The sequence below is a fragment of the Amblyraja radiata genome, chromosome X (genome assembly GCF_010909765.2).
Source record: "Amblyraja radiata isolate CabotCenter1 chromosome X, sAmbRad1.1.pri, whole genome shotgun sequence".
Lineage (NCBI taxonomy): Eukaryota > Metazoa > Chordata > Chondrichthyes > Rajiformes > Rajidae > Amblyraja > Amblyraja radiata.
The window spans coordinates 4,079,829-4,206,657 of NC_045999.1; the positions used below are offsets into that span (position 1 = coordinate 4,079,829).

A 126,829-nucleotide genomic window follows, 5' to 3' on the forward strand; every position below is an offset into this window, starting at 1 on the left:
CCACTGTCATCCCCAATAAAAACGAGGGCTGTAAGATCCTGCATTTTAACGAGCATCTTTCGCCAGCTTCCCCCACTCGAGCCACCAAAGCACTGCACAGTCAATGAATTAAAGTTTAGAGTCTAGCGTTTAGAGGTACAGTGCGGAGGCATATTCTTTGGCCCACCGAGTTCATGGCCATTGATCACCCGCACACTAGTTCTGTGCTGCCCCAATTGACCTCCAATTTCTGAATTTCCCTGAGGAGATCAATAAAGTATTTATTATTATTATTATTATTATTATTATTATTATTATTATTATTATTATTATTATTATTATTATTATTATTATTATTATTATTATTATTATTATTTTTTTTTTTTTTATTTTATTTTTTTAAATTTTACAATTCTGCACGTCTTGGGAATATTAGAGGAAACCGGAGAAGCTGGAGAAAATGGGTGACGTTGTAGGTCGAGACCCTTCTTCAGACTCAAATGCAGATAGAGTTAAGGGCCTGTCCCACTTACGAGACCTTTACAGGCGGCACCCGTCATAGGTCGCCGAAATTTTCAACATGTTGAAAGTTCAACGGCGACCAGAAAGACGCTACGACTGTTTGGAGACCTCTCATGACCGTAGGGCTGTATGGTGGTGAGAGGTCACCTGCAACATGTCGCCAGGGGGTCACCTGTATGGTCGTGAGAGTTCTCCAAAGAGTCGTAGTGTCTTTCTGGTCGCCGCTGAATTTTCAACATGTTGAAAATTTCGGCGACCTATGACGCGTGCCGGCAGTCGCCTGTAAAAGTTGCGTAAGTTGGACAGGCCCTTCAGAGTCAGAGAGTGATACAGTGTGGAAACAGGCCCTTCGGCCCGACTCACCCACAACAGCCAACAATGTGTAGGAAAGAACTGCAGATGCTGGTTTAAATAAAATGTAGACACAAAATGCTGGAGTAATTCAGCGGGACAGGCAGCATCTCTGGAGCGAAGGGATGGGTGAGTTACTCCAGCATGTTGTGTCTTATCACTTTGGCCTGACATCCAGAGACATCGTGTTGCGCGCTAGGATTTTCCTTTCATTATCCAATAGTATTGAATTAGCTCCCTTCAGTACTCTTCTGGGTCTATCGGTTGAGAAGCCAAACTAAGCAAAGAATTCATGGTCAAATCCACTGGACCCTTTGTATCATCTTGCACAGTAAAGGGCCTGTCCCACGAGCATGCGACAGCATGCGGCGAGCGCGACCAAACCGGAAGCGGGGGCCGCACGGAGGTCGAGTGATCCCGTACGAGTTGACGTGAAATTCGAGCGAAGTCTGCGGGAAGTTCGCGCGTGACGTACGGCGTCAAGACGCTGCGCACGCCCGTCGAGGCGGTGCGTACGGCCCCAATGTGGCTGCGTGCCGGCAGGCTCAAGCAGAATTTTTGAACACGGTCAGTTTTTCAGAGCCCCGCGCGATGTCGGGACCAGCTCCGCACAACTCCATACGGCTCCAGCGATCGAAGTGGGACCGGCCCCGCAAGGCCGTACGGCTCAAGCGACCACGTTAGGTTGCGCTTGCCGCATGCAGTCGCATGCTCGTGGGACAGGCCCTTTATGCTTAAGGCAAGTCAAAGCTTATTGATTCAGGACAAGAGAGAGAGTGAACAAGTAGTACTGACATGTAAGACAGCAACATTGGTATTAGATGTCATCGTGACACTAATGGTAAGGGAGAATTAAATAGATGGCTTGTAATATTGTAGATAGGAACATGAGTAGATTGGGAATCATGTTACCAAACGGTTTCAAATACTTTTTAAGGCTATCTCCAGTAAGTTTTCTCTGGTCTCTAGAGTAGAGCCATTGACCTGATGTGGAGCCGACATTAGTTCGCAATGGCTGAAAGATTGATGAAGAAACAACATTCACCATTTTAATAAACAACTCAGCTCTGCCAATGACTTCAGGCAGTAGCTCCATTTGTTAGGTTGTTCTGACATTTGTAAACCTCTAGGGTTTTGCTCTTCCATTATATGAATTTATCAATTAGATCTTGTTTTGTACATCAGTGCCGCAATCCTGCATTTTGCCGTTGAACTTGTTCGTGGCGTTTCGCTCCCCTGTCGGAGTGTTTCTATTCAGCAATATTTCTTTCTTTCTCAGTCCGTCGCCTTGCTTCCCCTGATTTCTTTCACAAATTGTGTGGGGAGGAACTGCAGATGCTGGTTAAAACCGAAGACAGGCACAAAATGCTGGAGTAACTCAGCGGGACAGGCAGCGCCTCTGGAGCGAAGGAATGGGTGACATTTTGGGTTGAAACCCTTCTTCAGACTAGTCTCTGGAGAGAAGGAAACAAAAAATAGTCTAAAGATGGTTCTCAATCCGAAACGTCACCCATTTCTTCTCTCCAGATAATGCTGCCTGTCTCGCTGAGTTACTCCAGCATTTTGTCTCCATCTTCTTTCACAAATTGCTGTTTTCTCTCAATTTCTCCACTGACTTGTATCTGTTCCTTCCCTTGTTCACCAGATCTCCTTTTCAGAATCTTTAAACACTTCAGACTCCTTTCTTCCCTGGGCCTCCTCCACTGTCAGAGTGAGGCCCAGTGCCAATTGCAGGAAGAGCACCTCATATTTCGCTTGGACAGTGTACAACCCAGTGGTATGAAAGGAGATCTCATTGAAACTTATAAGATTGTTAAGGGTTTGGACACACTTGAGGCAGGAAATATGTTTCTCTGGTGAAAAATATCAGCGCTGACTCCCTGAGCAACAGCTCCCTCTTCTGTCTCTAATTGGCAACACCGCGATCAGCGCTCCCTTTGATCTTCATTCCTGTCTGCAAATTGCTGGACATAGGAACAAAATGCTGGAGTAACTCAGCGGGACAGGCAGCATCTCTGGAGAGAAGGAATGGGTGACGTTTCAGATCGAGACCCTTCTACAGAACGAGAGTCAGCTCAGAGGTATGAAAAGGTGCAGAATAAATCTTTTGAACATTGAATTCTCCCAATTTTGCTAGCCCTTGCTGTCTCCTCCCCTTCCTTAACCCTCTAGCTGTCTCCTCCCATCCGCCCACCCTCGGGCTCCTCCTCCTCCTCCCCTTTTCCTTCTTTCTCCCCCCCCCCCCCACCCCCCATCAGTCTGAAGAAGGGTTTCGGCCCGAAACGTCGCCTATTTCCTTCGCTCCATAGATGCTGCTGCACCCGCTGAGTTTTCCCAGCAATTTTGTGTACCCAGAATAAATCAGAGCTGGCTCGATGACCAAGGAAAGGTGGAGCCCACAATGGTCCATTGTTGGCTGTGGAAGAGGTGATAACGAAGGGATACGAACAGTGGAACTAACATGTTTCCTGCCTCTAGCGTGTGCAAACCCTTAACAATCTTATATGTTTCATTTTGTCAACTCTGCTTTTTTTTTGTCAACTAGCATCTGCAGTTCCTTGTGCCTTGGTTTTTGGTCCAAGTTGCATGTGGTCTGGATCCAGGGCTATCGAGTTAGTAAGAATGGCTCATTGGTACAAGATCCTTGTCCCTCAGCTGGACTTACCTGCGCAACTTGCTGGAAATGGATACTGGGGATTGAGGGACGAGCATCTCTCATAGCAGTGTGTAGACAACATTGTAGACAAATTCATTTCACTTGCACTTTATGTGCAATGTGACGAATAAAACTGATTGATTGATTGATTATGATTGTTAAGGGTTTGGACAAACTAGAGGCAGGAAACATGGTCCCGATGTTGGGGGAGTCCATAACCAGGGGCCACAGTTTAAGAATAAGGAGTAAGTCATTTAGAACGGAGACGAGGAAACACTTTTTCTCACAGAGTGGTGAGTCTGTGGAATTCTCTGCTTCAGAGGAGGCAGGTTCTCTGGATACTTTCAAGAGAGAGCTAGATAGGGCTCTTAAAAATAGCGGAGTCAGGGGATATGGGGAGAAGGCAGGAACGGGGTACTGATTTGGGGATAATCAGCCATGATCACATTGAATGGCGGTGCTGGCTCGAAGGGCCAAATTACGTACTGCTGCACCTATTGTCTATTGTCGATTGTCCACATAATCAAGCACCACTCACACACCAATAAATCCCTCTTCTCCCCTCCCCTCCAGGCAGAAGGTACAAAAGCTGGAAAGCAGGTTCCACCAGATTCAAGGGGCTGTCCCACTTGGGCGACCTAATTGGCGAGTTTAGAAGAGTTTGAAAAAATGACATGTTGAAGACCTCCTTTGACTGGCTACGACTAACTTCGGGATAATTGGACACCGAATAGTGGAGAGTGAAGACGACCTCCTTCGATCTTCTTTGACCTCCCTTCGACTATGATGAAGACTATCTACGACTACCTTCGACTACCATAGATTACCTACGACTAACATGCCGACCTACTACGACTAAACCTACGAGTAATAAAAGTATCCATTTTTTCCACGGCGCCCTTTTTTTACTCGCGGGCATTTTTTAACATATTGAAAAAAACGCCGCGATCTAGCTGAGGCCTCGAGTACGCGGAGACCACTCTCGAGCATGAAGGAGAGTTACGAAGACCTCCTACGACCTCGTGTCGGCCATGCTGCGAGTATGAGTCGAGGGCAAACTCGCCAGAACTCGCTAATTAGGTCGCCCAAGTGGAACAGGCCCTTCAGGAACAATTTCTTCCCCTCTGTTATCGAACTACTCAACGGTCCTTCCATAAGGTAGGATGGAATCTCAATCTTCCAACTTACCTCATTGCAGACTTGGACTTTTCCTCTGTATTTACGTCCATTTACGGGGAAAGTGTGGAGAGAGTGTCCAGCTTTAAGTTTCTGGGCACTCACATTTCAGAGGACCTCACATGGTCCACCAACACCGCTGCGCTGGTCAAGAAGGCACAGCAACGACTGTTCTTCCTGAGGACATTAAAAAAGACTGGTCTGCCCCAACAGCTGCTGACAACCTTCTACCGCTGCACCACAGAGAGCATATTAACGAATGGCATCTCTGTGTGATATCTCAGCTGCACGGAGGCGGAGAGGAGAGCTCTTCAGCGCGTCGTCCACAGAGCGCAGAGGATCATTGGGACAGAGCTACCAGCCTTGGAGGGCATCTACCACACACGGTGCCTCAGGAAGGCCGTCAGCATCCATAAAGACTCATCACACCCCTGTAACGGTCTGTTCGAACTACTTCCCTCCGGCAGACGTTACAAGGCCTTCTACGCCCGAACCTCCAGACTCAGAAACAGCTTTATTCCAAGAGCTATAGCGGCTCTAAACCGGCCCTGCTGAGTGCCCCCCACCCCCCCTGGACTGTCTCCCTCGGATGGTCACGACACACAGCTTATTTATTTATTTTACATTTCTTTTTCATCGGTTGGAGCTGCATACTAAATCTCGTTGCACTGACGTGCAATGACAATAAAAGATATTATTATTATTATTATTATTATTATTATTATTATTAACTTTAACTGTAACACTCTATTCTGTACTCTGGCATTTTCACCTTTGCATTATCTGTTGTACTTGAGAGTGGCTTGATTGAACTCGGGTTGCATGCAAACAAAGACTTTCACTGTATCTTGCTACAGAGGGCAATAATATACCAAATATCATCCTGTGTAGGAAGGAACTGCAGATGCTGGTTTAAACCGAAGATAGACACAAAAAAACAGGAGTAACTCAGCGGGACAGGCAGCTTCTCTGGAGAGAAGGAATGGGTAACGTTTCGGGTCGAGACAGAAGAGTCTTCTTCAGAAGAAAGGTCTTGATCCGAAATGTCACCCATCCCTTCTCTCCAGAGATGCTGCCCGTCCCGCTGAGTTACTCCAGCATTGTGTGTCTGTCTTCAGTCTCATTCTGATTTATTATCATTGCCTTCCACCAACTAGGCTAACTTGCAGACTTTGATCAGGAGCTTCATTCTAATTTATCCCATGCCACTTCTTTAAGACCCATTCTGAAGAAGGGTCTCTCCAGAGATGCCTTCTCTCCAGAGATGCTGTCTGAGCCGCTGAGTTACTCCAGCTTCTCGTGCCTATCTCCACTTCTTCCTCAGATGGCTCCAGTCTTGCTCCACACATAAGAAGATAGTGTGGGGTGAGACAAGGATAAAGTGAGTCATATGAGAAAACAACAGCTGAGCGAGAACAGCTCGAGAGCCAAAGTAGTGTGATGTAACATTACACAGTTAACGATACCCTCTCCTATTTATTACTGGAATAAACTATCATTTGCAGCCTCTTCTTGCAGTGCGTTTACCTGAAGAAATGCTTTAGAATTATGTGCGGGGATCGCTAGTCAGAGCGGACTCGGTGGGTCAAAGGGCCTGTTTCCACGCTGTATCTCTAAATGAAACAAACTAAACAAAATCATGACAATATACTCTATTGGCCTTGTCTCAATTGATAATATTCTCAGCATGTTCATGACTCAAGTCCTGCTCTGGAGATTTAAGTGCCACAACTGCAAATTGGAAGAGTGTGGGGCTGCTGGAGCTGGTGACTCTTGGATGAACTGTTACAGGGCAGAGAAACTGGCAGGAATGTGTGGGTTTCATTGGCCAAATAGCTTCCTTCCACAGAGGAAGGAATCATGTGGGATTCTGCAGCTTCTGCCCTCCCCTCACTGCTACCCTTGGACAGAGGGCACAGTGGCTCAGCGGTAGAGTTGCTGCCTCACAGCACCAGAGACCTGGGTTCAATCCTGACTACGGATGCTGTCTGTACGGAGTTTGTACCTTCTCCCCGTGACTGCATCAGTTTTGTCCGGGTGCTCCGGTTTCCTCTCGCAGTCCAAAGACGTACAGGTTTGTAGGTCAATTGGCTTTGGTAAAAATTGTAAATTGTCCCTAGCATGTAGGATAGTGCTAGTATACATCTGGTATTGCTGGCCGGCACAGACTCGGTGGGCTGAAGAGCCTGTATCCCTCAGGTCTAAACTCGAAAGAAACCTGAAGTCAGACACCACCAGATTCTGGAAGAGTTTCTTTCCTACAGCCATCAGGTTCTTGAAACGACCCACACAACTCTAATTCAACCTCGGCTACAGAAAACTACAGACAACCTCTTGAACGACTATGGATTTGAATTTTAATTGTGTTTTGCTCTGTCTGGCAGAATTTGTGTATGATTTATACATTTGTGTAGGAAAGAACTGCTGATGCTGGTTTAAATCGAAGATAGACACAAAATGCTGGAGTAACTCAGCGGGACAGGTAGCATCTCTGGAGAGAAGGAATGGGTGACATTTCGGGTCGAGACCTTTCTTTTGTGCGTTTTGATGCTGCTGATGCAAGATATTCATTGTACCTTACCGCACCATACTCGTGTGCATGAGAATAAACTTGACTTGGGAAAGGCTTGGATAGAGTGGATGTGGAGAGGATGTTTCCACTAGTGGGAGAGTCTAGGACCAGAGGGCGCAGCCTCAGAATTAAAGGAAGTTCCTTTAGGATGGAGATGAGGAGGAATTACTTTAGACAGAGGGTGGTGAATTTGTGGAATTCTTTGCCACGGAAAGCTGCGGAGGTCAAGTCAATGGATTCTTGATTAGTATGGGTGTCACTGTCACGGCTTATGGGGAGAAGGCAGGAGAATGGGGTTAGGAGGGAGAGATAGGTCAGCCAATATTGAATGGAGGAGTAGACGAAGGGCCAAATGGCCTAATTCAGCTCCTATCACATGACCTTATGACCTTGAGTTCTTGCTGTTGTAAATTGAACCAGGGGTGTCAGAAATCCATTTAATACGGGCACAGAAATACATTTATCCCTCTTTGATTTTTAGACTCAAAATGCTGGAGTAACTCAGCGGGCCAGGCTGCGAGAGCCAGTCTGGAGAGAAGGACTGGGTGACATTTTGTTTTTAGACCCCGAAACGTCACCATTTGTTCTCCCGAGAGAAGCTGCCTCTCCCGCTGAGTTCCCCCAGCATTTTGTGTCCATCTTCGATGACCCTTCTTCAGACCTACATCTGGTGGTTCTTCGAGGAGGGGCCGAGAGGGAGAAGAGATGAGCAGTGGAAACAGATGGAATCCGAGGACAGCTGGTCGGGGGCCTTGAAATCACATCAGACATCGATTCGCTTCCAGGAAGTTCATTGCAGAAAAATAGAAGTTCTGGTTGCGTTCTTCCCTGAAGGAGAGAGAAGTCAACTCAGCCACAACGAGTGGAGAATTGGCTCACAACAGGAGAGTGATCCAAGAACTCCAGACGCAGATGTGCTGTGATCTAACCTCCATACTTTGTGGTGATGTGCAACAGCTGGTGTGGTTTAACTAAGCGTGCTTGTGCCTTGATTAATCCAAACCATTCTGTCACCTGCTTTTACTCTGGAAACTATTGAGGAAGCCCCTTGCGTCTGAACTCATTTGTGCTGTCAACTCCTTCCAACTCACGCATTGCAACTCGAACCATATCCATGTTCAAGAAGGAACTGCAGATGCTGGAAAATCGAAGGTAGACAAAAATCCTGGAGAAACTCAACGGGTGCGGCAGCATCTATGGAGCGAAGGAAATAGGCAACGTTTCGGGTCGAAACCCTTCAGGGTTTCGTCCCGAAACGTTGACTATTTCCTTCAGGGTTTCGACCCGAAACGTTGCCTATCTCCTTCGCTCCATAGATGCTGCCGCACCCGCTGAGTTTCTCCAGCATTTTTGCTAACCAAATCCATGGCAGATTATTGTTACTGAAACAAAATACAAGTCCTCCCACAGATTGCCCAGCCCTCTTGGTTCCAGAGCCTTACCGGATTATGTGTTTTGCTGGGACCAACAGAGGTCACGGCCACTGAGAGGAGTCCAATGGTACCAGATCGGTCCCTCCAGGCAGCCAGGGAGCCGAGATACCGGATCGGCAAAGTCAGCCTCGGAGGTCGGCTATGGGAATGGATCTGTTGGCACTGGCAAGACCGGAGTTCCAGAGCCCCGGCCACAGAGGGTGGTGAATCTGTGGATGAATTCCATTGACCTCTCTTGACCACCCCAATCGGCTGCAGAAGTCCTGATGAGGTCAAGATTGGCCGCCTTACCCAGCCTAGGTGCCACATTTTCGGGTGGATTTCCGGGGTGGGGGGGGGGAATTTCAAATGCACTCTTGTGATTTTATCCAGATAAAAGGGAGGTGCCAGATTAACAATTGCTTGAAAATTGGTGGTGAACCTGTAGAGAGCATTTATACTTCAAAGTCTGAAGAAGGATCCTGAACCGAAACATCACCTACCCATGCTCTCCGGAGATGCTGCCTGACCCGCTGAGTTAAGCTGGGGAAGGATGGATTGGAGATCAGGTAGTCAAGGCAGAGAGTCAGGGATTAGTAAACATTGGGGCTGTAGGTGACTGGAGATTAGTGATGTTGGGGATCTGGTGTTCGAAGGGTTTGTGGGGCGTCGGGGAGTTTGGAGAGACTGGACGGGCACATTTCAATGGAAGATTACACACAGAGAAACGGCAGGAATTCTCACCCATCGTGCCGTGGAACGATATAGTCAGCGTTTGAGTTCCACAATCTTATTTATTGTTAATACTTTGCGCACAAGATGGTGCTATTCCAGATACATTGGATTATTATTGTCAGTACAGTATTATTGTCAATTTCTTTAGCCAGAGGCTGGTGAATCTGCGGAAATCTTTGCGGAGGCCAAGTCAATGGATGCTTATAAAACAGAGGTAGAGAGAGTCTTGATTAGGATGGGTGTCAGGTGTTATGGGGAGAAGGCAGGAGAATGGTGTTATTGGGGAGAGATAGATCAGCCATAATTGAATGGCGGAGTAGACTTGATGGGCCGAATGGCCTAATTCTGCTCCTATCACTTATGACCTTATGACCTAATGCAACAGTATGCATTGAACACGGCTCATGAAGGAACTGCAGATGCTGGTAAAATCGAAGGTACACAAAAAAGCTGGAGAAACTCAGCGGGTGCAGCAGCATCTATGGAGCGAAGGAAATAGGCAACGTTTCGGCCCGAAACCCTTCCGGGTTTCGGCCCGAAACGTTACCTATTTCCTCTGAGTTTCGGCCCGAAACGTTGCCTATTTCCTTCGCTCCATAGATGCTGCTGCACCCGCTGAGTTTCTCCAGCTTTTTAATGTACCTACGACACAATGGCTGTTGCCCACATGAGCACATGTGTCCCATGAGCACAATGTTTCTGCAAGGATCCACATATCTAGATTGTAAAATTGTTTTTAGTTTTGCTTCATGCATATCGCTCTTTGTGGGTTTGGCTGTGGGTGAAGTAGCAGCTTACAGAAATGTAAAGCTTCCTGTATGTCTCAATGAAACCTGCAAATATCCGCTATGGATAACCTGTCAAATTTTGCTTTCAGTCATTTTGGCTTGAAACATTTTGATTCAGATGGCTTTGAATGCGAGATGCAAACAATAGGAGGTGCTAAAGTAATAGAGCCTCAAGGCAGTATTGTGTCACCCACAAAACGCCACCCATTCCTTCTCTCCAGAGATGCTGCCTGCCCCGCTGAGTTACTCCAGCATTTTGTGTCTTCCTTAGGTTTTAGTGCCCATACCTCTTGTATTGATAAACGCTTTCAATGGCCAATGAAAGGTGATAAAGCAACAACAAAATTGTCATTGTCTTCTAAAAGGTGCATTAAAATAATGCTGTAAGGGTGGATTTACACTCTTGAGGTACTGCAGTCAGTCAGCTTGTGCGAGATACTGCACCCATGCATGCACTCCACCTGCCCCCGTTCCCATGTGAACAAAGACTTTGCCTCATGCACCTTAAACCAGGGTTTGCAAATAGAGGGTAAGCAAATGCCTTAGTATAACATTCCTGCCTCTGTGAAGATCATAGACAGACACAAAAAGCCGGAGTAACTCAGCAGGTCAGGCAGCATTCACTGGAGTACACAGATAGGTGACATCGAGCCCTGGAAGAATTGTTTTGGTTCATGCAATTGGTTTAAAGTATGAGATAACGGGTGAAAGACTGGATAATCGATGTGATTGCGGTGGTACTAACATCCGTGGTGTTCAAATGCTTTGAGAGGTTGACAAAACCTCTCTTTTAATCAGGAATATCCAGGGGGATGGGATAAGTGTAATATTAAAATGACATTCAAGGTGTCAGGCCGTCTGTCACAGCATACAGCCCCGATAACCCATTATTTCCTTCAGTTAAATATTGGGAAGGTAGCACTATTGTTATTTGCCACTCAACTATTATGTTTGTTTACGTCACTCACTGTTTCTAAACCCCCCCCCCCCCCCACCCAAATTCCTTTGACAGGTTGAATAGAAATGTCTCCAATCTCATTGTTTTATTCATTGAACACGTAGATGAACATCCTCAAGGAGTGTAATCAGATGGAAACTGATTCAGATGCGATGTTTAAGAGCTTGTTCAAAGAAGGGGCATATTTTAAAGCGTAATTGTGCTGATACTGACTCCAACCAACCACGTAATGATTATCATCCATTCTGGAGGTTTTATTTTTCTGATGCCATTTAAACTTCACTTGGATTTCAATCACTTCAATGTAAAAGTAATTGGGAATGGGGAGCATTGGAACAAAAATATGCCCTCGGTACATATTAACTGTAATATAATAATGTATGCATGTTGGTAGGTGCAATCAAAATAAAGTTATTTTATCATTATTGTGTTATGAATAACACATAAAATATTATGTACTCTCAAGATCACATTTAATAGAATAATATTGCTTAAATATATAGTTATTTGACTTTGCATTTGGGAAAATTCCCAGCTGTGAGGAAGACAGCAAAATACGGAAAATATTGGGGGTGAAAATGACTTCAGGATAGTTTGATAGGAAAAGGAAGGAAATGGTAACAGAATACTTATACAGCTGAGTGAGTATAATTTTATGGATGAGAAATTGTGTTCAACCAATTAATGACTTATTTGACAAAGTAACTAGCATGTTAGATAACAAGGAAGCCAATGGATGTAGCAAATTTTGTTATACAAAATTTGGTCCGTGAAGTGCCCCATAAAAGATTATTGCATTAGTTAAGCACCTGTGGACTTGAATGTGATAGGTTAAGTCCAGGGGGTCAGATATGGGGTTTTATGTGTGGGCCAGATATATTATCAGTGCAGAGGTACGGTGGAGTCTGTACTCACGTACTGCATAAATACGTGGTACTCCACCTGCAACTGCTCGGACAGGAAGGCTCTGCAGAGGGTAGTGAGGGGAGCAGAGAGGATCATTGGCGTCTCCCTACCCTCGGTACAAGAACTGTGCCAGAGCCGCTGTCTGAAAAAAGCTCAGAGAATTGCTAAGGACAAACTGCACCCCCTCCACATACACCTGGATCTCCTGCCATCAGGCAAGAGATATCGCAGCATCAAAGCCCGGACTACAAGATTGCTAAACAGCTTCCTGCCACAGGCTGTGAGGCTGCTAAACAGTCACTCTGTACTCACAGTCACCTGATACTGCGGCTTGGCACGGACACTTTAATAACTGGCACTGGCCACTCAAATCTAGGGGAGCCATCTTGGGGAACGGCTGCTAGCCAGCAGCCGTCCGTTTTAATTCGCTTTTTAAAAAGTTTTTAGTGAGTCCTGTTTTTTGTCCGTTGCAGATATGGACTTTTTAATGTGGGGGGTAGGGGTTAATTTTACTTCTAGGTCCCTACCTGGTCGGTGAGGCAGCTTTTTCTCCAGGCTGCCCGTCGACCTGTCCTCGTGGCCTACCAACGGGCTTGGAGCGGCCTTGTCGGCTTCGGAAGCCGCGGTCTCCAGCTAGATAGCGGCCGTTCCAGGTGGCCCAGCCGCTGAGAGGACTCTCCCGACGCCGGGGCAAGACCACCCGGTGAGAACGGCCAGAAACATCGGGCCTCCGTAGAGGCAATTGCGGTGGCCTCAATAGGCCTGACTTTGGGGTGAACTTGGGATAGGGACTGGACATTGTGCCTTCCCCCACAGTGGTGTCCATTGTGGGGGGATGATTTTTTGCCTGTAAGATAATCCTGTTAGTCTTTGTCCAAGATGGCTGCCGTGAAGGGAGAGTGGACGCTGGCGCGCTTTAGCTGCCGCTGCTCTCTCTTCACATTGTGTTTTTGATTTTTGTTTTTGGACTGAATTCTGTTTTTAATTTGTGTTTCTGTGATGTCTATATTATTTATTTTATTCTGGTTATATGTTTATATTCCTGTTAACCTACGTAAGGTGTCCTTGAGATGTCTGAAAGGCGCCCAATAAATAAAATTTATTATTATTATTATTATTAAATCAGCTGCCCCGGACATTTTTATGATTGGTTTTACTGTATTTTAACGTTGTTGTATTACCTGCTTTTAACTATTTATACTGTTCCATCAGGGAATGGATTGTTTTTATTGTTATTATGTGATAAATGTTTTAAATTTCATGTGCGATGCTCCGGTATTCCCTGGGAAACGTCTTTTCATTTTGCACTGTACAACTGTTGCTTGCAAGATGACAATAAAGGTTGATTGATTGATTGAAAAAGAGGGGCTAGGAGCAAGGCCAAGTTAACATCCAGAGTCAATTATTATCTAAATGGTGGCCGACTAGGAAAAGGGGAGATGCAGCGAGACCTGGGTGTCATGGTACACCAGTCATTGAAAGTAGGAATGCAGGTGCAGCAGGCAGTGAAGAAAGCGAATGGTATGTTAACTTTCATAGCAAAAGGATTTGAGTATAGGAGCAGGGAGGTTCTACTGCAGTTGTACAGGGTCTTGGTGAGACCACACCTGGAGTATTGCGTACAGTTTTGGTCTCCAAATCTGAGGAAGGACATTATTGCCCTAGAGGGAGTGCAGAGAAGGTTCACCAGACTGATTCCTGGGATGTCAGGACTGTCTTATGAAGAAAGACTGGATAGACTTGGTTTATACTCTCTAGAATTTAGGAGATTGAGAGGGGATCTTATAGAAACTTATAAAATTCTTAAGGGGTTGGACAGGCTAGATGCCGGAAGATTGCTCCCGATGTTGGGGAAGTCCAGGACAAGGGGTCACAGCTTAAGGATAAGGGGGAAATCCTTTAAAACCGAGATGAGAAGAACTTTTTTCACACAGAGAGTGGTGAATCTCTGGAACTCTCTGCCACAGAAGGTAGTCGAGGCCAGTTCATTGGCTATATTTAAGAGGGAGTTAGATGTGGCCCTTGTGGCTAAGGGGATCAGGGGGTATGGAGAGAAGGCAGGTACGGGATACTGAGTTGGATGATCAGCCATGATCATATTGAATGGCGGTGCAAGCTCGAAGGGCCGAATGGCCTACTCCTGCACCTAATTTCTATGTTTCTATGTCAAGGTCTGGAATGGTACGGTCAAAGCTGGGACAATGGGACTGTTTAGCACTGGGAACCTAAGTAGGTAATCAGCTATGATCAGGGTAGAATAGGGGGGCAGGTGTAAGGCTGGACTCAGGAATGAGAGAAGTTATACAACTGGAGTAAGGGTCAGCCCTGTATAAATTCAAGTTTCCCGCGTTCACAAGGATAGGGACAATGATGGGGGCCGATCCGCCAATCAGCGGCGAGTGGACGCCGTGTGATTCTATAAACCCTTCTCCCATTGGTGGGCAGGGGGGTCTGCTCTGGTCGGTGATTGGTCCCCGGGCGCTGCCTTCCTCCGCCATTGGGAGAAACGCGTCCTCCGATTGGCCGAGTCGTCACGGGGGGGAGGGAAGCGATGACGGAAGCGGGCCGATTGGCTGCGGAGGGGGGGAGGGGGCGATTGGTGGAGGGACACGTCAGTCAGCGGCGGGGGCGGGGGCGGGGCTGGGTGGAGCCGGACGCGGCGCTGATTGGATGAGGCGGCGGCGGCGACGGCGGTTGACGGTCCCGCCCTCCGCGCGAGTGAGGAGACGGCGGCGGCGGCGGCGCGAGGGAAGGAGGGAAGGTGAGGTGAGGCCGGGCCGGGACATGGAGGCGACGATGCCGGCGCTGCTGCTCTTTACACCACTTTCCTCTCCTCCACTTCTCTCTCTCCCTCTTCCTGTCCCTCCTCACTTCCCCTCTATTTCTCTTTCTCCCCCTCTCTCACTTTCTGTCTCTCTTCCCCCCCTCTCTTTCTTTCTCCCCCTCCTCCTCTTTCTCTCTCCCCCCCTCTCTTTCTCTCTCCCCCCCTCTCTTTCTCTCTCCACCCCTCTCTTTCTCTCCCCCCCTCTCTTTCTCTCCCCCCCCCTCTCTTTCTCTCTCCACCCCTCTCTTTCTCTCTATCCCCCCCTCTCTTTCTCACCTTCACTCACTTTCTGTCTCTCTCTCCCCCCCCCTCTCTTTCTCTCTCTCCTCTCTCTTTCTCTCCCCATCTCTCTTTCTCTCCCCCCTCTCTTTCTCTCTCCCCCCTCTCTTTCTCTCTCCCCCCTCTCTTTCTCTTTCCCCCCTCTCTCTCTCTCCCCCCCCTCTCTCTCTCTCCCCCCCTCTCTTCTCTCCTCGCTCCCTCTCTCCTCTTCTCTCTCCCCTCCTCTCTCTCCCCTCCACCTCTCTCTCCCCCCCCTCTCCCTTCTCCCCCCCCCCTCTCCTCTTTCTCCCTCTCTCCCTCTTCTTTCCCCTCTCCTCTCTTTCTCCCTTTCTCTCTCTCCTTCATACTCTCTCTCACCAACCTATCTCTCTCACCTCACTCACTTTCTGTCTCTCCTCTCTTTCTCTCTCCCCCTTCCCTCTCTCTCTCCCCTCTCTTTCTCTCTCCTCCCTCTCTTTCTCTCTCCTCCCTCTCTTTCTCTCACCCCTCTCTTTCTCTCTGATTGGTGTTTTGTTTAAAGTCCGGTGTGAACATGACTGAGTATTTCACTATTGAATGTACAGACACAGATTGCAGGATTAGATTTTGCATAGTTTTTGTTTTGTGTATACATTTTCAATTCTGAATGAAGTTTACGTTTGAAGTAAAAAGATTCCCCTTCGATCACAGTCTAGGTTGGACATTGTGGGGTAGAGAGAGTCCTGTGGGGCTATCCGTCAAACAAGGGAAAGAATAGTGTAGGAAGGACCTGCAGATGCTGGTTTACACTGAAGATAGACAAAATGTTGGAGTAACTCAGCGAGACAGACAGCATCTCTAGATAGAAGGAATGGGTGACAAAACGTGGGTGAGTCGAGGTCCTTCCTCAGATTGAGTGTCAGGGGAGAGGGGGACTAGAGATATGGCAGGGTAAGGTGTGAAAATGACAAATCGAAGCAGATGTGGATCAAGGAAATGTAGAATGGATCATTGTTGGCTGAGGAGAAGGTGACAACGAGGCATACATATCATTTCAGGGAGCCACCAGTGGGGAGGGTGTTTTGTTTAAAGTTGGGAGTGAACACAACTGAGTGTATGACACTATTGAATGTAAAGACACAGAATGCAGGAGGAGTTTTTGCAGAGTTTTAGTTTTGTATATATTTATTTTTGAAATCAAGAAATCCCTCTACAGATGCTGCCTGACCTGCTGACTTCCTCCAGCTCTTTATTTTTTGCTCTAGATTCTGCCATCTGCAGTCTCTTGTGTATATTTTGTTAGTGGCTGCTGGGATGAACATTTGTGTAAGTGTTGGCTGGATTTAAGCAAAGAAGGTTGGAGATACTCAACGAATCGGGCAGCATGGAGAAGTCAGAAAGTTGTCAGCCTTGGGTGGTGACTTGAGGCGTTTGTGGTTCTAGTGCACAATGGAGCTGTACACCTTTGCAATCATGTGTAGGAAGGAACTGCAGGTGCTGGTTTAAACTGAAGAAGGGCCTCGTCCTGAAACGTCACCCATTCCTTCTCTCCAGAGATGCTGCCTGCCAGCTGAATTACTCCAAATTTGCAAGGATGTTGCCAGAACGCGAGGCCCTGAGCTCTGGGAGAAATTTGGCAAGCTAGCACTTTATTCCTTTGAGTACAGGAGGCTCTGGGGTGACCTTGTAGAGGTAAATAAAATCATGAGGTGAATTGATGGGACGAATGCACAGAGTCCTTAACCCATGGTAGGGGAATCAAAAGCCAGACGACATGGGTTTTAGGTAAGGGGGGAAACATTTGATAGGAACCTTGGGGTGCGATTTTTTCGTTCAGAAACGGTATTTGGAATGAGCTGTCAGAGGAAGAAGTTGAAACAGGTACAATAGCACATTTAAAAGACATTTGTACAGGTGCTTGGATAGGAAAGGTTTAGGGGCGGCACAATTGCGCAGAGGTAGAGTTGCTGCCCTACACTGCTGGAGGCCCGGGTTCAATCCTGACTACGGGTGCTGTTTGTAAGGTGTTTAAGTTCTCTCTGTGACCGCTTGGGTTTTCTCCGGGTGCTCCAGTTTCATGCGACATTCCATGATCGTGCAAGTTTGTTTGGTTAATCGGCTTGGTTCAAACTGTGATCGCTGGTCGGCGTGGGCTGAAGGGGCCTGTTTTCGTGCTGTATCTCTAACGTTTAAAGGGATATGGGCCAAATGTGGGCAATTGGGACCAGCTTAATGGCTTAAATTAGTATTTTGTGTGTTTCAATGTTCATATCATTGTGGAATATGAAGTGCTGTTCCTGCATCCTGATCTGTCTCAATCACAGTAGACTAACGTCTGCTATAAACCCACTGTCTCCCACAGTTATCTGCCTGTTACAAAGACGCATTCCCTTACTCCCAATTGCTGCTCTGCTGTATTGGTAAAATATAATTGGTAGCTGTGCATCTTGGAGCAGTGTTCTATCAGAGATCTGTTCTAATTCTGTTCCTGCCCAGAAACTAGCCCTCCTGTGATTGATGAGGAATTTGGATTTGTGTAATGCATGTTTTATTCTAGTTATCAATGTTTGTCCTTTTGTAATCTAATCTTTTTCACACGAAGGGTGGTGGGTGTATGGAACAAGCTGCCAGAGGAGGTAGTTGAGGCTGGGACTATCACAACATTTAAGAAACAGTTAGACAGGTACATGGATAGGACAGGTTTGAAGGGATATGGGCCAAACGTGGGCAGATGGGTCTAGTGTTGCTGGGACATGTTGGCCGGTGTGGGCAAGTTAGTCTGAAGGGCCTGTTTCCACACTGTATCACTCATATGGATCTTACCATCATGTTGGTGTTTATGGGAAGTTTGTGTGTAAATTGATGCATTGCCCGCTTTACAACAATGACTGTTCTGTACTTTCAGAGCTCTTATTGGCGCTAAAGAACTTTGAGACATCCTGAAAGTGACATGAAAGGCACTATATAAATGCAAGGTTTGTTCTATTTCATTCTCCAGTTCTATCCTTTGTATATATTAGAAATGAAAGTTATGAGTTGCATCTCCATCTGTTTCTATCTGTCCTTCTGCTTTCTCTTTCATGTGATAGGAGCTGAATTAGGTCATTTGGCCCATCAAGTCTACTCCGCCATTCAATCATGGCTGATCTATCTCTTCCTCCTAACCCCATTCTCCTGCCTTCTCCACATAACCCATGACACCCATACTAATCAAGAACCTATCTCTGCCTTGAAAATATCTATTATATCCATAATTATATCAAAAATACTGCCCCCAGGACCCCAGACTATTCAATCAAGGAATTCAAACTACTGCATGCAACATCTTTGAGGTGAAGGGTCTCTACACAAAACGTCACCCATTCCTTCCAATAATGGGCAGAGATGCTGTCTGTCCCACTGAGTTACTCCAGCATTTTGTGTCCATATTAATTGTCAGTTTTGTTGCTGACTCTCCTTCCAGCTGAAGCTTCCTCTTTCATTATATCAGAACGTCTCCTGACAACTTTAAAATCTCTGTTCTTTGCTAGATTGGCTGCCTAGATCGGAGACATTGGTAGAAATAACCTCTGTGATGGTGGTTGAACAGTCAATGAACAGCTACCAAGTTGTGCTGTCAATACCAATGTTAAAATGCATCAATTTATGGGGCTCACGATAACCAAACTTGAATTCTGTTAAATACGGCGACATAGTTGCTGCCTCTCAGCACCAGAGACCCGAGTTCGATCCTGGCTACGGGCGCTGTCTATCCGGAGTTTGTATGTTCTCCCTGCCACCTGCGTGGGTTTTCTCCGAGAACTTCGGTTTCCTCCCACACTCCAAAGACGTACAGGTTTGTAGGCTAATTGGCTTGATATAAATATTTTTTAAACTCCCCTAGTGTAGGATAGTTTTAATGTGTGGGGATCGCTGGTCAGTGTGGATTCGATGGGCCAAAGCGCCTGTTTCCGTGCTGTATCTCTAAACTAAACTAAACATGTCACTGGAATTTTATGAATTTGTTTGAAAGCTGCTTGGATTCCTCCTGTAGAATGCCAAAGACACCAGTGTGAAACGGGTGCTTTCTCACAGTTAGGTGCGGCTATTAGTTATCAGGCTATTATCCAATTGGTTTTTGTATTCAATGAGCCTTGATTTGTAGAGTTCAAATAACTGCCTGAATGCTGGTCACAATTTCATGGTTGCAGGATTTTTTTGTAAGCTTTTTAAACTTGCTCCTCGCACAAAGTTGTACGTGAAGTTTGACTTTACCTCTGTCCCTCTCTTTGCTTGAATTTGTGGCTTGTGTGTTTGCCTTTCTGGAATTGATGATCAGCTGAATTGTTGTGCAGGTTTTAAATTTGATAGAGTCCAAGAGTGATACAGTGTAGAAACAGGCCCTTCGGCCAAACTTGCCCACAGCGGCCAACATGTCCCATCTACATTAGCCCCACCTGCCCGCGTTTGGCCCATTTCCCTCCAAACCTGTCCTATCTATGTACCTGTCTAACTGTTTCTTAAATGTTGGCACTACCTCCTCTGGCAGTTTGTTTCAAAAATCCACCACCCTTTGTGTGAAAAAGCTACCCCTCAGATTCCTAGTAAATCTTTCCCTCTTCACCTTAAACCTATGTCCCCTGGTCCTCGATTCACCTACTCTGGGCAAGAGACTGTGCATCTACACAATCAATTCCTCTCTAGATTTTATATACCTCAATAAGATCATCCCTCATCCTCCTGTGCTCCAAGGAATAGAGTCCCAGCCTACTCAACCTGTTCAGTAGCTAATACCTATTTAAATAGCAGGTTTAATTATTTAAAAGTAACATTAAATGCTTTTGTTTTCAACTGAAATTTAAAACTAGTATTTCAAATTTTGTAGCGTTTTTACTTTAGAATTGAATTATCCTTTGGTGCTCCGAATACGGAAAAATCAACTTTCTCGTTGAATGAATATGAATGAATGAATACGTTTATCGGCCAAGTATGTACACATACAAGGAAATTGACTTGGTGCTCCGCTTGCAAGTAACAACACGACATACAGTAACAATTAAGAATGACACATAAAACATTAAACATTAAGAATAAAACATTACAGTTTAAACATGTGAATTAAATAAAATACCAGAGCAAAAGGAGGCTACAGACCTTTGGTTATTGAGTAGAGCTACTGCTCGTGGGGAAAAAGGCTCTTTTTATGTCTAGCTGTGGCGGCTTTGACAGTTGCCTTCCAGAGGGAAGTGCTTCAAAGAGTTTGTGGCATGGGTGAGAGGGGTCAGAATTCATCTTACCTGCTCGCTTCCTGGCCTTTGCAGTGTACAGTTCGTCAATGCAGCCAACAGCCTTCTCAGCTGATCGGACGATTCGCTGCAGCCTCCGGATGTTGTCCTTGGTGGCTGAGCCAAACCAGACCGTGATGGAGAAGGTGAAGGCAGACTCTACGATGGCAATATAGAATTGGAACAGCATTGCCTGTACAGGGACAATAGTGGAGACTTTGAAGCAGACAGGGACAGTACAGGTTTGCAGGGACTGGTTGAAAATGTCTGTGTTTGGCACAGTGCTTGAGGGCAGAGGGGGAAACATTGCCGGTCCTGGAGATTCCCAACTTTTCTGTCTTCTGAATAGCCTCTCCATCTCCTCAATTTCTATTGTTCGTGATGGAGAAGTGGCCAGACTGATGTTGGGCAGCAAGGAGGGGGAGGGTAGTGGACGCGGGCTCAGTCTTTACAGACTGGAGTCAGCCTGTGAGTAGGTGTGAAGTGTTGGTTGGGGAAGGGGTACTAGGGTTAAGTTTCTGTTTATCGAACCTGCAGTAAAATCCGTTCAGGTCGTTGGTCAGCTGACGATTGTCCAAGGAGCGGGGGATTTTCCTCTTGTAGCTGGTGATTTCTTGCAAGCCCTTCCAAACTGAAGAAGAGTAATTAGCTGAGAACTTGCTCCTCAACTTCTCAGAGTACCTTTCCTTGGCAGCTCTGATTCCTCTTCTCAGCTTGTACTTGGCCTGCCTGTAGAGGTCTGCATCCCCGCTCCTGTAGGCCTCATCTTTAGACTGGCGGAGCTGTCTAAGTTCTGCTGCAAACCAGGGCTTGTAGTTGTTGAACCAGATCCGGGTCTGAGTGGGAATGCAACTGTCCTCACAAAAGTTGACATATGATGTCACAGTGTCTGTATACTCAGCGAGGTTTGTGGTTGCTTCCCTGAACACATTCCAATCAGTGCAGTCAAAGCAGGATTGTAGGTTTTCAATGCCCTCGCTTGTCACCTTTTCGTTGTTCTGACCACAGGCGTAGCAGATTTTAGTTTCTGCCTGTAGGTCGGAATAAGGTGATATGCGTTCTTGATTGAATTGTAACAGTAATCAAGTGTTCTCTCCCCTCTGGTGGGGCAGCTAACATGAAGTCTGTACTTTGAAAGATCACGGCTGAGGTTAGCCTTGTTGAAGTCCCCCAAAACAATGACCATGGAGTCCAGGATGTCACTCTCTGCCCTCATTACCTGGTCGGCGAGTTGCGTTTGCGCCTCACATACGCAGGCTTGGGGGGGGGGGGTGTAAACTCCAGCTATTTCAATTTGTTGGTTTTGTTTTTAAAGTCAGAATTAACCCTTCCAGTGCACCAAAGCACGAGTGGATGAGATATAATTGAATCTAGTTTTTAATGTCCTAAAAATAAATATTGAGAAATGTGGTCTGTTGCACAGATTGAGGTGAGATACAAAATGCTGGAGTAAGGAATGGGTGATGTATCAAACTGACCCTTCATCAGACTAATGTTTAAGAAGGAACTGCAGATGCTGGAAAATCAAAGGTCGACAATTACCTTCTTCAGACTAGCATCTGAAGATGGGTCTCGACCCGAAACATCACCCATTCCTTTTCTCCAGAGATGCTGCCTGTCCCGCTGAGTTGTCTATACTGGTGAATTTGTATTTTCTTTCTTTTTTAATTAAGCAGAAACCATTGGAACATTGTTTAGCATTTTAGAGATCTAGCATGGAAACAGGCCCATCGGCCCACGAGTCTGAGACGACCAGCGATCACCCCGTACATTAGTGCTATCCTCCACGCTAGGGCCAATTTGCAAATTGCAGAATCCTACAGACCTGTTAACCTATTAACCTACAAGCGTGTATGTCTTTGGACCATGGGAGGAAACCGGAGAACCGAGTGAACACCCATGTGGTCACAGGGCGAGCGTACAAACTCCGTACAGACAGCATCCAAAGTCAGGATTGACCCCGGGTCTCTGGTGCTGAAAGGCAGCAACTCTACCGCTGCGCCATTGTGTCACCCTTTTTCTTTTAGAATTAGTAATAAAGTAAGAACACAACTTTGTAAGTCAGAAGAGCAAATTAGGCAAGCCAGCCCAGTGAGTCTACTCCACCATTCAATCATGGCTGATTCATCTTTCCCTTTCAACCCCATTCTCCAGCCTTCTCCCCATAATCGATGACACTTACTAACCAGGATTCTGTCAATCCCCGCTTTAAAAGTACCCAATGATGGCCTACACAGCTGTCTGTTGCAATGAATTCCACAGATTCACCACCCCCTGACTAAAGAAATTCCTCTTTATCTCCTTTATAAAGGTACGTCCTTTTACACTAACTCAATTTGAACAACGCACTGAGAGCATTTGACGTATCGTGTTGCATCTGTGAAACATGAAGGAGTTCATGTCAGGGAGCTTCCCTTCCTGCTTAAGCGCGGTGCAGCCTTTTTTATTTTGAGCTCAAATTTATAGGTTTTCAGAGAACTTTCAGCTTCCTGTCTTCTGTGCACTCAGGCGAAAGATATATCTGGAAATTTGCTCCAGTTTGAATTGCACAGTTTGTGTTAATCTTGAACATGCTTCTGCCTGAAAGACTGCCTATAATCGTTTGTGATCTCACACGTCTGCTCAACCTTTCTTGCCTGGAGGTCACACCTGATGTGTTCTTACATGACTGCAGACTTTGTGTGCAGAAACGCAGCAAGATTATATCAAACATCGAAACTGCATTTAATTCTCGGTGTAGGAAGGAACTGCAGATGCTGGTTTAAACTGAAGGTAGACACGAAATGCTGGAGTAACTCAGCGGGAGAGGCAGCATTTCTGGTGAGAAGGAATGGGTGACATTCCGGGTCGAGACCCTTCTTCAGTCACTAAAGAAGAAGACTGAAAAAGAGTCTCGACCCGAAATGTCACCCGTTCCTTCTCCCCAGAGATGCTGCCTCCTCCACTTACTCCTCCAGTTACTCCAGCTTTTTGTGTCTATCTTTAATTCTCAACAAATGCTTTGGGAGGCAACATTTTGTCTTCATTGCTCGCTTATCTCTGCAAGTCTCCATGTGTACTTTTTGTATGCCCCTCGGACCTTTATAAAATAGGATCTAGTATGTTCTATATTTTCGTCCAATGCAAATGCCTAGCTATTGATTTGAATGCAAGAAGCATCCGAGATCTTTGTGCTACCTCTGCTCTCGTTTCTGCTATTTCCATATAAAATGGCTTAATTTGAATGCTGGTGTTATGTTGACTCGGCAACCTCTGCAACACAGGCAGGTGAAATGTTTGTGCTTTGCTGCTAGATTCTGTGATGAATTTGTGTGATCTAAGAGCTGACTGGCAAATCAATGGGATTTGGAGGCATGGAAATGAGTGGGGAAGTGGCACTGAGGCCAAAATCAGATGAGCCTTGGTTTTACTGATCAATAATGCATGTTGGATGGTCTAATCCTCTATGTTCTTAAAACAACATCTGAATTATGCATGCCCACATAGGTTTTCGTCGGTTTCCTCCTAAGTCCCAAAGACGTGCGTGTTTGTATGTTTATTAGCCTCCAAATTGCCTATAGTGTGTAGAGGGCGGGTGAGAAAGTGGGATAACATCAAACTAGTGTGAATTGATGGTCAGACGGGCCTCGATGGGCCGAAGGAACTGCTTCAATGCTGTGTCTCTAAAACTACACAAGCTTCCATTCTCTGACCCATGGAAGCATTCCTGGTATAAAATGTATGCGGTTAACCCAGTATATTCAGACTATTCAGTGAAATACTCTGTGGTGTGTGGAAATGCTGTTTGGTAAGGTGGTGGAATTAAATTAATATTTGTCTGGATAAAACTCTCCTGTTGAATTTGGTCGTTTCCATGTTATCTCAAGCCGATGTTATTCTCCTCAATTTAAGACTTTGATTAACTAATTGATGTTTCAATTACATAATCTTTGTACAGTGAGAATTAATTCAACTGTTCGGTGCTGAAAGTAATTGTTTCTGTTCCATTTTAGTGCTACATGAGCTTAAAATGTACAGAGCTTTTCAATGTAAATATTCTATGGACAGGTTTTGTGGATATTGCATTATATAAAACAGGATGGGGGGGCGCAGTAGTTAAGTGGTAGAGTTGCTGCCTTACAGCGCCAAAGACCCAGGTTTGATTCGATTACGGGTGCTGTCTGTACTGAGTTTATACATTCTCCCTGTGGCTGCGTGGGTTTTCTCCAGGTGCCTATTTCCTTCGCTCCATAGACGCTGCCTCACCCGCTGAGTTTCACCAGCATTTTTGTGTACCTTTGATTTTCCAGCATCTGCAGTTCCTTCTTAAACAAGTATCTTGGTGAGTGTTTGTTTTTGTATTAGATTTTATTTAATATTGGTTGATTATTCACTGAATTATGATTTCATGTTCCGCTGAGGTTGCAGTAAAATCAATAGAATAACTATTTAAATGGTTTGGTGAAATGAATGAATCGTTGAAACTGCTCCCGGTAGAAAGAGCATGAAATGCCCGTGCGCCAATGTACTTAACTTAAACTATTTCAACATGCTCAAAATTGTACCATATTCTTTTTCATAAATGCTGGTTGGGTTAGTCTCATTCTTTACCCACCCTGCCTCTAGATTGTGCGCAATCTGAATATGTTGAATGTTAAAGCGCAATTTTGTGTTTGGCCTATTCTCGGATATAACCCCAGACATCCAACAGATATGCTGACAAGCTGATTGAGCAGTGAACTTTAATAAAAAAATATCCTGCCCAACTAAAGCAATAACTTTAATTCGTATTGTGATCATATTGATAATCTACCTTGAATTGATAAATTGTCATGGTAACACTCTCAAATAGTTTCATAGGTATTGATTTTAACTCTCCCTGGCAGAACTAACCAAGGCTGTTCGAAATAAGCTTTGGGCAATTGCCAAAATCATCTACTTGCACCTCAGTAACATTGCCTGACTTGCTCCTGCCTCTCTCTACATATGATGAAAGCTTCTGTAATTTCTAGCTTTTTGCAGAAGTTTCATTGCTATCATTGCTTTGTGAAACTAGCAGTACCTTTGAGATTTGTGCTGCAGCATCAATTCTCAATACTGCCTGTAATTCCGGGCACCTTTTGTGGTCTTCTTGCAGACAAGCCAAAGTGCTTAAACTTTCAAATTTTCTGAATGTCCTGAAAACCCCCAGCATATGTCATGCAGCTGATGAGATTCTGCATTGTGCATTGAATCACAACTAGCAAACTTTTGCTCACCCAAACTGCAATTTGCTTAATTTTTAATTTAATTTGTCCTTGTGTTCCATTTTTTGCATACTTGAATAGTTGCGGTTAATTTAAGAAAAAGCTTACTGCTTATTTGACAATAACATATAAGCATTGGGTGCCTGAGATTCCTTTTGACCTGCACGCCATGTGTGCGTGAAGCCTAAATTATGTCGCGTGAATGAGGCGCAAAGAACGCCCAAGTGGGACAGGCCCGCATTGATAGTTTACGATTATTTAAATGGTAAATGGAGCTTCAGAAGCGTTTTCATTTTGCATGTTAAAACCCACCTGAGAACCATGGGCGATTTTGCAATTTTACTGACGGATTTTTAACTTTTAATACTTTTCATATAACAAATGATAAAGATAAACAGTCAATGATGCCTTACTTTTGATGAAATGCAGCGAGCAAACGCGATAATTCCCGATATTTTGGATCTTTAAATCTCCACGGCAAATGTCCGCTAGCAACTTCTGCTGTATTTACACCTTCAGCTCCCTCTTGAATTTACCTTAGTTTCTATCTTTTTTTTGGACTGTAAATTTAGGTAGCTGTGCCTCACGGTCACCCCGACTGGTACAGTAAATTACAGCTCAAAAACGGGCCGTTTTCGATGCTTTTAACGGGTGTGAAAGTGCGTGTTTTCCCATTCACTAACATGTACCGGAAGTGACGCTTGTCCCCCAGTTAAAATTTTCGGTCACGTGGGTGCGGATCTACGCTCCAGTGACCTTTCGTGAAATCACCCTATAGGTCAGTTATCAATTTATTGTTGATGAGAGAGTGAGCGTTGTGTAAAATGAGTTATAGGAAACCAAACTCCCATTTGAGATTAATGCAGATCACGGTTGTGCAAGGAATTCTACATTAACCTGAAAAGCAATGTAACAACTGCCAAGTTGTAATAAATTTCCTGCAGCTGCATGCCATGAGGTTATAATCAAAATTACAGATTACAATTTATGACATAAATTGTAATAAATGACATAAATTGTAATCTTGATTATAACTTCATGGAATTTTCAGTTGCTTCCCTGCACACACACATTTTCTACATGATTAAAACTGAACTCCACTGCATTTTCAGAGATTTAAAAATAGAAATTAATTTTGTGTTTGGACAACATGGTTAGCAGGCACTTTTTTAAAACAAATCTTCATATGGAGTGTATGAGAGTTCTTCTGAGCAATGCCCAATTATTACACATTAACCATCAGCTAAAAATTTAGATGATTCTTTGTACAGTTCTAGATTTTTTTTCTTTTTAGTGTACATGCGGGTGATTATCTGTAATGACTGTCTCCCATATGCGAAATGAAATAATAAAAATTGAATGAATTGACATCTTAATGAAACAAAATCAAATGCGGTTAATTTCCAAGTTTCCATAAATCTACATTCAAAATTATCCCTTTAATGAACAGATTTATTCGGGTTTTTACTTTTAACCTATTGAAGACCATTAGAATCATAGAATTGGAAAGCATGGAAATGGGCCATTTGGTCTAACTGGTCCACACTGACCCTAGACCAGAGGTGGGGATCCTTCGGCCTTCTAGGCCATTAAGTGCGGCCTTTGATTGAATCCAAATTTTGTAGAACAAATCCTTTTATTTTTATTAATATGTTTTTCGTCTTTTATTATTTTTATTTTAATCTTAAAATGAACGTATTTAAAATACTAAAGAGTAAAAGAAGATTCAACTAAATAATCCTCCCCGACTGACGGCCACAATTAAAACATTAGTAAGTCATGAGGGCTATTTTAACAAAATAATGTGCATTTTGAAGTATATCTAATTGAAGTTTCTTGGATGCGGCCTTATTAGATTACAGCTAACTTAATGCGACATTCCAACATGAAGAGGTTCCCCACCCCTGCCCTAGATACTCTTCCATATTAACCCGATTGCCCAACACTTGGTCTTTACCTGTGTATGCTGGAGCAGTTCAAGGATTCATCCAGATAATAATAATAATAATAATGGATGGGATTTATATAGCGCCTTTCTAATACTCAAGGCGCTTTACATCGCATTATTCATTCACTCCTCAGTCACACTCGGTGGTGGTAAGCTACTTCTGTAGCCACAGCTGTCCTGTGGCAGACTGACGGAAGCGTGGCTGCCAATCTGCACCTACGGCCCCTCCGACCACCACCAATCACTCACACACATTCACACACAGGCAAAGGTGGGTGAAGTGTCTTGCACAAGGACACAACGACAGTATGCACTCCAAGCGGGATTCGAACCGGCTACCTTCCGGTTGCCAGCCGAACACTTAGCCCATTGTGCCATCTGTCGTCCCTTGCTTATAAGCTGTCAATGACCAAACTTCAACCACTCTCTCAGGCTTTGCATTCCAAATGCTTGCCACTTTCTGGATGAAACCTATCTCTCATTGCCTCTTTCATATCACCTCCACTGAATCTCTTGCCACTTTCCCCACATTCTCCTGTTTTATCTACATCTGGGGGAAATTTCCCATGCAGTCTACCCTTGTAATTTTATATACGTCAATCATGTCCCATCTTGGGTGCCTCTGCTCCTGAGAAAAAAGACCTGGTTTCTGTAATTGCTGCATCCCAAGCAACATCCTAGCAAATCTCTCTCCAGCATAGTTAATACGTACTAAATCTTCCTGACCAGAACTGTACACAGTACTCTAGATGTACGTTAATTTTCTTTTCAAGCATCTCCTAGACTTTTGTCAGCCCTCTCCCATCAACAGTTCTCGATACCTGTCATAAGCTTCCTTTTTTTTAAACTATTTATCCAATCCTTGGCATCCAGTGTTCTCTATACATGTTATCCCTGGCTTTTGTCCCAATGGGAACATGTTGGCATTGAACTCTTGCGATTTCTCCTCTGACTGCTTTCCACTGTGCAGATGTAGACGTACTTGCCAAAGCCTTATGTTGATGAAATTGGCTTTGGGCCAATTCAAAAATTAATTGCTGGTCTATCCCTATCTTTTTCTACGATGTGCAAAATGTTCCCCTACTGATTCCCCCTTCATCTGACTGGCTACATTCCCGAAGGTGAGATCCAATAACGCTCCATCCCTTGTTGGTCTTTCCTATATTATGTCAAAAAGGCTGCCTGGATGCATCTCAAAAATCCTGTGGTAGAATGGGGTTAGGAGGGAGAGATAGATCAGAAATGATTAAATGGCAGAGTAGATTTGATGGCTGAATGGCCAAATTCTGCTCATATCACATGACCTTATTACAACATTTGAGGACTTGCTTATAAAACAGCTGCATAAACATGTGTCGTAGAACCTGGTCTCTTCTACCTATGTCATTGGTAGTTGCATGTTTCAAAATCACTGGGTCCTCACCCTTTCAGAATGTCCTGCAGTTGCTTTGAGATATCCTAGATGCTAGTGCCGGGAGACAACATAGCAATGTGGAGTCTCCTTTATGGTCACAGAAACCCGTAGCTTGCACCGTTATGGCAGAATTCCCTGGTTCTCCCAGTCTTATTTCTTCTCCACAGCGTGCACTGTGGTACCATGAACTAGACTGGGTTGTTGTTTGCCCCATGGGAGGCCAACTTGGTGTTAGCGGGTGGCACGGTGGCACAGCGGTAGAGTTGCTGCCTTAAGCGCCTGTCCCACTTGGGCATCATTTACGCGACATCATTTATGCGTCACAACGCTGGTCTATCCCTATCTTTTTCTACGATCTGTAAAATGTTCCCCTACTGATTCCATCCTGACTATGGCTGCTGTCTGTACGGAGTTTTATACGTTCTCCCCGTGACCAGCGTGGGTTTTCTCCGAGATCTTCGGTTTCCTCCCACACTCCAGAGACGTGCAAGTTTGTAGGTTAATTGGATAGTGTGTGTGTGTGTCCCTAGTGTGTATAGGATAGTGTTAATGTGCGGGGATCGCTGGTCGGTGCGGACTCGGTGGGCCGAAGGGCCTGTTTCCGCGCTGTATCTCGAAACTAAACTAAGCAATTGCCCCACCTCCTCTTCTTCCCCCCCCCCAAAAAAATAGGTGTCCACCACAGTATACTATATTGAGATGAATGTCGCGCTACTTGACTCTCTAACTTGTCCTCGCTCGCCTTTCTTCTGCAGTAACTAGCTCACTAGGCGTAATATCTGCCACATCTCCTGCATCCTAGATGCTCCAAAGCATGCACAGTTCCGACTGCTGCAAGCCGCATGCCAGCAGCTGCAGCTGGACTCGTCCTGCAGGTGCAGTCATTGGAGACATTGGAATTATCCCCAATCTTGCACATCCTGTAGGAGGAGCATACATCACTGCCTGAGTGCCTCAACTGAAATGTAGCTCGGATTATTTCTCTTGTGGATACTCTGAGAAACTTCATCTCCAGGGTAACTTCATCTCTAGGGTAAAAGTGTGATCTATACAAGCAACCATCTGTGTTGCATGGAGTACTTGCATGAGGATGAGAATTTTGCATTGATGCTGGACTTGCATCATGGTTTGAAGGAATAAACCTTTAAGCCACATTGGTCTTGTATTGCGATACCATAGAACTTTATTTATCCCAGGAGGGGAATTAATCTGCCAACAGTCATAAAACACAAGCTACATGAAAAATTAAATTAAAGTGCTGAGTGGAAAGGATTGGGGATGTGCAAAGATTTGGGGGGGGGGAGGGGGGGGGGGGGGGGTCAATCTGCCCCACGACAGAAGGGGGAGGAGTTGCACAGTTTGACAGCCAAAGGGAAAAATGATCTCCTGTGGCGATCTGTTGCATCTTGGTGGAACCAGTCTGTTGCTGAAGGCACTCCTCATGTGTGGTCAAGGAGGGGATGAGCTGTATTGTCCAAGATGCTCTGTGGTTTGAGGAGCATACTCCCCTCTGAGACCACCTCCCGTGAATCCAACTCTGCCCCCAGGACGGAACCAGCATTCCTGATGAGCTTGTTCTTGAAATGTAGATTGTCCAAGAGAGAATGCCGAGGTTCACACTTACCCAGCCTGCCAAGTAATATTGCTTGAAAGGACTATTAGGGGGAGATTAAGTTATGAATGATTCAAATGTGGCAATATGTTCACTGTTGTTTGGATTGTGACAGACGAGTATCTTCCACAATTATACAAAGGTGCCAGCATTTGTTCTGCATTTTACTTCTTGGAGAGAAAGCAGGGTGTGATAGAAATCTTGGACAGAATGTTGCTGCTGCTTTGGCACCAGTTTGCTACTTGTTTAAGTATTATAGCACAGTCCCTCATTTTTCACCTGAGGCAACACTAATGTATGGACATAGTTACAAAAATCCAGCTTTTATAATAAAGGACGTCGATCTACTTTTATTCTAAGGTTTTCTTAGAAGCATAATAATTAAAAACGGCTTAATATTTGCAGACCTGATTCTTAAAATGATCATAAATGGGCTTGTGGCCAAGTTTTTGTTGCAGGAACAAAAATAATGAACTGCATGTATCTTTTTAATGCAGCTCTAATTGTGTTAAATTTACACCCATGAGCATTGACCCAAACATTGGCAATAATGTCCTCACTTGAAAATGCATTTGAGGCTTTCATTTCATCTGATAGCATATTGTGAGGAGTTTAAGGGTTTGATCATGAAACTAGTAGAAGGCATAAAATTACTCAATCTGAACATTGTGTAGAAAAAATGGAATATCACTGGTTGCATCTTGCTTGTTGCTTTTAGTTTGAGCCCTGGGGTGTTGTGGTTGTGAAATTGCCAGGCGAGTAAGATTGAGCTAATAATGCTGTGATGAGAGTCGAAATCCCATCGTGGCAGCAGTGGAATTTAAATTTATTTAACCTGGATTTTAAACTTGCCTTAAATCTTACAAGCAGTTAGCAATGGGCATCGAATGCTGACCTTGCCATTTGCATTTCTCCTTATTCTGAGGAATGAAACAATGAATATTGCTTCCTATAGTTCATCACTGCCATGTTGCTCACTTTTAACTGTGTATAATGGTTAAATTGATTTAAAATTACTTTACTCAATTATCCAAAGTTATCCACTTTGGTAGCAAGAACAGGAAGGCAGATTATTATCCGAATGGTGTCAGATTAGGAAAAGGGGAGGTGCAACGAGACCTGGGTGTCAGTGAAGAAAGCAATTGGCATGTTGGCCTTCAGAGCGAGAGGATTTGAGTATAGGAGCAAGGAGGTCTTACCTGCAGTTGTACAGGGTCCCGGTGTGACCACACCTGGAGTATTGTGTACGGTTTTGGTCTCCTAATTTAAGGAAGGACATTCTTGCTATTGAGGGAGTGCAACGCAGGTTCACCAGATTAATTCCTCGGATGGCGGGACTGACATATGATGAAAGAATTAATCGACTGGGTTTATATTCCCTGGAATTTAGAAGGATGAGAGGTTAAACCCAGTTGCTCTAATTTTTATCTTCCAAATCAAAATTGGATCTGCTACTCTTCATCCAAATTATTAGTTAAATTGCTACTTTAAGATAGAACGTGTAGTTAGTCAGATTTTTAAAATTTCATGAAGTAAATGTATCTTTGTTCCAATATGGTGCTGCTCTGCAGTAAGAAATACTGATTGCCCTCTTAATTCGAAACTGTAATGTTTCCTATTTAATTAGACTCAGTTGGCATGAATGTTTTCCCGCTGGAGTATGTGTTGCCCATTGCTAAAATTTGAAATGTGCACACAACTTGCACATGACTTGAAAAGAAAATTCAATTGAAATCATTTTGTTGTGTCCTGTTACTCTGAAAGGACTTTCTGTGGTTGCTTCTGTCCTTTATCTCCAAGATTCCTTTGGAATTGCACTCCAGTATTGATTAATCAAAAGCCCCTTCTGTCATGTCTAATTTTACTGAACCGCATTTACATCTGCTCCGTACTGTGGACTATTAGTGTCCAGATGTCTTGCTTTCTGTTTGACTCCTTTGTTAGTTGTCCTGTGGGAGTTGTGAAGTGCAGGCTTGTGCTGCAGTGCAACTCAAGGAGGGTGAATGTCGATAGTCTTGAAACAAGGGAACTGGCTCTCCCTGTACAGCAGTTAATTAAAAAAAAAAATTTGAGTGGGTAACCTTTTTGTACGTGTTGGCCTACATGAGCTCATGCTTTCCAAGGGTGAAAAGGGCAACGTTTATTTGGCTAGCAGAGCAGAATGGTTGGGTGGACTAAAATATCAGTCATTGAACCACTGGCTAAATTGGAAGCTGTGTTAATCTATGCAGCAGGAATAGAATACCAGTTACAGATGATTCCTAAACTCTTTTTATGGTAGTTGAGATGAACTGAATACACCTATAGAAAGTTGGTAAACTTTCCTTAATTGTACAATTATGAATGTTTTGGGAAATTTATCGGGAGATTGGTGCTTAATAGTACATGGAATGCTGAATTAGATCTAGAAAGTGCTTTTCCCAGGAAAGATGCAAATGTGCGTGCAGCATGATAATCCTTTTTTGTGTTTCACTAAATATGTATAATCAAGGGAGGGAATAGGAAGTGACTTGGTTGTTTGGAATTCTGTGCTGGGATCGGAGTAATGTTTAGTTCTTGGCATGTTTGTGTACTTGAATCATGGTCAACTTGTTTTCTTTTTAACTGTTTAGGATGAATAGCCAGGGCAGTAGCTGGCCTGAAAATTAACCCTGATGTTTACTATCTTGAGTGCCAGATAAACACAAAAAAGCTGGAGCAACTCAGCGGGATAGGCAACATCTTTGGAGAGAAGGAATGGGTGATGTTTCGGGTCGGGTCTGAAGAAGGGTCTCGACCTGAAAAGTAACCCATTCCTTCTCTCCAGAGATGCTGCTTGTCCCGCTGAGTTACTTCAACATTTTGTGTCTATCTTTGGCCAATAAATACGTATATAATGTTTCTCTACCCCTTTTTCTGGACGATTGAGAAGGGTACGGTTGGTGTATATGGAAGTTAAAAATGCTCTCTCAAGCAACTAGTGGGTTTGACATTTGCAAAGCAAATTTTGACACTTGGGATTGCATCTCATGCAAACTTGTTTTTGGAAGATAATAATCAACTATTCCATTTGGAATATTTAAGATGTTTTGGCAGCGTACCTGTCAAAGAGGAATTTGACTAAAGAAGTCTATTTCCTTTGTTAATGTCTTGGTATAATGTGTGGATCTGGATGGGTGTGATAATTGTCATGCACTGCATAAATTGCACTCAAGCCTTCTGCAAAATGCAAGCTGTAATTTATTTTGCAAAATGTATCTGACCTACATTTTTCTCATGCAAACTATTAAGTCAGTTATTTGAAAATTCTTTCGCACAACCTTATCAGGCTATCAATGAACTGAAATGTCTGACTGTTGATAGCTACCAGCATTCATGTATGTAGAATTTGCTGCATACCTTGCAATACAGTTTAATGAAGATATTTGTTTCAAAGAATGTTTTAAAAACAATTAGTTTGGTGAAATAGTTGCATGTTTAATTTCTTTGGGTTAATGGTCTTGGACCAACCATATTGACGTGACTGCTGCGAAGATGCACCAAGTTCTCCAATTCCTTAGGAGATTGAGAACATTTAGTTTGTCTCCAATGGCACACATAAACTTCCACAAATGCACTAGAGAAAGCATATCTTTTAAGTTGTATCACAGCTTGGTGTGGGATCAGTTTGGCCTAAGAATGCAAGAAATTGCAGAGTTGTGGATGTAGCTCAGTCCATCTCACAGACTAGACTTCCCACCATTGAGTCCATCTACACTTCAAGCTGCCTCAGAAGAGCAGCCAAATAATCAAAAACGCTTTTCACCCTGGGGTCATTCCTTCATTCCGGCAGGCACGGGTTATTGATAGGGGATGGTCAGCCATGATCACAATGAATGGCGGTGCAGGCTCGAAGGGCCAAATGGCCTCCTCCTGCACCTATTTTCTATGTTCTATATTTCTATGTTTCTTCCTGCTCCCGTCTGCCTGAAGGTACAGAAGCTTGAACGCACACACCATCAGATTCAAATAACTTATTTTCCTCTTCATCAGGCTTCTGAAGTGTCCTTCCATAAGCTTGGGTACTGTCCCGATTCACCCTACCTTATTGCGGACTTTGAACTTTGCTTATGGAACTGAAATGTGAAGCACTTTGAGTCTGCCTCGTGTATGAAATGTGCTATATAAATAAAGTTGCCTTGCCTTGCCTTGAAATGCTGAGAACTATATTCTGCACTCCATATCTCCCCCTTTTGCTCCACATACTGATTTGAGTGATTGTATCTGTGTATAGTGGATTATATTTGTGTATAGTATTATCTGATCAGGATTGGATAGCATGCAAAACAAAGCTCTTCACTGTACCTCGGTACAAATGAGTATAATAAACCCAAACTAAAAACCTGCAATTGAAAATAGTAGTTTTCGCTTGTTGAAACATACTTGGGACTTTAGAGCTGGATGAATATTCAAATTTCAGCTGTCATATTTTGTAATTACTTGCGCAACTTTTGTTGATGTTTCCTGGAACATTCAAAGTTTAACTTATATGGGGAAAACCATTGCTCTCAACTTGGAATTTGATATTATATTAGTTAGCAAATGCTTGCCTGAAGAAATGTTATGATTTCCAGCCGAACTATCGGAAGGATGTCATCGAGTTGGAAAGGGTACATAAGAGATTCGAGAATGGGCGGCATGGTGGAGCACTGGTAGAGCTGCTGCCTTACAGCGCCAGAGACCCATGTTCGATCCAGACTACGGGTGCTTGTCTGTATGAAGTTTTTACATTTTCCCCGTGACTTGTGTGGGTTTTCTCCCACACTCCAAAGACGTTCTGGTTTGTAGGTTTGGAGTTTACGAGACACTGGTGTTATTTGTTGAGTTATACAAAATCATGAAGGGCATGAACAGTGAATGCTCAGTCTTTTTCCCATGGTAGAGGATTCTAAAAGTAGAGGGCATAGGCTTAAGGTTTGAGGGAAGAGATTTAAAATAGACCTTAGGCAACTTTTTCATTCAGAGGATGGTCCATGTCTCGGTTGAGCTGCCAGAGGAAGCTAAAGAAGCGGGTACAATTACAGCTTTTAAAAGCTATGTGGACAATTATATGGAAATGAAGGGTTTGGGGAAGGCCAAATGCAGGCAAATGGGACTTGTCCAATATGCCTACTTAATGGGCACGGACAAGGTGAACTGAAGAGCCTGTTTATGTGCCATCCAACTCTGACTCAATGTTGGTATATTAGGAAATATTGAAAAAAATCAATACATCTGTTTGCCTATTTAATATATTTTTGTTGTGCTAACATGAAGTTGTTGGTTGTACATCTTTGAGTTTTTAAATAATTAAATGTAAAGCAAGTTCCCTGGTTCTCCTGTTTCTTGTGGCATGTTGAATATTATATACCTCAAAGTACCAGTCATCTGTAAATTCCCAGAGATTTGCATTCTCTGGTGTACCTTTTTGTAACAGACATTTCAAAATGGACCGCTGTTGTGGCTTGAAGGTTTGGTTATGTGACGAGACGATGTATTGAAGCTGTGACCAGAGAAGTGGGTACAGTTTAAGAATTAAGTTTGCATTGTGTATTAAAAAACAATGATCTGTAAAGTCTGATGCAGTCTAAAGGGGGATGCCAACCAAACCGTCGCCCATCCATGTTCTCAAGAGATGCTACTGACCTGCTGAGTTACTCCAGCACTTTCTTTTTTTTGTAAACCAGCATCTGTAACGCTTTGCCAATTTTGCTTAGTTATTGGGCTTTGAGAATTGAGATGCAGGATCCCCTCTTTATAGCTGTACGGTTTGATGGTATTGGGTTTTTTTTAAAGTTTCTCTGACTCATTGGTAATCTGAGCACTGAAAATCATCCTATTCAAATTCTGCTTGTCTTTCATTCCATCTAAAAGCTAAAAGTAACTACTGTAATTTCAATTGTTATCTGATTTGCATCAGATGTGCAATGAGATAACTTTAAATAGGTTTATTGGATATGATGCAACGTTGAAAGAATATGGAACAGTACAATGGAGGAACAGTTCCTTCGGTCCACAATGTGCTGAAAATATTGCGGTTAAATTAATTTCCTTTGCCTGCATGCGCATTATATCCCTCCATTCTCTGTGTGCGTGCACACATACACACACACACACACACACACACACACACACACACACACACACACACACACACACACACACACACGCTGCAACTCCAGTTATTTTGGTCTCATTTGCAAACTTAATAACCAGCCCATCTACATTTACATCCAAGTCGTTTCTATGTTTGCTTTCATGTCACTTACCTGTAAAGCTCCAGATTTTATTTATTAAAAATGTAAACAGTATTTTGCAATTGCATTGTAATTGAAGTCAGATTGGTTCATATACTGTTTTTATTTGTGGTCATTTAAGGTTGTCCATTTTTTGTGCTTCATAGTCGATGGTTTGTAACATATAAAGATAGCGCTGAGAACATAAATACAGTTCTGTTCCTAATTCTGCATTTATTTGTCCAATTGGTTTGATTTCAGCATTTTTGTTTTTGGAAAGTTAACACCTCAGATTTGGTAATAGTAATACATTCAAATAACTTGGAGCACTGTTGTGAGAAAATTTGGCTATTTATAACAGTGTTGGTTTATTCTTCCATGTGGTTGCCATTATTATACAAAGGTTGGTTTACAAATGAGAACATTGAGGTCATACAATATTTGTGAAGTTCAATGATCAATAATGGTCCATCTCTGCTTTAAAAATACCCAATGACTTGACCGCAGCCGTCTGTGGCAATGAATTCCACAGATTCACCACCCTCTGGCTAAAGAAATTCCTCCAAAACCAACCATAAAGCCTATCAATAATACCATCAGGATGGGTCTGCTTAATGTTAGGTCTCTTAATAACAAATCATTTTTAGTCAACGATTTTATTACCACCTCTAAACTGGATTTTATGTTTTTAACTGAAACATGGCTAGAACAAAATAACAGTGCAACCATTCTGATCGAGACAGCTCCTCCCAACTATAACTTTTTTGATGTATGTAGATCTGGAAAAAGAGGTGGAGGGGTTGCTGCTATATTTAAAAATGTATTTCAGGGGAAACAGATGTCACTTGGTGATTGTATTGAAATGTTCCCCCAGAGTTCTCCTATTAATTATTTACAGGCCTCCTAAATATTATGCTAATTTTTTTGATGACTTTACAGAATTATTGTCTAGCATCTCCACTGACTTTGACTGTCTAGTTATAACTGGTGATTTTAATTTTCATACTGATGATTTGAATGACAAGGGTGCAAAAGAATTTTATACTATTTTACAAGACACATTTAAACTGTCTCAACATGTGAAGGAGGCTACTCATTGTAAGGGGCACACCCTGGACTTGATTATCACAAAGGGTCTCAATGTTTCTGATATTTTCGTGACTGATCCTCCATTGTCTGACCACTTGTGTGTTCTCTTTAATATATCTTTTATTCCCGACATACAGACAAAATCAAATACTGTCAAAAAACGGTATATAAATGAACATTCTAATGTACTCTTTAAAAATGCCATCTCCTTGTTACCACCTCTAAACCCATGTTCTGCTGATGATCTTGTAGATAACTTTAACTCCAAAATTGTGAAAGTTATAGATGCCATTGCACCTGTTACGGTTAAAACTATTTCTGGTAAGCAAAAGGCACCCTGGAGAAAAGCTGCTTTTGTAACAGCCCAGAAAAGAGAATGCCGGAAAGCTGAGCGCATCTGGCGGAAAACAAAACTTCATATTCACCATGACATCTATAAAGTGAGCCTCCGTGCCTACAATTTAGACTTAAAAAGTGCTAGAGAAACATTTTTCTCCAATATCATTAACAACAACACTAATAAGGCAAAAATCCTATTTGCAACTGTTGACAGACTGACCAATCCCCCAACACAAATACCACCTGAACTCCATTCCACGCAGAAATGCAATGAGTTTGCATTATTTTATACAGATAAAATTGAAGGCATCAGACGTGCCATCAATATCACCGCTTCAAACACAAATGTTGGATCACCACCCTGTTTAGGCAAAGGTAACGTGGCAATGATGACATGCTTTAATGTCATAGACTCTAAAACTCTTGTGGAAACGGTGACACAACTAAGGCCATCCACCTGCTGCCTTGATGCTTTACCTACCAACTTCTTTAAGAATGTTTTTGACTGCCTAGCAATAGACATACTGCAAATAGTTAACAGCTCTCTTCAATCAGGCAATTTCCCAAAAGCCTTGAAAACTGCAGTTATTAAACCTCTTTTAAAAATGCGGAGCCTAGATGCCTCTATTATTAACAACAATAGACCAATATCAAACCTATCTTTCATAAGTAAAATCATTGAGAAAGTTGTCCTCCAGCAACTTAATCACTTCCTGGCTTCAACTGGCTGCTACGACAACTTCCAGTCAGGATTTCGACCTCTTCATAGCACCTTATTAAAGTTGTAAACGACATCCGTCTTAACACAGACTCTGGCAAAGTTTCAATATTGATGCTATTAGACCTCAGTGCTGCATTCGACACTGTTGATCACTCAATACCTTTGGACAGGTTGGAAAAATGGGTGGGGCTCTCAGGCACAGTCTTAAGTTGGTTCAGGTCATATCTACAAGATAGGAACTATTTTGTTTCCATTGGCGACTTTGTATCAGAACCAACCAACGTGACGTGTGGAGTCCCGCAAGGTTCGATCTTAGGGCCCTCTTTATTCAACATCTACATGCTCCCACTAGGGCAAATCAAGCGAAATAATAATATTGACCACCACTGCTATGCCGATGACACTCAAATCTATGTAGCGCTATCACCAAATGACTATCGCCCCATAGATCTGCTGTGCCAGTGCATTGAGCAAGTCAAAGACTGGATGTGCCAACATTTTCTCCAACTAAATAAGGACAAAACGGAGATAATTGTTTTTGATGCTAAAAAAGAAAGGCTTAAAGTAACCCAACACCTTCACTCTCTGTCCCTGAAAACTTCAAACAAAGCCAGAAATCTTGGGGTCATTATGGATTCAGATTTAAATTTCGACAGTCACATCAAATCAGTAACAAAATCGGCCTACTATCACCTCAAAAACGTAGCAAGATTAAGAGGACTCATGTCAGCTCAAGACTTAGAAAAACTTGTACATGCCTTTATTACTAGTAGGCTAGATTATTGTAACGGTCTCCTTGCAGGTCTTCCGAAAAAAACTGTCAGGCAGCTACAGCTTGTTCAGAACGCTGTTGCTAGAGTTCTAACAAAGACCAAAAAATTTGAACACATTACACCAATTCTTAAATCCTTACATTGGCTCCCTGTATGTCAGAGAATTGATTTTAAAATCCTGCTGCTCACCTATAAATCACTACATGGTTTAGGACCAAAGTATATCACTGACATGCTTCCACTATATAAGCCTTCTAGACCGCTAAGATCTTCTGAAACCAATCTGTTAGTGATTCCCAGAGTAAATACAAAATATGGGAAAGCAGGATTTAGTTACTATGCAACAAATAGCTGGAATAAACTTCCTGAAGATTTAAGACTTGCCTCAACTTTGACCACTTTTAAAACAAGACTGATAACTTTTATGTTTACTTTAGCTTTCAGCTAAATCTTAACTACATTGCACTTTTAACTTTTGCACTTTTTATAATGCATTTTTAATTTTGCTTTTCTTTTCTTTTAGTTCTTCTATTTTATTTCATTTTATTATTTCATTTTATTGTATGACATGTTTTTATGTGAAGCACTTTGAGTCTGCCTCGTGTATGAAATGTGCTATATAAATAAAGTTGCCTTGCCTTGCCTTGCCTCCTCGTCTCATTCTAAAGATACATTCTTTTATTCTGAGACTATGCCCTCTGGTCCTAGATTCTCCCATGATTAAACCTAGTTTTAATCCATGTTCTTGAAAAAAAATGGCTCTTCAACGTATTCAATCTATAAACTGAATTTGATTTGACCTTTAAGTTGGTGAAGGCTTTTACAGGAATGGCTGTTTTTATATAATTCTTGATTTGGGTAGTTTCTCAAAGCAATTGTCATTTTGCAAGTAAAAATAAATATCACTCTCATGCATGTGCTTATAGGCTGAAAATAATGGATGGTTATTGGAGAATTTAAAAAAAAAAAGTGGTCTGAGCCTTGAACACATCCCACAAGTAGTTACTGCAAACACTAGCAACTGGGAACTTACTTTGACAGCTGTACTGCGGATAGGAAAGAACTGGTTAATATGACGGCCCCCCTACAGTATCAGTTAATCCAAAACAGCGTTTCCTACTGATCAATACGAAATACAAAGACGAGAGCTCTGACAGAACCAATTCAGCATTACCTACAAACCTGTACGTCTGTGGACTAAGAGGAAACCGGATCTCCCCGTTACCTTCCACTAACTAGAGATTACATTCCAGGTACCAGAGTTTACGATAGCTGCTCTATGCTGAGGAGCAACTTGCTGTGGTAGGGGGGGAATTCAGAAATCATGGGACCTACAGTGTCAGAATAAGACAATGGGCTTTGCAAAGTCAAAACAAGGAGCTAGGAGACATCAAACTAAGCAGAACATCAGGAGATAACATTTGGATGGAAATAACACCTATTCATGATTTAGAGATACATTGTGGAAACAGGCCCTTTGGCCCACAGAGTCCGTGCAGACCAGCGTCCACCCATACACTAATTCTATCCTACACATTAGGGATAATTTACAGAAGCCAATTAACCTAACATAACCTGCACATCTTTGGAATGTGGGAAGAAACCAGAGTACTAGAGAAAACCCATGTGGTCACAGGGAGAACGTATAAATTCCATACACCCAGTACCGATAGGCAGGATCGAAGCCAGGTCACTGGCGCTGTAAGGCAACAACTTCACTGCTGCACCACTGTGCCGCTCACTATGTACTCTGGGATGCTGTCTGACCTGCTGAGTTACTCCAACACTGTCTCGATTTAAAATCAAAATCATTGCCCTATGCTGAGAACTAGGAAAATGGCAAAAGTCTTTGAAGACAAGCCTAGGCTAAAACAGATCATTCATGTAGGGCGATACTGCAGCTGGGAACTAAGCGTTGAGACTCCTGCTGCTGTGCCAATACTGGAAACCCCATGGGTACAATAAATGCTTTTCAGAAGAAGTGCCTCGACCCAAAACGTCACCCTTCTATCCAGAAATGCTGCCTGTCCCAGCATTTTGTGTCTATCTTTGGTTTAAACCAGTTCCTTCATACACCCTCGGTCATAAGATGATTTGAAGAAATTTTGGAAGGGTTGCAATATCCACGAAAACAGCAGGAACATTGTGGAATTCTGGAGAGAGGCCAATTCCATTGAATGCAAGTGGAGTTTAGGAATAGCGTGATATCAGTTCAAATGTGGTTTCTAGGTTTTTGAGGAAGTGGTTGGGGAAGTATGCTTGTGCTTGTGCTTGTGCTAGGTGTTGAGCTTGGTCAATGATTCTTTTGGTTCTGAATAACCACTTTGGTTCTGTCTTCACTAAGGAAGACATAAATAATCTGCCGGAAATAGCAGGGAACCGGGGGTCAAATGAGATGGAGGAACTGAGTGAAATCCAGGTTAGCCGGGAAGTGGTGTTAGGTAAATTGAATGGATTAAAGGCCGATAAACCCCCAGGGCCAGATAGGCTGCATCCCAGAGTACTTAAGGAAGTAGCCCCAGAAATAGTGGATGCATTAGTGATAATTTTTCAAAACTCTTTAGATCCTGGAGTAGTTCCTGAGGATTAGAGGGTAGCTAATGTAACCCCACTTTTTAAAAAGGGAGGGAGAGAGAAAACGGGGAATTACAGACCAGTTAGTCTAACGTCGGTAGTGGGGAAACTGCTAGAATCAGTTATTAAAGATGGGATAACAGCACATTTGGAAAGTGGTGAAATCATTGGACAAAGTCAGCATGGATTTATGAAAGGTAAATCATGTCTGACGAATCTTATAGAATTTTTCGAGGATGTAACTAGTAGAGTGGATAAGGGAGAACCAGTGGATGTGTTATATCTGGACTTTCAGAAGGCTTTCGACAAGGTCCCACATAAGAGATTAGTATACAAACTTAAAGCACACGGTATTGGGGGTTCAGTATTGATGTTGATAGAGAACTGGCTGGCAGACAGGAAGCAAAGAGTAGGAGTAAACGGGTCCTTTTCACAATGGCAGGCAGTGACTAGTGGGGTACCGCAAGGCTCAGTGCTGGGGCCCCAGCTATTTACGATATATAAATGATTTGGACGAGGGAATTGAATGCAACATCTCCAAGTTTGCGGATGACACAAAGCTGGGGGGCAGTGTTAGCTGTCAGGAGGATGCTAGGAGGCTGCAAGGTGACTTGGATAGGCTGGGTGAGTGGGCAAATGCATGGCAGATGCAGTACAATGTGGATAAATGTGAGGTTATCCACTTTGGTGGCAAAAACAGGAAAGTAGACTTTTATCTGAATGGTGGCCGATTAGGAAAGGGGGAGATGCAACGAGACCTGGGTGTCATGGTACACTAGTCATTAAAAGTAGGCATGCAGGTGCAGCAGGCAGTGAAGAAGGCGAATGGTATGTTAGCATTCATAGCAAAAGGATTTGAGTATAGGAGCAGGGAGGTTCTACTGCAGTTGTACAGGGTCTTGGTGAGACCACACCTGGAGTATTGCGTACAGTTTTGGTCTCCTAATCTGAGGAAATACATTCTTGCCATAGAGGGAGTACAGAGAAGGTTCACCAGACTGATTTCTGGGATGTCAGGACTTTCATATGAAGAAAGACTGGATAGACTCGGTTTGTACTCGCTAGAATTTAGAAGATTGAGGGGGGATCTTATAGAAACGTACAAAATTCTTAAGGGGTTAGACAGGCTAGATGCAGGAAGATTGTTTCCGATGTTGGGGAAGTCCAGAACAAGGGGTCACAGTTTAAGGATAAGGGGGAAATCTTTTAGGACCGAGATGAGGAAAACATTTTTCACACAGAGAGTGAAAAAAGACTGGTCTGCCCCAACAGCTGCTGACAACGTTTTACCGCTGCACCTTAGAGAGCATATTAACGTATATGGCATCTCTGTGTGGTATCTCAGCTGCACGGAGGCGGAGAGGAGAGCTCTTCAGCGCGTCGTCCACAGAGCGCAGAGGATCATTGGGACAGAGCTACCAGCCTTGGAGGGCATCTACCACACACGGTGCCTCAGGAAGGCCATCAGCATCCATAAAGACTCATCACACCCCTGTAACGGTCTGTTCGAACTACTTCCCTCCGGCAGACGTTACATAGGCCTTCTACGCCCGAACCTCCAGACTCAGAAACAGCTTTATTCCAAGAGCTATAGCGGCTCTGAACCGACCCTGCTGAGTGCCCCCCACCCCCCATGGACTGTCTCCCTCGGATGGTCACGACACACAACTTATTTATTTCTTTTACTTTTCTTTTTCATCGGTTGGAGCTGCATACTAAATCTCGTTGCACTGACGTGCAATGACAATAAAAGATATTATTATTATTATTATTATCATATAAGCAAGCCAACATTAAGATTTAAGGCATGTGAGATTAATGTTACCCAAGAGTTTTTATTTAAATCATGAATTTTTCATTGTATTACAGAATAGTCCATTCATGCAGTACATGAGGTATGATTGGATTAGCTCGTGCCGAAGGGCATTCTGAAATTAGGCATTGTTACCAAAGCAGTAAGTTGCCTGGTGATGGTGAATGGAACATTTCAACCAGTAATGATCTGAAAGATAAACTTAGAACAAAATGCATTTGCCTCGAGGTTGTGCTTCCCGTTAAAACTTCTGTTTAGTGGTAATGTGTAATAATGAAATTTTTGATGTCATTTGTTTTGTGCATTTGAAAATTTAAGCCACCAAGCTATTTGGATTCTACCTATCATCCTGCTGACATTGTGCGCATAATCACCTACCATTTAAAAGCCACCATTTCAAAGTGTCTATAAATCAAAAAAGTGCTGTAAATCAAAACACCACACACTTTATTTGAAGATAACTCAGATAAGCACAACCAAAGTGATGGACACTGAAATTGTTGCTTTTCAATGGTAGGTGATAAATGGTAAGAAAGTCTACTCTTTGACTTTCTTAATCAAAATACAGAAAATCAAAATATAAAATGTTTTAAAATTCTTTTTTTTTTAAATAACCCGGCAAATTGACTTTGAAGTCCTGATGTCTGAGTTCAGTATGGGGTGACATGGTGGCACAACGGTAGAGTTGCTGCCTTATAGCACTTACGGCGCCAGAGACCCAGGTTCGATCTGTGCTGTCCCTTTACGGAGTTTGTACGTTCTCCCTGTGACCGCGTAGGTTTCTCCGAGTTTTTCAGTTTCCTCCCACACTCCAAAGACGTGCAGGATTGTAGGTTAATCGACTTGGTATAAATGTAAATTGTCCCTTGTGTGTGTCGAATAGTGTAAAGGGCCTGTCCCATTGTACGAGGTAATTCAAGAGTTCTCCCGAGTTTCCCCTGATTCGAACTCGGAGAATTACGGTAATAGCTGCTCGTAGGTAACCAGGGCTCTCGTGGACGTTTTTCAACATGTTGAAAAAACTTCACGAGCTTACCGTGTTTCCCGAGTACCTGCCGTTAGCGTTATGAGCCGCTAAGAGACGTCCCGAGCTCTGACGTACCCGCTACGTACATTCTACCACGAGTTTGAGTGTTTTTAAAACTCGGGAGAGCTCTTGGGTAAACTCGTATAGTGGGACAGGCCCTTTAGTGTATAGGGATCGCTGGCCAGCGTGGACTCGGTGGGCCGACGGGCCTGCTTTTGTGCTGTATCTCTAAACTAAACTAAAGTACAGTGAAATTCTAAACTAGCATGCTCATCTTTAGTGGTGTGGTGCCAGCATGTTTTGTTGGCCTTTGGATGTTGGTTCCATTAAAACACTAACACTTTTAAATATTAAACAGTATTATAATATTACAACCAGACGTTTTTGGTGAATGGGGCACATTTAACATTACCAGGTGAGTTTGGACCAAATCATTGGATTGTGGATTATTGGAGTTTTGCTTCAGAATGTTTTCCCCAACTGTGAAGCCACAAACGAAGGAAGGTTATATATATTTTGAGCTGCCATAGTGCACTCGATTTAGATAAATTCAGTGGTCCCTGCCCTTAAGGTGAATACATTATGTTGCAAAATGGCTGATTTTGTACTCCTATATTATTGTGTTTCAATAATTTTTACTTTTGAGCAAAACATTCACTGGAAAGTGGAAGGGGACCAAATGATGGTTTAAATTTAGATTGCTGAAGTCAGCTGTATTCATGTTTTGACTTCTTGTTTGAACGTGACTATTTGTAGGTTTGTTTTTAACCCCTGTTTTTTTATTTTTTATCCTTGCTCTTTCTCTGCAGCCTCAGATAGAACTTCATTTCTGTGCTCCTCCAAGTCCTTTGGCGTATGGCTGATTTTATTCACTTTCCTGTGTGTGCTTTGAGAGTCTAAGCACTGGAACTTCCTCACCAAACCCCTCTTCCTCATTTTAAGGTAATTATACCATCCTTTTCTCAAGACCTTTGATCAGTTGTTCAAATGTCTTGTGTGTGGCTCAGTGTTGGATTTTGTTTGCTTGGACTGAAACTTTTACTACTAATAATAATAATAATAATAATCTTTATTACGGACTCAAGGGGCAACATTACATTAAAAATGCATTGCATATCAAATATCATAAATACATATAAAATCATGGTATATCACATAAAAACATCATTTATATATTTAAAAAAACCCCACAATACTTAAATTAAAAATCCAGATTAAAAGATGATCACTGTCCTACAACGAGACAACGATATCAGTGTCTCCACAGCTGGGATTCGTAGCGTGTAGTGCTAACCCTTATGTTTGACAAGGCCACAATAAGCACATTTTTAGAGTCATTTATCCTGCAAATGAATTTATACATGTGGTGTCTTAGGATAGCTTCTAAATTACTGACTCCTGCAGCCACAAATATATTACTGGCACTACACCATCTAGGTTGCCCTAGCAGTGTTCTCATGGCATCGTTATATGCCAACTTTTAGTCTCTGCATACTTGTCTTTAAATAGTTCGACCACAGGTGCGCAGTGTAGAGTGGTGTGCAGTATGCTCTAAATAGCAACATCTTCACCACATCTGCACACGCACCAAATTTACGCAAGAGGATATTCGCCTGTACATACAGCATGCGTCGTTGCCTATAAATATCCTCATCATCTGTCATTTGTTCTGTAATAATATGCCCTAGATATTTTATCTTATTACAGACACTAAGATTGTTGTCAGACAATTTAAAATCAGGATATTTTAGGCATTTATCCTCTTTGGTTCTACAGACCATAACAGCACTCTTACTAGCATTATATTTAATGTCATGTTCCACACCATAAACAGAACATATAGTAAGGAGCTGCTGGAGACCAGCGCTAGATTGGCTAAAGACCACGAGATCATCTGCATACATAATATGGTTCACTAAAATATTACCAATCACGCACCCAGTGTTACAGGCTTTCAATTGTTCTGACAGATCATCAATATATAGATTTAAAAGGACTGGGGACAAAATTCCCCCTTGTCTAACACCATTGCTAACCCCAAATGGGGCTGAGACCCTATTGCCACATTTTATTTGCATAGTCTGTTGGGCATACCAGTAGGCCAGAATTCTAACAATGTATTCAGGCACCCCTCTTTGACTCATTTTACCAAACAGCTTTCTGTGATTAACTCGGTCAAAGGCTTTGGAAGCATCAATAAAGCACATAAGGATTGAAGAGTTTTTGTCTCTATATTTGTTTACAATCTCCTTTAGGGCATATATGCATAAATCAGTGCCATGTTTAGCTTTAAAGCCAAACTGGTTAATCTGTGGAGTTAACAAACTCATTTATTCTATCCAGCAGAACTCTTTCTAAAGCTTTTGACAATATGCTGGCTAAAGCTATGGGCCTGTAATTATTTAGGCTGCCTAGTTTACCAGCTTTGTCCTTAATGACCGGCACTAACAGGACAGACAACATTGAGTCTGGTAACAAGCCATGAATCATAAAGCCAGTAAAACAAATAGCTAGGAGAGGAGCTATCCTCATACTCGCATACTTAAGATGTTCAGCAGAAATATGATCCAAGCCACTTGCTTTGTTGTTGGACAGCTTGTTCATGGCATGATACACCTCATGTGAAATAATCACCATCGAGTCATTACTCTCAATATTGTCCACCCTATACAAGTCACCTTAGACACAGTTGAATAAAGTGCTATAATGTTGTCGCCATAACTCCGCGATATTAGCTGTTCCGGAGATTCCATCTACAGTACATGGTAGAGATGTTTTGCAACTGCTAAGAGCTCTCACTTCCTTCCAAAAATCTGTAGCATTGTTACTTAGCAGCTTTTTAGCCATGGAATCAGCCCTCATAGCTTGCTCATTTTTACAGATGTAGCGAACAGCATACTTATACCTTGCATTAGTGAGCTTCCTGTGCTCAAACACAGGCCCCTGTCTGTGTCTACCTGCCATAGCCCATGATCTGGTGGCTTCACGGGCTTCAGTATGATACTCAGCTACATACTTATTCCAGCCAGGTCTGATATTATGTGTCTTATTTTTATGCTTGCAGTAGGGCTTACTGCCTACATATAAGGCACTTACTATATCATTATACATGGAGCAGATATCTCTCCTATGCTTCATATCTTTACAATTAACATTACTACATATTATTGCATCTTTAGGTAGATGAATATTGCTTAAGGATTTATCTGTATGGGCATAATAGGCTAGGATGTTAAAGTTAAAGCTACCTTAATATTTTAAAGTACCAAGTTAAAGCTACCTAATATTTTTTTGAAACAAAACATTTTTGGGAAAAAAAGCCATACCTATTGGAAATTTTAAAAATTATAATATTCCTTCAACACTGGTTATATGGAGAATAACAAATCATTGAAACTGGACTTGCCAACAATGGGAATTAAGTTCCTAATTTATTTGCTCCATCAATACATTAATACCGAATGTCAACGAGCCACTAATATTCCTTTAAGACTTGAATAAAATGTTGGCCCTTTGGACTGTTACATTGCAATATCAAAAGTTACATACAAAGTTTGAATCAAAAGTTTGGAGTATGAAGGTAGGAAACTGCATTGACAAAATGATCTGGTTCTGATTTTTGGATTTTCCCCCACTTAGTTGTGGCACTTATTGAATGACAGACTGATGGAAAACAGACTGATTTGGGAGCCGGTTGTTCTGGCTACACAGTCATCACTTCAGGGCTGCATGTGACGCATGAGATTCTGTTTTAGATATGTTGAAATTGGGGAAGGGTCCTGATTCCTCTCCCTGCTTTGACGTTCAAATAAGTTATACCTCATTCTTAACAGTTTCTATAAAAACTGACTGTGTAGGAAGGAACTGCAGATGCTGGTTTGAATCTAAGGCAGACGCAAAATGCTGGAGTAAATCAGCGGGACAGGCAGCATCTCTGGAGAGAAGGAATGGGCGATGTTTCGGTTCGAGACGTCACCCATTCCTTCTCTCCAGAGATGCTGCCTGTCCCGCTGAGTTACTCCAGCATTATGTGTCTACCTTCTATAAAAACTGACAATATATTCAACTTTAAAAAAAAAAGAAAAAAAAAGAATCTCATCAGTATAGAAATTGAGTAAGTGCATAATAGAGGGGTGATGTTTAAGAAAGAACTGCAGATGCTGGCAAAATCGAAGGTAGACACAATTGCTGGAGAAACTCAGCGGGTGAGGCAGCATCTATGGAGCAAAGGAATAGGTGACGTTTTGGGTCGAAGAAGGGTCTCGACCCGAAACGTCACCTATTCCTTCGCTCCATAGTTGTCAAGTCAAGAGAGTCTATTGAAACTATTGAGATGCTGCCTCATCCGCTGAGTTTCTCCAGCATTTTTGTCTACCTTTAATAGAGGGGTGAAGTCAGCCAGGGCTAAGGTGAGGGGGGGGGGGGGGGGGGGGGGGGGGAAGGAAGAGGTATGGGGGGGGGGGGGGGGGGGGGGGGGGGGTTGTTTAGTAGACCTTACCTAAAACTGGAGAATTCAATAGTTGGACTGTAGTGTTGTCAGTTTGTAGTAGGGTCCCTGGTGATGCTCTTTCTTTTTGTGTTTAAGGCAGCATAATTTCAGTGATTTGGTTTGGATGAGAATCTGTTTCTGTGCATTTCTGGCAACTCTTGACCAAATATATCTGTTAGATTAACTGGCAATGTTAATGTGAAGGACATTTTTAACCAAGTGTGCAAATAATCCTGGGTTTATCAAGCAGGTCTTGTAGTACTTCTCAAACAAGATATATTCATTGTGGGCTTTCCTCCCGCCTCACAATAGCAAAGTATTTGCAACCTAATAAACCAGTTGCCATGTTAGAATTACTGAACTAGGATTTTTCCAACCGGAACTAGTTACTATGCTTCACAGAAACCATTAGTAATTAAGGTAAAATGATTGGAGATTTTGTCTTCAAATCTGAATTGAATATTTAGCTGATCAACCATTTCGTCCTGTTCAGAGGCTTTTGCCCAATTAACCTAATGGGTCACCTGTGTAGCAAACTATTTAGATCTTGTGGACAATGTGAGTCTATTTTAATTTATCTAAGGAGGATTTTTTCCTGCATATCCTTCAAGGGTTAAGGAGTAATCTGAAGAAAGGTCTGGATCTGAAACTTCACCCATTCCTTCTCTCCAGAGATGCTGCCTGACCCGCTGAGTTACTGCAGCATTTTGTGTCGATCTTCGGTTAAGGATTAAATTGCTTTCTCACCTAATTTTTAGACTATTTACTCAATGCAAATAAAACAGCATAAGTAGAGGCTCCTTAATAATGAAATACAGTAAGATTTATTTTTGAGTTATGCTGTTGCATAATTTTGTCCTTTTTTTAGTGTTTGCTTCATGTCAGGCCAATAAGGAAATGGGACGACTTTTAAGGCGCTGATTAAATATCGTCATTACAAAAACTTGTCTGAGCAACTTCCCTTTGGTTCAAAATGAGAACCAAATCCTACAAATCACCATTTCTGCGACAGGAGTTATTCTGGAGTAAAGTGTAGCTCTTTATCGTAACAAAAGGTTAAAGTGATCAGTGCAGGAACCATCTTTCAGTTTATAATTTAGCTGATGAATTTTCATTTTGGAATTGAAAGCAATTTCTAAATTGGTGCACAATATCAAACTAGGGGAAGGGATGGTCAAAAGGCGTGTCTGACATGAAGGGTGCAAAAATTTGCTTGTGGTTCATATTCACAGAGTAGGTGAACACTAAATGAATTTCCACACGGGTATTAGAGTTGTTATCAAAGATAAATTGCATTGCATGGGAAATGAGTGAACGAGGCAGCACAATAAACACAAGCCCTTAAAGAGAACCACACTATAATTAATTTCTACATAACTTTATGAAGTAGCTTTTATTTTTGCGCTGACTGAAGTTCATTTGTTGGATGCAACATAACAGCTATTAGAAATACACAGTTCAGCTAACCTTTTGAGCTCTAGCCCTTACTGAAAATATTATTTGTGGGGCCAATCATAGAAGGGTCTCGACCCGAAACGTCGCCTATTCCTTTTCTCCAGAGATGCTGCCTGACCCGCTGAGTTAATCCAGCGTGTGGTGTGGTGGTGCCTAACGGCAGCGGCTCGACTGTAGTCCGTCTGTCTTTTTTTATTTTTGTCTCGTTAAATGTATGCTTTGATTCTGGTTTTTATTATTTGTTTAGCTGTAAATATGAGGGGGTGGGGGGTGGGGGAAACCGTTAATCTCTTCCCTGTACGGGGACCCGATTTTTTTTTTCCCTGTCGGGTCTCCGATGTCGTTGGGCTGAACATTGTGGAGCCGGCGGTGGCCTCCGGCCGGAACCAGCCTAAGAGCTCCAGTCGCGGAGCCTGCGGACCTGCCATTGCTGAGCTGGCCGACTTCAGAGCAGGGAGAGCTGTGGTGACGCGAGGCTGCGACCCGGCTTCGGAGGCTCCGGCCGCAGGCCCGGTGGACAGGAACATCGGGAGCTCGCAGGTCCCTGGTGGGAGACCGCTTTTCAGAGCTCCCGCAACGGCAACTTCCCCCTGCTGGAATCGCGGGGTTAAATGACTTGGAGCGGGACCTAACATCGCCCGGCGCAGTTTAACGGCTGCGGGACTTGCCATCACCCGCCGGGGGCTTTAACATCGGGAGCCCCAGTCGCCTCAACGTTACAGTTGGACTGCTGGACCGCGGGAGAAGAACAAAGGCAAGAGATAAGACTTTTGCCTTCAGACTTCCATCACAGTGAGGAGGTGTTGGAGATTCACTGTGATGGATGTTTGTGTAAATTGTGTTAAGTGTGCGTCTTGGTTTTTTTTGTAATGTTAAGACTAGAAAATGCAATTTCGTTCAAACCAAGCTGTTTGAATGACAATAAAAGGCATTCTATTCTATTCTTTTTGTGTCTTATCTTCGGTTTAAACCAGCATACGCAGTTCCTTCCAACACATTTTTTTCCATCAGTGACTGGATGCAATTCTTTAACTTTTAAATCCATTTCTTTTTCTCGCTTAGTTTTATCTTGTTCATGAATGGATCTTTTTTAGTTATCATTTTCAAATGTGTGAATGATGAACCTGTGTTCCATTGCCCATGTTGGTGAGTAGCTCTGAGCTGATGGGTCACGAATACTTCAGTAGCTAGGTGGTTCAAGTGGCGTGCTCTCAAAAAGAGTGGTACTGAAAAGTACATTTGCATGTATCATTCTGACCATATTCTTGCGGCTTGTCTCCAACCTATCCTTCCGGTTCCCAAATTTGGGGAAGTATTAAAGATCTTGTGATAGCTGTACACTTTGGGTTCATCTGCAGAAACAAGTTGCCCATAATGTTATGCACTTTTCTGAGCTAGTTTCCTGTATTTAAATATGTTATGTTGACACAATTGATGCTGCCTGACCCACTGAGTAACTCCCGCACTTTGTGTCCTTAACACAATTGGAGTTGTGCTGGTGCTGAGGCCCCCGATATTAATTATCTATATCAGGGATGCTTTCAAGTTTTGCTGTTTGTAGCATGTACTGCCATCCAGCTTTCAGTGATATTGAGGGTGGTGGGGGTAGGGTTCGATGTTGGGGGGCTTCAGGTGGAATTTAGACTAACTACATGAATGGTTGAGGGCATGGTATAAAGAAGAAATGAGGCAGTGTTATTCACTTTGATAGAAAAACAGAAATGGATTTTTTTTAAGTGAGTGGTTGAAATGTATTGGATTTGAGCCTGAGGGTTCCTAAACACTTAACTTGGGTGCATTGAGCGATATTACTACAAGATTGTTTATTGTCCATTTATTGCCACAGGATTTGAGCACGAGTAAAGTGTTAGGTAGACAAAAATGCTGGAGGAACTCAGCGGGTGAGGTAGCATCAATGGAGAGAAGGAATAAGCGACGTTTCGGGTCAAGACCCTTCTTCAGTCTGAAGAAGTCTGTAGGTTCAGGCAGTCAAGAGCAGGGCAGTTGCCATACCAGGCTGAGATGCATCCTGACAGATTACTTTCTATAGCATATCTGCATATCTGGGTGTACAGAATATTCACGGGGTTCCTCAGAAAATATGCTAGTGTGTTTTCTTGATCACCATGTCTGTATGAAGGGAAGAAAGACATAAAAAGCTGGAGTAACTCAGCGGTTCAGATAGCATCTCTGCAGCAAATAAATAGGTGACGTGGAGACCCTTCTTCAGCCTCAAGGGTCTTAACCCGAAACGTCACCTATTCCTTTTCTCCAGAGATGCCAACTGACCCGCTGAGTTAATCCAGCTTTTTGTGTCTATCTTCGGTTTAAACCAGTATTGGCAGGTCCTTCCTACACATTCAGTAGGAAGGGACCAGGTCAGGTTGCCAGTGATATGCATGCCAAGATACTTGAAGCTGTCAAAAATCTCAACAGCAACTCCTTAGGTAGACAAATTTGTCCTTAATGAGGACAAAGATGTGTTCAACCACTCTTTTCAACCATCAGGCTATTACACAGTACGAACTGCAACAAAACGCCCGACTACGTACTGTCTTGTTTGAACTTGGGACTTTGAGCTTGGATTTGGTTTTTGCGTTATATTGTTTTTAATTCATAGAACTTCCTGTTTATTACGGTATCTATTGAGTACAATGTTTACATATCTGTTGTGCTGCTGCAAGTAGGTGATGATATGATAAATTTAATTTTTATAGCGCTTTTCTAAGACTCAAAGTCGCTTTACAATAGTAACAGACAATAGCAAACGGAGAAGCGGCGAACAAACAGCGCCAGCGTCCTCTTCGTGCAGCACATAAAGAAAGAATACAGACATAACAATAATAAAGACATTTAAACATAAAAACATTCCCCCACAATGGTTCCCATTATGAGGGAAGGCACAAAGTCCAGTCCCCATCCCCAGTTGAGGCCCATTGAGGCCTCCACAGTTGCCTCCACGGAGGCCCCATGTTCCAGGCCGTTCTCGCCGGGTGATGGTGCTCCGGCGTCGGGAGAATCCTCACAGCGGCATGTGATCTTATAGAGGTGTATAAAATAATGAGAGGAATAGATCGGATAGATGCACAAAGTCTCTTGCCCAGAGTAGGGGAATCGAGGACCAGAGAGCATAGGTTTAAGGTGAAGGGGAAAATATTTAATAGGAATCTGAGGGATAACTTTTTCACACAAAAGGTGGTGGGTGTATAGAACGAGCTGCCAGAGGAGATAGTTGAGGCAGGGACTATCCCAACCTTTAAGAAATAGTTAGAGAGGTACATGGATAGGACAGGTTTGGAGGGATATGGGCCGAATGCAGGCAGGTGAGACTATTGTAGCAGTGATATGTTGGCCGGTGTGAGTAAGAGGCCGAATGGCCTGTTTCCATGCTGTATCACTCCAAGTAAGAATTGCGTTGTTTTGTTTGGGACGTATCAAAACATACTTGACTCTTGACTCTTAAAGGCTTGCAGGGATATGTCGAATATAGGCAAATACGACTGGTTCAGATGAGGCATCTTGGTCGGCATGAACAAAGTGGGCTGTTGGATCTGTTTCTGTACTGTATAACCCTTAACACTGAATCTTTAATCACCTTGTATTTGAGTTTGGTGCTCAGAGCTGTTGTGATGTTGCTGTGCATGCTTAAAGTATCTCGATGGTTGTAGGAAGATATTAATTTAGACAGGCCAGCTTTAAATGGCATTTATCAGTAGTAATGCGAAATAGATTTAACCTTTAATCCATATGATTGTTCCACCTATTAGTCATGTATTCTTAATTTTTTTTGTTTTGATTAATATTGTTTGATGTCCACTTGTGTTATTGAAACCTATTTGTTCAAGGAGATGAAATTTTTAGTTTGACAAATTGTGATCTAATTGTGATAGTATCAGTGAATGTTTGGAATGCAATCTGCTGCAAATGGAATGTTCCCAAGGCTATTTTGCAACAGTTACAATTTATTACATGCAGTATGTTTAATCTAAAATGGTCTTCTATTTGACTTGGATGGAGCAACTTTGCCTTTCCTGTGAGTGAAATGTTATAATTAGCTTAGCTGCCAAAAATGTTTGTTGCAAAATTCTCTATTTCTGTTCAAATAGGTTACATTCAGCGCAACTTGTACAATTTTGCAATAGCATGCTCGTTTAAACTTTTGATACTTTCATCTTACAGTTTCTTAAATAGAATGGTATTTGCTAATATTTTGCTGTCACCTTGTGCTCAATATCCACTCACTGAAAATGTAACGTCATTAAATATCATAATGTGAAGTTATGGCTTTTTTAGTGTTAGTTTAGTTCATTGTTATGTTTACCGAGGTACAGTGAAAAGCTTTTGTTGCGTGCTGACCAGTCAGTGGACCGAATTGAGTCATTCACAGTGTACAGATACGTGATAAGAAAAAGGTGGTGCAAGGTAAAGCCAGTAAAGTCCGATCAAGGATAGTCCGAGGGTCATCAATGAGGTAGAAAGTAGTTCAGCACTGCTCTCTAGTTGTGGTTGGATGGTTCAATTGCCTGATAACAGCTGGGAAGAAACTCTCTCAGAATCTGGAGGTGTCCCTTTTCCCTGAGGGGAGAGAAGAGGGAGTGGCCAGGGTGCGACTCGTCCTTGATTATGCTGCTGGCCTTGCCGAGGCAGTGTGAGGTATAAATTGAGTCAATGGTTTGTGCAAGATTTTTTATATATAAATGGAGTAAAACCTTAATACCATTTAGTGGCAGTACAAGTCCTACTTTTTTTTGCCATTGCACTTTAAACTTGTCCCAGTACAATGTTAATAACCTGAAAATATTTAGATTGATATCATCAGGGGTGTTAAAATGATTTCAACACGCCTGAATAACTTCACACCAGTCATTCCTTTGTCAAGAAGGTTTTTATTTGAATGGTGTCATAAATTTACAGTGTCATAAATATTGAAGGTAAAACCAGTTGACCCGCTTCAAGCATGAATCAGTCAGCCTGCTTTTCTTAAATCTCCAATTTTGTTGATCATTTTGGGCTGCTAGTCTTTATCATGTTCCTTCTGAACCGGGTTCTTGCCTTGGCCACAGCATTTGGGTCAGATCCAGTTTCCATCTGAGCAGCCTGGGTAGCATGAACATATGTACGAGTTGTTCTGTGGCACACAATGTACGGGAATTTGTCATATTTTTCCCCCCTGGTCATTCATATATATGTGTGTGTGTGTGTGTGTGTGTTATGTGTGTGTGTGTGTGTGTATATATATGTGTGTGTATATGTATGTGTGTTTGTGTATATGTATGTTTATATCTCCCTCCCCCACCCCACACCCTGTGACTCCAACTGCACACTAAAGTGCTTCTGCTTGGCACGTGACTCTTCAGACTGAGAGTCAGGGGAAAGGGAAACGAGAGATATAGACGGTGATGTAGACAGATATGGATCAAATGAATGAAAGATATGCAAAATAGTAACGTTAATGAAGGAAACAGGACATTGTTAGCTGTTTGCTGGATGAGAACGAGAAGTTGGTGTGACTTGGATGGGGAGATAGTGAATGCAGGTATTACTTAAAGTTACACAAATCAATATTCATATTTGGTCTGAAGAAGGGTCCCAACCCAAAATGTCTCCAATCCATATTCTCCAGAGATGCTGCCTGACTCGCTGCGTTACTCCAGCTCTTTGTGTGTTATACAGCTCCAATGCTTGTGCTCATATTACTGACCCCTAGTGGTCAGTGCACGATTGGCCTAATCTTTATTTTGATTCTACTGAGCTGATATTTCTGCTGGCTTTATTACCAATAGTCTAGTGAGTGAATGGATGGTTCGGTGAAGCTACAAAATCAATGGTTAATAAATATCGTGGTTGTAGATTTGGTTCTACTGGTATATTCTTTTGGATTTTTCCGAAGCATTTTCAGAAATGTGGTTATTGTGCAGGTCTCTATTCTGATTACGTTAATTGGTTTCCCAGCAACGCTTCCTCTGTTATTTTACCACGGCTAAATGAGTGCCTGAATTTGTTTAAATGCAAGACAATATGTTGCACTCCAAGAAAAGCCCAACCTCTAACAACTGCCCTTTTAGAAACCGCAAGTCACTTCAAACAATTATGCTGCCACATGAAATAAAACTAATGACTATAATTAACTGGAATGCAGCAACCTTAACATGGAAATTTCCTTAACATCCTCCCCTTCTCATCGCCTTTGTTTTTAAAGCTTCACTTGGGCGAGAGCCTGCCACTGAAAGGCATGCTGATGGGTGGGTGTGTATTAAGGTCACCCTAGAAACAAGAGAGAAATTATATTGAGAGATTTCTGACTTTGTTAGCTGAAGTTCTGCAATAGATGCCAAACGTGGGCAGAATCTGAGGAAGGAGAGAGAGAGAGAGAGAGAGAGAGAGAGAAAGTGAGTGAGAAAACGGTGTCGTTTAGTGAAGCGCCATCTATTCATGCTAAAACTTAGAAAAGCAAATATTTTGAATGCTCTGTGATGTGGCAGTGTAATTTTTATCCATCTCTGTAATTTCAAGCTGTCAATGTCTGTGTGTTTGCATCCAGTCCCATAACTGGTGCGTGTAGACTCTAAGAGTTCTACGTGATGCAAGAATTGCATGCACTGACAAGGAAATGGGATTGAGTATTCAAAGCATTCCTCACCTTTGTAAGGTGGGGTAGAACGAGAGACGTTGGGATAAGTAATGAACATAAATTCCTAATACAGTCAAAATAACTGAAGTTGGGAGTTTTCATTTGCAGGATGCAGGCAAGTTAGTAATTGCAGCCTCCTTATTGTGAAATTATTTTGTTGTTGTGCAAATCCATTCTCTCTCCTTAGTTTAACTCTGATCTAATGGTCATTATGAAAGTCATTAAGTCTGAACTGAAATGAAATGATACACAACAAATCTTGTGCCCTACAATTGATGAGACTACTTGAATTTTGATTTGATTACAGCAAATTTAAAAATCTGAAAAATGTGTTAAAATATCTTATAGAGCTCAATTGTTTTTACACGTAGATAATCTTTTAGCTATTGCTCAAGTGACCCATCTGTTCATATGGGGAAAGTAGGCTTGGCTTTCAATCCTGATGTGAACAACATTCAAACTATTATGATTGACAATAGACGTAACATGCTGGAGTAACTCAGCGGGGCAGGCAGCATCTCTGGAGAGAATGAATGGGTGACGTTTCGGGTCGAGGCCCTTCTTCAGACCTCGTCACCCATTCCTTCTTTCTAGAGATGCTATCTGGCCCGCTGAGTTACTCCAGCATTTTGTGTCTATCTTTGATTTTAAACCAACATCTGCAGTTCTTTCCTACACATATTATGATCAACAGCCAGATTTTAAATTGCTAATCAGTATCCGGTTCATTTGAATGTTTGCAGATTTTTTTTTCCCCTAGCTGGTTTCACATTCATAAGAGCAGTTTGATATTTGTGTATAAAGACATTTGGTCAGGATGTGTGCAATCACAGTGCCCTCCATAATGTTTGGGACAAAGACCCATCACTTATTTATTTGTCTCGGTACTCCGCAATTTGAGATTTGTAATAGAAAAAAATCACTTGTAGTTAAAGTGCACATTGTCAGATTTTAATAAAGATCATTTCTATTCATTTAGGTTTCACCATGTAGAAATTACAGCAGTGTTTATACATAGCCCCCCCCCCCCCCCCCCCCCCCCCAATTTCAGGGCACCATAATGTATGCTTCACAGCAATGTTATGTAAATGAAAGAAGTCATGTTTAGTATTTTGTTTCATATTCTTTGCATGCAATGACTGCTTGAAGTCTGTGATTCATGGACATCACCAGTTGTTCCGTTGGGTGTCTTCTCTGGTGATGCTCTGCCAGGCTTGTATTGCAGCCATCTTTAGCTTATGCTTGTTTTGGGGGCTAGTCCCCTTCAGTTCTCTCTTCAGCATATAAAAGGCATGCTAAATTAGGTTCAGATCGGGTGATTGACTTGGCCACTCAAGAATTGACCATTTTTTTGCTTTGAAAAACTTCTTTGTTGCTTTAGCAGTATTTTTGGGATCATTGTCTTGCTTTAGAATGAACCGCTGGCCAATGAGTTTTGAGGCATTTGTTTGAACTTGAGCAAAAAGGATGTGTCTATACGCTTCAGAATTCATTATGCTACTACCATCAGCAGTTGGTCAAAGGTCAAAAACTTTATTTGCCATTTGTGCTTACACACATAGGAACTCTTGTGCGGTTGTTCAGAGAGTCAAGTCAAATTAAAAATTAAAAAGACACACAGAAGACACATAATCTATAAAAGCATACACTACTCTAGAAATAAAAAAAATAAAAAATAAAAAATAAAAAAGAAAGTGCCTAAAACCCTATATAAAGGGGAAAGTGAGAGCATTGTAACTTGCACAAACCCTATATCAGGACATCAGTTCATTTTGTTTTGGCCAAGAGTCTCACTGTGGCAGGGAAGAAGCTCTTAAAAAAGCGTGTTCTGTTTGTGGCGATGCTGTCCGCTCGTCTGTGCCTGAGGTTGTATGTGCAGTTTTTGTGTTTGAGCAGGGAGTGAGCTGGATGTAGTGTGTCTCTGATGATTCTCTCTGCTCTTTTTTGTATCATCAATGAAGATAAGTGACCCAGTATCTTCAGCAGCCATACATGCCCAGGCCATCACACCCCCACCACCGTGGTTTCACAGATGAGGTGATATGCTTTGGATCTTGGGCAGTTCCTTCTCTCCTTCATACTTTGCTCTTGCCATCACTCTGATATGTTAATCTTCGTCTCATCTGTCCACTTGGGCCTTGTGACCTCTGGTGCTGTTTTTGTGGAGTTTGCAAACTCCCTGTTTTTGCATGGGTTTTGCCCAGAGGCACTGGTTTCCTTCCACGTGCCATGGACATGAGATGACCAAAAATAATTTGTAACAGTTGCCGCCAGAGTGCGTGTGAGGGATAGAAACTGGGGCTGGTTGGTGGGAATGAGGAGAGAGGAGGGCTCGGCTTTTAGAAAGGAGATGAGGAGGAATTTATTTATCCAGAGAGTGGTGAATCTGTGGAATTCATTGCCACAGACGGCAGTTAAGACCAAGCCATTGAGTAATTTTAAAGCGGAGATTGACACGTTCTTGATTTACTATGGGTGTTAAAGGTTATGGGGAGAAGGCAGGAGAATGGGGTTGAGAGGCAAAGATAGATCTGCCATGAATGAATGGCAGAATGGACTCGATAGGCCGAATAGACTAATTCTGCTCCTACGACTTGTGAAGTTATGAACCATGTCATTAGCTTTCAATCCCCTGAACTCGGTGGGCTTTTTTTTATAAGATGTGGCTTAAACTCATTGGCCAAGACCAAACGTTTCTTTAGACCCACACTAAATGTTGACAGATAATTTCCTGTTAATTCCCAGAGACCATTTAGCCACTTCAGAAATGAACTGGCAAGTCAGGCAATGTTTTTTCAGTTTTCAAAGCAGAGCTGGATCCCTTCATCATCTGACTGAGGCAAGAGCTACCGCTGAGCAAGGGTTAACATCTGTGACTTTGGCATGCTCACCTTTAAAGCTTTTGAGTTCTACACTAATGTGTAATGGAGAATGATCTGCTTTCTGCATGCTGTAACAATCCTCAAATGAACAATGCTATAAGTATGCATTTAATTTTAGTATCAATATTTTTTCTATTTTGCTGAAGTGCTTTCCATGTACGATCAGTCCATAAGGCTGCTTTAAATACAGGCCAAATTGTCCAGACGATAGACACAATCTGCTGGAGTAACTCAGCAGGACAGGCAGCATCTCTGGAGAGAAGGAACGGGCTACCTTTCAGATTGAGAGTCAGGGGAGAGGGAGATGTGGAGATATGGAGGGGTACGGTGTGGAAACTGATCAATGTCCAGTACTTCCTTTCAAAAGGAGTAGATTTAGATAGTCACACCATCTTGTTGACTGATTCGGTAAGTGGGACTAGCTTGATTTCTACTGCACAGGTGGCATGGATTTGATGGGCTGATGATATGCTTTGAGTTGAAATTCTGCAGTTCTAATTATTTAAAGAGATGAAAGTATATAACTGAAGAAAAATGTTATTTAGTGTACATCAGGTGAGCAACCTGCCAGGCAGCTGCTGCACCAATCTCGTATCAGTGGGAGGTCTGACTTACCTAGTTGATTGGGCCTCATTTAAATTTGAACCTGCCAGAGTTAATTGCAGTGTTTCTGGGTTGCTTGCTGTTTGCGAGGGCGAGCAGCGCGATAAGCCTTCCGATGCTTGAAGTCAGCTTGCACATCTCAAAGGAGAACGAGTCTTGATATTAGTGTGCAGAAAATGCACTTCTGAGCACTGTTGGTGTGGCGGAAGTTCCACCAGAGTTGGTGGTGCCAACTAACTAACCACGTTAGTTTCTCCATCATACACCTTGATCCCTACCAAACCTTGCACAAGGGAATAAAACTGTTTTGTTTTGACTGAGACACAAACCACATGGGGAATTTAATTGTTTTTTTTAATTGTGTGACACTTGGAAACGAAACTGCGATGAACCATTGAATGATCAATCATCAGCATCATCATCCTTAAAAACATCAACGGGCACGGTGCCTCCCCCCCCCCCCCCCCCGACCTGACCGAATGATCAAGCTTGCAGTAATGGATCCAAATCTGGAAGGTGCTCAATCGTGGCAATGGTTGAAAGTCACCTCTGCTGTAAATACAACTGACTTACCCCCCCCCCCCCCCCTCCAAGATGGACAAAAGCTGGAGTAACTCAGTTGATCAGACAGCATCTCTGGAGAAAAGGAATAGGTGATGTATCGGGTCGAGACCCCTTTACAGACCAGGTTCTTGCCCTCCCCCCAGCTTATGTGAAACCAGCAACTACAGTAGAACTCCAATTAACCACGTTGTCTATTTGGAAGTTACAGCGGTCAGCATCTGGTTTGCTGGAGCCCCAGTTCCTCTGCTCTCTTCATCTCGGAAAATGTGTAACATGTCTTTAATAGTGTGGAGTATTAATAGAATAGTATCTGCTCTTCGGGCACAGCCAGTGTCCCACCCCTGTCAATTTGTGGAGTATCACTACGACTTGCATAAATTTCCAAACTGAAAATGGTATTGAAAACGTTACAATCTGAGCTTTTTTTGGTGACCATTTTCAAAAATGTCCCAATACAAGTCCACAGAAAGAAACCCATGACTGGTAAAACCAGCTGAAAAAAATTATAACCAGCTTATTGTTGAAATTATCGACATTGAAGCATGGGTGTACTTTATATTTACAAAATGGTCGAACTGAAATATTGCCCATGCTGATGGAAATGTAATTTGGATATTCAACATTATGGATACAAGGCCGAATGTAAGGTAAACTATTATGGTCAACCTCAGCATTACAAAATAGGATTTGAAAACAATGTGTACACCCAGTTGCACACAAGTCAACCACATAACTCCCTACATTAAGGTCAACTGTTGTGCAGTTGGGGGAATGGTTCTGAAAGTATTCTGCTGCCTATTATCCAATGTATTTAAGCTGGTGGACAATGTTTGTCGTAACTTTCTCTAGCCTGATCGTGACAGCCGAGTGAACAAAGTGATTGTCATTTGTGGAAGCAGGTGTTTTCTGGATGGCTGATGATTTGGGATGCAGTTGGCTGAGCAGTGCATCTGATTTGCGTTGTGCGTCTTGGTAGCGTCATTTCCTTTTGTGGTTTGAAGAAGTCACTGACACTTGTAGTGTTTTATCATCCTCTCGCTTGAGCTCAGTCTGAACAAATTACTTTATATAGACATGCTTTGAATTTTTGTGGTCGGTTACTGCTGGTGGGTACTAGTTTGTGCCTGCACCTTGTTCTCTGCTTAAAGATGGCAATGATTAAGAGTAACACTTATCGTTTTCAGGTCATAGCTGTTCAATTATGCAAAAACGTTGAGCAGTTATGAAGGTATGTGCACTTTGTGATGGTTTGACTCATTCTCACTATTTTTTTTCCTCCTCTCTTACCCTCCAATTTCACCTGTCCACCCCAACCCACATTATCCATTCTTCCTGTTTGCCTTGCTCTTTTTGTATGTTTAACCAGACTTTTCATGTTGTAAAGGAGAAGTGAAACGATAATTTGTTTTCTTTTGGGGGTAAAATTGCAGTACCTGTAACTCTAACTTTCTTGGTCTTGAGTCACAGGGTGATACAGTGTGGAAACAGGCCGTTCGACCCAACTTGCCCACACCTGCCAACATGTCCCAGCTATACTAGCCCCACCTGCCCGCGTTTGGTCCATATCCCTCCAAACCTGTCCTATTCATGTACCTGTTTAAATGTTTCTTAAACGTTGGGATAGTCCCCGCCTAAACTTACTCCTCTGGCAGCTTGTTCCATGCACCCACCACCCTTTGTGTGAAAAAGTTACCCATTGGATTCCTATTAAACCTTTTCCACTTCACCTTAAGTCTATGTTCTCTGGTCATCGATTCATCTACTCTGGGCAAGAGACTTTGTGCATCTACCCGATCTATTTCTCTTGTGATTTTATACACATGATGTATAAGCATGTAGGAAGTTATTATGTGGTTGATGAAGGTGTATGCAGAGTGCGACCGGGTGTACATATTGTTTTCAAAACCTTTTTGTTTTAATGCTTGGATACTAGTTACAAGTTGGATTGCCAATGTTCTGATGTTAGAGTGCTTGGCTGACAAATTCTGAAGGTTTGATGTCCTTGGCAATGGGAAGACGATTACACATCCTATTTTGAATGTCTGCATTTGATGGTTTATTTTTAAGATGGTCACAATTGGAGACAACGAGGCAAAGAACATTTTCTAAAGATGCAATCAATTGAAACGGTTGGAAATATTGGAAGTGAGATGTTTAGAATTAAGACCACGTTTGTTTACCAGACTCGGCTTTCAAATCCTAAACTTCACATCATCTTCCAAGAGAAGTGGTTGGCAAGGAAATGTATGCTGAGCTTTTGAAAAGATGCTTTCATTCACAGAGCCATGCAGTGGGCTTGCTTTCATTCAGATTGAAGAACCATTGTAACATTGGGTAGCACTGCAGGTCTTTGGTCTTAGTTTAAGAGAGTAATCCCATGGATGATTGGGTTAACATCTGATGAGCTTTTGACGGCACTGGGCCTGTACTCGCTGGAGTTTCGAAGAATGAGGGGGGGGGGACATCATTGAAACTTAGCGAATGATGAATGGCCTGGATGAAGCGGATGTGGCGAAGTGTTTCCACTAGTAAGAGTCTTAGATAAGAGGGCACAGGCCTCTGATTGCAAGTTAAAGAGGTCTTCGAAGGTAGTAGTGTAAAAGGTGATCTAGTTGATCGAGATGAGTTTGGATGAGGCGGTGTGGTGGGACTTGCATCTGAACGGTAGGCTTGAGTTGGATCTTGGGATTTATGGTTGGGGAGATGAGGCGATTTAATTCTCTTCACTCAAGCCTAGATACAAAGGAATATGTAAAGAGACTAGCCTAATAAATGAGAATCTGTTCCACGTACAATTGATAAAACATGGAAGTGGTCATGCATTATAGACTGGTCTATAATTGGAGAAGATTAGGCCCAGTGCCACATTTGAAGAAATATGTACAGCATGATGTAATAAGTAGGAAGGAACTGCAGATGCTGGTTTACACCAAAGATAGACACAAAATGCTGGTGTAACTCAGCGGGGCAGGCAGCATCTCTGGATAGAAGGAGTTAGTTCAAGAGAGAGTTAGATTTAGCTCTTAGGGCTAAAGGGAATCAAGGGATATGGGGGGAAAATTCAGGAACAGGGTACTGATTTTAGATGATCAGCCATGATCATATTGAATGGCGGTGCTGGCTGGAAGGGCCGAATGGCCTACTCCTGCACCTATTTTCTATTTCTATGAATGGGTGACGTTTCAGGTCGAGGCCCTTCTTCAGACTTTCTATTCTATCTTTGATGCAATAAGTATTTTGAGCACCTGATCAGCGCTAGAGTCAAGCATAACTGAACGTTCCCAGTTGCATATTTACGATGCATTGTTACTTGTGACTGCATTGCAGCTATTAGTTATAAAGTGTATCCATTTATGGTATGTATGGTATGGTATGTGGTCTAAAAAATGAACTTGCAATCAACTTCAGTTACTGCCTCTTTTTCGGTGATTATAGCATTTCAGGCAATTTAATAATTCCCAGTCTCCAGTTTGCTTCAGAAAATAACCATTCCACAACTGCAGTTCCGCATTGGATTGTATTGTGAGTCGGTTGCTGGAACTGGAAAATTGTAGCTCTGAGGTGATTTAATAAGCATGGGTTGTTTCTTCTAGATCAAGCCTATAAAATTAAGGGGTCCACATAGAGTACATAATAACAATCTATTTCCTTTGGTAGAAGGATCAAAATCATAAGGCATGCATTTAGTTTAGTTTTTAGTTTTAGAGATACAGCACAGAAACAGGCCCTTCAGCCCACCAAGTCCGCACCAACCAGTGATCATCGCTCATTAACACTACCCAACACACACTAGGGGCAATTTTACATTTATTCCAAGCCAATTAAATTACAAACCTGTACGTCTTTGGAGTGTGGGAAGAAACCGAAGATCTCAGGGAAAACCCTTGCACATCATGGGGAGAACGTACAAACTCCATAGAGATAAGCACTTGTGGTCAGGATTGAACCTAGGTCTCTGGCTCTGTAAGGCAGTAGGTCCACCGCTGCGCCACCGTGCCGCTCAAACTTTAGACTGTGGTAAGGGGTGAGCACAAAGTTGCCATCACCCAAGGGTTTTAGAGAATTTGAAGTTAATGGAACAGCTGCAACAAAATGAAAATACTGAAAATAACATTAAGTTTTAGAGCGAGATGTCTCCACAAATTTACAAAAATAATTCAACGTGTTATATAGTTATTTGCGACAATCAAGTGTCACTTTGACCGAGCATAGTTGATTATTCAACGGCAGAGAGACACAAAATGCTGGAGTAACTCAGCGGGACAGGCAGCATCTCTGGAGAGAAGGAATGGGTGATGTTTTGCGTTGAGACCCTTCTTCAGACTGAGAGCTTTCCAAATTTTACCAGATCCACATTACTGTGTAATGGATTGTCAGAAACTGATTATTCAATGTGTTGATTTAAAAAATAACGACTTTTCAGTTCCTCCATGTACATGTATTTTTAGTGCAAGAACACAGCTGCAAATTATATTTTGTGACTAATGGTAAAAATTTAGTGCTATTTCCAGTGCATGTCACTAAGTTGCTTGCCGTCTGTACACAGTTGACCTCTGTACACAGCTTTGATGCATGCAGTATGCCTTGTATAATACTAAAGCAACTTTGCAGACCAGATCATATTATATGAATTCTGAATCCATTTAGTTATTTAAATGTGCCATTGGCTGTTTGTCTAAGTTGAAATCTTCCAATTGCTGCATGTTTGTATTATTTAGTCGTTCATGGTTGTGAGAAGCATGGACTAGCTTCAATGGGCGAGACTTTATCAGTAATGTTTGCTATTTGGATTTACTTGTAACAAACCAGTGTATAATATCATGAGAGGAATAGTTCAGGTAGATGAACGGAGTCTCTTTCCCAGGCTAGGTGAATCAAAGACCAGGAGACATAGGTTTAAGGTGAAGGGAAAAGAATAGGAATCTGAGGAGTAACTTTTTCCACACAAAGGATGGTGAGTGTATGGAACGAGCTGCCAGAGGAGGTAGTTGAGACTGGGACTGCCCCGAAAGCAGTGGACAACCCTCAACCGCTTGAGGACAGGCATCGGACGCTATGGAGTAGCGATGAAGAGGTGGGGCCTCGTGGACAGCGCCTCCTGCGAGTGTGGGGACCCAACACAGACAGTGGAGCACATAGTCACCAGTTGCCCCAAACACCGGCCACCGAATGGTGAACGAGGACTGATTGGACGATGACACGTTGGCCTGGCTCGCCTCAACGGAGCTGCAGGTCTAAAAGACACATGACAGACGAAGAAGAAGACTGGGACGTTTAAGAAACATTTATACAGGTACATGGATAGGACCGGTTTAGAGGGATATGGGCCAAACGCAGGCAGGTGGGACTAGTGTAGCTGGGACATGTTGGCCGGTGTGGGCAAGTTGGGTCGAAGGGCCTGTACGACTGACTATTTAACAACCACTGTCATGCATAATGTGATGGAATTAAGGCTCTGTTGCATCTGAGGCAGCTTCTATCAAGTTTCCAGTAATCTTATCATTTTTTTTGATTTCTGTAAATAGAGTGTACTTATGGAAATTGCAAAATCCCTTTTGAATTCTAATTTGCACTTTTCATTGGGAATGCTGATGAGAATCGAGCAAGGATGAGGTACATTTATGCCAATCACAAGGGGAGAAAATAACTGCTTTTGTTGCTATTCACAATGAAATTGGTTCTATTTGCATAGACCTACGTCAGTGCCATATAAAGACACCAGTGCAACACTTTACCCTCCATCAACACTCTGCAACATCGTTAATTGAATTGAACTTTAGCATTAAATGTTTTCAAACAGATTTTTAGCTTCAACATGTACAGTTTTGAATAATTCATTTGATCAAGCTTGCTATGTTGACTATTTTATAATAGTTCTCATTCATTCATTCCTCCACCTGCCTCCCTCTCGTACCCTGAAGCTACTAAAACTATATTGAACCTGAATTTCCTTTTCAAATGGGCATTGCCCATCATGAGTATTGATCTTCCCACCATCAATAGGATCTGCAGGAAGCACTGCCTTAAGAAGGCAGATAACGTCCTTAAAGACTCTCACCACACTGGCCGGACTTTCCCTTCGTTACTATCATTGGGAGGAAAGTAGAGGAACCCGAAAACCGTTGCGTCCAAGTTCAAGAGCAGCAGATTCCCTGCAACCTACCCCACTTACACAATCTTATCTCACCGACCTCAGACCGATGAACCACGACAGGCATTGCACTGCTATGGGTTCTGAACCTCCTTTGAGTCTGAAGAAGGGTTTCAACCCGACACGTCACCGATTTATTTTCTCCAGAGATTCTGTCTGACCTGCTGAGTTTCTCCAGCTTTTTGTGTCTATCTTCGGTTTAAACCAGCAACCCTTCTACACATTGGTTCTTCCCTTATTATTCTGAGCAATTTTGGGCACCATTTCTGAGGAGGGGTGTGCTGGCTCTGGAGGGTGTCCAGAGGAGGTTTACAAGAATGATTCCAGGAATGATTAGGTTAACATTAGATGAGCGTTTCACGGCACTGGGCCTGTACTCGCTGGAGTTTAGAAGAATGATGTTATTGAAATGTACAGAATAGTGAAAGGCTTGGATAGAGTGGATGTGCAGAGGATGTTTCCACTGGTGTGAGAGTCTAGAACTAGAAGTCATGGCTTCAGAATTAAAGGACGTTCTTGTAGGAAGATGAGGAAGAATTTCTTTCGTCAGAGGGTGGTGAAACTGTGGAATTCGTTGCCACAGAAGGCTGTGGAGGCCAAGTCAGTGGGTATATTTAAGGCTGAGATGGATAGATTTGATTAGTATGGGTGACACGTTATGGGGAGAAGGCAGGAGAATGGGGTTAGAAGGGAAAGATAGATTAGCCATGATTGAATGGCGGAGTAGACCTGATGGGCCGAATGGTCTAATTCTACTCCTATCACTTATGATCTTATGATTTTATGATCATGGTATAATTTACTGAGAATGACTGATAATCTATAGTGTGTTGTTATTGTGTCTAATGAGTTTATAAATCTGCAACAAGTAAGAATCTTAATGTTCTGATCCAGATCTGGTGTATTTGGTAAATAAACAGTCTCGATTCTCAACTCCATACGGGGTTTTAAATGAATGCTAGTTTTCTCTTTGTCTGGTTTTGGAGAACAAACCTACATAAGTGCCCTGTGTGTGGTATTCTGGATAAAGCAAATATATTCCCTGCATTAATGTGTAGGAAGGAACTGCAGATTCTGATTTAAACCGAAGATAGATACAAAAAGCTGGAGTAACTCAGCAGGACAAGCAGCTTCTCTGGAGAGAAGGAATGGGTGATGTTTCGGGTCGAGACCCTTCTTCAGCACACGTCTGAAGTAGGGTCTCAACCCGAAACATCACCCATTCCTTCTCTCCAGAGATGCTGCCTGTCCCGCTGAGTTACTCCAGCTTTTTGTGTCTATCTTCCCTGTCTTAATGATCCTTTAAGATAAATGTGTGCTGCCGTAGTTTTCAGGCTCTTGTTCCCCAATTAAAATGTTCTTCGGTTTGCAATTGTTTGGCATTGTGGTTGTTTTCCTAAGTCAAGGAAGAATTTCGTCCATTCCGGATCCGAGGAGTGGAAGGAATGTGTGCATGACTTATTTTAACATGAACAGGCTGGTGCTACCATATGGACTTGACAGAATGAGGTTTTAGTTTTTTTCGTTTTAGAGATACAGCGCGGAAACAGGCCCTTTTGGCCCACTGGGTCCGCGCCGACCAGCGATTCCCACACATTAACACTATCCTCTACCCACTAGGAACAAATTTTTTTTTTTAATTTTTTTTTTTTAAAACATTTACCAAGACAATTAACCTGCAAACCTGTACGTCTTTGGAGTGTGGGAGGAAACCGATGATCTCGGAGAAAACCCACGCAAGTCACGGGGAGAACGTACAAATTCCGTACAGAAAGCACCCGTGGTCGGGATCAAACCCGGATCTCCGGCGCTGCATTCGTTGTAAGGCAGCAACTCTACCGCTGCACCACCGTGATTCAATTGGTCCAGTTGCAAGTAAGATTGGGATGATTGCAGACTACGCACTGTGACTTATTATTTATCCTGTCTGCACTTTTTACATTATGGAAACTGAATATACACTTTTGCTACAAAGTAATGACATTGTGTTCATTTGTTGAGTAATGTTTGTGATTTAGCTGTCATTTGAAAGTAGTTAGCTATCATGCAGCAGCAGACAACTAGATTGATATAATTGAGTGACTTGTTAAAGCATTATTCGAGAAAATCCTTGTGCAGTTTACACTGTTCTGATTCCTTCCCCACCACCCAAGCCAGAGTTTCAACCTACTATATGTATCGCATGTTTTCGCCAATTGGAAGCTTCTAAAATTGCAATTAACAGTATGTTAACTTGAATATTTGGAGCAATGCTGCCCATGATTAACGGAAGAAAGTGTAAACCAGTTTTTTATTCAAAAGACACAACCAGATCACTGTCATTTGAAGCCCTATGTCACCTGACCCACAGACTTTCCCTTTAGACATATTTAAGGACTTTTCATAAGACATAGGAGCTGAATTAGGCCATTCAGCCCATCGAGTCTCGTCATTCAATTATGGTTGATCTTTCTTTCCCCTTCAACCCCATCCTCCTGCTTCTCTCCAAACTAAGGGACTTTTCTAAAGGAGGAATCATTTCCGTTTCAATCAATTTTGAGTTTGCAAATTTTATTATAATAATAGCCACAATACACTCAAAAGATCGACTTCTATAAAAAAATAAAACCTTGAGCATCAGTCTTGTCCGATCAACAATTCAGATGATGCACGTTTGACTTTTACAACTATCATGTCAATTACTATACTATGGGCCATGTCATAGAAGCACAGTCACACAGCACGGAAATGATGCTGCAGCCATGCTGATGAAATCCTTGCCGAAGCTAGTCCCATTTTACCCGCATTTGGCCCATATCCATCTAAGCCCTTTCCTATCCATGTACCGGTCCAAATGTCTTTTAAATGTTTTTGTACCTGCATCAACCCCTTTGGTAGCTCCTTCCTAATATATACCTCTCTTTTTGTGGAAAGGATTGCCTCTCAGATTCCTATTAAATCTTTCCCGTCACCTGAAACAATGCTCTCCAGTTCACGATTTCCCCAAACCTGGGAAAAAGCTTACCTTTGCCCCTCAATGTTTTCCGCCCCTCGGTCTCCTGCTCTCCGAGGCCCCTTGAGTCCTAGCACCATCCTGCATTCTTTTAAGCTTAATATTTCCTATAGCACGGTGACCAAAATGTTTTTTTGGTTCGAGATCAAATTGTGGGCTTGTCTGAAGGGTCCTGACCCAAAATGTTCCCTATCCATGTTCCCTTGAGATGCTGCCTGGCCCATTGAGTTACTGCAGCACTTTGTATCCTTTTGTGGCCTTGTCATGTCTCGTATACAATGATCTTTATGGTGTAGGCATACTGATTCCTCTAATGATAAGGCACACTGATTCCTCTAATGAGACATGCAAATAGGTTAACTCCAGTTGCTTTGAATCTGAAGTCACTGCCCAGAGTATAAAGGAGCAGTGTGTATTTCATCCTATTTTAAAACACAAATGTCAAAGGTTATTGTGCATCCAATTCAATGGGGGCACCTCAAATGTATGTAGATACAAGGAACTGCAGATGCTGGTTTATACCAAAGATAGTCACACAGTGTTGCAGTAACTTAGCGGGTCAGTCAGCATCTCTGGAGGAAAAGGATGGGTGACGTTTTGGGTCGTGACCCTTCTTTGGGTCAGAAGACCTGAAATGTCACCCATCCTTTTTCTCCAGTATTTTGTCTCTAAATGTATGCAGGCCTGTATTGGCAATACAGTTCTTAATTCTATCTTGAGTTTCTTTAAACAATAGCCTATATTTCTGGGAAACTGGATACTCGGAGGTTGTTTCATCAACTAATAGTCCTGATGTTTTTCTGAATTACCGTTTTGCCATGATATATTGTTTGGAATTATACCAGAGGGCTGCCAATATGCCTGGTGATAAATGAGCAGCATCTGAACATTAGAGCAAGAGTGCTCAAGGTTTTATTAAAGTTGACCTTTTGAATGTTACTGCCGTCATTTTTATAATGAAATTGACTGAATGCAAAATTGACTGAATCTGAAATCATTTCTCTGCAGACGAGGGATTGTCAATGTTTGAACAACAGCTGCTGGTTAAAAATTGGTAGAGCTTTGAAGTGTAAAAAAAAAAATTCTGCTGGTCAAACAACACAACTTCTAATACTGTTCGTCTGATTATGCTTTGTTTTTCCAAAAGTACACCTGTGATTTATGTCATCTCTTCCCTTAATCACTCTGATCACACCTCAAAACTCAATAGTCAAAATTATAATGTGAGTTGGTGCTTGAATTTTCCAAATTGGCAGAAACACTGATACTAATAAGGCTGGTGCAATTCTGCAGCGCTAGAGTTAATGCGTTACAGCGCTGGAGATCGATCACAACTACGGTTGATGACTATGTGCAGCTTGTCCGTTCTCCCTGTGACCGCGTGGATTTTCTCCGGGTGCTACGATTTTCTTCCCACGCTCCAAAGACAACAGATTTGTAAGTTAGTGTAGGAAAGAACTGCTGGTTTAAATCGAAGGTGGACACAAAATGCTGGAGTAACTCAGCGGGACAGGCAGCATCTCTGGAGAGAAGGAATGTTTCGGGTTGAGACCTTCAGACTCTAGGTTTGTCTTCAGATTTGTAGGTTAATTGGCTTCGGTAAAAATTGTAAATTGTGCCTAATGTGTATGATAGTGCTAGTATATGGGGATCGCTGGTTTGCGTGGATTCAGTGGGCTGAAGGGCCTGTGTCTTTACTAATAGGATAAACCTCTTGCCTGGGTGGTGGGGAGAAGATTTATAACATATTGTTCAAAAGGGGACTGCAGATGCTGGAATATCGAAGGTACACACAATTGCTGGGGAAACTCAGCGGGTGCAGCAGCATCTATGGAGCGAAGGAAATAGGCGACGTTTCGGGCCGAAACCCTTCTTAGATTTATAACATAGTTTGTGAAGAACGAGATTTATAACATAGTTTGTGAAGAGAGTAGATCTGTTGAGGGCACAGCCAACGTTGAAAAGTAAATGAGCAGATATATTGCTGTGGTAGCAAGGTGCCCTGATGTCTGAATAAATGCCTAATGCCCTGCTGGCGGAGAATTGTGAAAGGTACAAATATTCAAAACAAAACTCTTCATTTGGAAGAGGGAATTTAAGTGGTAATTTGATATCTCGGGCTTTTAAATTGAAAGATTTAAACCATTGAAAGCATTTTGAGTTTAATTAAATATTGAAAGCTTATTTCTTCAGCCGCCACTAAACACATTGACAATCCATTAATATCCAGAAGCAGTACAATAACTTCTCCCCCTACCCAACCACTTGCAGGTGATCATGCTTGTCTTTTGACACGAGGTTCTGTGAAGTCTGCTTTTATATTTAGATAAAACAATCTGTGAATAAAGGTTTCACTGAATAATTGATTCTTCACAAAACTGCACAATTTTTTCAAATTCAATCTACCTTTCAGCCAAGCAGACATTGTGCTTCATTTGTGTGGCCGCTTTTGTCTTATCAAAGTAAAGTAAAATAGTTATCACATGTTTATCCCCATCTTGCTGCATAGTCTACATCTGTATCTATATTTCTGGTTTGACGACTGCCCGAATGTGTTATCTCTTTCCCTGACTTCACTGACTATACCTGCGCTTACGAAAAAACCACATTGCTATAAATGGTGGCAGATTTGTAATATCAAATGTCTTATTTCTTGGAAAATCTTTATCGGAAGGACTTTACAGAATTTTCCTGGTATTTTCTCGAGGGAGTTGTTGGTTTATCCTTTACAGGAAGATGGTCGGGGGAAGGGGTTGGGTGATGGATGCTCATTACAAGAAATCTGTTTAGCTCTTAGTCTTGCATCATAACCAAAAGGTCAGAGTGAAGTTGCAAAATCTGAAGAGACATTTATCGACTCGTTTTGTCTGGATTTCTCGTCCTCGGATACACGAAATGTTCATATAGAAATAACTTTAATAAAGTGATTTATGGCATGCCCCTACGAGAGATGGTGCTAAATTACTGAAATTGTTTTTATATTGGTCAGTTATTGCATGCTTGCATATCACCTTAACCATTCTGAATATTATGAAGGTTATTGAGTCGTGTTTAAAAAATTACAAGGAATATTTGCAGGATGCACAGATTTGTATACAGTTAAGAGAAATGTTATGAAATCCAGCATAAAAAACTAAAAAACTGATATGATCCACAAGATTGAGTGATATTTGAAAGCATTTTTCTTTCTCACTAAAGGTAGTAGAATTACACCTTTTTGTGAGTAGGATCATTGGGGCTGGTGTTGACTGAAGTGGGTCTTATGATTGTGAGTACACAAAAGTGCTGGTGAAACTCAGTGGGTGCAGCAGCATCTATGGAGCGAAGGAAATAGGCAACGTTTCGGGCCGAAACCCTTCTTCAGACTGATCAGGGGTGGGGGAGGAGGAGCCCGAAGGCTGGGGGATGGGAGGAGACAGCAGGAGGACTGAGGAAGGGGAGGAGACAGCAAGGACTAACAAAATTGGGAGAATTCGATGTTTATGCCCCCAGGATGCAGACTCCCCAAGCGGAATATGAGGTGCTGTTCCTCCAATTTCCGGTGTTGCTCGCTCTGGCCATGGAGGAGACCCAGGACAGAGAGGTCGGATACGGAGTGGGAGGGGGAGTTGAAGTGCTGAGCCACCGGGAGGTCAGGTTGGTTATTGCGGACCGAGCGGAGGTGTTCGGCGAAACGATCGCCCAACCTCCGCTTGGTCTCACCGATATAGAATTCTGATTGTGAGATTTCTTTAGAAGGATTGAGGGATATTGATCAATATTGGGTGGATGGAGTTGGGCTTGGGCCTATGTGAGTGGGCTTAGTATAGGTTGTGTGAGCAAAGTGGCTTGCACTATATTAAATGTTTGTGTATTTACTATGCCGCTGCAATGTAAGCTTGGTTCTGAAAGCAAAATAATTGACCTAGTATGTTATTTAATCCTTTCATTTTAAATTGTATGATAACCTTTGTAGGGCAAACTGAAGAACAGATTTTATGTTTGCAGCCGTTTGATAGTAATTGAGCGGTTTCTGCTGAGTCTGCCCACTCTGGTGAAGTTATTTATCCTATTTGTGACTTGTAACATAGATTGGTGGAATTTGAAGTTGTGATGCCAGTTCAGTGTCAACAATCTAAGTAACTAAAACCTCTTGCCTCCAATATACTCCTTAAAAAAAGAGATCTGTGATCTCAACATGTGTCTTAATATCCCTAATAATGCTTGATATTTATTGTTTAATTCTCCCCATGAGGTGATTTGATGATAGTACGACATTAACACTGGTTGGAACATGGTGGGAAACATTCTAATAATAGAACGTTGTGCGTTCAACTTCCATTGTAACAGGAATTTGGAAACCAATTGGACACTTGAATGAGCAGGCGCTGGGGAAGAGTCTTGACCTGAAACATCATCTAACCAAGTCCTCCAGAGAAACTCAGTGGGTGAGGCAGCATCTATGGAGCGAAGGAATAGGCGACGTTTCGAGTCGAGACCCTTCTTCAGACTAATGTCGGGGGCAGGGGATGGGGGGATGGCAAGAAAAATAAAGGAAGAGGCAGGGACAGTATGCTTGTGAGAGAGCTGGGGAGGGGAAGGAGGGAGAAAGCAAGGACTGTTACCTAAGTCCTCCAGAGATGCTACCTGACCTGTTGAATTACTCGAGCATCACCCCCCCCCCCCCCCCCCCCCCCCCCCCCACATTACTTTTACAGAAAGATAACTATCGCCAGAATCCAGGCCAGTGTTCATTCCTCAGTGGAAATATGTTTATTGTGACTTTGGGAGCGTCCTATGCATGGTTCATTGTTTCCCATATTACAACAATGCTTTTTCTGCTTAAATTGGAAGCTTGTATTAGGCACCAAAGGTAGTTTCTGCCATGGTAGAACCTTGGCAACTTGCCATGAGCTAAACTCAGTGTCTTGTTTGTTAGTTACCCAATGCATGATTGTATTTGGAGTCTCGAACAATTTGTATCAATTCAATTTTAAGCAGGGGCAAAAATGTAGTTATTGTTAATCGTTCCCTGTCTGGTTGTGGCCCATATACATTGATGACAGTCATTTATTGTAGGAAGGAAATGCAGATGCTAGTTTAAACCAAAGATAGACACAAAATGCTGGAGTAACTCAGTGGGACAGGCTGCATCTCTGGATAGAAGGGATGGGTGACGTTTCGAGTCGAGACCCTTCTTCAGACTGACTTTCTAAAATGGTCTGTGAGGTTATGGCCTGGTGCTCATCTGTGGGGTCATGGTCTAAGGATAAGTAGGAGGAGGTGTCCGAGAGCTGGCATCTGGCCTCAGTGCGGTAAAAGTCAGCTCGCACTTCCCTTGTCGGCGTTTTTGAAGAATGGTCTTGACCCGAATCGTCACCCATTCCTTCTATCCAATTGTGTCAATTGAGTCCTTTATTGTTGGCCTGCATAATTAGAGAGCGAGTTGTGTATTAATAACAATGTTAATCTTACTGGTGAGTTGTTAATGTGCAGCTGAAGCAAATTTGGCTGTTTTGATATCATGCTGGAATATAAACCACGCTACCTAACGTTTTGAACCTTGCGAACCATAGCAGTCGTAATATAATGCGCGTAATTTTTCAGAATTTCACAAAATTCTGGACTTGATTGTCAACGAGTCGACGATCACCCTTTTGAATCAAGCACGTTCAATCTTCATGCCCCACCCATGCTCATTTAGTTCTTTATCTTAAAGAAAATTTAGATTTAATAACACGTTTGTGAAGAGTTGGATTTTTTAAAATCTGCTGTTTTAACTTTCATGTGGAATTAATCAAGATGTTGAAAAAAGCCTATTCAACAATTGCATTTTTTTTTAACGAGTTCAGAATATGTGAAGCATTCATTGGTATATTGAGCTGCAGATAGAATATGGTAATTTCAGCTACACGTTGTTCATTGGCTGGACGGTTATCAGTTGTGAGGGGAACTAGACTGTTATTGGTGTAGGAATGTAACTGGAAGACAGAGTGCTGGAAGGCTGCATCAGAATCTCTCCACGGTTCTATGTGAGAAAAATCTGCATTGCATTTGCTCCATGGTGTGAGTGCTGCAGAAACTCCAGGACTGGGCAACGCATCTCAAATACTCGCCAGCGCAAGAAGTGCGTGCACAATTCTGGGATCCCGTGGCTTTGCTGAAGTGGCATCAACAGGAATTTTGTTGTCTGGTCCATTCTTGATCTTCCTTTGTGACTGCTTCACACAGCCAGTCGTCTGTGCCCTGTGACCGGCAGCCAGCTATTTACAGGCAAGTCTCAGCTGTGACTATCTCAGCCAGGTGTGCTATCCTCTTAGTCCCTATTTTACTCTTCATTACTGTGTATACTTTGTGTTTTATACAAGCATGGAGCATACTATTTATTCTATTTGCTTTTAACCCGTTAAGTCTTCAAGCCAGATGATTCTCATAAATGATTCAGTGATTCTGTTGCTGTGGTTTTGGCCATTAGAGTTCACTAGACTCAGCTATCTTAATATTACTGCCCCGTGGCTGTTCATATGTCACCATTCTATTGTTTGAAAGGAGGACGACAGCACATTTGGTAATTGGAAGAGGCGAGGTTGCAGTTCTGCCCTTTCGTTATTAACCTTTCATCATATTTAAACTGCAGAGATGAGCCCAGGAGACCTGCTTGTGTGCAATATCTTTGCAGAAAGTCAAAGCTTTTTTTTATCACAAAGACCACAAAGCAGTAATCCCTCGGTGTTCAAATGCTATGACTGCAGAATGCTGCTGATCCATCTGAAGGAATCGGTGCATGCCCTCAGTCAGTGCTGCATTAGTCTGCAGAATAGACTAGCCCCATTGCCTCTCATACAGTTGTGCACTCTGTGTTCTCTGTGTTCACCAATCATTTTTGCACATACACATCCTTGTTGCACTGTTAATTAGTCCTTTGACACTATTTGGAAAGCTAGCTTTCTAGTGTGAAGAATTTCTTAGCTGGAAGCTAGTATTCTAAATAACAAAGCTGAAGTTAGCAGCTTTACATTGGGTTTTTTTTCATACAAGAGATTCTTGTAAACTATAGCTGCGTGGCAAACCTATTTAATCATTGTCAGATGCAGCATGGAAACAGGCCCTTCATCCCACCAAGTCCACGCTGACCATCCATCATCCCAACACGAGTTCAATGTTATCCCACTTTCTCATCAGCTCCCTCCACAATTTACAAACCTGCACATCTTTGGGATGTGGGAGGAAACTGGAGCACCTGGAGGAAATCTGCGCGGTCACTGGGAGAACGCGCAAACTCCACACGGACAGCCCCCAAGGTCAGGATCATACCCTGGTCTCTGGCGCAGTGGGGCAGCAGCTCTACCAGCTGCGCCACTGTGCTGCTAAACAGTTTCTGAGCCTTCTTCCAAATGCTTTAGGCTTGGACTCTATTAAATATGCAGATATAGGATTCATTCTTTCATTGAAACAAATACTTAAATCTGTGGAGAAACTAAAGTTTTGCAATAAATTTGCTTTGTTATTGCTTCAGATTTGACGCCCGAGTCCAGAAGTCTTGCCTGTCTTTGAAAGTATGAAAATGTTACAAGCTACTCATGTTACCCTGGCACTCTACTCTGATTAATGTGTAGGAAGAAACCACAGATGCTGGTTTAAAATGAAGAAAGACACAAAATGCTGGAGTAATTCTGCAGGACAGGCAGCAAATCTGGAGAGAAGGAATGGGTGACGTTTCGGGCCGGGACCATTCTTCAGGTCTCAACCCGAAACGTCACCCACTCCTTCTCACCAGAGATGCTGCCTGTCCCGCTGAGTTACTCCAGCATTTTGTGTCTATCTACTATAATTAACAGGTTCCTTTCAATTATAAGCCTGAATTGTCTGCAACAAGTTACATTTTTTCTACCTGTGTTGAATAATTTTTAGTGATTTCTTAAATGGTGAATTTGAGGTCAGGATCTTTAACAATTCATGGCAATTGAACATTCATCCCAGTTTCTATTGCTCAGCTTGGCTGCTCGAGGTTTACTCATTTCTACGTATATCACATGCACCAAGTAGACAACGGAGCTCACTGCTGTGAGAATTTGAAAAAAATGTATAGTGGATATTTATGTTTGAATTTTTAATCTGGCATTCGTCACAATACACTGGTGGGATGTGGCAGTGTGTAGCTCTGCTAAACAAAATGGCAGGATGTTTGGTTATACTGGCAGCATGTCCAATCTCAGCCAGCGTTATTGGGTTGGCACTGAATATGTGATGACGATAAATTAGGGATTGGTGGGTGAGACGAGTTGCATTTGGGCTCCGTAATGTGTCACCGTGTCGTTACAGCAGAGATGACAGTAATTTGACCCATGAAGTCCGTGCCAACTTGTATCAAGCAATCCAGTCAATCTCATATTTCCTCTATCCCCATAGCTTTGCTTTTATTTCCTTTGAGTATATCCAATTTCCTTTTGGAAACCCTTCTCTCTGTTCTCCCTCCCTTGTCACCAGAGGGATGCAGTGCATTGTTTCATCAATAAATATAATTCATCTTGGAATTTGATTTAAGAGAGAGTTAGATAGAGCTCTAGGGGCTAGTGGAGTCAAGGGATATGGGGAGAAGGCAGGCACGGGTTATTGATAGGGGACGATCAGCCATGATCAGAATGAATGGCGGTGTTGGCTCGAAGGGCCGAATGGCCTCCTGCAGGTATTTTCTATGTTTCTATGTAATTCTTATTTGTTCAGAACCTTAAATCTGTGTCCCTGCTGGATCTTACACTATTAGTAGGTATGTTGCAAAGCCTACCCTGAAGCGTCGTTGAAGATCTGCCGCTGAGGTTGTGCGCGATTTTGGCGCCGTTTAGAGGGGGCGGGTTTAAAACGCGATTTTCTCTAAGCTGTTCCAATCGAAAATGTTCAGCCTAGTTAATTATTAACGAAAAATCGCTGATAGACCCCGTCGCAAAAGCTATTATTAGGTTTAAAGGCCTTGAATAATAGTTATAGTAGTTTAAAAATCAATCTTTAAACCCGCGACCGTCAGCAACCGCAGGGTCTCATAAAGAAAATAGCAGAAGGTAGGTTGTATATTTTTACATTCAAAAGGGCTTCTAAAGATCCCTTTATACAAAATTTAATATTGCGAGTAGCTCAATTTGGGCCCATTATATCGCGCAGTATTTTTCTCGGCATTTGAGGCACAAATCTACCGCAATGTGAACGTTCTAAACCAGCGCGTTCCACAGGGACCCACTGGAAAGCTGATTTAAATGGGCATTTATTTACAGCAATTGAACACTAAATTCCTTCCATTTGGCCTATAAATTAATGTAAATGAGATTTAAAAATCATGTTTTATTGTGAATTATTTGTGAATATTATTTGGACATTTAGGCTATTTAAAAATGTTAATCATTTATTAAGAAATGGATAGGTGTTTAGATCTAGTCATTGAAGTCTGAAATTAGCTACAATTAGGTAACTAACTAATTATATGCTTTAATTTCAGGTCATCCAAGTAAGATTATTTTATATTTGTTTCAGAATGCTTCAATCTATGATAACTGAAAATTTCATTCAGTTCTCTTAATTTTTAAGAAAGTTATGGGCTTTTGACTGTTCACGATCACAGCTTTTTTGTTATGTCCATAGAAAGTCAATAGGGAACAAGATGCTCATTTCCCAGTATGAAAATGGCCATAACTTTTTAAATACTTGAGATATGAAAGTGAATTAGGTGTCAAATTAAACTTATTTTTATGCTTTATCTGATGGGATAAGTTACAGACTTGATTTTTAAAATCTCAAAATTTTGTAACATTGCTACTATTAGCTCACAGGAATAACCACCTTTGTATAATTACAGTAATATACCACAGAAACAGGCCGTTTAGCCCAACTCATCCATGCCGCCCAAGATTTCTATCTATACTATATGTCCCATATCCCTCTCAACCTTTCATGTCCATTGACTGTTTAAATGTTACTGCACCTGCCTCAATCACTCCCTCTGGCAGCTCATTCAATGTATGTACCACCGGGCGTAGTGGTAAAGTTGCTTTATAATGCTTTCAGCGCCAGAAATGCAGGTTCGATCCTCACTACGGGTGCTGTCCTAAAAAATTGAGATCTTATTTTGTTGATGGGCAACTTGGATTCAAAGGGATTGGGTTATTGAGACTTAATCCCAGCCCTGAAATGAACATCAGGTTTTGCAGGTACAATTGCTAGAGCAGGTGTTATGTGAAGCTCAACGTGTTACCTTGGTTAATATGGTACCAATATCATGAATATTCTGCATCAGCTTCATGCAGTTACTAGCGTGAGGAAAGTCATTGGTGGCTAGGGAATAGTTTTTGAGTCATGGGTTAGAGGCAATGATTTGCCTTCCTGGTATGCACATTGTTTATGAGAATGTAGGACTCAAAATGGTTATAAAATTGGACAAAAACCAGAGACTGGTAAAAGCCAATGCAAGTCAGTTATATTAATTGTATGCGGCAAAGATGTGTGTGAATAAAGGAGAAAATGCTACAGTAGAAAAGTGCAAGTTGTAAAGTTCAGTTCATGTTGCATTTTGGTATGTAACCATGGACCATTAAACCCATATTCTAGATTTCTTGATAGATTCTTGAAGGTAGGCCTGCTCGGTGGAGTTAAATTTACATTTCAGTTCTTCACCTGCAATACATTAATTAGCCTTGTAATCTCAAAGTGCAGACCCTTTGAAAACCTGTATCTTTATGGCAAAAATGGTTCAGAATTGCAAATGAATAGTGTATTTCCTATGTCATGATGTTTGATTTCAAGAGGAAAACTTAAAATCTGCTAATGTTTTTGAACGCAAGTATTATATTTGTAGGTGAGAGCTGCATTTTGTCAATCACTCGATAGACTAAAGACCCGGTCCCACTTTCCCAAGTTGGTCACAAACTCTCCCGAGTTTTCCTCTTGATTCGAACTCGGATAATTACAGTAATAGCCATTCGTAGGTACTCGGGGCTATTTTTTTTACTCGTGGACATTTTTCAACATGTTGAAAAGTCCCGACTTACCTGATGCCCAGAGTTCCTACGACTGGCTTTACAAGCCACTACAAAGCATCTACGGGCTCGCTACGGACATTCCCCGAGTTCGAATCAAGGGGAAAACTCGGGTGAATTCATGAGTAACTCGGGAAAATGGGACAGGGCCTTAAAGGTTTTAGCTAATCTTCTGTATTGAAAGAACTTGTGAATCCTCCAGGTGCATGTGGTTCAGCAAAATAATCAAATTTGCACTGGAATGAGAACTGATCTTGTATAAAATAAAGTTCTTTGATCTGATCAAGAGTCACGTACTCTTGATCAATTATACAGAGTCCTCAACCTGGTTTTCATTTTGCATCCATGCTACATTTCAATTTTGATTTGCGTCATCAAAACAGATTACGATGTGCATGTATGACATCCTTCAACTTAAATATTATTTGTAATTATCTTAGTTTAGAGATCTTGTTGTTCGTCCTTCGTAGTCAAAGAAGACCTTGACTTCAGTGTTTTTGTTTGTGGGTCCAGAGGTGACTGGTGAGACCGATCAGGGCCTGGAAGGCTCGCCCACATATGGGACAGTTGGGTTGGTGCTGCAGTAGAAGTTGAAGTGGCTCGAGCCTTGCGCGCGCCATTTAGAGATACAGCGTGAAACAGGCCCTTCGGCTCACCGAGTCCGCACCAACCAGCGATCGCCCCGTAAACTAGCACTATCCTACAAACTAGGGAAAATTTACACTTACACCAAGCCAATTTACCTATAAACCTGTACCTTTGGAGTGTGGGAGGAAACCGGAGATCTCAGAGAAAACCCACGGGGAGAACGTACAAACTCCATACAGACAGCACCCGTAGTCTGGATCGAACCCGGGTCTCAGGTGCTGCACCGTGCCGCTTGTCTTTTCATATCCAAACGCCTCAGAACTGCACAGGTTATCTTGCCGATTAGTTACCTTCTGCCAACATTTTCCCACAAGCAAATGTAAAGGAACAGGCCAATTAATCTATTCATTTGGTAGTCTCATTTAAACTTAATGTTTGTCCCATAGCCTCTAAACAATTTAGGAGCTGTTAATGGTCTGTAGAGCCCTTCAATTTATCTTTAGGTTTGGGTTAATTATTACCACGTGTACCAGGGTATAATGAAAAGGTTTTGTTTCTATGCTATCCGAACAAATCAGATAATACTTTGCATGAATACAATCGAGCCGAACGCAAGCCAACAGAACAGAGTGAAGGGAAAAGAAGATAGACACAAAATGCTGGAGTAACTCAGAGTGAAGAAGGGTCTCGACCCGAAACGTCACGCATTCCTTCTCTCCAGAGATGCTGCCTGTCCCGCTGAGTTACTCCAGAATTTTGTGTGTCTCTGCAGAATGTTGGAGTTCCCGATGTTGGGGAAGTCCAGAAGCAGGGGTCACAGTGTAATAATAAGTGGTAGGCCATTTAGGACTGAGATGAGGAAAAACGTTTTCACCCAGTGAGTTGTGAATCTGTGGAATTCTCTGCCACAGAAAGCAGTGGAGGCCAATTCACTGGATGCTTTCAAGAGAAAGTTAGATACAACTCTTAGGACTAACGGAGTCAAAGGATATGGGGAGAAAGCAGGAACGGGGTACTATTTTGAATGATCAGCCATGATCATGTTGAATGGCGGGTGCTGGCTTGAAGGGCCAAATGTCCTAATCCTGCACCTATTTTCTATGTTTCTATATAATTTACAGCTCTTTAGTATATTTCCAGAGAAAAGGCTCAATGTCTGCAATGAGGTAGGTTGGAAAATCAGAACTGTACCCATGCATATAGAAGGATTATTCCATGAACAAGGATAGCAGAGGAGAGGAAGATGATCCTGAGTCCAATGGGAGCAGGGAGAAGGAATGACTGGGATGGGAAAGGTCTTTGATTATGTTGCTTTCTATCCTGAGACTGTATGAAGTATAGATGGAGTCAATGGTGGGAAGTCTGGTCTGTGCGATGGATTGGGCTACATCCACATCCACTGCTCTGCAACTTCTGAATTAAAAAATGTGATTAAATAGAAGCAAATTCCTTTTCTCAAACACATTTATCCCATCTCCCGCCCTCTGTACAGGCAGTCCCTGGGTTATGGGAGAGACCCGATCCTGGGAACTGCCCAGAAGCACAGCCAGAAACGTCTGTTTTCCATAGCTACCATATTGCATCACTCTGCACTTGCTATAAATATCATTTCATTGCATAATTACCAAAGCTATCCACTATTAAACTAATGAAATATATACTGTATCCACTGAATGAATACCATGAAATATTATTATTACTAGCTTGACAAATGCTTTCAGAATGTATGGGAGAATTTGCAAAATATATGGGAGTCTGACATCCATAAGTCAGAGCATTTGTAACCATAGGCCCCCTGTAGTTTAAATAATTTGTTTGCTATATTTTGGATGTGTTGGAGAGTGAGGCGGGGGTAAGGAAGCGTTAATGTTTTTGGAGACAATATGGAAGAATTTTATTATCTGGCGTTGCTCTATGTGTGCACATTCGCATCCAAACAATTTTTATGAATATACATTTAATGAGGTATAAAGAACCTGGGTGCTGTTGTTAATAATGTATGTTAAGGACCTGATTACCACGATTCATTTCCTGTGCAATGCAGACCACTTAAAACTGCTGGAGATCTTAATTATGAAAGAATCCATTTCAGTGCTGTGAGTTACTTGTACCCTGTACCAGTAAACTTTAGTGAAGTGAACATTTGGTGCTGAGCTGGCGTATATGAAAGAATATTGCTCTGTAACTGATATGGTTAAGCAGTGCAGTCCATGAATGGTGTGAATCTTCTGGTGATCTTGAATTTCCTTTGTTCGCTTTATAAAGAATTTAAAGTTTTGCAGCCTGGTTAAGTGGGACAATAAAGCAAGACTCAATGAAATGAATGGCATTCCAACGAATGGTCAATAGGTTACTGCAGTGTAGTGCACAGCCTAGATATGAGCTACATCTAATAATCTTGATATTTGCATTTGTTTGAACGCTGACGTTTCTAGATGTGAACACATTCTCAGCTTTTAAATCTTTTATTTCAGTTTAATGTTTTTTCTCAAATGTTGCTTTTAACATCATTCTGAACACTTTTCTTTGTGTGAGCAAGAACCCGAGCAGAGGTATAGCTGTATATTAGAGAAGATTTTGCAATGAAAGGCCATTAATAGTAGTGTTTTTAATGTGGCTTCACCAGTACATATAAAGCACAAGATTTATCATCGTCATACAGTATGGAAGTGGAACTTGTCCATGCCGACTAAGATGCTCCATCTAAGCCAATCCCATTTACCCTTGTCTCGCCCACATTCCTCTAAACCTATCCTTGTCACCAAGATTAAGGGTGAATGGAAGCATGCCCCAAAACTACTTTTAAGGAGGAAGAAACATTTAGGGCAGAATTTCAGAATATTTGCTAGGCACATATTGGGCGGCACGGTGGAATAGTGGTAGAGCCTTATGAACATCGATTAAAATGTTTAAACTTAAAATGTTTACATAATGACTGATCAGGGTTAATTTGCTCATCACCTCATGGGTTGGCATTGTTGTATCACGTGCTGAATCATTGCAGTCTCATGTTCAATAGAATTGGTGAAAATTGATTTTGATGAAATCTAGTCGTATAAAAATCCCCAAACTGCAGCAATCAGCAGTTTTAAATCCGTACTGACCCCCTTCTGGGCATTAGTCAAGAATGTTCTATCGTCATGTGCCAAAACGTAACATTGAAATTCTTTCTTGCCGCTGCACAACAGGACTGTAAACACAATACTCAATAGCTAATATAATAAACAAACATAATAAGGTTCAATAAAAGAAACCCAATATAGTACAAAAACACAAAGCTCAAAGTCCCTAATGCAATCAAGACAGTTTGGAGTTTATTTGGAGTTGGTCGTGTTCAATTGCATTAAAACAATGGTATCAAATCTTCGGTTATAATGTTTTGCTCAGCATGCACATCATTCCCAAATGCTGTACTTCAAGAGTTCTCAAAATTATTTCAAATTCCATTTGCTGATTGTGAGATTTGACCCGAGATGAGAATTTTCTTCTGTGTGCTGTTGTGATGCTCTGGGTTTGTCATGGGGAAAATGTAAAATGGGGAACAATAAAGTGAATGCATTTATATTCACTTGCCTTTGTGCCTTTACACTATGCCTGTCCCTGGTTTGGTTTGGTTGCTGTGCAGATCTGTATGGGAAGTTTAAAATTGCATGAAAGAGGCCATGATGGTTTTTTCTCTTGAACTGATGCTGGATAGGTGGGGTGGATAGATTATTGCACAACGTTTTGAGATAAATATACTATTTTTCTACACTTGAGTAAAACGATATTTCGCTGTTTTTCATCACAATCTTGTTTCTGAGGCTTGAGTATTCTAGGCTTAGGGTTAAACAAACAGTATTAATAAATACACCAGATGGTACCACCTCAGTGTTTTAACAAGCTCAGATTAATGAGCTTTAAATACTTGATCTGTACCAACAATTTCTGAACACTTTATATAAACAATTGATTACTACTTTCATTCAATAAGATAAACCGGTCTGAATATCCAGTTAGGTTATAACAGAGCTAGGCCTTTGGACCCTTTGAGCGCCTCTGCTAATCAATAGCTTTGTGGCTGATTCCACATTTCATAGCATGTTCCATGCTCTCTCCATAATCCTTGAAGTCTTTTGCTCGAAATATATTGATCTCTAATGTTAAAGAAAGAACTGCAGATGCTGGAAAAATCGATGGTAGACAAAAATGCTGGAGGAACTCAGCGGGTGAGGCAGCATCTATGGAGAGAAGAAATGGGCGACGTTTTCAGGTCTAGGATCTCGAGCCGAAAACGTTGCCTATTTCTTCTCTCCATAGATGCTGTCTCACCCACTAAGTTCCCCTAGCATTTTTGTCTACCTTTGATCTCTAATGTATTCAGAGACATGTGGTGCAGTGGTAAAGTTGCTGCCTTACAGTGCCAGAGACCCGGGTTCGATCCTGACTACGGGTGCTGTCAGTACAGAGTTTGTGCGTTCTCCCCGTGACCTGCGTGGGTTTTCTCCAGGATCCCCGATGTCCTCCCACACTCCCAAGACGTACAGCAATTGGCTTGGTATAATTATAAATTGTCCTTACTGTGTAGGATAGTGTTAATGTTCACGGATCACTGGTTGGCGTTATTTCAGCGGGCCGAAGGACCTGCTTCCAAATAAACTAAACCAAACATGACCTCTGTACACTTTGTGGTAACAAATTCCACAGCGTCACCACACTATGCATGAGTAAATTTCTGCATCTCAGCAACCGATACAATCTACGAAATTCCAGTGGCTACAAACCTAATTGTCCTAATCTCTTCTCGAATGACTATCTCAGGATCAGTCTGCACCTTTGCTGTATTTCTGTGCAGCAAATAACTTGGAAAGAGTCCAAACTGTGCACATAATTCCAAGTATGAAACTGCAAGTTTAACGTAGAAATATAGAAACATAGAAAATAGGTGCAGGAGTAGGCCATTCGGCCCTTCGAGCCTGCACCGCCATTCAATATGATCATGGCTGATCATCCAACTCAGTATCCTGTACCTGCCTTCTCTCCATACCCCCACAAGGGCCACATCTAACTCCATCTTAAATATAGCCAATGAACTGGCCTCAACTACCTTCTGTGGCAGAGAATTCCAGAGATTCACCACTCTCTGTGTGAAAAATGTTTTTATCATCTCGGTCCTAAAAGATTTCTCCCTTATCCTTAAACTGTGATGTACTTGATATGTTGATGGAAATTGTACTTGATATAACTGAATTTTTGAATCTTTCAAATTAAAATGTTCTGTAGAATTTTAAGACATCATAAACTATCGGAAAAGCTTGGCACTGATGTATGGATATTTTTCTCAATATATGGCCAGTTGTCTTTTTCGAATAAAATCATTAAATCCGTTTCATTTTCTGCGATTTTACCATTTCCTGAAGCTATTTGCTGATTACAGTTAGTGGTGAGATTTTCTCCATATGGTCTAAAAGTTTGGAAATTGTTCCCCTGGTGATTTCTCTGAATGGTGTAGGCATCTGGAGCCGATGCAAGGACGGTGTTGCTTATCGCTGAGCTATACTGCTTCCATTTTCCAAACAGGTATAGCTAACAAATCTAACCCAAACTCCCCTGATGCACAAACGCTAGCTTCAGGTGATACAATTGAAGAGAAGAACAACTTGTAACCATAAAACAACTTTGGAAAAAATATTTCCTACCACTGCACTTGAACTTTGGTTTGCACAATTTCTACAGATTGTTGAAAAATGTACATGAAACTTTAAATATAATTGCTCATAACCACCGTCTTATTTTGTTTCTGTGATGCAGGTCTGATGGTACCTGGCAAGCGTTGAACCGTTGTGAGACTTTCCACCCACAGCAACCGTTGTCGAACTGCAACATGTCACAACCACAGGTAAAATGATTTCTCCTGGTCCAGTGCTCTTCTAGTTTTATTCTGCAGTTAAAAATTGGCATAGAAGGATTTTTGTGGGTGCAAATGTAAGACAGGACAAGGATACAAGTCTGGTCTTTGGTTAATGAGGTATGAACTGCCTTGTGACTTTTTTTTCCAAGTACAACCGTGCATGAAGGTAAAAGGCCATGTGAAGCACAGGCAGTATGTTAATTACCACTGAAAGCTTTCATCTGCATTAATTAATGCAAGGGATGCAGTTGTTCAATCTTATGGGAAACTATAGTGATGCATAATGTTTTCTAGTTCTCTATATAATCATCATACTCCTTCACCAATGTCTTTTAATCTGGGAAAAATAGCATGAGAAAATCAGCATTTTCCTGTGACACTTGCTAACTGATTGTTTTGTTTGATACTGGTTACAACTTGTACATTTTTGTTTGATCTATTTGTACTTTGCTGCTCACTGTTCCAGGTACTGACATGCTCAGTACTAACATCTATAAACCCTGGTGTTCATAATGTTGGAGAAAGGAGCTCCAGCTCCGGGTGCTTCGGTTTCCTCCCACATTCCAAAGACGTGCTGCTTTGCAGGTTAATTGGCTTCTGTAAATTTACCCTCGCGTGTAGGATAGAACTAATGCAGGCGTGAATGGTGGTCGGCGCAGTTGGTGAGATGAAGGGCCTGTTTCCATGCCCTATCTCTAAAAATAAAATAGGAGGCATAGAGTTATACAGCACGGGAACAGGCACCTTGACCAAGCTGCCCAGCTGAGCCAGTCCAAATCATCCCGTGTCCCTCCAAACCCCTCCTGTCAAATAATAATGAAAGTGGACCATTTTGTATAAAGTTACAGACAATTGCTTTCTAATAGCTCAACTGTTGTTGGGTCCCCTGCAGTGCACTCTTAGCAACAGGTAGACGCAAAAAAAAACTGGAGTAACTCAGCGGGACAGGCAGCATCTATGGAGAGAAGGAATGGGTGACATTTCAGTCTGAAGAAAGGTATCGACCCGAAACGTCACCAATTCCTTCTCTCCAGAGATGCTGCCAGTCCCGCTGAGTTACTCCAGCATTTTGTGTCTATCTTTGATTTAAACCAGCATCTGCACTCCCTACACTCTTATGGCCCTGTCCCACTGTACGAGTTCATTCAAGTGCTCTCCCGAGTTTAAAAAATAATCAAACTCGTGGTAAGCACCTAGAATGAACGTATCGGGTACGTCGGAGCTCGGGGACGTCTCTTAGAGGCTCATAACGCTAACAGCAGGTACTCGGGAAGACTCACTAATGGCAGGTAAGCACGGGAAGACTTGTGAAGATTTTTCAACATGTTCAAAAATGTCCACGAGAGCCCCGAGTACCGATGAGTGGCCATTACCGTAAATCTCCGAGTTCAAATCAGGGCAAACTCGGGGAGAACTCTTGAATGAACTCGTACAGTGGGACAGGGCTTTTAGAAACAGGTATATACATTTGGGTACAATAGCCAGTAGTATCTTTTAATATTGTGCCCATGTCCATATGTTTGACATTAGTTAATTTCCAATGATTATTCACTGATGTGATTTGGAAACGGTTACATCTTCATTTCTCTTGCATATTGAATGCTGCACTTTCTGTTGTACAATGGAAGCTGAGAAAAGTTTTGGAAAATATTTTAGAGGAAGGGTACATTAAATATAGGGCAAAAAGTAAACTTGTTTTAAAGTCGAGTCATTGGTTCAGCACTGGAACAGGTGAAGGACATTTAGCTAATTGACATCGCATGACTTGAGGCCATCAATCTTCCTTTTGCTACATATCACTCTTAATATCAGAAAGCATCATATATCTTTTAAGAAATCCATTAATATTGGATGTAAATTGATCAACTCATCTGGCAGGAATGACCATCTGTGGAAGACTTTAAACTTTCACCTTCGTACAAGCTTTTTCTTTTAATGCAAATCTTTTTTTTTTTTAAATGTCCCCCACTCCACCCTAACCAACAATTAGTAGACAGTTCATTGTCTATCTGATTGTTTACCTTTTGATATTGAAAAATCAAAATTGACCCATTAACAGTAAAATCCTAATTTATATAATTTCCTGCCGTTTATACCTTGGCCATGTTTAGTTTGATCAATCTGGACTGAACTTAATTCTGGCCATAATTTTATATTTAGAAGTCCAACGTTAATGGTCCTGTATTTTCTGTACCAGTCCATGATATCTCAACGTCTGAGTTACAAGCTCTCAAAGGTACTGAACGTTTACAGAGCCAACTAACATGGGAAGATCTTCACTTTTAGATTTATTAATCCTAAGAGAATTAAGTTAATTTGTGTAATTGCTCAGACAATGATAAAATATCAAGAGCCTCTCACTTCATACATTTCAGCTGTTTGTGTCCTGTTTATCTCCTATCTTAACCAAACATAAGGCTCTATAGGGCAAATGTTTGGGAGAAACACTGGAAATTTGCTTTGAACAAATTGTGAAATGAAATTTAAACTGGTAGAAGAATGTGTTACATATAACCGACGATAATAGGCTGGTGCACCGCCTTAAATCGCTTTTAAATGCTGACGGGAAAAATTGTTTGAAGTGTACATATCAATACTAAGAAGGCTTAATTAGCAATTTGCTGTGGGGCTACACCTCCCTCTTACAAAGCCATGTGAGCATGAGAATTTTGAAGTATGCATAATTCAGTACTACTAAAAGCATAAAGCCTATGAAATGTTTTTGCATCTTAAATATTCTGATTTATGACTACGAAAGATTATATTAGCTGTCTTGTCCTAGTTTTACCTTTCACATTTATCAACTATTCTGGCTGCACAACTTGATCAGAAAGATATACCGTTACCATTTCAAATGAGATTGTTCAGGAAGTGTAAATGTGTAGCCTGCTTGCGTTTTTTTTTCTAAAGCAATATTCAGTTGTTTTGAGTATGGTCAGTTAAATTAAAGTGGATGTGATTCTCATGTACTTTTAGTGAATTGTTGAGATAATGGCCAGGGGGGGTGTTTTTGTTGCAAAGCCTGAAGGCTGTTGGACTCTGGGTGTGCCTGCAGCAGGAACTAGTAGTTGGGCATGTGCACAGATACTCGTAACTGGGATGAAGGCCAGGTGTGCAGAGGAGCATGATGGAGGTTTTAACTGTGCAGACAGTGGAAAGAGGCCAGGCCCAAAACATGGCCAGGGGTCGGGCCAGCTTGCAGCTTACCATAGCTTCCACCATCTGGCCCTTGCCCTCTTCTCTCTGCTACTGTTGGGCTGGTGGTTCAAAGCCTATAGCCCCACACCACCAGGTTCAGGAATAGCTACTTCCCTACAACCTCCAGTTTCTTCACCCAAACTGCACAACCCTGATGCTACCTCGACAACTAAACAAAGTCAGCCATCATCCTCTGCCTGTTCCACCATTGAGTTCTTGGTTGGATTTCTTTTTGCCATGGACCTCCCCATCGACCGTACCGCCATGGGTGGCCCTACCAGGAGCATAGCTCCAGACGGCATGGCTCTCAGGATCTCAGGTCCACATAAGCTTCTCCACCACGACAATGTGCCAATCCACGGAGAAGTAAAATAGCCATGGTATGGTCACAGTGGCCATTGTGTTATTATGGACATGCTACACTTGGTAAAGTTTACTTGTTAATTGATAATCCATATGACCTTCTTAAAATGCTGCTGCTGGAGTAGATCTAAAGGCAACTTGCAAAGAAAAATTTAAGGTGCTAAAATCTAATCTTCTTGTTAACTGGTGTCCTTTTTCTCTTGCAGGCAATATGGGCATCAGGCACAGAGTGTATAGCCAAGTACAATTTCAGTGGCAGTGCAGAACAAGATCTTCCTTTTAACAAGGGTGATGTTCTCACCATTGTATCAGTTACCAAGGTAATAGCATTCATTATTGTTTCCATGGAAATATAACATCTCATTATAGTAGTAATCTTGAGTGATTATCCTGAAATGCGTACCTGCAAAGTTGATGCAATTTTTTTTAATGTATGATTGATATTGTGAAACGTGCTATTTGCCATTGTTGTACCAGTGTTGTCTTTCAGGCCATCTCCTTGAAGAGATGAGCTGTAAAGAAAACAGATTAGTTGTTAGCAGGATTTATTATTCCAAATTGTGCTCATGGTTGACTTTGTGTATTAATTCAAATGGTGTACTTTTAAAACAAATACCATTTCACGGTCAGCTTTGTGATTGCTCCCCAACTTCTATAACCACTGTAATAACGAATATATTATTACCTCTTCAACAAACTGTATTGTGGATGAAATTGAAAATTCACAATGAGTAGAATGATGTCAGTATATTCCAATTTAATTGTGCAAATCTGATATTTGTTAATTAGGCTATTTCAAGATACAAGATACATTTATTTGTCACATGTACCAATTGATACAGTGAAATGTGTGGTCACCATGTAGCCATTGGAATTTAAAAAAAACAGCAACACATGATAGACTCCAACAAAACATCCCCACACAGCAGAATCAAAGTTTCCCACTGTGAGGGAAGGCACAAAAAGTTCAGTCATCTTCCTCTGATGATCTTTGATGTTCACCCGTGGTCGGGGCTTCCCGAGCCCTCCGCAGTCGCCGCTACGGGGGGGCCCCAATGTTCAGGCCAGCTCGCCGGGACGATGGAACTCCGACATCGGACCGGGAGAATGCTGCACTCCATCAGTAGCAAGAATGTCCTTCCTCAAATTAGGGGACCAAAACTGCACACAATACTATAGGTGTGGTCTCACTAGGGCTCTGTACAACTACAGAAGGACCTCTTTGCTCCTATACTCGACGACTCCTGTTATAAAGGCCAACATGCCATTTGCTTTCTTCACTGCCTGCTGTACCTGCATGCTTACTTTCATAGACTGAATAACTCTATTGGAGGAAATAGAAATGAAAATCTTAATGCAAAAAGGTCCACATTGAAAAAAGAATTGATATCTCTACAACCATTACTGATTTCTGATATGTAATTGGTGGAGTATATTCCAAAGTACAAATAATTCATCAAGATCAAATATTTGTATCGCTAATATCCGTGTGGTTGTATTCCCAGTTATTTGTGTATTCTGCATATGTGAAGAGCTCAATTCATTCCTTCATCCCAGCATTCTGAATAACTTGTCTATCCACGCTATAACGACCTAGGCTCAAAAATCTTTCTCAATTCTTCTAGGATCCAAACTGGTACAAAGCAAAAAGCAAAATTGGTAAAGAAGGAATTATCCCTGCAAATTATGTCCAGAAGAGAGAGGGAGTCAAGTCTGGTGCCAAGCTTAGCCTTATGCCGTAAGTAGATGATTTGGTTTAGCATTGTAACCATAGACTATAGAATACAGAGATTAATGAAATGGACACTTGTAATCGCAATATAATGTTTTATTGCTTCAAAATTGAAAAGAAGCAAATGGGGAATTGTCACTGTTCTAAGTATTTAAATCGATGGTGTTAATTTCGATGGATGGTGCTCTTACGAGGAAAGCCAGCGGCATCATCCCTAGAATGTTCACGTTCAACAAGGTGAACGTTGATACTCCACATTTGTTGTCACCTTCTCCTAGCTAACAATGATGTATTCTACATTTCCTTTGATGTCTCGTTTTCACACCTTCCCCTTCCTTATCTCTGTGTCTCCCTCTCTCCCTTGACTCTGACGTCTGAAGAAGGGTTTTGACCCGAAACGTCACCCGTTCCTTCTATCCAGAGATGCTGCTGAGTTTTTCCAGCATTTTGTGTCTATTTCTTTGTTTGGACTTTGCCCTTTTTGATTTAATGCAGTGACTATTATCTAAGGTACACAAAAATGCTGGAGAAACTAAGCGGGTGCAGCAGCATCTATGGAGCGAAGGAAATAGGCAACGTTTCGTCCCGAAACGTTGCCTATTTCCTTCACTCCATAGATGCTGCTGCACCCGCTGAGTTTCTCCAGCATTTTTGTGTACCTTCGATTTTCCAGCATCTGCAGTTCCTTCTTAAAGACTATTATCTAATCTTGGCTGCCTTTGCTTTCTGGCATGCTTACTGGCTGGAATCGCTGTTCAGTCAATTGATGTAAGCAAAATAAAAGTCCCATTACATACTGACATGGGGCGTAATAAATGCACTGGAAGGAAATATTTTTTCCAAAATTGTTTTTATGGCTACAAGTTGCTCTTTGGTGAGCTTCTGCTGTTGGAATAACTTAATCTACACTCTGCTCTTCAATTGAATCTCCTGAAGCTAGCTGTTGTACATCAGAGGAGGTTAGGTTAGATTTGTTTGCTATGCTGCCTTCCACTTGGTGTTGCCAGTGCTTTGAGTGGCATAAGTGCGGAAGGCATTGTTTAATTTTGCCAGAGGTGAGGTAACATTTTTAGGGAGGAAACAATTTCTCCTAGGCTGATCTCATCTGCCTTCAGATTTGTTTGCTGAGAGACCTTTACATTTTTCATCAATATTTAACCAACTACTGCTGCCATAATTCTTAAGTTACATTGTCATGAATAATAATAATAATAATAATTATAATAATAATAATAATAATAATAATATTAAACTTTATTACGGACTCGAGGTCCAGACAAGGGGCAACATTACATTAAAAAATGCATTGCATATTAAAAAAATATTATAAAGTACATATAAAATCTTAGTATATCACTTATAAAAGCATCATAAATTATATCTTTAAAAAAATAAAAAAAAAAAAAAAAAATAAATAAAAACACAATACATAAGTTAAAAATCCAGATTAAAAGAATGATCAATGTTCTACAACGAGACAACGATACCAGTGTCTCCACAACTGGGATTTGTAGCATGTAGTGCTAACCCTTATGTTTGACAAGGCCACAATAATTATGGATGTATTAACACTGGTTTACCAGAATGCTGCCTCGATTCAAGAGAATTAGCTATAAGGAGAGGCTGGATTGTTTTCTCTGGAATGGCAGAGATTGACGGGGGAACTGATAGAAGTGTATAGAAGTAGGGTAACCATTGACAAGACGTCCTATAGGAAGGAGATGAGGAAGAATTTCTTTAGTCAGAGGGGTGGCGAATCTGTGGAATTCTTTGCCACAGAAGGCTGTAGAGGCCAAGGCAATTGATATTTTTGAAGCAGAGATAGACAGATTCTTGATTAGTACGGGTGTCAGGGGTTATGGGGAGAATGCAGGAGAATGGGGGTAGGAGGGAGAGATAGATCAGCCATGATTGAATGGCGGAGTAGACTTAATGGGCCGAATGTGCTAATTCTGCTCCTGTCACATGACCTTATGACAGACAGAACCTTATTCCTCATATTTCAAAGATGACGGCATAGCTTTAAGGTGAGAGGGGCAAAGTTTAGAGGAGATGAGTGGGGCATATTTTCTTACAGTGGGTGTCTGGTGGTGCCAGGGGTAGTAGTGGAGGCAGATAATATAGTAGCATTAAAGAAGCTTTTAGATAAACATTGAATGAATGAATGGGGGGGGGATATGGATCCGTTACAAGCAAAGGAGATTGGTTTAACTTGGCATCATGTTGGTGCTGACAATGTGGGCTGAAGGGCCTGTTAATGTGATGGACTGTTCTGTGTTCTATGTTCAATTTCTATGTTGCACGAATGAGCAATGCTTGTTGCTTTGAGCACAATACTAACTTCCTTCATGATTAAGCAATAACTCATCAAAATGGATTCCCAGTTGAGTCTAGATAATGGACAAAGGTTTAGAATCCACAGGCTGTACAGTATCTGTAAACCCTTGGGAACGCAAGAGCTTTAGTGATATGGGCTTCTCGTATCCAAACCAGGAAAGGAAATCTTGAGAAGGAAAGGTAAATTGAGACCCATCACAGAAAATGTTCAAAATGACTAGTTCTGACATGTACTGATACTGTTTTTCAGACATTATATGATCCATCCTTGTCAAAAGGGCAGCTGGAATTGATTTCTGGGGAATGGGTTGCTATCATTTTCAGTCAGCCGGCTTTTAAGTAACACAATTTTACCATTCAGCTGAAAAATAAACCGTGAAAGTTAATTACTAGGCTGCAGGGCCAGATAAATGTCGTAATGGCTGCTCTTGAGATGTTTCAATTGATTATTTTATCCTGGAATTTTACAATATAGACCTTGGGAGGGGAAAAAAATGTTTTCCAGCCTTGTTTGCAAGATTTAATGGATCAAATCCAAGATTCTCAGTCTGCAGAAGGGTCTCGACCCGAAAAGTCACCCATTCCTTCCATCCAGAGCCTGTCCCGTTGAGTTACTCCAGCATTTTGTGTTTATCCAACATTAATGTATTTAATTTATTTAAGTTAGTTTGGAGATACAGGATGGAAACAGGCCCTTCTGCTAACAAGTCCATGTTGACCATGCCTAGTTCTATCTTACACACTAGGGACAATTTACAGAAGCCAAGTAACCTGTAGGTCTTTGGAGTGTAGGAGCACACCGGAGCACCCAGACAAAACCCATGTTGTCACACACAGAGAACGTCCAAACTCCGTACAGACAGCACTCATAATCGGGATTGAACCTGATTCTCTGGCACTGCAAGGCAGTAACTCTACCACTGCGCTACTGTGCTTTAATTCAAAATTGATACTGGCTCCAAAAGACCCATCAGCGATTTTTGAGCAAGGATAGTCATTTGGGAGAGGTGTAGTCGGTTGGCTAAATTCTGAATTGTCAATCAGATTCAAATATGCACAAGCAAGTTGGTTACAATTTGAGATACATTGTGTAAGGTGCGGTGACCTTCATTGAAAGGAACACCTTAATGGATGTCTCAGTGAAGAAAAATTGGGCTTAATGTAAATTTCCCTCTGACACTGAGAGCAGACTAAAGATTTGTATTTGATGTGTGCCGTTTGCTGAACTAAGTAATTGATTCTCCTGCAGTTTGGAATCTTCTGCAGCGAACAGTAATTGATACTATCATTACATACGTTATTTCCCCCTCCCATTTGACAGGGTACTAAAATATTGAATTCATCAAATAGATGAGAAATATGGTATCATAGTGCAACTCTTATCTGACAATTACTTATTATATTATGTGATGCCATTGTTATACATCATATCATGACTTTTATGGTCCCAGGAACTTAGTGGCCAAATAACCTTTTTTTTAAATATTCATTTGTTCTCGATTGCAATGTGTGTGCTGATCTACTAATGTTGGTGTTAATAGATGCTGTAGGTGTTTAATTTGTGTGTCTGCACATGCCAGGAAAACATTACAGCAGTTGTTGAAACTTGCAGGTGACGATTTCTGCTATCTTAGGTCTTGGGTGGAAGTACCTGATAATTAGGAGTGGGAATAGATGACCCGGGGAGATTGACGATACGATACGATACGATACGATACAATTTATTTGTCATTTGGACCCCTTGAGGTCCAAACAAAATGACGTTTCTGCAGCCATACATTACAAACAAATAGACCCGAGACACAACATACTTTACATAAACATCCATCACATTGCTGTGATGGAAGGCCAAAAAAACTTATCTCTCCACTGCACTCTCCCCCCCGATGTCAGAGTCAAAGTCAAAGCCCCCGGCGGGCGATGGCGAATTGTCCCGCGGCCACTTTGGGTCGAGTCTGGTCTGCAGAAGGGCCTCAACCCGTAACGTCACCTATTCCTTTTCTCCAGAGATGCTGTCTAACCTGCTGAGTTACTCCAGCTTTCTGTGTCTAAGATAGACAAAAATGCTGGAGAAACTCAGCGGATGAGGCAGCATCTATGGAGCGAAGGAAATGGGCAACGTTTTGGGTCGAGGCCCTTCTTCAGGGTGGGGGGGGGGGGGGCGGGAAGAAGAAAGGAGGGATTTAACGGTGGATGTGTCTCAGATGGGTCTGTGTCTAAGAATTAGGTTATGTTCGGGAAAAAGTCTGACAAAAAAACAGTTGAAGAATCTGAATAGATGGTGATGAGGCAAGATCTAGTCTGTCCTCATAAATGGAAGTTCCTCCTAGAATAACATGTTGCTAAATCTACACAGTGTTCCCTCCAAGACCGTGGCCAATTTTGATGGTTGTGTTTTTTCGTTGGCCTGCTTCATCCATCGTAACATTGCCTTTCTGTACATTGCAGTTGGTTTCATGGAAAAATTACGCGTGAGCAAGCTGAGCGGCTACTCTGTCCTCCTGTAGACGGGTTATATTTAGTACGGGAAAGTACCAACTATCCTGGAGACTACACACTGTGTGTGAGCTGTAGCGGGAAGGTGGAACATTACCGAATCATTTACTCCTCAAGCAAACTCAGCATCGACGAAGAAGCCTACTTTGATAACTTGATGCAGTTGGTAGAGGTTAGCAAGATTTTAATAACTTTTTAATCGTTGAATTATTGTAAGACAATTTGAGAGCCTAATATGCTATTTCAAATGACGAAATGTTTTAAACCTCTGATTTTCCTGTGTGGCTGCTAATTATGTAATTTTTCAGAATTTGCTAATCAAATGTAAGGATGAGTTGAACTATAATGGGGCTAAGAGGGAGAGATAGATCAGCCATGATTAAATGGCAGAGTAGACCTGATGGGCTGAATGGCCTAATTCTGCCCGTCACATGAGCTTATATTAACAGAATTGCAAAGACATTTCCTGGTTTGCTATTAGTGGTTTCCCAACTAGTTTGTACTACAATTGGATTTGGAAATTTCTGATCCAGAGATCAACTTTTGTTTTCAAACTATTTTCGCAAAACCAATTCTTTACCAAATTGTCTGGCATTGATCATGGGAACTGTGCAGATTTTCATATGCAGCTAAAACCAGTTTATTTTGTAATGTTCCCATTATGGTTAGGAGGAAGAGATAGATCAGCAATTATTGAATGGCAGAGTAGACTTAATGGACCTAATGGCCTGATTCGGCTCCTATCACTTACAACCTTATTATGGTCAGATATAAGGTTCAGAAATAATTAGCAAACATATCTTTAAAGTTGGCATCAAATAAGTTTGGTACTTAAGTCTACAACTGTCTACTCTATTAATGAGCTCCAATGCTGTATGATTATTAATGAATGAAAAGGAGCTAATCATAATTTCCCAAATGGGGTTTTGTGGTTGGCATCTGTGGGCCATTTCTGGATTTGTTCCACAGCAGCTGATTTGAATCTCAAATTTGATGCCAAGTCCCTTTCCTGTATTCAGCTTTCAACTAGAAACGGATTGCCGTTCATCTGAAACTGTAATAGTTCCTCAGAGGCTTCAGCCAAAATGCTTGGATACGAACCCTGTGTATAAAATCTTGTTCTGAGTCTTCGAATTAAACGAGTGGGCCGAATGCTCAATTATATGCTGATTGAAAGGCTCTTAAGATTTTGTTTGCCACAGGAGACACATTTACCTGAGCTTCACCTCTTGTGGGTGTATGCTTTGTCATACATAGAATCATTTTCAAGGTCAGTGGACTAACCCTCAAAGTTATCTTCCTCTAGCACATAAAAATTGATAGAAAGTTGACATTGGTCACGTACTCTGAATTGGTTTTGATAAGACTTTTGTTCCAAGAGACACTGTATGGAGTTTGTGAAGCCTGAACCCAACTGAAGGCTTCTCAAGCTAAGCTGTCTGTTGTTGTATCCTGACAGCTTCCGAGCCGATTAACCCAAAAATATACAAATAAACATACAGTACTCAACCATACAATAAATAAATGTATAATACTAGGTAACCAGACTATGATAGTGCAAAACCAAAATATCAAGGCAATGTTTGACTGAATGTAGAGATGAGAAGCTTTAGTAAAAGTCTCCACTGGCTGTAGATTCAATGACATGAGATGAATCAGTCAAACACAGCCTGTGTTTGGAGGTGGGGTATTCATTCATCCCCGACGCACATCAGCTGTAAGGTTAGTGTTTTGGTCACTACAGTATTCAATTGTATCCGCAACAACGCAATCCATACTTGCATCTTGCAAGATCTTGGTGCCATTCAGATAGAGGCTGATGAATGGCAAGTAACATTTGTGCCACATGAGAGAATCCAATTGTCTATGACAATGAGCCTAGCACTACTAACATCTTGGGGTTATCTTTGACAAGAAACTTGACACGTCTAGCAACTGACTACCTGAGTGGTTGTAGGTGGGTATTAATGGCAGGTGACTCACCACCTGGCTTCACCAAGGACTTTCACAGTGTTCCCTCGAATGTCAGTTGAGCAATGGAATAGACAATAGATTATAGACAATAGGTGCAGGAGGAGGCCAATCGGCCCTTCGAGTCAGCACCGCCATCAGAACCTCGTTCCTGCCTTCTCCCCATATCCCCTGACTCCGCTATCTTTAAGAGCCCTATCTAGCTCGCTCTTGAAAGCATCTTGAATGGGTTGTGTTGTCCTTTCCTGTGCAAGTGGAGCTCCAGCTTTCCATTGCTGGGTGTGCACAACCTTTCTAGGGTGCAAAACAACAACAACATGCACTGTATTCACAACCCAAAGGTAATGTAGCTCTTCCCCTACCTGCCACAACAATTTGGAGAAGATGAGCAGTCGATGGAACCATGCTGCCTGTAATCCCCCTGTACACTATGCACATGGAAATGGTATTACTAATCCTTTTTTTGTTATTAAGATCAAATTCCTGAAACACCATATCCCTATGAGGGAATATCACTGCAAAGTGTAGTTTAGCGATACAGTGCTGAAATAGACCCTTCAGCCCACTGAGTCCGCACTGACCAGCAATCCCCCACACATTAACAGGACCCAACACAGACTAGGAATTATTTTACAATCATACCAAGCCAATTAACCTACAAACCTGTACGTCTCTGGAGGAGACCGAAGATCTCGGGAGGAAACCGAAGATCTCAGAGCAACCACATGCAGTGGAGAACGGGGAGAACTCCATACAGACAAGCACCTGTAGTCAGGATCAAACCCGGGTCTCTGGCGCTGTATGGCAGCAGCTCTACTGGCTACGCCACTGTGCTGCCCCTAAAGTCTATAATAATTGAGACATAACTTAACTATTTTGAGGTAGGTTGAGGGCATTTTGGGGTAGGTTGAAAATGCTGACCTTGCCAATAAAGTGCTCACCTTGTAAATGAGTAAAAACAACTCTGGGTGAATGAGGGCTGCAGATATGTGAGAGAAATATTCGACTAGTGACTCTCCATTCTACAAGATTCTGACTTGGACGTGTGTTGCCAGTTCTGCATCTTCCTCAACTGGAAACCTGAAATGATGCACAAAATGCCTAATCTGCAGGTGCTGCCTGAACTGCTTATATTTTCTAAGACCTCTTTTGTCGACGCAGAAAGATTTTTGCGTCTTAAGAATCCTTGTTTAAGTTACACTTTTAAACACGCTTCTTGGATGGCTACCTGACGTGGGACCACATAGTGCTGAGTGGAACTTGTTCATCTGTCTGATTCATTAACTGGTAATCGGCTACAAAAATATTCAGACTCCTTCCATTTTAAACTGAATTGGGTTTAACTTCCCTATAACGTACCTAATGCAGACTGGGAACTCAATGGTTGGTCTGTTATTCATGAAGTTAATTTAGTTCTAATGCTTAGGAAAAAAATGCTCTCTAAGTCTAGAATTAGTGTAGCTGAAGTAGGGGGAGCGGGTGATATCAAGCGTCTCCAATATTGATTAATCAATACTGCTCAGTCTGTCGTCTTGAGGTTTTTTGAAGAGATGTTATGAAATTTCCCCCAAACCACCCCATCCGTACACCATATCTCCAATGTTTATCTCATTTAGAAGGCTATTTTTAGTGTTGTTTTCACCTGATCAGGTGGTATCACCCGAGTAAAAATGATCTTCAGTCATAAATGTTATGTCTTTCTGTATCAAGAAAAGGCTGAGGCATTATTGACAATTGTGCTGGCAGTTAACTTTGTTTTCTTAACAGCACTGCAGTCATTTCACAGCTTTTACACCATTACTCTTAATTTTATCGCTAATATTTGCAAAAGTATGTGAAGGCAGAAGCAGTCTTGGCACTTTGACAAATTACATGTGTGTAAAGAATATCGCGGAGTCATGGGATATGGGGAGAAGGCAGGAACGGGGTACTGATTGGGGATGATCAGCCATGATTACATTGAATGGTGGTGCTGGCTCGAAGGGCCGAATGGCCTACTCCTGCACCTATTGTCTATTGTCGCGCTTGCATTCCCTCTCCCTCATCTTTCCCTACACTCAGTTTTCCCCCAAAAGGGCATTTGTTCTTCACGCTAAAAGTAATGCAATCAACGGTACACTGGCTGTAGTGAAACTAAATCTCCGCAGTAAGATTACACTTGCAGAATGGCAGGATTTCTGTCCTTGTGAAGTCAAATGATTCCTATTCTGCAATAAAATAAGGGACTTTAAGAAAGGTACAGTTCTCTTAGCACAGAATAGCTGGTATGAAGCGTTCAGTGGAATCAGGGTGTTTATCAAATTAGAGGAGGTGGTATTGTGGGTGAATCCAACTGAATGCCTGATCTTTAGTTTGTGATACGACCTTGACTTCTGAATTAAGGTCTTCAGATTTGCACTATCTCCGCATTTAACCAAAATGCTGAGGGAAACAGTAGTTGTTGCCTTGAAAGAGAGAGAGAGAGAGAAGCATGTATTTAGTACACATTACCAGGTGAGGGAAGCTGGAGCCTCGGCAGCCATTAGGGTGCAGAGAATCCCAGTCCCCAAGCATTGCCAACACGCCATTTGTTAACTGCACATCATTTGTTTCCTTCTGTTTGTAGCATTACACCGTGGATGCTGATGGGTTGTGTACACATCTCATCACTCCCAAGCTTATGGAAGGGACAGTGGCTGCACAGGATGAATTCTCTCGAAGTGAGTGGAAAAATGAGTGGTAATGTTTTTGCCTCCTTTTCCATGTTTCTTCCCAAAAGACCATTTGGAACCTCTGTAACGATGATATTCAGTTACTCCAGCTTTTTGTGTATATCTTCCATTTAAACCAGCATCTGCAGTTCCTTCCTACACATTCAAAGACATGGTCCTTCTGATTTGGACTTTAACGCAATCAACTTGCTTTAACTATGTGGTTACATTGCAGGTCTGCACAAAATTTATTTCCACAAATGGCTTCCTACTTCCGGTTCTCCACTTGCTTCAGGACACTATTTATTTTAATTTTAAAGGGGAAAACTAAGTCCTGGAGGAACTCTGCAGCCCAAGTAGCATCTGCGGAGGGATATGGAAAGACGCCTTTTTGGGTTGGGTTTCATATTGTCCATTTCGATCCCCAGATGCTGCCTCACCTGCTGTGTGTTCATCCAGTGCTTGTTTTTTTTTTACTCTGCAGTCTCTTGAGTTTCCATTTCACCTTTTAACTTTTGTTTTACAGGTGGGTGGGCACTAAATATGAAAGAGCTGAAATTATTACAGACTATAGGAAAAGGAGAATTTGGAGGCAAGTACCAACCTTTAATAATTGATCATGTGGTACAACACTATCCTGTTATATTTTGTGCATTTCACTTGATACTACTCTACTTTGAAAATTTGCATTGTATTGGTAACTTATTTTAATCACCATCGGTTATTCCGTTGGTGTTTGTGCACGAGGCTTGCTAATTAGTTTTTTCTGATGTTATTTATCGACAATAAATAAATTAGATTTTGCTTGCTCAATGAACATATAAACATAGTGCATATGTATATCGCTGACCACTATCAAGATGGGAGATTTAATTATCTTGAGAGAATGACGGGGTTTCCATTTTGTATGTTTCTCAAGCATCAATGGGTGCTGTTTGGTTGCGGAGGGATTGTTATCGGTCTGACCATCAGAAGTACTTCCCCCTCCTGCTGCTCTTCAAATGTTATCTTGAGGTCCTTTGACCACAGGCTGAGGCAGGCTTAAAAGATCACTCTAAAAACCCCGTCTCCCACGTGCTCTACTACCAGAGCATCTATGTATATCTTGCCACCTTCCCCCTCTTGATACAGGTATGGCTCGTGTCCATAGCTGCTCAATCATAATTGCCACTTAAAAGTCCCAAGACCCTCATCCTCTTGACAGACATCGCTGTCTGTGCTGCTTTTATTAAACCCATACTTTAATGCCACTCTTTTCTGTTGAGACCCCACCACCTATCAAGTTGATTGTTTAAAATGGTAAATTTTACATGCTCACAAGTCCAAGAGTCAAGTGTGTGTTATTGTCATGTATCTGTCTCAAAACAAAACAATGACATTCTTTCTTGCAGAAGTTCTGTTAAATGCGAATGGCTCCCCCCCCTTTACTAATCTTCTGTTTATCTCTAGATGTGATGTTGGGTGAATATAGAGAAAACAAAGTTGCCGTCAAATGCATTAAACATGATGCAACCGCGCAAGCCTTTATTGCTGAAGCATCTGTAATGACGTAAGTTTTATCATCGATCCTGTGCAATCTAGTTGTGTTCAAGTTGCTTCTATTTTTATCCTTGGCAAATTAACGTCTTGCTGTCTGAATAGAAGTAGATTTTGGCTTTAGTTTTGTCCTCTCTGTATTCACCAAACTACTAACAGCCTACCATCAATTGCCTTGCTGAGGCTCATATAGACAATGCCTGCAGCTTTACCCGTGACAACCTTTTTAGTTACTACTTCAAAAAACTGAATGGGGTTTGTGAGACATGATCTGCCACAGCAAAGAATCAATTTGTGGAGATAATTCTGCATTGTTATGTGACAGTGGAAGTGGGAGGGGTTAAATTCTCAACCTAATGGTTAACTATCTTATTGCAAACTCATTTTCACTCATCTGATGTGCCAGCCCCTGGTTCATTCTGCTCGTTTGGTCCAGTATTAAGTTACTGTTGTGAACATTTCCAAGGCGATCTGATATTTTGTCTTGTACATTATTCAGAACAAATGGCTAAGTATTGAAAAGCAGAATGACTAGCTTGTGGTAGGAATTGAGCAAGATTCTGAGGGTCAGGAACTGAGTTTGTGGTTAGAGCTTGTATTTCATGCATTCCAGTAACTGCAGCATTTTGAGTAAAAACTAATTTTTTTAAACCAGCTGAAGTTTTTAGGCAATATAGTGCTGGATTTTTAAGAATTCTTCACTGCAATTCTTCAATTCTAAACCCAGATTTAGTTTTTGTGAAGACTAACACCTAACTAATTTTATTTTGTTAACACAGACAACTCCGCCACAAAAACTTAGTTCAATTGCTGGGTGTCATTGTGGAAGAAAATGGATCACTGTATATTGTAACAGAGTACATGGCAAAAGTAAGTATGATGGCTGGATGGATGAAAGGCTTGCGGTGATCATTGTAGTTAATGTAAAGTTTGTGATCTTTGAGTGCTGTAATAATCCATGATTTACTTATGATATTCATGACTTGAACATACTTGCATATGGAACAAACATTTCATCAGTTTTGGGGTTAGCATCAAGAAAGTGCATCATCACTCACGGTTTAACTGGATAGTTTTTAATTAGTTTTGGAGACACAGTGCGGAAACAGGCCCTTCTGCCCACCGAGTCAGCATTGATCAGCGATCCCCGCACATTAACACTATCCTACACACACCAGGGACAATTTTACGCACGCACCAAGCCAATTAACCTACATACCTGTACATCTTTGGAGTGTGGGAGGAAACCGAAGATCTCGGTGAAAACCCACACGGTCACAGGGAGAGTATACAAACTCCGTACAGACAGCACCCGTAGTTGGGATCGAACCCTGATCCCTGGCTCTGTTAGGCAGCAACTCTACCGCTGCGCCACTATGTCGACCAGTTAGATGAGGAAAAAATACATGTAGTTGAAAGATTGGTGGATAAAGTTGCTCAGAGTATATTTTTCCAAACTGAAGATAGAAACTGAGTGGATGTAAACCTGAAAACAACCCTTTTTACGATGAAATTATTCATAAGATTCCTGTGCAGTCAATACAGGGTAAATAATTGAAACTGATAATCAGGCTATTAAACAGGAGTCGGAGAGTGATTGGTTAGAGTTCTAGTCAGTACTTGGTGACACATGATCGATGCCAAATAGTTGTTAATCAACATTGATGAACTGAGCCCTCTACATGCAGATTGTATTCTCTTTCCCCCTTGACTTCTCCCTGTTAAATAATTGGGTTTACTTTTTTTCCTCAACAATTGCACAATTTATGTCACAGGTTTCTAAAATGTCTGTACTTTGAGGTTTGTTCAAATTGCTTCTCATCATATTTTCCTAAGACGTTTAAAGTATTTCTATTTACCGAGTTCTGCTTTTGCACAATGGAGAAGTACATTGTTTCCCCTCTTGTGATACCAGGTCACAATGCTGTCCTTGTGGTAAAACAATCTTTATAACACAGTGCGAGAACAGGCCCTTCAGCCCACAATGTCTGTGCCAAGCATAATGCCCAGACCATCATTTATCTACCTGCACATAGCGCATATCCCTCCATTTCCTGAATATCCATTTGCCTACCCAAAAGTCTGTTAAACATGTCTGCTTCAAACACCACACCCAGCAGAGCTTTCCAGGCACTCGCTGCCCTGTTTGTGTGTTAAAAAAAAAACTTGCCCCACGCATCTCCTTTAAACGTTGTCCCTCTCACCTTAAAGCTCTGCCCTCTAGTGTTTGATTTTTTCCATTCTTGGAAAAAGATCCTGACTGCCTACCCCATAATATTTCTTCTGTCAGGTCTCCCCGTAACCTCTGGCGTTCCAGAGAAAACAATCCAATCTGTCCACCCTCTCCCTATAGCTAATACCCCCTAATCCAGCAATTTTGAATGATTAGTCTTTTGTATTTTTGTACCTTTTTTTCCTCTGAAGTTAAAACAATGATTCTTCAATGAAGGAAATGAATTTTGTTATACAATAACAATTTGGATTTACCGACAAATATTTGCCAATTTTAACATTTCAAACTCTGAAATGGGTTATTGTTTGTATGCTAAATTAAAGTTCTACAACAAATAAGAACTCCACTTCCAAAAGGGGATTAATGCTTCTGTTGAAACAAGTAACTGCAGATGCTGGTTTACAAAAAAGACAAAATGCTCAGTGGATCAGGCTGCATCTAGGAGAACATGGATAGGTGACGTTTCTGGTCAGGACCCTACTTCACTCTCAGGGTCTGTAGAAGGGTCCCAACCTGAAACATCACCTTTTAGTTTTAGAGAAACTGGCCCTTCAGCCCACTGAGTCTGCCCCGACCAATGATCCCCACACACTTACACTATGAAACACATGCTAGGGACAATTTATATTTATACCAGGTCAATGAATCTACAAACCTGTGCATCTTTGGAGGGTGGGAGGAAACCGGAAACCCCGGTGAAAACCCACGCAGGTCATGAGGAAAACGTACAAACTCCGTACAGACAGCAGCCATGGTCTCTGGCGCTGTAAGGCAGCAACACTACCACTGTGCCACCATGCCACCTCTCCATGTTCTCCAGAGATGCTGCCGAACCCGCTGAGTTACTCCAGCTCTTTGTGTCATTTAATGCATCTGTTCTCAGATTCTTTTGAGCACTCAAGGGTTATTTGTACAAATAACAATTTGTGACCTCTGCCATGATTAGCTGTTTTTGTTGATGTTCCCTTCCAGTTAATTAATTGCTATTCTTTATGTTGACCTTGCTGTACTCCATGGACCCATGGTGGATAAGTTACTGGGCAGGACTCCAGGGGCTTGGACCATTATCCAGAGACACACGTTTTGAATCTCAGCACAGCCGATGGGGAGATAAACTCCAAAACAATGAACTAAATACTTAGTTCATGTGCTATTATCAGTAGTGACTGTGGGAACCTTTGGATTCTCATTAAAAATGGGCCTTCCGGGAAGGCAATCTGCTCTCTGACCGTTGTGTGACATCTGACACGTTCATCTGGTTCTCAGTCTCAAATTCCTGCCTCGCCCATCATCTAAGGGTGGATGTTCACAGCAGGGCCCATATCTTGCGAAATATGTTGTTGCTTTAAATAGCCTCTGAAAAGATGCATGGGTGAAGGGGAATTAACTGAACCAGCTTAGGTTCAATGAGTGAGAACATTTAGACAAGGATAAGTAATTTCTACAACTCAGCAAATCAGTCGCTTTCTGCCTCTTAGCCCATTGTTCTCCAATGATTATGTTCTACTAAGTATCAACCGACAGGAGCAAATCCCAGCCTTCTCGCTGTTCCTCGGTACACGTGACAATAAACTAAACTGAACTGAGTCTTGAGTTTTGAAATGTTCAAAAATAAAGGCACTTGCACTAATATCTTAATGACTGAAACTTCCTCATTACTAGGGCAGTTTGGTGGATTACCTCCGATCAAGAGGCAGATCGGTCCTTGGTGGAGATTGTCTATTAAAGTTTTCCATGTGAGTATTTTAATTTTCGATGGATGACTTTGCAATATCAATACAAATCAAGGAATGAAAGCAAACTTACAGAAACGTCGCAGTATGTTAAACACCAATTGACCAAGGGATGAGCAAGAGGGTCGGGGCAGTTCCACCAAAGCTGAGATTTTCAGATCCTGCAGGTATTTCATCAAAGTACATCTTCACCTGGAGGATTGGGAAGCTTTTAAAAATTAATGGCCTCATTCTGCTCCTACTACATATAAACATGAATTAACAGAAGGCAACTAAAAAGACAATAAGGTAAGAAAAAGAAGGTAGATAAAAATGCTGGAGAAACTCAGCGGGTGAGGCAGCATCTATGGAGCGATGGAATAGGTGACGTTTTGGGTCGAGACCCTTCTTCAGACTGAACGTCACCTATTCCTTCTCTCCATAGATGCTGTCTCACCCGCTGAGTTTCTCCAGCATTTTTATCTACCTTCGATTTTTTTCCAGCATCTGCAGTTCCTTCTTAAAGGAAAGAAAAGATGATATGTGGAGGCAAACTAACCAATAATATAAAATATACCAAAAGTTTCTTCAAATGTATAAAAGAGAGGCAAGAGTGGACATTAGACTACTGGAAAATGATGCCAGAGAGATACTGATAGGGAATAAAGAAATTAATTGAATACATTTTTTGCATCAGTCTTCTCAGCAGAAGACACCAGCAACATACCAGAAATTAGGAGAGTCGGGGCAATAAAAGCACTACCGCCACTAATCTTGACACAGTGCTAGAATAACTCGGTGGATCAGGCATCATCTCTGGGGAACAGGGATAGGTGATGATTTGGGTCGGGACTCTTCTTTGGGCTTTTACCGATCTCATCACCTCTGCCAATCTCCCCACCATACTCCAACCTGGTGGTTCCCCAGCCTGGTTCAGTACTGCCCACTTTTATTCTTTATCACTAATCTTCACCAGAGCAATATAGAACTCTAAAACACATCTAATTAATTTGTATCCTTTGGGGAATCAAGTCTGCCCTCCCTTGCCTTTCTGTCGAGATATAATTCTAAGTCCACTATTCTGGTTAAAGCTTAACTAACCTCTGGTGTGCACAAGCTCCTAAGAGCAAGGGGAATGGACAGAGATGCCCATATTTCTTTAACAAAAAGTTGCAAATGCTTTTTCCATTCAAAAGTAAATTGTCAGCATTAATGCTACGTTAAATGTCAAAGGTTACACTTTCTCTTTCTTTTTGCTTTAGTAATGTCTGTGAAGCAATGGAATACCTGGAAATAAATAATTTTGTACATAGAGATTTAGCTGCTCGCAATGTTTTGGTCTCGGAGGATAACATAGCTAAAGTTAGTGATTTTGGTCTTACGAAAGAGGCTTCTTCTACACAAGACACTGGGAAGTTACCAGTAAAATGGACTGCACCTGAAGCTCTTAAAGAAAAGGTAATGCACGATTTGTAATGGTTTTCTTGGCCTGTGTCCTTGGGACATTGTGAAGTTATTTATATCATAAAAGGGACTAGTGAGATGGCCAAAAATGATACAACAGTTCTGGGAGAGGAGCTTCAGTTCCTGAATCACTTGGGCAGTGCTGCATGGAAAGAGGAACTTTTCAGCTTCTATCTAAGAAGTGTATGCTTGTTGCGTACTGCAATGCTTTGGTGCATGAAATGAAACTGAGCAGCTTCCTCCACTCAGTCCTGCTCTTACCAGAACGATGCTTTTATGACGTTCAGGCTGACTGTAAATAAGTGACGTTGCAGTCGTGAAATGTGTGTGTATATATACACATACTCACAAATACACACATATATAGATCATGTATATATAGATCGTGTGTGTGTGTGTGTGTGTGTGTATATATATATATCTATATATACATAATCTATATATATGTGTAACTGTTATTATTTATGTGCGCCTTTTTATTTATTTATTTATTTATATGTGCGCGCGTGCACACGTACACCCACACGCACACACATGCACACGCACACACAAAAAAACAAACAATAATAATGCAATAATAGTCTCCCTAGTTCAGAGCTTATTTGAGGTTGTAGTGTTTAATATCTGAATGGTTGTAGAGAAGAATCTAATCCTGATCACAAATATCACAGTTTCGGGCTCTAGTACCTTCTTCCCAATGGCAGGGGTGAAATTAGTGCGTGGCCAGGGTGGTATGGGTCTCTGATGATGCTGGCTGCCTTTTTGAGGCAGTGACTCCGGTAAATCCCTTTGATGGTGGGGAGGTCAGAAACCGAGATGGACTAGGCAGTGTTTATAGCATTCACTGTGTTGTTCTTGCCCAAATTGGATAGCTTAACAAATGAGTTCATCAACTAAATGTGCAAACAGTTAATGACTAATGTGAGCGAATTATGCATTTTACCTTGTTACAGAATTTTTCTACTAAATCTGACGTTTGGAGTTTTGGAATTCTTCTATGGGAAATTTACTCTTTTGGGCGAGTGCCTTATCCCAGAATGGTAGGTATAAAAACGACTACTTTTCCACTTGTTAAAATAGACAGCGGACATGTGCATAGCTTTAGCAGTGGACTTTGGGGAGCAAATGTACAAATCATCGTTTACAATATTGATATGGCAGCCAGCAATATATTATATTTGAAATAATTTATAAATCATAACCTGCCATCTAATTTATTTGTAAAATTATTTTATGGAGAGAATATTTTGTGAATAGAACAAAATGAATCAAAGTTTAACGTAATATGTATTAAGTCAGTGAAACAGCCTGCTGCATATATGATCCACTCTTGGATCTATTTGAGTGATCAGATCTGAGGCCGCAGAAGGTGGCAATAGCTGACATCGGCATTCAGCCTTGCACACCTGTGGGTGTGGGCGGTCACGGTGGTGCAGCGGTAGAGTTGCTGCCTTACAGCGCTTGCGTCGCCAGAGACCCGGGATCGATCCCGACTACGGGTTCCGTCTGTACGGAGTTTGTACCTTCTCCCCTTGACCTGCGTGGGATTTCTCCGAGATCTTCGGTTTCCTCCCACATGCCAAAGACGTACAGGTTTGTAGGTTAATTGTCCCGGTAAATGCAACTGCTAACTGTCCACGGGCAACTGTCCACATCAGACAAGCACCCATTTACACTAATCCCATTTTTATTTTCCACACACTTCCATCAATTTCCCCCAGATCCTCCTGCTCATCAACACACTAGAGGCGATTCACATTAGCCAACAGCAACCAGCTCTGCTGTGGGATGTAACATAACATAGAGATACAGCGCAGAAACAGGTCCTTCGGCCCACCGGGTCCATGCCGACCAGCGATTCCCGCACATTAACACCATCCTACACAGGCAGTGTTTACATTTCCCAAGTCAAATAACCTACAAATCCTGTACGTCTTTGGAGTGTGGGAGGAAACCGAAGATCTCGGAGAAAACCCACGTAGGGCACGGGGAGAACGTACAAACTCTGTACAGACAGCGCCCGTAGTCGGGATCGAACCCGGGTCTCCGGCGCTGCATTTGCTGTAAGGCAGCAACTCTACCGTGACTGCCGGATGTGTGGGAGACTAGAACACCTTGGGAGAAACGCAAGTGGTCACGGGGAGATAACTGCACTGGAGGTCGGGGTTAAAACCGAGCTGAGAGGCAGCAATCCCATTAGTCGTTCTACAGTGCCGCCCCTCCCCCGCTGAGTGACTCCGCATGATATGATTAGCTTGGAGTCATTGTTGAGAGTTATGTGAGAAGGCTGCATCAAAATTGCCCTTGGCAAGGTCAAATGAGCTAGTGTCTGTGTAGTGGCTTTCTGTTTAGCGCTCCTCATCACAGTCCCCAAGGACACCTGATTGATTTTGAAACATGGCCAAGTCAAGTGAAAGACAAGACTGTGGTTGCATATCTTTACTGGAGGATGGAGATGCTGTGTGTTCTGCCAGGAAGGAAGATCAATATTCTCTGTAACCGCCAGATGCATGACTGTTAAGCAGCTTGGCATAATGCGCATTTTAAATCAGCCATTTATAACTTTGCGACATTTGCTGTTATCTGTACATTTATTGGGCTAACTGGTACTAGAGGTGCAACAGCGCACTTTGTACATTGCATTGACAACTTGTATTATTCAAGTTACATAGGAGTAGTGACACATCTGAACTAAATCCCAGATAGACGTGGGATGAGTCGAGGAACATGTTTAAATAGCCAAAAAAAAAATGTCCTCGTTTTTGCATTTCTTTCCATACATGCTGATTATTATCACCTCCAAAGGTATATCTGACTCCATTTATACCTCGCGCTGCCTCGGAAAGGCCAGCAACATAATCAAGGACCAGTCGCACCCCGGCCACTCCCTCTTCTCCCCTCTCCCATCAGGCATAAGGTACAGAAGTGTGAAAACACACACCTCCAGATTCAGTGACAGTTTCTTCCCCGCTGTTATCAGGCAACTGAATCATCCAATCACAACCAGAGAGCAGTGCTAAACTACCACCTACCTCTTTGGTAGAAACATAGAAAATAGGTGCAGGAGTAGGCCATTCGGCCCTTCGAGCCTGCACCGCCATTCAATATGATCATGGCTGATCATCCAACTCAGTATCCTGTACCTGCTTTCTCTCCATACCCCCTGATCCCTTTAGCTACAAGGGCCACATCTAACTCCCAACACATCCAACACCAAGGGTCTTGGTGACCCCTGATCGGACTTTGCTAGGTTTACGTTGCACTAAACGTTAGTCCCTTATCATGTATTTGTACGCTGTGAATGGATCGATTGTAATCATGTGTTTAGTTTAGTTTAGATTAGAGATACAGCACGGAAACAGGCCCTTCAGTTCACAGAGTCTGCACCGACCAGCGATCCCTGCACATTAACACCATCCTACACACACTAGGGACAATTTATACTTATACCTAGTCAATTAACCTACAAACCTGTCTGAAGTCTGAAGAAGGGTTTCGGCCCGAAACGTTGCCCATTTCCTTCACTCCATAGATGCTGCCGCACCCGCTGAGTTTCTCTAGCAATTTTGTCAACCTACAAACCTGTACATCTTTGGAGTGTGGGAGGAAACTAAAGATCTCAGAGATTTTGTTCTGTCAGTTCTGTGAAAAGTCACGGGGAGAACGTACAAACTCCGTGCAGACAGCACCCGTAGTCGGGATCGAACCCGGGTCTCTAGTGCTCCAAGCGCTGTAAGGCAGCAACTCTACCACTGCGCCACCGTGTATTTCCTTTCTGCTGACTAGTTAGCACGCAACCAAAGCTTTTCACTGTACCCGCGACAATAAACTGAACAGAAACTAAACTGATTATTTTTAAATTGATCCCTCAGCCTCTGAAGGATGTGGTTCCTCGTGTTGAGAAAGGTTACAAAATGGATCCACCGGATGGGTGTTCACCGTCTGTTTATGAGTTGATGAAACAGTGCTGGGAATTGGACCCGGGTCGAAGACCAACGTTCCAGCAGTTGCGCACTAAGTTGCAGGAAATCAGAACGAAGGACGTGCACCTGTGACAGAACCTAAATGACATGGAACTTTTTTTTTAAAAACTGCTCAACATTGAACCAAGAGTGCTGAGACTTTTACAAAGCAAACTTTCAAAAAAAAGAACTCTGCATATCATGGCCTTGTGTTTCATTCTCCCCTTTCTCTCTCTCCCCCGTCCCACCCCCAAGTTGTATACTGCAGCAGCACAGTGATCCCCTTATCCCCACTAGAAAAAGCATGCTTACACATCTTTTGTCAGGACCTTCAGTCGCTTGTGGTCTTTGTTTTGTGCCAAGTGCCTCCAGCCAAAAGATGGTGCTTATTTGCTTATCTATAGTTTGCAACATTTGTCCTACCAAAATTTTGTGTCAAAATGAGGTCTCGTGGTGAAACAGTTCTCTTAACCAACATAACACGGTTTTGTGTTTGTGTTTTTTTTTTTGCTTTCCCACCTAAATTGTTTATTCGGATTTTTAAAAAAAAATACTTGTAGTTTTTATAAATGAAAAATGGATTTTCAGTTTTATGTTCTGTAATGCTCCACTGGTTTGAAGTGAACTCATTGCATGTAGTGTGGGAGGTGTATATTGCACTTGTTTTAGCTGCCAAGACTGAGATTAAAATATTGAAATAAACCATTCCATAATGACCATTTCTAAATGGCTGTTACGTTTTAAAATTAGATTTTTTGAAAACTTGGAAGAATTTTCCTGCTATCGTTGTCTTAACCCTGTTGTAGCCTCGTTCATCTCCAACTGAGAGAGTACTGGAATGGCTTTGCTAGACTCAGTTTTGCTCTGGTGTTGCCTGTCTTACAGGTGCTGGGCTATAACCAGAAAATGAATTCATGTTTTATTCAAAAAAGTTTTATTCCAGGCTTGTTTGTATATGGCAAAATGATGGACATTTGATTCTTCACCTGTAGATAAAGTCAGTGATGCTTGTGGCTGACGAGGTACATTTGCAACATGAGATATGTGAAATAAAGATAGTTAATTGCACAGATGCATTGGAGATGTCACAAGTGATTCATGTTTATCTGTTTATAAATAAAGCACAAGCTGTTGGAAAAAAAACAACTCGATAAAATGCTCATTTGGTGAAAGAAGTGGTTAGTTTTGCCACATTTGATGATTTGACCAATTCTTGTAATATTGTAACACAGACAAATGAAAAAAATTAGATGCCCCATAATCTTGAAAATAATTCTCCTCCAACATGCTTTTAATTTTTGATTTGATTATTTGAGATGTGCTCGAGTTTGTCGCTTCAGATGAACATGGCAGAGTTGGCCGTAGATAGACATAAAATGCTGGAGTAACTCAGCGGGACAGGCAGCATCTTTGGATAGTTCAAGTTCAAGTGAGTTTATTGTCATGTGTCCCTGATAGGACAATGACATTCTTGCTTTGCTACAGCACACAGAACATAGTAGGCATTTACTACAAAACAGATCAGTGTGTCCATATACCATAATATAAATATATACACACATGAATAAATAAACTGATAAAGAGCAAATAACAGATAATGGGCTATTAATGTTCAGAGTTTTGTCCGAGCCAAGTTTAATAGCCTGATGGCTGTGGGGAGGTAGCTATTCCTGAACCTGGTCGTTGCAGTCTTCAGGCTCCTGTACCTTCTACCTGAAGGTAGCAGGAGGGAGGTGAGTGTGTGGCCAGGATGGTGTGGGTCCTTGATGATACTGCCAGCCTTTTTGAGGCAGCGACTGCGATAGATCCCCTCGATGGAAGGGAGGTCAGAGCCGATGATGGACTGGGCAGTGTTTACTACTTTTTGTAGTCTTTTCCTCTCCAGGGCGCTCAAGTTGCCGAACCAAGCCACGATGCAACCGGTCAGCATGCTCTCTACTGTGCACCTGTAGAAGTTAGAGAGAGTCCTCCTTGACAAACCGACTCTCCGTAATCTTCTCAGGAAGTGAGATCTCTCAGGAGGCCTTTCTTCAGACTCTTAAGAAGGGTCTCGACCCGAAACGTCAGCCATTCCTTCTATCCAGAGATGCTGCCTGTCCCGCTGAGTTACTCCAGCATTTTGTGCCTACGGTGTAAACCAGCATCTGCAGTTCCTTCCTACACATGGCAGATTTGGCTGTACCATCGGTATCAATGCTTCATTAATCGGTGGGATCTGTAAGCATGTTCTCTGCACAGCATGGATGCAAAGGTTATGATGCATGTCTCATTCCTGCCTCCAGCAGAGGGAGATGATGATAAATATCACTTTCAGAGGAATTAATTCAATGCGCATGTTTTAAAATGTTACCCAGCAATTTGTCTCGACGCTCACTGACGTAACCTTACGGAGGAATTGGAGTGTTGGTGGTCTGGGCGTTTGTCACACAACTTGTGTTTTCTTTCCTGTGTTATTAAGTGAGTCTGCACAGATGAGAGCAAGATAAAGTCCTACGCCGAACAACGAAATAGCCGCTGCTGTGCACACAAGTCGTGAAAATGGCTGCGTGCACAAGATGCTGGAATTCTGACTTGCTACAGTCTGGACCGAAGTCTGGAAAAAAATATGACAAAGTGAAGCTGCATGGTGTGTGAGAATAAGTTTGTTTTAATTAAATTCTCATCAACTTGCCCACATTTTTTAAGCGTTTTGCTGAGGGTAAGTAATTGTATATGTTCAACAATGCAGGCTTGTGGTATTAAGGGATTGTTTAGTAGGTTTTTATTCAATTCAATTCAATTCAACTTTATTGTCATTGCACAGATACAAGTATAGGTACAACAAAATGCAGTTTAGCATCTGGTCATAGTCATAGTGCAAGATAGGAATTTAAAAAAAATACAGAACTAGCATGCATTAGAGTAAGAAGAGTACTGGTTAACAATGTGGATGGAGAGACCAAAGATATCTAGCGACTGGACTCCGAGTTCAGCAATGTAAATGTGTTGTTGAAAATGCTGTTCCTCTTCCTGCTAGTTCGAGACCTGAGGCTCCTGTACCGCCTCCCTGATGGGAGGAGGGCAAACAGTCCATGGTTAGGGTGAGAGGGGTCCTTGATGATCTTCCTGGCCCGTCTCAGACACCGTTTTCGGTGGAGGGCATCCATGGCAGGGAGCGGGGCACCGATGATGTGCTGAGCGGTTTTCACCACCCGTTGTAGTGCCTTCCTATCCGCTGCGGTGCAACTGCTGTACCATACCGTGAAGCAGGTGGTCAGGATGCTTTCGATGGTACAGCAGTAAAAGTTGGTCAGGATCTGGGGGGACAGGTCAGCTTTCTTGAGCCTCTTTCTTTTACAGCATGCAGGTCCATTGTGTGTAGGATAGTGTTAGTGCACGGGGTGATCGCTGGTCGGCACCGACTCGTTGGGCCGAAGGGTCTGTTTCATTGCTGTTTGTCTAAAGTCTAAAGTCAGTGAACTAGTGAAACAGATGCTGTGATCCTTGCCACAATGTATTTGCAGTTTTTTTTTAAATCAGAATGATTTACTTTCCAAAGATAGACACAAAATGCTGGAGTAACTCAGCGGGACAGGCAGCATCTCTGGAGCGAGGGAATGGGTGACATTTCGGGTCAAGACCCTTCTTCAGACTGGGGAAAGGGAAACGAGAGATATCGATGATGTTGCAGTCCATAACGTGACCCATTCCTTCTCTCCAGAGATGCTTCTGGTCTCCTATGCATTTTGTGTCTATCTGCGGTTTAAACCAGCATCAGCAGATCCTTCCTACTTATTTCCCTTCCAGTTTGGTTAAAGTTTGCATTGCTTCTTCAACCATGCAATGCCTTTCACCTAATGACTGGTGTGGTGATGTCTGTGATCTTCCCAGGAGAATTATCTATGCTGCTTGTGAGGCTGCAATCCTTGCTGCGTTAGCAATGAGCTGACAAAGGGGCTAATTAATTATCTGCCCTAAACTTGTCTACAACTGCTTAAGCCCTTGGCTCTAGAATTCTTTCTAAAATTCATTTTTGTGCTGTGCAATTGTTGTCTTTCCTAAAGTGTGGTTATGCTACCGAGCCATGGAGTCATACAGCATGGCACAGATTTTGTGGCAGAGATAGATAGTTTCGTGATTATAGTACGGATGTCAGGGGTTATGGGGAGAAGGCAGGAGAATGTGGTTAGGAGGGAGAGATAGATCAGCCATGATTGACTGGTGGAGGAGACTTGTTGAACCGAATGGCCTAATTCTGCTCCTATCACTTATGACCTTATGAAACAGGCCCTTCGGCCCATCTCGTGCATGCTGACCAAGATTCCCCACCTAATCCAGTCTGATTTGCCCGTGTTATCCCCTTCCCGTGCAAACCTTTCCTATACATGTAGATGTCCAAATGTCTTGCAAATGGTGCGGTGTCTTAGCCCCTCGACTATCTTGGTTTTTAAATGTAAGCTAATTTAATTGTTCATGTAATTCCAAACCAATGCAATTATGAAGTGTCAGAATTCTTAAGGGGTTGGACAGGCTAGATGCAGGAAGATTGTTCCCAATGTTGGGGAAGTCCAGAACAAGGGGTCACAGTTTAAGGATAAGGGGGAAATCTTTTAGGACCGAGATGTGGAAAACGTTTTTCACACAGAGTGGTGAATCTGTGGAATTCTCTGCCACAGAAGGTAGTTGAGGCCAGTTCATTGGCTATATTTAAGAGGGAGTTAGATGTGGCTAAAGGGATCAGGGGGTATGGAGAGAAGGCAGGTACAGGATACTGAGTTGGATGATCAGCCATGATCATATCGAATGGCGGTGCAGGCTCGAAGGGCCGAATGGCCTACTTCTGCACCTATTTTCTATGTTTCTATGTTAAAATGATATTTCAAGAAACTAATTTCAAACAAGCTCATTATTTTATCAGAGACTGCAGATGCAGGAATCTTGAGCAAGAAAACAAGCCACTGGAGGAACTCAGCGAGTCGGGAAGCATCTACAGAAGGAAATGGACAGATGGTATTTCAGGCCTGGACCCTCCTTCAGACTTTAAACCAACTTACGATGCGATACCATAGAACTTTATTCATCCCAGGAGGGAAATTGATCTGCCAACAGTCATCAAACAAAAGACAATACATTAAATTAAAGTGACGAGTGGAAAGGATTGGGGATGTGCGAAGAGGGGTGGGGGGAGGAGAGGAGAGTCTGGCTACCCCACGACAGAAGGGGGAGGAGATGTACAGTTTGGATAGCCACAGGGAAAAAGGATATCCTGCAGTGTTCTGTCCTGGTAGAACTAGTCTGTTGCTGAAGGTGTTCCTCAGGTTGACCAGTGTGTCATGGAGGGGGTGAGCTGTATTGTCCAAGATGCCCCGCAGTTTGAGGAGCATCCTCCCCTCCACGACCACCTTGTGTTTGCTCATTCTTTTATTAATCTGTGCTTCTGTATCACTAGTCCATTAATTTGTCTGTATCCTATTTTCACCAAAGGCCTCTTCCTGCAATTTGATTTCTCTAGTCACTAGTTAGCATGTTCAGAAGATAACCTTGTCTCATTCATTCAGTGATTTTCAGATCAGAATCAATCACTAGATCTTAATATTTTCTGAATGCTGTGTTGGAATCTATTTGGTTATTTGGAGCCAAGGTGAGATTGGATAATTGTAATTTGATATTTCTGGAACTATTTGTGATGCCTTTTCAGACTGGATAGGTTTGAACCTAGTTAAGGTTCACTTGCATTAGTTGCAGTATTTCCAAAAGTTAAATTCACTGCAAGTAACCACAGACCAGGCAGATGATGATGAGCAGGTGTGTTGGAAGGAACTGCAGATGCTGGTTTGCACCAAAGATAGTCACAAAATGCTGGAGGCCTGAAGAAGGGCCTCGACCTGAAACGTCACCCATTCCTTCTATCCAGAGATGCTGCCTGACCCACTGAGTTACTTGAGCATTTTGTGTGTATTATAGATGATGACCAGTTTGTTCTCCCAGTACAACATTCTTTTGTTGCAGACTACAGGAATAATATGACAGTTTCCACGTATCTGCCTTGTCACTTAAGTTGAGATAGACCCCAAATATTGTAGTTACTGAGCGGGACAGGCAGCATCTCTGGAGAGAAGGAATGGGTGATGTTTCGGGTCATGAACGTCTGAAGAAGGGTCTTGACTCATAACGCCGCCCATTCCTTCTCTCCAGAGGTGCTGCCTGTCCCGCTGAGTTGCTCCTGTCGGCATAAACCAGCATCTGCAGTTCCTTCCTACACACACTCAAGTTTAGATATTATGCAGCTAAAACCTAAGAAAACAACATGTGCAGATAGTCTCAAGAAGCTAAATATGGATATGTCAAAATAAAATGTAATTTGCAATTTGGCATGCACATGATAATTAAATTTATGGTAATCTAGTAATGGGATAAAAGTATCGTATAAAATCCATGAATTGTGCCTTTGTTAGGTTGAGGCAACTGTTACAGTCTGAAGTGTTTAAGAAGGAACTGCAGATGCTGGAAAATCGAAGGTACACAAAAATGCTGGAGAAACTCAGCGGGTGCAACAGCATCTATGGAGCGAAGGAGATAGGCAACGTTTCGGGCCGAAACCCTTCTTCAGACCCTGATCTTACAGTCTGATCTTGGGCAATTTATTTTGCATTGGACACATACTTGGCTAGAGTGCAAATCTTGTTCAATAGAAACTTGGTGGCTGAGAAAGGAAGGGTACATTTAATTTTGAATACAGTATTCTCAGTGATGCAGCTTGGAAAAAGGCCTTTCGGCCCACGCCAACCACCGATCTGAAGGATTTCGACCCGAAACGTTGCCTATTTCCTTCGCACCCGCTGAGTTTCTCCAGCACTTTTGTCCACCTTCAATTTTCCAGCATCTGCAGTCCCTTCTTAAACACCTGCTCACACAAGTTCTACTTTATCTCTTTCGCATCCACTCCCTCCACACTAGAGGCCAATTAACGTACAAGCCCGCACGTCTTTTGGACGTGGGAGGGAAACAGACCACGCGGTCACAGGGAGAACGTGCAAACTCCACGCAGACAGCACCCGAGGTCAGGATTTCTGCCATTCTGCCGCCCACAAGTGGTGATCCTGACCAGTGACTGAAATTGAAAATGTTTCCCATCACAAGCCAAGTTGTGCAATTCCACTTAAGTATGCAACTCTAAAAATAACAATACACCATCATACGGGTACTCTTGAGCCCTATGAGTACATGGAAGTGGAATAAATGTTTCCTTGCTAATCTGTTTTCCAAGAACAAATTGTGCAAGGATTGAAATGGTTTCTGTAGAGATATTTGGCCTTCATTCTTTGAAAAGTGAATGGTAGCTGGCAAGTCCAACATTTTTCCCTGAATCTTTATTTTCTGCAAATAAGCATTTCACGGGACGGATTTTTTGCTGAATAATGGCAGAAGGTTTTTGTCGAGATGTCTCTGAAGCTGCTGGCACCCTACTAGTGACATATGTTACACAGATTAGATCAACTCTTTTGCTTATGAGCTTTACTATGCGTCTCCCAATAAGGTCTTGTTCGGTAAACTGCAAATATGGCAATACATAATATAATTTGTCCCTTCCCAACCGTACTACCACCTCTCCTGGCACTTTCCCTTGCAACTGCAAGAAATGCTACACTTGTCGCTTTACCTCCCCCCTTGACTCCATTCAAGGACCCAAGCAGTCTTTCCAGGTGCGGCAGAGGTTCACCTGCACCTCCTCCAACCTCATCTATTGCATCCGCTGTTCTAGATGTCAGCTGCTCTACATCGGTGAGACCAAGCGCAGGCTTGGCGATCGCTTCGCCCAACACCTCCGCTCGGTTCACAATAACCAACCTGATCTCCCGGTGGCTCAGCACTTCAACTCCCCCTCCCATTCCGAATCCAACCTTTCTGTCCTGGGCCTCCTCCATGGCCAGAGTGAGTCCCACCACAAATTGGAGGAGCAGCACCTCATATTTCTCTTGGGCAGTTTGCACCCCAGCGGTATGAACATTGATTTCTCTAATTTCATGTAGTCCTTACTATCTCCTCCCCTTCTCAGCTCTCACTCAGCCCTCTGGCTCCACCTCTTCCTTTCTTCTTCCCCCCCCCCCCCCCCCCACCACCACATCAGAAGAAGGGTTTCGGCCCGAAACGTTGCCTATTTCCTTCGCTCCATAGATGCTGCCTCACCCGCTGAGTTTCTCCAGCATTTTTGTCTACCTTCGATTTTCGGCCCGAAATGTTGCCTATTTTCTTCGCTCCATAGATGCTGCTGCACCCGCTGAGTTTCTCCAGCATTTTTGTCTACCTTTGATTTTCCAGCATCTGCAGTTCCTTCTTAAACATCTTATACATAATATCCTGTTGCTTATGGTGTAAGGTTGTTAAAAGATAATATTTAATAATGATGCTGTGTGGGATTTATTGTGGTCAACATGGGTGCTGTTTGTGGTTATGAAACCAAGTAACTGCTGGTGTGTTTTACTGCCCTCTGTGGCCCATTCTGTTGGGTAGCAAGCATTGATGCCTCTGATGCCAATGAACTTGATATGCAACCCGCCAGGACATGTGACAGCCAGCAAAAGCTGATTATCATAGTCAATTTGAGTTTATCATCATATGCACAAGTGCAATGAGGTAGAACGGCAGGGTGCGTATCGGTAGAGCTACTGCCTTACAGCACCAGAGACTCGGGTTCGATCCTAACTATGGGTACTTGCCAGGCCTTTGAGACCTCCCTTTGCTTGCACTCATCTCCATTGGAGTGGCTTCCAATTCCCCAGGTCACGTCTGAGGTGACCCAGCCACCCACTACGTTCCGCAGTAAATTATCATCAAAACTGCAGATGCTGGAAACCTGAAATAAAAAGGGAAAAAGTTGGGAACATTCAGTTAATCAGGCAGCATGGAGTGATACGGCCCAACTTGCACACACCGGCCAACATGTCCTAGCTACACTCGTCCCACCTGCCCACCTGTTTGGTCCAAATCAGTCCTATCCATGTGCCTATCTAACTGCTTCTTAAATGTTGCAATAGTCCCTGCCTCAACTACCTTCTCTGGCAGCTTGTTCCATACACCCACCACCCTTTGTGTGAAAAGGTTACCCCAACAATTCCTGAGAATTCTTTTCACCTTCATCTTAAATCTATGGCCTTTGGTCCTCGATTCACCTATTCTGGGCAAGTGACTGTGCATCTACCCGATTCATTCCTCTCATGATTTTATACGTTCCTCTCATATTCCACCGCGGTAAGATCAGCCCTCATCCTCCTGCTCTCCAGGGAATAGAGTCCCAGCCGACTCAACCTCTCCCAATAGCTCAGACCCTCTAGACCTGGCAACATCCTTGAAAATATCAGTACCCTTTCCAGCTTGACAACATTTCCCACAGCATCTGAGGAAGTAAATGGTTAATGGTTTCAGGACCAAGAACAAATGCCTGGCTTACATCCTGCAACAATAACACTGGAAGGGAATTAAGAATGTGTTCATATTTTAAAGTTGTTCCAACTTGCAATGGAATAAGCTTTGTATCTACTGCGCTGAGAGAATTTGTAGATGTAATCTAGGTGTGCAGGAGTAAAGGTGCTGCATATTGTAATGAAATTTGTTGTAGAAAGGTACCTCGTTAAGTAAACAAGATTTCCATATACAAATGAAACAAATGCGACAGACTTCATACTGTTACACAAGACTGGAGATCCCTGGCATGACTAATGATCTGCACACAGGACTTTAACCCCCACCGCAATAGCAAGAGAATTTAAAATTGGGTAAAAAAAAAAATCCAGAATTTAAAAAAAAAAAACAACCTCGAGCCAGTCACTGGAGTAGTCTGAAGAAGGGTTTCAGCCCGAAACGTTGCCTATTTCCTTCGCTCCATAGATGCTGCCTCACCCGCTGAGTTTCTCCAGCATTTTTGTCTACCTTTAATTTTCCAGCATCTGCAGTTCCTTCTTAAACATACTGGAGTAGCTCAATGGGTCAGGCAGTATCTCTGGAGAATGTGGATGGGTGACGTTTCAGGTCGGGACCCTTCTTCAGATTGAAGAAAAATCCTGACCCCAAACATCGCCTATCCAGGTTGAGTAGGCTAGGACTCTATTCCTGCAAGCACAGGAGGATGTGGGGTGATCTTATAGAGGTGTTCAAAATCATGAGATGAATCGATCGGGTAGATGCACAGAGTCTCTCGCCCGGAGTAGGGGAATTAAGAACCAAAGGACATACGTTTAAGATGAAGGTGAAAAGATTTCTCGGGTATCGGAGGGGTAACTTTTTCCACACAAAGGGTGGTGAGTATATGGAACAAGCTGCCAGAGAAGGTAGTTGGGGCAGGGACTATTGCAACATTTAAGAAGCAGTTAGATAGGCACATGGATAGGACTGGTTTGGACCAAGGTGAGGGGGGGGGAAGATTTAATAGGAATCTGAGGGATAACTTTTTCACACAGGATTGTAGGTATATGGATCAAAATGCCGGAGGAGGTAGTTGAGGCAGGTATTATCGCAATATTTAAGAAACATTTATCAGGTACGTGGATAGGACAGGGTAAGAGGGATTTGGGCCAAATGCAGGCAGGTTGGACTAATGTAGATGGGACATATTGGCCGGTGTGGGCAAGTTGGGCTGAAGGGCATGTTTCCAAGCTGTAAGACTGTGACTCTGTATTCTCCAGAGATTGTGCCTGACCCACTAATTTACTCCAGTACTTGTATCCTTTGGTGTAAACTAGCATCTGCAGTTCCATATTTTTACATTAAAACCAATCAATCATACTGTTCGTAGAATTGCAGAATGCCATTCTTCCATTAATTAAACTATTGATAAGGGAAGTGATATATATGTATATTTTTTCCCCTTGCACATAATTTGAAACAGATTAGAGGAGGTGCGGAGATCGAACTACCTTGAAAATTAAGTGCAATGTCTCCTGAATTTTTACATCACATTGTTAAACTTCAAAGATAGCCACAAAATGCTGGAATAACTCAGCGGGACAGGCAGCATCTCTGGAGAGAAGGAACGGGTGACATTTCTGGGCGAGAGCCCTCTTAAGACTTGTTCAACCTCGATCCTGGCTAGCTAAAAAATAGTTGTTATCAGAGTTTAAAAACGGGTGCCTGCATTACCCATTAGGTAGAATCATCAAACTTGGAGCTAAGGGAATTTTCAGCTTTGCCCATACAGGTCGCGAGTAATTCTTTTTGCTATGGTAATACTGTGCGTATCGCAATGGGGATCTAGTTTTGTGACGTGTAGCCCAACAGAAGCTATTTACAGCTGCAGGCGTGGCTGGGCAGGTTTTCTAGTCCCCGTGTCTTATCTGGGGCTGTTCCAAATGTGCAGGGAGGAACTGCAGATGTTGCTTTGAAACGAAGATAGACACAAAAAGCTGGAGTAACTCAGCGGGACAAGCAGCATCTCTGGAGAGAAGTCATCCGAGAATTGATTGTAATCACGTACTTGTGTAATACCCATGTGCCATTGGTTAATTAAAAGTATGAAGTCACCAAACCCTAACATCAACGCAGCAAATGCTGTCAGATTCACTTTCTGTTCATATCTAAAAGGAGAGGGCACAGATTAATGACAAACATAACAAAAAATATGTTGTTTCATAGAAACATAGAACATTGGTGCAGGAGTCAGCCATTTTGGCCCTTTGAGCCATGATTGTGGCTGATCATCCTAAATCAGTGCCCTGTTCCTGCTTTCTCCCCATATCCCTTGATTCCGTTAGCCCCAAGAGCTGTATCTAATTCTCTTGAATACATTCAGTGAATTGGCCTCCACTGCCTTCTGTGGCAGTGTGTAGCCAATATGTAGTCTGAAGAAGGGTCTCGACCCGAAACGTCACCCGTTCGTTCTCTCCAGAGATGCTGCCTGACCCGCTGAGTTTCTCCAGAATTTGTTGTCTGCCACATAGTTTCACAAGTATTGTGCAGACTGAGTACACATTGGGTTGAACTTTAGTTTCGTTTAGAGATACAGCGCGGAAACAGGCCCTTCGGCCCACCGGGTCTGCACCGACCAGCAACCCCCTAGCATTAACACTATCCTACACACCCAAGGGACAATTTTTACATTTACCAAGCCAATTAACCTACAAACCTGTACGTCTTTGGAGTGTGGGAGGAAACTGAAGACCTCGGAGAAAACCCACGCAGGTCACGGAGAGAACGTACAAACTCCGTACAGTTTGACCAACTTGTTTCAAAATAAAACAAAGGTAATTATCTTGTGCTTCTGTTGCAGCTGAGAACACTGTGAGATGTCAGTTTTAGTGCCACTTGCCCCACTGGTCACTGTAATGGCGGCACAGTGGCGTAGCTGGTAGAGAATGCTGACTCACAGCGCCAGAGATCCAGGTTTGATCCTGATCTCGATTGCTGTTTGTGTAGAGTTTGCATCTTCTCCCTGTGACCACATGGGTCTCCTCTGGGTGCTCTGGGAGTTTCATAAGGTCATGTGATAGGTAGTAGAATTAGGTCATTCGGCCCATCAAGTCTACTCCGCCATTCAATCATGGCTGATTTATCTCTCCCTCTTAAATCCATCCAGTGATTTGGCCACCACTGCCCTCTGTGGCAGGGAATTCCATAAATTCACAACTCTCTGGGTGAAAAAGTGTTTTCTCACCTCAGTCCTAAATGGCCTCCCCTTTATTCTAAGACTGGCCCCTGGTTCTGGACTTGCCCAACATTGGGAACATTTGTCCTGCATCTAGCTTGTCCAGTCCTTTTATAATTTTATATGTTT

The 126,829-nt window shown here is 42.2% G+C and overlaps 1 protein-coding gene across 4 annotated transcripts; it reads left to right on the forward strand.

Annotated features, from left to right (window-relative positions):
- The first annotated feature begins 14,724 nt into the window (after positions 1–14,724).
- csk (C-terminal Src kinase) lies at positions 14,725–115,161 on the forward strand. 4 transcript variants are annotated; one of them, XM_033015055.1, is made up of 15 exons: positions 14,725–14,816; positions 18,022–18,091; positions 45,958–46,090; positions 88,294–88,381; positions 92,161–92,274; positions 93,580–93,692; positions 98,472–98,691; positions 103,096–103,189; positions 103,707–103,772; positions 104,630–104,729; positions 105,496–105,586; positions 108,612–108,685; positions 109,924–110,119; positions 111,079–111,165; positions 113,998–115,161. In XM_033015055.1, exons 4-15 carry the CDS (start codon positions 88,367–88,369, stop codon positions 114,178–114,180), a joined length of 1,353 nt encoding a protein of 450 aa, XP_032870946.1. In that variant the 5' UTR covers positions 14,725–14,816; positions 18,022–18,091; positions 45,958–46,090; positions 88,294–88,366; the 3' UTR covers positions 114,181–115,161. The 4 variants fall into 4 exon arrangements, with proteins under 4 accessions (XP_032870946.1, XP_032870947.1, XP_032870948.1 ...); XM_033015056.1 differs by having other exon boundaries at positions 14,774–14,821; XM_033015057.1 differs by lacking the exon at positions 14,725–14,816 and adding an exon at positions 15,696–15,715.
- Positions 115,162–126,829: the final 11,668 nt, after the last annotated feature.

What these genes read in the sequence shown, in the direction of transcription:
- csk (XM_033015055.1), top strand. An exon ending in AGGAAAAGGAGAATTTGGAG is followed by an intron (nt 103,773 to 104,629) that starts GCAAGTACCAAC and finishes GTTTATCTCTAG; the next exon opens with ATGTGATGTTGGGTGAATAT. An exon ending in TGTCTATTAAAGTTTTCCAT is followed by an intron (nt 108,686 to 109,923) that starts GTGAGTATTTTA and finishes TTTTTGCTTTAG; the next exon opens with TAATGTCTGTGAAGCAATGG.